The sequence below is a fragment of the Pseudonaja textilis genome, chromosome 2 (genome assembly GCF_049901715.1).
Source record: "Pseudonaja textilis isolate UNSWEBS1 chromosome 2, rPseTex1.2, whole genome shotgun sequence".
In the NCBI taxonomy this organism is placed as follows: Eukaryota; Metazoa; Chordata; class Lepidosauria; order Squamata; family Elapidae; genus Pseudonaja; species Pseudonaja textilis.
Window position 1 is genome coordinate 199,346,610 of NC_141991.1, and position 144,179 is coordinate 199,490,788.

General features: G+C 37.2%; 1 protein-coding gene across 3 annotated transcripts; it reads left to right on the plus strand.

Annotated features, from left to right (window-relative positions):
- The first annotated feature begins 20,644 nt into the window (after positions 1-20,644).
- On the plus strand, positions 20,645-115,198 carry LRRC2 (leucine rich repeat containing 2). 3 transcript variants are annotated; one of them, XM_087926841.1, is made up of 9 exons: positions 20,645-20,751; positions 31,715-31,859; positions 43,426-43,627; positions 45,205-45,361; positions 67,327-67,463; positions 100,898-101,043; positions 103,494-103,649; positions 105,708-105,841; positions 112,751-115,198. In XM_087926841.1, exons 2-9 carry the CDS (start codon positions 31,735-31,737, stop codon positions 112,798-112,800), a joined length of 1,107 nt encoding a protein of 368 aa, XP_087782967.1. In that variant the 5' UTR covers positions 20,645-20,751; positions 31,715-31,734; the 3' UTR covers positions 112,801-115,198. The 3 variants fall into 3 exon arrangements, with proteins under 3 accessions (XP_087782967.1, XP_087782968.1, XP_026559701.1); XM_026703916.2 differs by having other exon boundaries at positions 20,661-20,793; XM_087926842.1 differs by lacking the exon at positions 31,715-31,859 and having other exon boundaries at positions 20,654-20,751.
- The last annotated feature ends 28,981 nt before the right edge of the window (positions 115,199-144,179 follow it).

Below are 144,179 nucleotides of genomic sequence, written 5' to 3' on the forward strand. Positions count from 1 at the left end.
GATCCCGTTTATAAAATTCGTGTCTTCGAATAAGATTGGAAACAACAGGCGCATAATGGGCTCTCAACATCTGGTTCAGGTCCGACCATGCCATCTGTTTGACATCATGTGGTTTTGCGAATGCTTTGGCCATTTTAAAAATGGTAGGTCCGCAATGCGTCAGGAATACGGCTCTCTTCTTTCGGTCCGTGATTCCTTGTAGTTCGTTACTCTCTAGGAACATCAGGAACCTGTCAATATATGATTCCCAGTCCTCTTCGGCTGGGTTGAATGGTGCGGGTGGCGAATTATTTCTCACCATTTCTTTGGCTTCTTGGCTCTCTTCCTCACGTGCTTACAGTCTTTGTCCTCTCTATCCCACCTTCGTCGCCAGTGTTCTATTGACAGAACAAGATAGACTCGAGACCGGAGTTGAGTTCATCTCTTTATTTAACTGTCTGCAACTTCAACTAAACTCGAGCCCCGGCAGCCTCTTTTATAGCGGCTGTTCGCGGCTCGCAACCAATGGCATTATTTTAAACCTCTCGCTGTTTGGGCGGCCAATCATAAACTGTTGTTAACCACCAATTGCTAGGCGGTAGAGATTGTCCAATCGGAACGTAGTATTATGAGTATGCAAATGTCTGTATACAACATGTATATACTCAGAGACTTCTCTAAACTAGTAAAAAGACAATCTGTGTATTAATTTGTTATTGGTACTTCATCCACTTTTTAAAAAGTTCAACAGTGCCCTCCTCCATACACTACTGACTTAAATCAAACCTAATGAGGACTAAAATACACCTGTTGTCCACCATTGCCTCATCACATTTTCAAAATATAAGGCATAGTGTTAGACTACATGAGATATTGCCTTGCCAGAATTGAACTGCTTGCTTAGTGGAAAACTAAGCTTCTTAAGGAGTCCCTGCTCTCTGAAGTAAGGATAATAATGACAAGATAGCAGGTCTTCTTGGTGATACCACCCACATTTTGGATGTACGTACATGTTCATAAAGGTCTGTCACTGATAGCTTTGATAAGATATTTAAAAACAGCTTCATTTTATCAGACTTTCAACCTTAGCTAAGCTAAGCTATCTTCCAAGGAGAGATTATTTATTGTTGATTTACAATAGTTTTATAATGTGGATCTACTTTATTGTTGTATTACCATTTTGAGTTGTTGTAACTTATCCAGAGTCTTTTGAACTAGATCGATATAAAAATGTTTTTAAAAACCTAAATGAAAAGTGGGTGTAAATAAAATCTGTGGAGTTCATGGTAGTAGTATCTTGAGTCTTCATGTCTAGTGCTATAAGTAACTACATTGCAATCCTTAGGTACTCAACTTTCCTGAACCTGTGATGTTTGGAATCAACTTTATGTCAATAGTTTTCTGCCAAGGAAAAAGTGCTAGGCTGTAAGTTCAGCTTCCCACTTAATAATAGAACTGTTTCATGCAAGATCTCCTGCTGAGAAGATCCAGCCCTTGACAGATAATCAGTGGCTCCCAGAGGTAGGTCACATTATTTCACAGAAGCAGACAAGAGGCTTAAGGAGGCAACAGGAGAGTTTTAAGGATACAATTTCCAGTTCATATTTTTACAGGCCAATGCCTTTCATATGGATGGAAGATTGAAATGGCATTTGTGTCCACCCAGCAACCAATCTGAAGGATCCAATTCAATCATGAAGTGGTCTTCATGTGGTCTTTTTTTAAGCTTACTAGCTTATTTATTCACTTCCCACATTTCATTTCCCATAAATTTATAAGCATATGTTGCTTAATGTCAAAACAAGTACGAGCAAAATCCCCATAGAGGAACCATATTATATCTGATCTGGATTGATATAGATTTAACCCCCAGCTTTTAATGTATGCTGGGCTGAGAGACATCCTAGAGCAAGATCAAACAGAACTCCTCAGGTTAGGACCACCTGGCCAGCCAACATTCAAAGTTACAACAGCACTGAACACGTGGTACTTACAGTAGAAGTGCTCCTCAAAATTCTGGCCATTAAAGCACCCCATGGTCACATAATTGTGGTTTTGGTGCTTGGAAACTGGCTCGCACAATGGTTGTAGCATCTTGTGGTCACACAATTGCCATTTGTGACTTTCCCCGCTGGCTTTTCATAAGCAAAATCAATGGGGAAGCTGGCAGGGAAAGTCACAAGTTGCCTCCTTAAGTCATTTCCATCCATTATTCTTTTTTGGATTCCATTTCGGAGTCAGTCCATCTGTCCACACTCCCTAGAACCCTCCTATATCTGTTGCTGGCCTTTCTGCAGTCCCCAAAGATTCACTGATACTCCCTAGCACACATTTGTGGTACATCCTCACTTCCTTGTGATGTTCACACACCCTCTCACAATCCCACCTAGAACTCATTGTTGATTGTTAGTATCCTTATTACAGGGCAATTTAATTTTATTCATTTGGGGAAGAATGGGTGTATTGCGTGCCATTAGTAAGAAATAACATATCTACTAAGTGTTAATTATACTGTAGAATTCACTACCATCAGATGTAATTATCAATCTATATTCATAATTTTAAAAAGAAAGAACTGGACAACTTCATGACTGTAAATCTTGATGACCTTATATCAGAGGAACAACAGTAGAAGTTGTCTCTTCTCTTGCTTTGTGAGTTTTCTAGATTTATCAATTTGGCATTGAGATACAGAAATTCTGGATTACTTAGTGAGGTCTTTTGTCTAATCTAATAAGCATCTTCTTATTATCCTATGAAAGGAACTAGCAGATGTTTTGCTAAACAAGTTCAGTGTTTCTAGTAAAAATATTGCTAGGATTTCTTCTTTGGATATAGTGCTGCCTATTGCACACATTAGTTCAAATTCCAACAGAAACCTCTAAAGTGAATATTGCAGTTGTCTGAGCGAAAATAAACCTCAAACCATATCTTTGCTTTAACATTAACAAAGAATGAACTTGCCGTTTACAGAAAGGTAATTTTTTTTAATATATAGAAAATTTTCTTTAGGCAGGAAAATGCATTCTGGGATATCCCTTTGTGTTCTTATCTTGGTTTTGGAAAAGAGAGATGTGCAAAGTAACAAGCTTTCTTTCCTCCAAAATACATTGACAACAGGGTTTTTCCCCCTCAGAATTTTGTGTATAGCTATCTCTCATTTTTATGTTGAATAAGTCTAACCCCCATTCAGACTTTTTGAAATCCATGATTTTTAGAACTATGGGATGGTTTTGAAATTTATTTTAAATAGCGAAATGCAAAGGTAAGTAGCACTAGCAAGAGAAAAATGTGGATTAACTGTGGTTTTACAGTAAAGAAGAAAAACCTAGGTATATTATGGTGATTCTTAGAAGTATAGCAAGTGTGAAGTTACCAAAATAGAATGACTGAAGAAGTGGCAACATCCTTTATTCGTTTTTAGCCTTGTTAATCTTCTCAAGATCAGTAAGAGAGGGTAAATGTAGTTTGGGCCATTAACAAAGTATGAAGTTCAAAAAGATTCTGCATTTGAAAGAGCCACATCCATCCCTTTGACACCCCCATCCCCCACTTCCTCTAACATTATTGTATCTTCTTTCTTTTCTAGTTGCTTTCAGGTTCAAGCTATTCAGAATGTAATTGTTCTGCTCAAATCACGAAATGAGTTGCAGTGTGGATAAACCTCTGGATTTTTGTCAGAGGTCCATAACTTCATTGTACATCCCACCCTCCTCCCCAATTTCTAGGCAATTCTGTCTGTGAATATTTTTTCTGAGGCTGCATGAGATAGTGGACACCTGGGTTTCTGCAGGGCCACCTTCTCACATACTGTAATGCCTAACCAGTGTTATTTTCCATAACATTTATCAGATCTTATTTGGATTTATTATAAATATGGGCTTATTGGTCCTGTGAAAATGCATCTGTCTTTCAGAAAGTCAGTTTAAGAGATAACAGCTTTTGTCTTGGATGCATTCTGCAACAAGGGATCTTATGTGAATTTTTTTTATCATTTTTATTCTATTTATTACCCCAAGACCTGTGTAGAAGTGCTATATAGCTATTGTCCTAACTGGGCAATTGTCCTGCGACTGGTCTCTCCCACTGCAGTTTACATATCTGTTTCTGCAATGTTACCACTTTTACAAATCCCTCCCTGATGAGGGGAGAAGATACCCTTTTATCCATTCCCTTTCAGGATTGGCAGCACTAGGTTCCATGGAGATGATTATTAACTGCTATCTATGGACCAAGGCCAATTGTGAAAAATCCAGAAACCCATTGTAGTGTGTTCATTTTCTATGCAGTGGCTACCTCTAATTAGTAGGTTATGATCTGTACTTCTTGGTCTGTTGTGCCTGCACTGCCATTCCCTCATAACACCATTCAGGACAGAGCCCAGCTGTTGATTGCTGTCTTCTCTTTCACCCATTTCCCTTTCTTGTGCCTTTTACCCTGCCAGCTAGACTAATTTTGAACAGGAATTTAGCATCCTTCAGAAGAGGATGCACCCATGTTCATCATCAATTCCAGACAACTACAAGACTTTCTGGTATTTTTCTTCTTCTCAAACTAATCACTATTGTTTTACTTATTCACTCACACTCTGATTCAGTCTGCATTCATTGTTTGTGCAGTAAAAAACAACAACACCCCACATATTTCTTTCATGTTGCTCATTCACTTTTATATTCAGCCCATAGCCATTCATTCAACTCTCATTCAATCTTTATACCTTTTTGTTTACTACATTTCTTAAATACCTCATTCCTAGTGCATTTAATTGACTTTTATGTTTTTCTTGACATGTCCAATTTTCATATAATAGTGTATCAAGCCATGAACTTTACCTTCTGTTTTGCTACTTAGAACAACCATGTAGTTTTTCTCAAAACTTGTACTTGGTTCTTTGACTGTCACTATTCACTGGAAAGTAACAGCAATAGTTGTTATGACACAGTGGTTAGAATGCAGTATTGCAGGTGAAAGGCTAGTTGTCACCTGCTCAAAGTGATGACTCAGCTTTCCATCCTTCCGAGGTTGGTAAAATGAGGGCCCAGATTGTTGGGGGCAATATGCTGACTCTGTAAACTGCTTAGAGAGGGCTGTAAAACATTATGAAGCAGTATAATAGTCTAAGTGCTATTGCTATTGCTAATAGTCACTAACTTAAAGATTCCTACATTCCTATGAATGATCAACAATCTTTGCCAGGTTATTTTCCGATAGGATGGCAAAAAATGTCAAATGCATCATAGGACAAAATTGCAGGCAATTACCACAACATAGCAACCAGTTTCATGACTTCATTATTTTAATTAGATTTTATTCAATTTATACTTTAGAACCTTTTAGCCTTGAATCTCAGATGAACATGTAGCCCTTTCATGCTACGTCTTAATATTTTTTCCCAAATCTTTCTTACTCAAACTTACAGTTATTTTTCAATTATTGATTATTGATCACTTGAAGTGTAAACTTAAAAAAACCACTGTATATCTTAATGAGAAAGCATTAAGGACAAAACAGAATAGAAAATTTAAGAATTTGTACTGTATTTAAAATATGAATATTATATTTTTTGTATCAGCTAAATGTTTATCAGGTTTGTCCTTTTAGTTGTAAAACTAATGGCAGCAACTTTTTAGTTATTCTGAATGTCATTTGGAATATTTTTAAAATGAAGGTGAAGAATATATGCTCCAGATAAATGAGCCATCATTATCTTATTTCTATGGAATATAGGTCACAATATTGGAAAGGAGCTACATTTTACATTAAGCATTTATATTATTAGAATTTGTCATTCCTTTAAAAATGACAGTTTTATTTATTTTGCTTTATAGAATGTTGTTAAGCTTGCTGTCTTTAATAATTTATCAAATAAAGTATGTCTAGAATGTAATACATTCATATAGCTTATATAGGTACATATAAGACTCACCCTTTTCCCACCAAGCAAAAGCCTTATTTATTTTTTTTACAATTCATTATCTTACTGAATAAAACTTTATGTTGATTCATTTTTCTTTTGCATTTTTTCTTTAGTTTTTACAGTGCCCCAATTAAAATTGTATTAGTCTGAAATCAGGTAAAATTAAATTGATTTTTTTCCAATGAAATACATTTTTACATTAAACTTTCTTTTTCAATGGCATATAATGAACATTGAGAAAATGGATATATCGATCATTCTCTTTATCTGCAGTGAACAAATATTCCAGTTTACAGACTACAATATTTAATCTGAAAATAATTCTGTTTGAATGATTGTTGGCAAGTTTCTTCTTTGAACTGTCAGGCACTATTTTAGGAAATCATCAGTTTCGGTTTAAAATTAAAATGTTTAAGTATAGGTATAAGGTAAGATTGTCTTCTAATATCTCATTGTGGTTGTCACAAGAAATTGTTTTTAGAAGACAAATGGTAGTTAAACAAAACTGGTTAATAAGCCAAAGTATTTATTTATTTTTCTCTCAAGGAGAATTTATGTTAAAAACAAGAGAGGATTTAGAATTGGGAGGTAACATGCGTCATTTGTTTTCTTATGTTCAGTTAATGGAAAGATTTAAATTTGATAAGAAGTAAAATAGTAAGATTGATGTATTTGATATTTAATATGTGTGTGTATTAAGATATTTTCAAAGCCTTCATACCAGAGTTCCTTGTGTAGTTATATGACCATGGAGAGTTGCAATTCTTCTTCCTTTCATTTCAAGGGAAACATGCTTCATAGAATCATAAAACTGGAAGATATTATAGAGACATACACTATCCTGCTTCATGCAGAATCCACTAGACCAGCATTCCCTAAAGCTGGGTAATTCTGTGATATGTGGACCAGCTCCCAGAATTCATCAACCAATATGACCTTTGTTTAGGATTCTGGGAGCTGTACCCCATACATCTCAATGTTGCCCAGGTTGGGAAATGTTACTTTATAATATCTCTGGCAGGTGACCTAATGATCTGTTTGAAAACTTCTAGTAAAGGAGAATTCAGCATTTCCTGAGGAAATTCGTTCCACTGGCTGACAGCCTGTCATTTTTAAGATTTCCTGTATCTGACTTACCTTCCTGTATCTGACTTACCTGTATCTGACTTACCTTCTTCTGCAGTATGCCAAAATCCACTGTTCTGAAGTCCAGCATAAACTCTCTCAGTCCCTCCTTCCCCGGATAATATACATTCAAAAATAACAATTTTCCCAAAATGCCAGTCACTTCCTCAACCAACTTTTAGTGAGAATTAGATCCAGGATAACAACTCCCTTTGTTCTTTCTTTTGCCTTCTGACAAAAGAAATTATTAACAAGAGAGGACAAAGATTTGTTGAACCTCTGATTGTTGACAGAGATTCCCAGCTACTATAAGATAATTGAACCTCTCATTATCACAGTCATATGCCTCTTTGAAAGATTGGCTATCTGATGCAAAAATGCTTCATCTGTATCTTTGACTTGCCCAAGTCTCACATAGGACTCTCCCCTTTTATTCTTACACAAACCCGGAAAACGATATTGGTAATTCAGTCCCTTAATTTCTATGCAACTTTATTTTTTATTTATGTACAGTCCAACAGTCTTTTGTGTCTGCTCCTTTGGAATAAATTGTAGTCTTTGACCCTATGTAACAATCATGAGTGTCAGTACTCATGTACCGAAACATCAAATTTCAGGAATGCCTATCGCATATGATGAATTAGTATCACTAGCACTACCTGTTTATTGCCCATGCTCTGTGCATAGATGTATTAATATTAGTATTTGATATTTTGAATGGTACTCTGTTTTAGATTCTTTCAAAACTCTGAGTCCACAGCCTAGTCTCCTCCGTCTCCCTTTTTATTCTGCTTTCTTAGCCTCTTTGTTCTAGTTTAATTATCTTCGGATGAGCCTGGTGAATCAGCTATCAAATACTTCCTTCCTAGTCTTTGAAATATGTGGCTCATCCCTTCCCAGGATTTCTTTATAAAAGACGGAAGTTTTCCTTTCCTTGCATAGAATCACCTTTTTAAAAATAGGATGGTACAAATCTGAAGGCAGGAAATTTTTTTTCAGATTCAGGTTCCTACTTTTGCATTTCCATAGACTCCTTGGTTAGAGCTAAAACCAAATTAGAGAAAAATTTCAGGGTTTAACAGTGGTAAAATAAAAACAGTAAAATGCACATTAACATTTGAGATGATTTTTTTTTTAAAAAAATTGGAAATAGACCCTAGAATTGATCTTTCTCTTTTATACACATATGAATATCATTTTCTCTCAGCTTTCTACTTACAGTTCGATAGCCATTATATTACCAAAAGACTACAGATTACCAGTAGTTTTGTTTATAATTTCAGAAATATCTCATAATATTATTCGTTCATTTTTGGTTATTGCTGGGAATAAGGAAGTATCATTTACAGTTCTTGGTGATTAATGGAGAGTCTTAAGGAACAACTTGCTGCAACAAATCCAACATTTAGTGCCAGTCCAAGGGGATTTTTCCCCCTCTTATTACTTTTTCTCTTGTTAATTATTTTAAACTTATTGTTTTATTTTTGTGTAAATCATGTAGTGAAATCGGTAGTTCTTATGTAGAGACTTTCTTTATATTTTCATCCTCTGTGATGGATTCCATTGTTTCTGCTTGTAATTACTTTTGAAATTGCTTCTGTAGCTCTCACCCTTCTTTTTATTGCCAAAAACAATATATTTAATGGAAAGCACGTTTATAGAGCCTGTTATTGATATGACAAACACTTCAGCACTATCAGTGACATGCTGAGAAGCAGCCTTTCACTAAATCTACTCTCTTTCTTCTTTTCCTTGTTTGGAAGGCTGATTTGTATAGAAACACACATCACCAAATAGCTAATCAAACTGAATGTCTGAACTATTTTTGTTTGAAGATCCTCCTCTGAAGGTAATGCCATCATCCTGTTCCCTAATTGTGATACAAACACGCCCCGGCAGCTATTTTTGAATGCCTTAATCATGATGTTGCCATCACCTCATCCCCACAGTTGAAACATTTTAATGTTGTTTTGATTATTCCAGCTTCAAAGTTGGAACTGTTCCATTTCTCCTCCTGCCACAATTTTTGCTATTAATGTATACTAATACAGGTAGCCCTTGATTTACACCAGTGATCATTCAAAGTTATAACGGCACTGAAAAATGGGACTCATGTCCGTTTTTCAGAATTATGACCTTTGCCGCATCCCCATGATCATGTGATCAAACTTCAAATGATTGGCAACTGGTTCATATTTATAGCCTTTGCTGTGTCTCATGGTCATGTGATCACCTTTTGCAACCTTCCAACAAGCAAAGTCAATGGGGAAGCCAAATTCACCTAACAAACAGGCTACTAATTGATCAACTGCAGTGGGTTACTTAACAACTGTGGCAAGAAAAGTCATAAAATGGAGCAAAACTCACTTAACAACAGAAATTTTGGACTCAATTGTGGTCATAAGTTGAGGACTACCTGTAAAATGTTTTTTCACTTTGAAAATTTAAGACATAAGGACTTCAACTCCCAGAATTCCACAGCCAGCCCTGCTAGCTTTGGAATTCTAGGATTTGAGGGTCCACATATCTTAAAGTTGCCAAGGTTGCAACACATTGTTCTAATAGATTCTGGCAATAGGGTTTCTGATGCAATTGGGCTAGAGTCTGTCCAGTTCACCTTGGCCACTTTTGCTGCCATGGACATGTCCTATTTTGCCTCTTGGAGCTGCCCTTTGGGCTTAGTCTCCAGGAGAGACCAAACAGTTGAATTCTGAAAAGGCAACTGGCTAACAAATATTAAACCAATGCTTTCCAAAGTGCTTGTTAAGTCTTATGCTGACTTATTATAAATACAAGTTTAGTCTTCTTTGAAGCAGCCCTGCAGAGACAGTCAGAGCTTTTTACAAAAGTCAAAAGTTAAACTGAGAATGCCTGCTGTGTGTTGCTCATTCCATCATCATAAGATGTGTTACATATTTTTCTCTGCTTCTTTCAACAAAAGTTTTCAGGTGGCTATACTTCTCATTAAGCATAGGAGGAGGCAGAATCATTTTTCCCATATCATCCTGGCTCCATGATCAGAATGGAAGACAGGATTGAACAAGCTGTCCATTTCTGTCAATCCCTTCAAGCTTGTTAAGCTTCAAGCAAGTTTGCTCGTTATTTATTGCTACCTCTATTGCTATTCCACACTCTTTATGTGAAACCTGATGCTAGGTTTAGATCCAGGCTTAGCATTCTTTCAAAACAGTGTTAGACCTACATTCAGTAATAATCAAGCTGACAGGACACAGGTATGGGGTGCTCCACACCTATGATCTGTTAATCCAGCATTTAGCAAGAGGCACCCATCTATGCTTGCTCAACCTTATCCCACCACACATTAAGGACAGGGATTGGTTGCTCTTTTCCTGCCAGTAGATGAAGCTTGGTAGAGGGAAAATGAAGCTGAGTGGATTTGTCAGCCATCTTCTTAACTTGCCCTTCCAGTTAAAAGTAAGGATAGTATCCATCACTGCACTTGTTATTGTTACAAAATAGGCAATGGGGTAGCAATTTTCTCCCAGCTCAGGTGTTGGTGAAGAGCAGTTTTACACTGCTATTTGATATTTCCCATAATGAAATTATGAAAAAATGAGGGATTTTGTGAATTCAAGAATTCCATTAATATGCTCCTGAGTGCAAAATTTCTATCCAGTTGCAATGCATTGGAGTTTTCTAATGGACAGGTGGTAAATATATTACCTTTGACATGTGTCTGGGGGGTAGGATGACACTTCTAAGTAGTTGTATCCCTTCTTTTCAAGGTTTCAGCACAAGACAATATCTTACTACTGTATATCCAGTTGGTTAGAGTTTCTGAGTCCTCAACCTGTCTCTAGAAAAAAATTAGACAGAGGCTTTGATTTCCATGCCCTAGAGCCAGCTATTCAAAGAAATTGATGAACGATCTCCAAGGATAGCTTTGCAGTTGTTCAGATTTATGCGTTACAAACATTTAAAAAAGAAACCTACTTTAAAATAAGACTGTCCTATCTTCAGATATGAAAAGTTTATTTGAGGAGAAAGGAAAAAAACAAGAGGTTGTAATAAAGATAAAGAGATAATCCCAGATATAATCAATCTAAGTCAGTGGTGGGATTCAGCCAGTTCTCACCAGTTCAGGAGAACTGGTTGTTAAACTTCCTGAGCTGTTCGGTGAACTGGTTGTTGGAAGAAATCATGAAGGCAGAGAACTGGTTGTTAAATTATTTGAATCCCACCACTGATCTAAGCTCATTTGTTATATGTTTATTGAATGCAGTCTTGAATTTCAGAGTATATGCAGAATTTTGCATAAGAGAATGGTCCTCATATAATACATTAGAAACAACCAGAGAGCAACTTTGCATATTTATAAGAATAAGGTCAATGAAACCCAGGGTTTTACTGGAGGAATATTTACAATTTTCTATTCATTTGAATCATTTCTGGTTTTCATTGAAACATGTTAGCTTGCCAAATAAAATACTGTTTGAAGAAAAAGAAATCCCATAAAGCTTAAATGCATGTTTGGGAGCAAAAGATCTGGCCCTTCTGAATTTTCAACATAGTGTCATCTTAATAAGGACTCTCAGGCCCAGTGTTGTTCTGCTGTGTTTTAAAATAAAAGGGATTTGTTACAATTATACCTTCCATTCCTTCATGTTGTTAAAGTATCAGGCCTGATACCTTCCCTCCTGCCCATTTTATTTGATTTTAATGGGTTAGTATGGCAATTAGGTCAATAAGGCTGAATGGTGGTGATGGGCTCCAGATGAGCCCCTAAACTTCATAGTGGACTTTAAACCTGTATTTTCATATCTTTATTTGTTCTTCTAATCCAGGGGTCCTCAAACTTGGCAACTTAAAGTTGCCAAGTTTGGAGACCTCTGTTCTAATCACTGCACCGCACTGATCTTTCTGACTTGGGTGGTATTCATGTGCAGCTTTACTGTGGAATAAACCTTATTAAACTGAATGGGCCTTGTGAAAGTTCCAGCTCACATTCATTTATTTCTCAGCTGGTTTTCCTAGCTTTCTATTGAGGCAGCTTTTCTGGAAATTGTGCTTACTGTAGCAAGTTGCTCTGAAATGCAAAACTAGAAAAATCATACGATCCCCTGAATTAAGTTCTTAATCAGAAGGATTGAATTAAACATCTGTGTAAACTATAGTTAGAAAGTTTAGTCAATTTATACTAATGTGGGTCGGCCCCCATCCCGCTGATATGGAATCCTTTGTCACATGTGAATAATACAGGTAAAGATATTCTTCAGCCAGCAGATGGCACTGTTAACCTCACTGTTACTATCGTAACCATTTTGCAAAGTTATTTTCAAAAGAAAAATTCCAGGAGAGGGATATAATTCCAATGGTCTTATATTGGTATATACTTTGACAACAACTGTGAGGGAAAAGCTTTGTTCTGAATATTTATTGCATACATACCTCACTCATTCCTTGGTATCAATAGCTAGTAGTCTGACCATCTGCTTTATTCCACCATCTGAACTAGAGGAAAAGGGCAGAAAAGATCATACCTGAAAAGCAGTTTAAGAAGTTGATTTCTTGTTTCTAAAAGAGTTTAAAGGCAGTAATAATTAAATGCTGGATATATTACAGCAGCATGTAAGGAGGCAGTCAGTGTACTCTATACTAGAACAATACATTGGCAGTTCCTTCTAAATCCAAGATTAGATTTTGAAATACCTGGAATCATTAACTGGATACCTTTGGAGATTGCCAAAGTGAGGAAAACTGTGTCAGAGGACTAGCACACAGGAACAAATTTATGTTCATCGGTTTGGGGATGGAGGCTATCTTTGGGAAATGCTAATTTTCTTCTTAAAGATGCAGTGGAAAACCTGGGTGAATGTTTGGCAACTCTGCTATTTGTCATGCTTCCTCCTCTCTGATCCAATCTCTTAAACTCAATTTAGTGGCCAAAATGTTGGACTCAAGATCAATGGTTGAATCACTGACAGTAGTTAAAAGTAGTCTACAACTGGTATTATATCATATTTTATTTACAAATGTTGATATGATAAGGCAAAATTTGGGGGCAGAGGTTCAGGGCTCCTCTGAAAAGAATGAACAGGAAGACCACTGAAATATTAAGGAGTGGGCTTTTCACCTCTTTTAATTGGCAAGATGATGTGCATTTTCCAAAAGAGAGAAAGGGACACAGACTTCAAAGTTTAGCATTTCATATTGCTCAATTACACTACGGAGACATTGAAACCCTAGGAAAAGGTTAATAATAATTACTGCTGAGACACTGTGGAATTTTTTGCTATTGGAATGGAAATGAAAGCTTTTAGAGTATTACCATTAGTTGTCACCAGGGACAAGGCTCATTTTGAAAATGCAAAATATTCCCAGTGCAATATGAAAGATTTGTCTGGGATACGTATCAAGTAAGCTGAAAAACAACTAAAATGCATTGTGGTCAGAATCAGATGGAGTCAGAGTCTTCTGGGTAGTTAAGGAAGCTTCAATGTTCAGAATTAAAAAAAAAACCTTTATAAAGGAAGAAATAAACATGCTTGTGAAAACATGAAAATATATTTCTAAAATAATAACAGAACAAAAGCTCTTTTGCTTTTGGGTTTCAAGCATCCATGCCTATAAATCTCCCTTCAGGCATTTTAATAAAAAAACATGCCCTTTCCCTTGTGTTGACTTGTTCATTTTGATTCATCCGACTACTTACCAAAGCTGAGCTAACTAAAGCCAAGATTTTCTGGGAGCAGTTGCAGCTTTTTAATTGATTTAACTGAAAGATAGTGTTAGGAATATAAGTCACCTAACAGGTATTTGGGTTGACAATATATAAACCAGGATAAACATTTTAATACTGTCTCTTTAAGAAAATGCAAAAACTGTAGTTGGGTGTGGTTTCTCAAATGGCCATAAGAGCCAGAAACCTGGGTTGTTTAGTCTTAGTCTCAGAAGAGAGTGTGTCTCAGTGAGTCTGTTTTTCCTTCTTTGGAGAGTATTGTCGTTCTTGTATTGACTGGTATTCCTGGATTTGATGTAAATCTGTTACTGAACTGTTTTTGACACTGGATTTTGTTATTGGATTATCCCTGGACTAAAAACTGACTGATCTTACCTGTGAAGACTTTGGACTGCTTGTTTTTGAACTTTGCTTAAACCTTTCTGGAAGTAAAAACCTACATTTACTGAACAGTGTATCTGTGTGCTGTGTGTATATTATTCAAACACTACTCTCAATACATCTCCCTGTATATGCTCATTCTCCTAATGGGGAATTACCTCAACAGATAGCTTTCCTAAAACTTGTCTGTTCCAGATATACTGGGGTCGAACCTGTTGGTCTGCTAAATTCTGATACAACTTGGTGGACTTCAGTTGGGGATGGGTTGAGAAGTGATTTGTTAATGGTTTTCTTAGACATTTTGTGCCTTTGAATGTTAAGGGATTTCCAGTACTTTGCAGATGGAAAATAATTCTGATCTGAGGAAAGACAAGTCTATGGAAAGTCATTCTAGAGAGACCTCTATGTATGAAGGTGTTAGATATCTGAGTGTCCGTTCTTATCAGACAGCAGTAAATAGTTTGGTTGGATTGTTGTACATCTCAGAAAAGCTAAAGTGATTGAGAATTTTCAAAGAAGTTCAAATTTAACTGAAAGCAAATTGAAAAAGAATACTTATCATGGCTAGGAGAAAATCTGATATAAATAATTATCTCCATGCATAAGAGGATGTTGTCCATTGATTTGAGGAAAATATATGCTTTTGAAGTCATTTTTAAAAATAACACATAGCACTGGGAAATACTTCCCATGACAACTGAGTGTGCTGATTAGGTGGTAGGATAGGAAATGTGAAAATGAAAAATAGGGAGTATCTGACAGTATTATGGTGGAGTATATGGAAAAGAACTTTCCAACACAGCATTTGTTTATGGTCCTGCTTGTTTTCTCTATTCCTGATGTTCTGGCTTGAATACCTTCCTTGTGCATCCCAAGCACCAATATTCATTCAATAGGAATGTATTGGCAAGCTTGGAGAAGGATTCTAACATTCTCAAAAATATATTTAAAAAACTCTTTAAAGGAAGCAATTTATAAGGAGGGCAGAAAACTTCCAAAACTGCCCAGTTGATTGATTACTTAATAATGAAGTGTAGGGGTGGTGAGTTGTATAATGGAGAAGAGATTCAGTGCTTAGATGTCTTTTGGCTGCATCTTTGAATATCAAATTTCCCTAGAAGAATCTGGCTGCCAACGAAGTCGATTGTTTTAGGCTAATGGAGAAAGGCTTGCTTTTGCATTACTAGTTGAAATCATCTGTATGTGACTCTAACCAGTTATCCTCCTGAAAACATAATCAGTGCTATTACCTCTTCCCTCTCTCCCCCCCAATTTTTTATTTTTAACAACAAACAAAAACGAACACAAACATAAACACAAAAACATAAAACCATCTTTCCATTGTACAGTGTGTCAGTCGGCACATATCTTCTTGTGCACAATATTAACAGTCTTTCCTTCTAAATACATTATTAAAATTCATATTATATAAATATACATATTATATTAAACTCCTTATTAGACTTTAATTATAAATTGCATCATCCTTTTTTAGCAAATCTCAATTTTTACATATCTCAATTCAAAATACCATTCATTTCATTAAAATCAATTATAACATATTACATTGTCTTATCTTTACTGTATTATTATATTTATATTATATTTTATTTCCCTATTTTCTTATTTAACCATTGATAAAATAAATCCCAAATTTTTATACTACTCTTTGTCTTCTTGCTCTCTAATTGCTAATGACCATTTACTCATTTCTGCACATTCCATTATTTTCTTAATCACCTCCTCTTCTATCGGAATTTTTTCACTTTTCCAATTTTTGGCAAATATAATTCTAGCTGCATTTGCTGTCAAAACATTTATAATCAAATATGTCAATTCTTTACTGTATCCTTCAGGTAAGATACCCAATAAAAATATCTCTGGTTTCAAGTCTATATGCTATTTTGTCATTTTTTCCAAACTTGTATGAATTTTAGTCCAGTATCTAGTCACACATAGTCACACACATCCACGGCATGTGATAGTATGATCCAAGTATCTGATATACATTTCCAACATTTCTTCGATTTATTCTTAAACATTCCTTGCTATCCTTGCCAGGGGTAGATGCTACCTGTAAAACATCTTGTACAAGTTCTCTTTATATGCTGTTGACATTGTTATTTTATAATTTCAAGACCATAATTTCTGCCATCTTTCTAAGTCTATCCCATATCCAAAGTTTTTCCCCAGGCAATCATTGTATCTTTAACTTGTTCTTCTTCTAATTTTACTCCAAGTAAATATCTATATAATTTTTTAATCACCTTCTCATCAGTACCTGTCAAAATTCCATCTAATTCAGTTAATTCATTATAAAATCCTTCAATTCGCTATTACCTCTTTCCTCTTCTGTGTAGGCTTGAGAATAATTTTTAATTATTTGGAATATGGAGCCCTTATTTTACAGTGCTCCTAATAACAAAGTTATTCTTTTTCTTTTTTCTGTTTTCTTTTAATACTTTTTATTAAACATTTTCCAGAAATTTATAACATATCAACATTTTCAACAACATTACAGCATCATCAATAGTCATATTCATATGTTAGTTACTGTGTTACTTTTGTGTCTATTGTCTAACCAGCTGTATCAGGCATCCCAGACCAGATAATACTCTGTTCCACCTCTGTCTTTTAGCTCTAAGGTCAGCCTGTCCATCTCCATGCAGTCCAAGATCTTTCTTATCACTGTCCCCTCAGTTGGTATATTATCCTTTTCTTTTTATTATTTTATTATTTTTATTATCCGTTTCCTTTTCTTTTCAAAGTAAATATGCTAACATAAAATTTAGATCTGGAGACCAATAGCAATAATGATAGCACTTAGACATATACTGCTTCATAGTACTTTACAGCCCCCTCTAGGCAATTTACAGAGTCAGCATATTGCCCCTAAAATTTTGGGTCCTCATTTTACCAATCTTGGAAGGATGGAAGGCAGAGTCAACCTTGAGCCAATGAGTTTCAAATTGTCAAACTGCTGGCAGTCAGCAGTCAGCGGAATTAGCCTGCAATTCTAACCACTGCGCCACCACAGCTGACTCCTGCTGAATCATACCAAGGTTCTGGCTAGGCTAGCATATTGTTTCTGCAGGATAAGTTTCTGGGCATTGAAAAACAGCACATGTGGTCAATTCCCTTTTCTGGTACTCAGGTACATGCTGCTTTTGCTTTTGATGTTACATTCAGCCACCAAAAGGAGTTATTGTAGGATGAATATCACATTTCACTGTTGCTCAAGCTTCTAATTTTTCCAAATCTGTTGAGTTTTTTTTTCAGTTTCTCATTTTGATGAATCTACTAGTTGTTGGACTTGAGAATGTTTTCTTAAAATAAAGTTCTTACTAAAGTTTCAGTGCATGTTTCCCCAAATATCTCTTTCTGTTTTTTTGCCTATTTCAATCTTTTTTTTTTTTTGCAATTTTCCCCAAGATAATGCTACACATGTTGTACATTATTAGTTGTATATATTTCCAGGGTATTCCAATCATCTGACTGAAATACTCTCCAATTCTATAATTTGGCTTAAAACAAACACATAGTAGTGAAAAATAAAAACAAAAGACATATGAAATAGTTGTGCACTCAGGACGTCAAATATTCTAAAACACATTATTAAAATGGTTGCTCATCTGGATAAATAGTCCTAATAGCCCTTTTCCTGAGGCGTGGTGAAATAACGCATAAGTGCTGTTTTATATTAACTCTTCATTAATATATCAAAAAGAAGAGTACAGGTTTTACTCCCCCCCACCAAAGTTACATTTAAAATGGGAAAAATATCCTGGTTTCATTACACACAGTATAATTGAGGCAGACTTTTTGGAGAGTTGTCTAAACATTCTTTGGGAAGACTCATTTTATATTCTGAACTATCTTCTTTTCAAAGAAATATGTACTTTGATTAGCAAACTATATTGCAAAATTTGGAATAATGCCAATTTGAAATGATAACCAAACTTAGGGTTTGTTGCAAACTTGTTGGGTTTGGATTCAAATGTGAATTAAATGAATGTTCCTCTACTCCTAACAATAACACTCCTAAACATTTATTCTCAGTAGATGTGAATGGTTTTTAAAGACATATGAGGTAGTGTCTATCACTATATTTTGCAACCCAAACCCATAGTTTAAAATGTGCAAAAGAAAAAAGAAAAGAAAAGGAAACAATACCTCACATCCTTTATTCCTTATCAGTTAGCTTCCCTGGATGACCTCAGATTCTGCTATTATGAGAGGGAGAAAAACATCCCCCTACTCACTTTCACTCTATGTAATTTTATAAAATATAATTTCATCCTTTTCTGAAGCAGCCCAGCCTTTTGCAGGATTGCTTCTCAATTTCCCACCTATATGACAGTTAACACAAGAAAAGTTTTCTGATAATACAGTGTCAGAGGGGTGATATTCTGCCATGTTATATTTTTATACTGTGATCTGGATGCTGTGGTATCTGACATAATGAACCTTACCAATTTTTGTTTTGTTACATCTCCCAAAGGATAAGGAACGGTCAATTGAATTGACTTAAATTTGCCACTGAGACCAGCAATTTGTAGCAAGGTTTCGTAACCTTTATTTATGTTATTTAGGTGCAGCATGTCCATCTTACCCCGATTCCCCTTTTTCTGCAGATGACACGGCAGTGGTGGGGCTTATCCGGGATGACCATGAAGATTCTTACAGGGAGGAGGTGAAGGCTTTGGTAGACCAGTGCAATAAAAATAACTTGGTTTTGAATGTCAACAAAACAAAGGAGATCATTGTTGATTTTAGCTCCAGCAAAGTCATACTCCACTTTGTATCAAGGCTGCAGCTGTGGAGGTGATCAACAGTATTAAGTAGTATCTGGGGGTGCAGATCAGTGGTGGGATTCAATTTTTTTTTTACTACTGCTTCTGTGGGCATGGCTTGGTGGGCATAGCAGGGGAAGGATACTGTAAAATCTCCAGCCAGAGGTTGGATTTGCCGGTCCTCTGAACTCTCTGAACTACTCAACTACTCAAATTTTTTAAAGTGATTTCCTTTCTATTTTTTAAACCTGTAATTTAAATTGGTAAAGATTTCTATTGGCCTAGTGGAACTATTTCTCTGGTGCAGGAAAGGAGACATGGGGACCTAATTAGGATTACAATTGCAATTGCACTGAAAGGTACAACACTGAAAAAGTGACTTATGACCATTTTTCACAGTTATGACCGTTGACACGTTCCCATGCTCATGTGCTCAAAATTTGGACACTTGGCAATTGGCTCATATTTATGACAGTTGCCATATCCCAGGGTCATGTGATCACATTTTGCAATCTTCTCACAAGCAAAGTCAATGGGGAACCCAAATTCACTTAACAACTAATTTAACAACTGCAATGATTCAATTAACAACTGTGGCAAGAAAGGTTGTAAAATGGGGCAAACCTCATTAGACAACTATGTCACTTAGCCACATAATTTTTGGGCTCAGTTGTGGTTATAAATTGAGGACTATCTGTATGTTGAGGTGAGACACAATGACTGCTTCGACATCACCTACTGAGATTCCATAGCTGAAGTTGGACTTGAACCCAAGCCTCCCAGATTCAATTCAACACTGTAGCCATAGTGGTTCTGCGTAGTAAAAGCAAAAATGGTTTCTCTTTTTGTCTTTTGCAAATCACAGATCACTGATCTATAAACAAACCAAAGCCTTCTCCAATTGCCTTCTGTTTGCAGCCTTAGTAAATTGTTTACTTGAACAGACCTTTAACCACATGGATTCCTGGCACCTCTTCTCCACATAGATTGCAATGCAGCTACCTCAGAGATGAAGTTCTGCCAGGAAAGACTAGCTGGATCTGTTCCTTCAAAGTTCTTTGAGACTATATCAGGAAGGTCAGAAGATCAACCTTTCTCTTGAAACATGTGCCTGTCTAGCTGGAGTGTCTTGTAGATGGGGATTTGGGCTCTGCAATGTCCCTCCCATCAGTCAATATAAAAGTAAACAGCCTGGTTTCACTTTTCTGCCATACAGAGAATACTATATCTAGTGCTTCCAAATAATTTTATTTTATTTTATTTAAATTTTATTGGTTTTTAAAAACAAACATAAACAAACAAAACATAAAAACATCAAGCTATCTTCCATAGGTGTACATACAGTGTGCCAGTTGGTTTACAAATTGTTTTGTGCTTCCATTTCGTAGTCTTCAATTACAATTACATTACATATAATCTCATATTGTCAATCAAAAATTAAATACCTTAGTATCATTATTAATCAATCATTTGACTATACTTTTATTCATTCATGTTTTACAAGATAACCATAATTTACTTAATTTATTTTATAACAGTTCATAATTTTAAATTATGTTAGATAAGACTAATGTTATTTCTATCGCTCTAGTGGAAGTATCAGGCTTATCATATTCAAAGTACTATTCTGTTCTCCAAGTGAAGCTGAGGAGTGTTGATATTCTGTCATGCCATTCTATGTCCGTGGCTGCTTTCAAGCTACAGATCAAGTTAGCACATTACAAATATAGAACATTAGCAAATCTGGAAAGCAACATTAGCATCCTGGCAAGTTTAAACAAATAGAGATGTTGAACTGACCAACAGCTATGTTTCTGTAAACAAGCTCAGAGTTTTTCAATATACTTACTGCACAGGTACGTTGAAGAGCTACGCACAAAAGTGACCCTTAGGTGCAGGTAAGTGCATGTTGGGATAATGACTGAAAATAGGAAACGTGAAACCTGTGGGAATCATATATATGAAATGTCTTAATTGCTGCTAGATCTGGTTGGCTCCTGCCAAAATATAGATGTGTTTGGGTGCAAGGAAAAAAGAGAAGCAACATAAATACCCTAACATCACTCAGATTATTATGAATTTTGAAGCATGTAATGTTTCTGATGGGTAGCTTAAAAGGCTCACACTCCTCAACAGTTTCATCTGAGAGTAAATTGATATATAGTGTATTAAGTGTGGTTTTATCAAGTGTTGCTACTAATTCTGCAGTTTCCAGTCAAGTAACAAAGATGATACTGCTGTATCTCTTAGATACCTAAGTTGGAGCCACAAGATTTATTGTCAAAAATATACTTTGAAAGAAGAACTATTTATTTTTTTGTGTCAGAATGTTGAGGGATATTTAACAAGTTGTAGAGTATCTGCTTCTCAAGTCTATTTCAACCAAATATTTTTACATGAAAGAAAAAAAATAAAAACCTTTACAAAATATTGCATGAGATCATCAAATTATCAGCTAGTTCCTTTCACTTATAAATGTTAGTTGAAAACATGTACTAAACTTTCATGAAATAAATATTAAGAGTGGAAGGAGACATGGGGCTTAATGGCTATTATGATGAGCATATCTTGTGAATACCAGTTGCTGGAATATAACAATAGCGCTATTGACCTCAGTGTGTGTGTGTGTGTGTGTGTGTGTATTTATTTCATATTGACATCTTCTTGGTCTGAATAAGAAACAAGATAACAGATTAGCTGGATCTGTGATCTGATCCACCGTAACATGTTTGCAGTAGTTTATTTCTCCCTTTATACAAAATGGATATGAAAAAGAATGATTCTTGTGTTATACAATGATTTTCTTGTAAAGATATACTGCACGAGTCAAAAAGAGGGCTGTGAAAATATTTATAGACCCTGCACATCCTGGACATAAACTGTTTCAACTCCTTCTCTCAAAACGATGCTATAGAGCACTGCACACCAGAACAACTAGACACAAGAACAACTTTTCCCCCAAAAGCCATCGCACTGCTAAACAAATAATTTCCTCAACACTGTTCAACTATTTACAAAGTCTGCATTACTATTACTGCTAATCTCCTCATCACTCCCTTCCCACTTGTGACTGTATGACTGTAACTTTGTCGTTTGTATCCTTACGAGGTATATTAACTGTTTCCTAGTATGATTTGATTGCTTATTGTACCCTATGACTATCATTAAGTGTTGTACCTTATGATTCTTGACTCTTGACAAATGTATCTTTTCTTTTATGTATACTGAGAGCATTTGCACCAAGACAAATTCCTTTTATGGCCAATCACACTTGGCCAATAAAGAATTCTATCCTATTCTGTGCAGATCTTTCTACTGATTCAAAGTTTTGTTTGAAAAAAAAAAGAGATGGGAGAGATGGGAAGGATCATGCAGTCATATGCAAAATTAAAGCTGTGATATACACTTCAAAATTCATAAAAGGTATTTCCTCTCCCAACAAAATTGCATTTTCAGCACCTACAACGTGTTGTGCCAGCCTTGAACCTTTAACACATTTGGAAGGCCCTGTTAAACTGTCTGCAGCAGGGGTCTCCAACCTTGGCAACTTTAAAACTTGTGGACTTCAACTCCCAGAATTCCTCAGTGAGCAAAGCTGGCTGAGGAATTCTGGGAGTTGAAGTCTACAAGTCTTAAAGTTGCCAAAGTTGGATACCCCTGGTCTGCAGGCAGTGGTGGGATTCAACCGGTATAACAACTGGTTCACTGAGTATGTGCTTTGTGCATGCAGCATTTGAAAATCACCCATTTTCAGCTCTAAAACATATCTTCTACTGCAGCTCTGGTGAGTAAAACAGCGAGGCGTGGCAATCCACTGAGCCATGTGAATCAATTGGGCTGCAAAATATGGAAATATAGGACAGATTAAGTCAGGGGTGGGTGGGAGAGGCCAACTGATCACTGGAATCACTGGTTTTGCCTGAACCAGACTGAACCAGTAGCAGCCCACCCCTGTCTGCAGGACTATGAACTGCTGTGGTCTATGTACTCAGTTAGGATAAATGGCATCAGAGAAAATATTCAGAAACAAATACGATCATCTGGATTCAACACTGAACTTGAATGGAACAAGCTTAGCCCCAACCTATGACATTTGAAGCATATATCTTGGTCCAAGGGGATGACTGCTATTTGATTATAACTCTAGGAAGTAGAGTTTGCTTATTGTAATCAGTATCATTAAAAGGCTGATGCTGGCTGTCATGCAAGTTTTTATTTATTTATTTATTTGTCAAACAAGTATCAGATAACAGGTATAAGTATAAGCATGGTTATGAATACATGAAATGAGTGTGAATAAAAAAGAAACAATAGGACAGGGACGGTAGGTACGCTCGTGCACTTATGCATGCCCCCTACAGACCTTTTAGGAAAGGGGTGAGATCAATAGTAGACAGTCTAAGGTTAAAATTTTTAGGGTTTGGGGAAGAAACCAGAGTCAGGTAGAGTATTCCAAACATTGACCACTCTGTTGCTGAAGTCGTATTTCCTGCAATCAAGTTTGGTGTGGTTTACCTTGAATTTGTATCTATTGTGTGCTCTTGTATTGTTGTGGTTGAAGCTGTAGTTGCACTTGTCCATCATCAGTCTCTGTTACAAGACAAAGAACCACTCTGCCTTGAGAACCAGGAGTCAATGGTGGTCAAAGTTATGGGCTATGTGCTCTCACTTTCCTTATATCACAATCTTTTAAACTGAAGAATTTTCCCTCAGAATCAGCATCAGGAACTGAATCATGTACTTAATTTTTCAAATCTTAATAGATGTGCCAGGTTTTATTGTGTACTAGGTCCTTTTTGATATTCTCTGTTGTGAGGTTATGGGTTTCCTTCTCATTCCTAAAGCTGAACCCTAACCAGTGGTAGAGTGAAACATGTTTCATTCCTATGCTAATAGAAAAAAGTCTAGTGCAGGGGTGTGGAACTAGGGCAACTTTACGATCTGTGGACTTTCACCCAGAATTCCCCAGTCAGCCATGCTGGCTCAGGAATTCTGGGAGTTGAAGTCCACAGGTGATAAAGTTGCCATAGATCCCCTCCCTGATGTAGTGTAAAAGCAGAGAAAAAGCATCTTTTCAGAATCAGATACCCACAGTTGATCCCAGAGCAGAAACATGCAGCCTGTACATGGGTCCCAGCCTATTCTTAACCTTCAAGTCTATCTGCATCCATTCTTTTGCCATAGGAATAGGGAAATTCAGAATTAAATAGGTAAACATGCCAGCATGTCAAACAGGTACTGTATTCTTTATAGTTTCATAATATCTTACCAGAAATGAGATTGGCACTTGCTGTCTAACTTCTGCTCCAATGAAGCATAACCACTGTTGTTTGCCAGAGGATACTTGCTTGGCCAGTACTGTAGTTTTTAATCTGACACTTGTCACATGCTGCATCGTGATAATTTCAGAAGGGCCAACTGGCCTTTGGAAAACTTCAACTTCTGACCTGGCTGCTTGCTCTAATCAAGTGTTTACTTGAGTGTAGGCCAAGCTGCTCTCAGATTATACATATTGGTATTAAACTTTGGTCATCAAAGTTTTCGTCAATAACATTAAAACTCTTCAGTTATCTCACAGAAGGCAGAATCCTTTTCCAGAAGATGATTGCCAGTTCATGGAGAAGAAGAAGAGATGGGAATCTGTCATTTTAAAATCCCTCAGCCCAGTGGCAAAGATATTACAGTAATGCTGAAAGAGCAAGAGGGATACAAGAAAGCCACTCATATCAACCACTGTTTAATCCATAATTAGAGATATTAATTAGCACCTCTGTGAGGAGTTTAGACTTGACAGTACAAAGACTGCAGCTCTCAAGTGAACCTTAATGATGAGATAATTTTCTTTCATGAATCCTGAAATATCTCGCTGGAAATTCGGCATTAGTGGCACTGATACTTAGTACCTCACCAGGGACAGCAAGCTGTGGATAAAATTAGGAATTAACTCTGTATCTCCTCTTTGCCTTTCATTCTGCCTGCTCTTTGTCTTGAGATTTCTAATCTCAGGCTCTTTGTTACCAAGGTCTGCATGTGTCTGCTTATGCACACACACACTCATTCACAGTCTCTCTCACACACAGAGACACACAAACACATACACATATGTGTCTACAGAGCCCACAGATTTATTTCCTGATAGGATGTAGCTGGCTTTGCCTATCTTCACTATTTCTTTAAATAAATATTTTTTTATATTATCAATCTACTTCACTAAACCTTAGGCTACTTAGACTAGTCAAATTCATCACCATATTAATACCTCTGAATATTTATTTCCTTATATTTGGAGGTGCAATGCTATGATCTATCTACTGAGAAGACTTGGGTTTTACAGTATGGTAATCTAGAACAGCACTTTATTAGAGTTATAATTATGCTAAGTTAGACTTGGAAGATCAACTTTGAGAAAGTTAATTGTGCACAAGTTTCATTATTCAAAAAGAACACCAGCCTCTGCATCAAATGCTGAATTAACTAGGTAGGCTTCCTACTGTATTAATAAATTGAGGAAAATATGTGAACTGCAAAAAGCTTACAAAAAGAAAAAGGAATAATATCAAGAACAATCAGTATAATACACATTCTGTTTCTGAAGTCCTTAACAGCACATCATCCTGGGAATAGAAATATTTTTGATGTGACACCTGGTAGCTGTCTGTTGAATAAAACACCATTTTAAATTGAGCAATTATGAAAATGGTAGCAGCTCCTTTGAAAATGTGTATATTCTCTGGTTTTCATAAGCTTTAAAAAGCAGAAAAGGGTTTTGCAAAAGCAATGACTTTCACAGTTGATGCACTGACTCATTTCTTGCATAAATCTGTTGAAACTGTTAGAGGGAATAAATCTATCTCATTGTGTTAAACAGGAGAGCATTGATTGAGGCTTGGTAAATTTTTCATGTGTAAACAGCCTTTGCTAACACTAAAATTACCCCTTACTGTAAACTCCACATACACACCTTTGTCATTCATGGTGCCATTATAGGTTCTTCTTCTTTGTTTTTTATAGTCTTAGACTCTATCTTTTCAGTTTGGAAGCTTTGCTTTCTTTGTAGATACTGTGAATAGACCAAATTTCATAATCTCTCATGACAAATAAATTACAGAGACATACAATACTACAATCAGGCATTACCTAAGATAAATATGCCATGACCTAAACAGATGTCCTCTAAAAAAAGTGATATTTGCCAACAAGCTTTGCATGGCTATACTTTAAGCTACATAGAGACTATGGCTAATTGTTCTTCTATTCAAAATACAAGTGGTAGGAAAAAAAAACATCAAAAGGAAGAGGTAATACATTTCTGGCTTACTAACAATTTCTTCCACACCACCAAAAGCGAGACCCCCCCAAAATTCATCCAGATGTTCCTTGTACTGACAAGATCTTCCTTTGCTACAAGAGAGCTGGTTGATTATTTATGAGCACTAATGAAAATGATAAATTGTAAAACAGTCAGAGGGCAGTTGATAAAACAGGATTAAGGATTTCTAGCAGGAAGCGCCCCTGCCCATAACTTCATTTACACCAATAAGAATGTATAATGCTTAGGCACGCAGAAGAATTGCTCAGTGTTATGGGAAGGCCCTTCTATTTTTCCACATTGTGGTGTAATAATTTCTCTTTAGGAAGTGATATATGATGTATATTTCTTGAGGAAATCTCTGCTATACCTCTTTATATGCTATAGTCTCTGTTATATGGAAACCATTCTCACAAACCACAAAGTTGATAAAAAAAAATAACTCTAGCAAAAGCAAAGGAAGCAGTGAGAATGTCCTCTTAACGGAAGTATGACAGAATCCATGGGTTGAGTATATGTATTCAAAAAAGTCTACATTATCCCCAGCCAATGGCACTTCAGAAGAAGCACAATTCTATTTCAGAACAATTTTTTTAATTTTAAAAATATCCTCTATGTCTGTAACTATGATCATTCATCTATGGCCCTTCTCTAGCTATAATAACAATAAACCACAATAAGGAAATGATCAAACAAAAGGAACATTGTGATAAACAACGTCAACCATAGTCGGCTCTCTAGCATGCTTATAGTCAGCCTGGGTATTGGTTCCAGATCTTGATGTGCAGTGTCATTTTTTTCTTAATGCTTTATGAAAGTATCAGCTTTGTGTTGACTTTCCTATTATAAGGGAAATATATCTGAATCTGCAGTGCAACTTTAGAGAAGTCTCTGGTTGTCTGCTATTTTTGATACAATGACTTTTTTAGGTAGCCATTGTATTGAAAATCATATCCTTCTCCTTTGGGAAATAACACTGAAACAGTTAAACACAGAAGTCACAGGGTGCATACTTCAGGTCCTACCTACCAAAAATGCCACCCAACAGACTCAGGAAGCAGATCACAGCACCACCCCTCTGGAGCAGCATATTCCCAGACATCTGCATTGCTCCCATTCAGTCCATGCTTAAAAGGTCCCCATGGAACCTTGTTTTAAGCTGGCTGGTGAGCCTGTTATGTCTCTCTGTCTCTTTCCCCCTCCCTCTCTCCTTCTCCCTTTCCCTCCCTTCCTCTTCCCTGTGTGTGTGTGTGTGTGTGTGTGTGTGTGTGTGTGTGTGTGTGTAGAGATGTTACCTGGAATCTTTCTTCTTCAGAATAGACATCATTCTGTTCTTTGTTTTAGTGGTTCTTAAGTTTTTTTATGTTATTTGCTACCTAAAGACTTTATGGAGCTTTCTAAATTTAATGAATACCAGTTGGGGAAAAAAGGTTGCTCATTTTAGTGTCTTCTTAGGATACTTCAAAATATATTTCCCACTTATTTTTCTAGTTATATATTATACCACTGCATAATATTTTGCTTGGATGCATGTCTAGAATAATAAATTGCCAATTGTCTCTAGCTAGGAGTTGACATCTTTGTCAATAAACAATCTCTGCAAATATTAGGCTTAATGCTGTAATGTGTTTATCCCTTTATGATATTGTTATGAGCTCATAGATACTTTATACTATAACAAGCATAAAATAAACAATGAAAGCATAAGTGAATATTACTATTTCTGCAGCACATGCTATTACAGCAAATTTGAAGTAATTGATAGTACTAATTGATAGTATTGGTACTAATTGAGGGACCAAGAGAAGCTTCTTAGATGAGAAGTGAAATATCTTCAACCCCCGCCCACCCCCCCCCCCAAAAAAAAAAAAAAGCTCAGTAGCCCTTTGAAAAAGCACCTTTGGGATTTTTTATGGTAATTTAAGCCTATCTTTTGGAATATGGAAAAAAATCCCATTTATTTTTAATTATCTCTTTTATGGGCCCTATCATTAACCAGACTGAAGTAGTAGCTTCAATTAGCAGATGCTTGGAAGTGGAGACCAACTATAAAAACCTGTTGTGCTTTATGGCTGTGGTGCCCTATATCTCCTAAATTAGCTTTTTATCTTTGGGTGTAATGAAGGGTGCTGGTCTGCAAACAGTGTTGAAATATGTTCCGCTGTCAGCCCAGTTAGATTTAAATTGAGGGGAGGGAGACACCTTCATTTCAAGCAACAATATATCTTTAAGATATATCTTTAAAAAAAAAACAATATCCGAGACCATACAATTCTTAAAATGGCTAATAACTAAATATCAATTGAAACAATCATAATCAGGAAAACAAGACACCTTCTCAACATAGCAAAAGGAAAATAAACAAAAGGGGAGAGGTACCTGTTGAATATCCTAATGAGGAGTGAAGCCAAGGAATGAAGGTTTTACTCATGTCTGCTGTCTCCGTGAGAAATAATAGTTTAAAATCATTGGTCTGCCTTGCAGGTGGGAAGATTACTTAAATCCTATTGGTTGAGCTGTCCGACAGCTCCCTTTAAAAGAGCATTTAGTTGTACCCATCTATTCAATAAAGAGCTGTAGTCACTTCCCTTTGAGTCTTTCTTCTTCAATCGACCCCAATCTAACAGCACCCTTAAAATCAACAGCACAAATTTTACTATGGATGGGAGAGAATAGACTCAGATTACATCCTAGGAAGACAGAGCTACTGCTATATACTGAAGTTCTCTGTGTTGTCTCTGTATGAGGTTGTATTTCCTGTGAAGGAACCATTACAATCTGCTGGATCAGTAGGGAGACCTTGCTCAGGGGGACCTTTGTCGCACTAAGTTGGGGCATCAAACTGTGTGGAAAGATCTGACTATGGTGGTTGCTCTCTTCACTTGTTTCAATGCGCTCTATATGGAACATCTTTAGAAGACCATCCAGAAGTTTCAGTTGGTACAGAACATGTTGGTCCAGGTGTTTATTGATACTGGCTAGTAGGTTCATGACACACCTATTCTGTGGTCCCTGTACTGGCTTCCTGTTAGCTTGCAGGTGCTCAAGTCCTGGTTTTAACTTCTAAATTTCCTCTGGCTTGTCCCTGATCCCTTTTACTTGTAAGACCACATCTCTCAATTGGAGTTGGTCTGATCATTATGATCTTTCAGGAAAAGCAGCAAGCTGTTTCCCCATTTCTGGAAGGTAAAAAGCTTGAAGCCCAGAGATTACGCTTTCCTATTTCAAAGCTGTCTCTTTGGAATGGCCTCCCAGGGAGGTTCATTTGCTTCAATCTTTCAGAAATAGCTGAACACTGAACTTTTCAGACAGGGATTTGGATGCTGTTGCCATGATCTGTTGTGAAAGCTGTATATATTTTATTTTTAAGTTTTTATGATTATGTTATTGTTCTTCTTTGTGAGGCACTGAGAGTTTATTATGATTGTAGTGAGATATAAATCTGATATAAAGAAGTAACAAAATGTCTTGCAATGCAGAAAGCTTTTAACTGTGCTTGCAAAAAGGTTGGTCATAGATTAGAATTATTTAGAACAATAACAATGACTCAAAATCAGATGGGATAGAACTTGGAAAGATAATAAGATATGGAAAAGAAGTAAAACATTTCGTAGAAAAAATGAATGAAGAAGAGCAAGACGCTTTTTACTCCTTCATTCAAAAGAAGAATAACTTCAACAACTATTCATTCTGTGCTGTCCAACATACTGAACCAATATTCAGAAAATGAATGATGTCTTTAAAATTTGAATATAGTCAGAATGACTAAAATCCTTCATCGGTGAATATATCTAATCTTTAACAAAATGAAGGGGGAAAGGTTGATTTGTCTTTCATTGGATTGACAATTCCCAACTCTCTATTTAACTTTAATAAAGATAATATCTAATGAAATTTCAAGATATGCAAAAAAAAAAAATCTGGGTTGAAGCAATTATTCTTGAAAGGCTTCTTGACTTCTGTGTAACATCAGAATTCTTGCAAGCTGGAATGATTTTATGAATGAGAAGGCATATTAAAAGCTCCGTCCAGATATATTAGTTGTACTTCTTTATAGAAATCACACTGAAACAGTGACACCTTCAGCCATTGATTCTAAGCAAGGGAGAAGAATTCACTATTAGGCTTAGACCACTGTTAGTGACATCTCTGGCTTGTCACTTTTAATATTAATAGCGTTTCAGAGTTCTAATATGACACCCTACTGGAAGTCATGTCTTTGGACAAGATAGAAAGGCTGGATCAGTTGGTTGTAAAAGAGCTCACTGAGCCCTTTTCAGAAACAGATATGTTATTAACCCCCTAGCCAATTATAAGTGGAATTTTGCTGCTGGCTTTCTCAACAGATGAGCATCAGCCTCTGAATGCAATTAATTCACCCCAAATTTAAATCAGTAGTGACTAGAAAAATGTGTGCTGATCTGTAGATGTGTCTCTCCTGTGTAAATTAGAATGTGCATGCATTTTCTTCTCTAAGCAACCCCAAGTAGGATTTTAGCAGTCTGAATACCATGAAGCAGTTGAGTAACCCTGGAGAAAGATACAACTGCTTTAATAGTGTGAAACGAGTCACTCTTGCTACTTAGGGATGGATGTAACTGCATATCTTTTCAGTCATCAATCAAATAGGAATCAGTTTCCAATGCATTTCTTGCAGAGAGTGCTTATGTAGGAGAAAGTTACATACAATTCAAACATCTTGTGCCCCCAATGTATACACTGAAAGTAGAATGCACATATCACTTCTTCTCATGAATTGAAACATATAATAACTTTACTTTGTTGTCAATCATTCTGGAGTTTTTAATATAGGTAATCCCTACCGTCCCTGTCCTATTGTTTCTTTTATTTTTCTTATCTGTACCCATTTCATGTATTCATAACTATGTATATACTTATACCTATTATCTTGTAAGCGATTGACAAATCAAAATAAATAAATAAATAAAAAAACATGATAGCTAGAGATTATGTGGCTTGGACTCCAACACACGAATGCCAATGTATCAGATTCTGCCTTATACCAGTTACTATAATATTTACTATTAAGCCTGATTAACTCTAGTTAAAGTTTATGGTTCTCTAAGATCATCATATTGTTTTAGCATCTAAGCTACAAAACAAAAATCCCTGACAGGCAAGTCTCCCAAGTTGAAAAAACTGAATATATAAATTAAAATTATTACCAATTTCACACTCTTTTATGATGGCCAAATCAATTGCTTTATATGTCTGAATCTAAGTTACAGTTGGTTCATAAATTAAGCTGCCTTTCCTCATGCATAGGATGATAAATAACATTTAATGGATAAATCAATCCAGGCACTTGTAGGGTTGAAAAAAATATATAACTATGTATCTTAAAACAATGTACACTGTGTGACATGGTGTTTGCTGGTTTTTGTTTGTTATTTTACTTATTTAAATAAAATAGCTTTCTTAGTATTAAATAAGATATTCCTGTTCCTTATCATGACACTTTTCAAATAAAACTGTTTCCCCCTACCCAGATAATCTTAATGCCAGCATTATGGGACATCAGGTGATAATATTTGACTTTTCAGCCATAAGAGGTTTATGGGAGATTCGAGTGAAGAAGCACAAAGAAAAACAGAAACAGGAAAAAGAACGAATAGCTCACAGTGCGTTAGAGAAGTAAGGAAATATTTACTATATTGTTATTTCAATGTTATTATTACTGTTTCATTATAAATTAAGCCATTGCACATCACAGCCACCAATAGCTGGCATTTATTTATTTATATTTCTTATATGACTGTTCATCTCAGCATAGTGTTTCTGATAACTAATAGTCTGTATTTAATTGGAATTTTTATTTTGGGAGGATGGGATTCACATAATTGTATTGACCGTTGCTATTTTTGTCTGCTTACACTGTTCCCTGATCAAGCTGTTTCAGAGATGAGTCTAATTTATTCTCTCTGTATTATTAATGGTTTATAACTATTATTGGAATGCTTATAAACAAATGGGTACAATCATGCTGAAATAACGATTTATCATGAAAACATGATCCCAAGCAATAATTACATGAACTCAAAAAGAATGTTGATGGGCTAGAGTGAAGGTACATCTGCAGGATTGAATATGTCATGGCCTTAGACCATTTGAAAAGACCCTTTTGTTGGGCTTCTTGTGGAAGAATATTTAGATATTTATCATGTGTATTTAAATTGGGGAGAATTTCTCTGTCTTGATTTCATTTTGCAGAATGGATTACAACCAATTCACACACCACTCTAATACCAAATGTGGTCTTCAATCAAGAAAGGGTTGCACTCTCCTATCTTAATTCAGGAAAGCACTAAGGAAAACAGCATGATAAAAAAGGGTGAAAGAGTATTTTGTAAATTGAATAACATAATTCTCCATAATAAGGGTTTGGGCTTAAGTGCTCTGCATGGGATATGCATGTGAACTTAAAAAGTACTCATTCAAGTAGCTTTTAAAGAGCTTACAGATCCCGAAGGTATTGTTATAATGGGGCAGGAATTCACTATGTTGTAAAAAACAGTCTTGTTAATGAGGTCTGCAACTCTTAAGATAGTTGCAATGTGCTGAAGAAACCCATTATATTACATGTTTATGACAATTTACATTTAATTGTGTGAGAATTCTCTCTCCCACAAATAAAGTTGCTTTGGAGATAGCTTTAGGCAATGCATAATGCATATCTTATTGGCTGTACTGTGGGCCTGATTATGTTAGAATTGGATATTATGTACAGCAAATCAAGGGTCATCCATAGCATGCCTGAGAACCCAGTATTTTTCCACAGTGGTCCAGAGGGAACCATGAAAAGCAACACAATAAATTCATTTATGATTATGAAATGAAATTTAAAACTTCTTCTGTTAAGAGAATATGTAACTAGTAATTTGTTTGACTTGAAAATGATTCTACCCTAAGGAAATTGTAGTTGTATGTGACCATTGTCTGTTTACCTTAACACTTGTACAATACTTCTAAATTGTTTTCATTAAGAATAATTGAAATCCTTTCCCCCCCTCCTCATTTTTCTTCAGAGAAAATTAGTATTGATTTGTACATAGAACTAGTTCAACACAGAAATCTGTTTCACAACATGCTAAGACATATTATGGCATATTTGGCTATGGATAGTGAGTTATATGTATATAGCTTCCATACTTTGAAAACCTTAGCTTATAGCTTTTCATTGGGGGAAATCAACCAATTTTGATTCATTTAAAACAAACTACACTTTGTGTGAATCAGATCAGCTTGAGCCCAACTTCTAAAAATCTACCATTCAAAAATTTGATAGGGAAGTCCTCTTTTGTTGTTCCATTTCTGCATATGAAGTTCTAGCAGTTGGAGAGAAACCAACTAGGGACTTACTTTAGCTTAGATAGTTTGGAATAAACCAACAACATATTTTCAAAATGGATCATAACCGTCATGAATTATAGTGAAACGAACATCCTTTGCCTTCACTTAAGGATTCATACAGAATCAATAGCGTTTCCAAATACTCATATAAATGAACTGAAGGTTCAGTAATGAACAAAGATAGGGCCAGAATACCCTCTATGCTGATTTTCTACTACTTGGCTGGTACAATTTTTAGATTCTCCCCACTGGAATTATTGTTATCCACTATTATTTAACTTGGAGATATTCTTGCTTACAGAAATGACTTATGAAATGGCAAGCAGTGAATTGGACAGTATTTTTCTTGGCCAGAAGTCTGCATCAGTACTTTTGGTTTGGGATGATGACCTACTAGCCCAAATGGTAACAGTATGCGATCTTAAAATAGGCAGTAACTCAGAGACTTTTTAATGACCAATGGTTGAATAAGTTGATAGATACACAGATGATAGATAGATAAATAAGATAGGTAGTAACCCAGAGGCTTCTGTAGGATCAAAACTATTTTTTGTCTCAAAATAATGAAAGTGTTAATGTGTTGGCATGGTGCAAGCAAGCTTCATCCTTTCATATGTTTATGTTATATCACAATGCATATACTAATGGACTGGATCTCACAGAGTGATGCTGTTTTTGTCATTTGCTTCCTTGATGCCCTTTGAAGTGAAGTTGTCTAAAAGTGTTCTCTTTTTGTATGTGGCATCCAAACTTTTGATCACTTGGGCTGGGCTTGTAATATTTTGTATTTCCCTTGAAGAGTTTAGCAGTCTGTTTAATTTGCAAAGCATCACACTGAAAACAGTTTAAAGCTGGATCAATGTTCTATCCCAGATGGCACTGCAGCATTAACCTTGATTAATTTTTCCTGTTTTTGATTGTGGTCAAGCTGCTATGATAAAAAATGTCTAGAAATGTTACCAATACAGCCAATTTGTTGTTTCTCAATTTTTGCATGGAATTTTAAAAATATGCATAACTGTATTAGCAGTTAGCATGGTCCAAACAAGAGCAAATGAAAGGAAGCTGATTAAAGAAAGCAGTAGAAAATATAAAAATGTAAAATCAATTACACAATAGATGTGAAGCAGCATTTTAAATCATAATGTGATGTATTATTGTCCTGTTTATAGTTTATGTCTGTTTTGAGGCACAACCCTCAAAATTGTCTTACCTAATATGAAAATAATCACACACTAAAAAACAGAACGTTAAGATTTGTGGTTTTCTGTTTTAAGATAAAATTGAAGTGAAATTTGTCATTGCCACCCCTCCCCCCCAAAAGATCCTTGTTTTAAACATTGTTCATAACATATAATTTTGAATATTTATAAATGAATGCCAATTCAGAATTTCATATGTAACAATTATTGGCTCTGATTTTTTTATGTAAACGTATTTAGGGTTAGGGTTATTATTTTTTCCAAAGCAGAAAATGTATATTGTGATGAGACATCCTCCCCCAGTTCAAATTGCAATACAAATTCTTGTACTATGCTTCCATCATCCCATCCTTGGTCAAGGCTGAAGTTTTTCCAGCTGGCTTGCACTTGCCTCCTGGAGTTTAAGAAATTATTGATGTGCTTTGCAGATAAGGTAGGCAGGGCTTCCACCTGCAAAAAACATTTGTTATTATTTTTTAAAATTATGCAGCTAGCTATTTGTATAACAAATAAAATGTCATAAGGAGCTAAGAAAGAGAATGTCCCAAAGTCATCAATGAATCTCCATATCTGACCTGGATTTGGGTTTTCCTGCTCTTAGACTGACAACTTAACCATTACAACATATCGCATCACTTCTTTACAGAGAATATTAATGGTAGGTTTTACTTTAGCACCAAGAATAGATATCTCTTGTCATCTGCCCAGTAGTTACAACTTCCTTTGTTTTGTAATTGGAGATAGAACAGTATTTATTATTGTCTCTCCAGGCTCCATCATCAAGCCTATAACTGGTGATCCTAGAGAACTAGTAAGCATATTTGGGAAGAGAAATTAAAAGTGATATGATTGTCCCAAAGGTGTTTTTTTTTAAAGACACAACTCGACTTTTTGGTTTTTCTTTGAAGGCTCAGAAAGTCTAGTTGCCTCTTGAGAAAACAAAAAAGCACCTTTGGGACAACTACCATGACCTGGATGACTGAGAATCTCCATAGACATCAAGTGATATGACATTTGCCTGTAGCAGGCTCTTGGTTCCCTTCAAATGCATTGAATTACTTCTACAAACTCCAGGGAGTTTGGTGAGATATAGAGTTCTGGGAATTGCAGTCCCAAATTTTTGAAAGATGCTATATAACTTTAGCATCAGAACTGCACTAGAAACCAGCATTGTTTAAACTCTTAATTAAACGATGTGTGTGCTTTGAAGATTCTGAAGTAATCTATTGAAGATTATCAGCGTTCATACTTGATCTTCTTTAATATATTAGTTCAAGGTCTTCAAAGCACAGATGAAACAAGAACATACCTGAGCACCCAAAAACACCTTTAGTCAACAAGAATCACTGATAATGTGCTCTCTTTCTTTTTATATTTTTCTGAAAAGGAAACCTTACAATTTAGAAAACCAGGCCCATCATATAAAAACAGGCTGAAGTGATTCAGATACATTTGGCACATATACCTACACAAATTACTAATTTGATTTGACATATTTCACAATTTGCTCATAATGCTTAAAAAATCCCACTTGTGATTTGGTTGCAAAACAAGCTTTTACAGCATTGGTTTATTCCATTGTTTGCTCATTAAAAAAACCTTTAGAATTCTAATCAATTACATCTCGGGAAAGTATTGTTTGTTTTTACAAGATGTCAGTAGCAGCCAGATATTCTTACCTCTTTTCATTTTGCATTGTGTATTGTTCTCCATTGTGCCTCATACTATTTGCTTAATTGCAAAGGAGAGTGAAAAGCTTTCTCTCCCTGATAACATGCAACTTGGAATGCTAATAAGTACCATCAGAAAAAGAGACATAGAACCAGGTCTGGTGCTATGAATCTTCTTCAATCATCTAAGCAAGTCGAAATTATTGAGTGGTTAACAGCAAAGCAACTTGTAAGTAACTTAAGCAGATTAAGTGATTCTAATGTTTGGAATTTTGCTAATAGGTTTGAGACATTGCAGCAAAAATAATATGTAGGATAATCTGCATCCCCTTTTATCTTCTTTAAATCAGTATTTTTGGAATGTATCTATATGGGTATTGGATTCTCTAAAGAACATGCTGAAGAACTAGATAAAATACCAAATAAAAAAATGACAAAATTACCTTACAAGAACTCCATAAAAAGATTTTGTGGCTGAAGAATGCCTTTTAATTGCTGGAACTGTGACAGCTATGTTTGAGCAAATAGCCATAATCTGTACGAATTTAGATGAGTTGAAATACATATGTGAAGTTTTGGTAAGCCATATATGGAAGATCTGAACTAGCTCCTAAAGATAAACATTCTAATACCCTGATTATTAATAAAAGAGCACTGAATTCTTTGATTAAAATATAGCAGATCCCTGAAGTGAATGGCAGAAATTCCTACTTTTTATAACCAGATCAAATAGCATTAAGCATCTCTTTTATCAAGACAAAGGGAAATGGCCATTTAAGGGACTCATTATTTACTTTCTAAGCAACTTCTGAATCACAGAATATATTCAATTGATCTTAAACAATTAAACAAGTGGAGTGGTTGCCAAACTAGAAAAGAGTTTTGCTAATGTTTGTACATGGGCTACAACTCTACTGAAGATAGGATCGGCAATTTTTTATAGTTTTCCAAAGTATGTATTCAAAGAAAAGTGATTCTTCTAAGCAAAGGTAAACCATCATCTCTAATTATAAGCATTCAATACTTCTTGGAAAGTTAGGCATGAACAAGTATTCCCTACTATCTATGACTGTGTTGGAACATGATCTAGATGCCCCCAACTAGCAACCAAAGAGAATCATGCCTGGGCTTATTTGAACACAACTCCTTAAAACTGTTGTCTTGATCCCAAGGAAGGAACCAGTGGACAACCTAGAAAAGACTGATGAACTCAGACAAGGTATCTACATAATATGAAAGGCAATTGAACCCCGGCATAATTATTCACCACAGAAGAATAAAGGAAATATAACTGGTCACATAAAATAACAGTTAATTTCCAGTCAATTAAAACTTGCATTTCCCTCATTAACCAAGATCTTAAATAGAGCAGCAATGCAGATTACATTCAGCCTCAAAGCAAGGAGCAGCAAAAAGGGATTTTGACAGAAATAAAAGGTGATATAAAAAGAGAGGCTACAGAATGGATTAATAAAAGAGAAATGGAATCAAGAAGTTTTAAAGAGGATCTTACTGATTTTATTCTAGCTGCACATCAGAGGAAACATGCATGATGTCTCTGAAGATTATTTCGATGTCAAATTTTGTGGCAAGTACAATATGGAAGTCTCAGGAGGCTGAAGTAGGGATGGTAACACCAATCCCTAAGTATATAACCATTTATCCTGGACAGGGGAAGTCCCCTTACACCCAAGTCCCATCTGAGGATGACATAGCAGATTGTGGCTGATTTTTTGACAAACTGGAAGTCTTCTTTTGAAGTATCCTCTTCAACAAATTATCTGAGAGTGCCCATTAATTGATAATGAAAACATTTAGAGCAGGGGTCCCCAACTACCAGTCCCCGGACCGGTACCTGTCCATGGATCATTTTTTACTAGGCAGCAAAGCTTGGGCGCTGCCATCTTGTTTTGACAGCGCTTCCAGGTTTTCGGTTGCTTCCGGGTTTTTGTTGGAAAGTACTTCCGGTTTTTCAGTTGGAAAGTGGTGTTTGGGTGCTCGCGCCTTAGTTTCGTCGAAGTGGTGGGGTGGCTTCGAACGAAGAGCCATCCCAATGGCAGTGGAGTCTCACCTTACTCAGGTACCGACCCCTGGAAGAATAAATAATCGTGAAACTGGTCCCTGGTTCGAAAAAGGTTGGGGGCCACTGACTTAGAGGAACTAACCATAGTTAGTTCCTTGGTAAACAGAGCGTGGTAATTATACTGCATAATCTCTCAAAGCTACTGCATCTATAAAGAAGAAGAATACAAGTGGAGAATTATGTATTTGTCTCAAAATTAGATCATCAGCGACTGAATTGAAAATCCATATAGCTCATTTGCTATGGTTATAAATTTTCAATTTAGATTTTGCCATGTTATAGCTATATTTATTTTCCTCTTAAGCTCTTACAAAAACAAGTGAATGAAAAAGGCATGAATTAGAAATGTATATAGCAACTTTAATAAACAGCTGCCAAAGGGCCTGATGATACTAGCTTAGAATTTAATGCCAGGATTGGTACAAATGATTATGTACTTTATGAACAGTGTAACTCCAGAGAGAGATGTAAGCCCCCTCTCATATGTAATTGCAGAGACAGAGGAGTTGGCTTTGCAGAATAGTTCCTGACTCAATTGGTGAATATCTTAGATTTGTTAATCTTGAATGGTACCTGGGAGAATAATATATCTGGATATTATGCTTTCTGGGAGTGAGATTCCCATGAAATGATAAATATGATCTTTAATTTCAGAGTTGGTTTAGTGACCACTTGACTTTAAATTTACATTTGGTTTCAAATGGGCAAATTATATACACTTAAAAATCTTATTGCATTGAATAGTCCTCAAGTCCTGAAATACATTTGTGTAAAATGGACTGAGAAGATGGAAGGAACATGGAAATCTATATATATAAATCTGGCAAGGGAGAGTTTGTACAATTCTTTAATTAAAGTCCCCCAAAAGGATTCTTACCACAGTTTGTACTGTTATTACATTTACTGATTTGCAAATTTAAATGAGCTCTAGCAAAAGATTATTCAACTAAGGTTTGATGAGGAATGTGCAAAAGGAAATAACTCTTTAATTGAAAATTTGCAATTAATACTAGAATAATGACTGCCCATTACTCATGAACAAAACAAGAGAAAAGAATATAAAGCTTTGCTAAAAAAGAAAAAAAAGGATATGAAAGGTGTTGGATCAAAATCACAGCTCCCATCTCTATCTCCACATGGGAAATTGTAATCTAAAGAGGCACAGATGGACTTGTCAGACTGATCATCTGTTATCTAACTGGAGCTACTAAGCTAATATCACCACTGAAAAAGGGAAAACTTCAGGAAATAGCAGCATCCCATCTGAGTTGTGAAACTTAAATCTTCACTGGTTGACACCCATTTTGATGATTTTGGTCATGGTCATAACCTTCACACTGAAAAATCCCACCAGGTACAATAACTCTATTATTATTCCTATATTTAAAAAGGAGACAGGTCAAATCCTTCCAAATGTCTTCTGATTGGCTCTTAAGTATTGTATAAATAAGCTGCTACTTGTTTTGGAATCCAGTGGACTAGAAAGAAAAGCATAATTGCTGAGGAGCAGGCCAGGTATAGGATAGGACATCAACCAGGTTTTATGACATTGTACTGAAAAATACTGTATATATCATTCCCCAAAGAAGCCTATCTATGACATTCATTCACTTTGAAAGAGCTTTTGACTTCATTTATACATACATTTCTACTTTGTGCTTCTGTCACAGCCGCTACCCTCTGGAACAGCATCCCTTGGAAATATGTAAGCTTCCCATGCTTCAGATGTTCCAGATGTTTGTGGAGTTCCTGGCAATCCCCCCCCCCCCCAATGTTATTTACATGGTTTTGTCTGGGAAACCATGTCACTTTTTAAATTAGGCATTCTTTTAATTATTGTAAACTGCCTTTCTGATTTTTCTGGAGTTAGCAGCTTCAAAATCCATCAAGCAAACAAAACAATTCAGGAACACATTAGATATGTTACCTTTGATAGACAATTGCTAGCACTACTTAAAACATTGCATGAAAGTTCATTGACCATCACGTTTACCATCAAGATAATGTTGGCTCTAAGCAACCAGAGAGAATGACCTTCCCCAGAAGGATCAGTCTCTAGTTTGGGCCTTCATCAATTTTAATATGAATCTGTGCCCATAAACATTTATGGGCACAGATGCTTAGAAGTCTATCTATCATTTTGTACAGAGAAATAGAGAAAAAGAAACACAAACTAATTACTATGATATCACACTAAGCAGAATTTATGTTGACATGTTTACGACAGAAATGTTGGGAGAATGATGAAAGGCCTAGAACGATCCTGACTAATTGTTTAAAATAAAAGCAAGACAGGGTAATGATTCCAATTATTAAAGGAGAAAGATGAAATCTATAAAACTTCAATGGATATAAATGGTCAATTTTAAAATTTTTATTCAGAATTATATAGTGAACCAGAGAATGTATCAAATGAAGAGACATACGTTGTTGTTTTTAAAAAATCTACCATTTGAGATGAAACAACTTTTACTTGCTCCACTATCTTGAATAGAAATTAAACTAATTGGCTTTAGTATTGATAGTAATATTAATGTAAGTTTTCTAACTGCTTGTAATAGGGTTTTGATTTTATTATGTTATGTCCAGTAATTAGAAAAGCAAAATTAAAAATAAAATAATGCTTTGCTCATAATTGTCTTTTACTGACTGTGAGATAGGATATATATTAATAAGCTGCATACATATTTATATACACATTTGCCTACAGCTTATGATAAAAGTCAATTTGGGATGGTGGTTAAGGCATCAGGTCAGAAACCAAGAGACCATAAAGCCAAATAGGTTATCTTTGGCCCATATTCTTTCTTACCTCTATGAAAAAGGCGATGGCAAAACACTTCTGAAATCTTTTCAAGAATGCTGTAGGGACTCACTTGCTCAATAGTCGATACTGACTCAAAGGTATATGGACACTCTCATAGAATAAAAAAAAAGTGTGTTAAAATTCTTGGAAACCCTGATCAACACAAAAGCAGCTGTCAGGAATGTGAGACTGGTGTTTTCTAGTGACAGAACCTCAATTGTGAATGGTTTTCCATGGAGGTTACTTTAACCCCATGTTTTATTATAATCCACCTAAATTGCACTATGTTAAGGCTTTATTTTGGCAAACCACCGGGGATGGGTACTAATAATTTATTTATTTATTGTTTCTATTTATATGATCACCCTCTCTCCAAGGTGACGCTGGGTGGCAAACCTAGTTAAAACATTTATATAATAATAGAAGATAGAAATATGCATATTAACATAACACAAACAAAAAAGCATATAAAAATAACAACGGAGGACAAACTCATCTATAATAAATAATACTGCAGAGGCTCAACTAACTTCCCAGCCTCCATGACCGGGAGAACAGCCAGAGCTTTCCAAAAAGCCCATAGAGCCAGTTCATTTTGCGTGAAATTTCGGGCAAATCTGTAGTGTGCAACTACTTCAGAGCTTCTTGTGGCCACTTTCTTCCTTGTTTTGGTCCCGTCCTCTTTTCTAAGCTTTGCTGCATTTTGAATGGGGTTCCATTTTATTCTGCTCTAATGTGTATTGGCTTGTGAAAATTGTTAATGTTTTTTCCAAGAACCTCCCTCCCACCTATTCATTCCCTTTAGTAGTACTTTGATTTAAAAGTCTTTTCTTTACATCTTTATGGTTTGCTGGCAATTGTGGCTTATGAATAGCTTATGAAGAATGCTTGACTCTCCTGAGCCTATTTTTATTCAGTAATACTAGAAGGACATTTGTTCAGTTATCTTAGTAAAGCCTGCATGACCTCTTCACCATTGCCCTGCTTGAGGGAATTCCCTTTTGTACTCTGACCTTCATGCTACCAAGTCACTGTTCAGCAAGCAAAGGCGACCTTTGGCTCTTATTATTTAGAACTGTTACTACAACATCGTTTTGTTTTTGGGTACCAAAGTGCTTGGTAGAAATAGCAAAAGAAAATAGGCATGAGAATAGCAGCCGAGTCTTATCAGCTGCTTTAATTTGTGTGGCAGAAACAGCAATGCGCTACCACTACAAGGTCATCTTTCATGATGATGTGACTCCAGACTCATGTTCAAATGACTTTTAGGCCTCTAAGAATTGCTTAGAAAATGTACCAGCGTGCCTTTAGTGCTTTGGTCTAGTCCTTGGTACAGAAAGGCAATATATACATCTAATAAAGGAAGAAATAATCTTCATATGTTTACCCACAACTGACAGCTTTTTCATTCATGTTGCTCCTGCACATATCAGGATAAAATTGGTTTGGGAAGAAATAAAGATAAGGAGGGATAGCTTTGAAAACAGCTTTCTAATTCAATCCCAGAGATGGATGAAAAGCAAGAACCAATCACCCACTGACATCAGTATAATTCAACTTTCTCAACCTGGTGCCCTGCAGATGTGTGAGCTTTCCAAACTCCCCAATTCTCAAATCCTTTGATAAGAATCTAGGAGTTCAAGTTCATACGTCTGGTTGACACCAAGCTTGGAGAATACTAAAATAATGTATAGCTGTTATGGCAAAGTAGTTAAGGGTGTATAGGATGAAAACTTAGCTATCTCAAAAATGTCCCGGAACTTCTCAGGAACTGAAGATTGTACCTTCCTAATGCCAATTTATGTAAATGCCTCTGGCAGAAGTGATGATCTCTTGGATGGTTGTCTTTAGCCAATCAGTGTAACCATGATGATCATTTTTCTGGCTGTCTCTTAAGCACAGGAGATCTCCCTTCCCTGCCCTTAAACCGCCTTTTTAGCAGCAGAGGAAGGGATACAAATTCCTTTGAGTGCTTAATGAGCTTTTCTTGGTGAAATGGATGCAAGTGCAAATTTGGGAAAGGTGTGTGTCTGTGTGTGTGTGTGTGAACAGGAATAAAATGAAAATGCTTTCATTTGTACTTTTTCAGGATAAGGCAAGAATGGGATATTATGCTAGACTGCAGAAGAAAAGGCATTCCACAGACTGCATATTTGAATAATGGTTTCATAGATACTAACAGCATTTTAGATAAACTTGAAAAGAACTCACCACTGATTAAGAAGATTGCCTTGCTGAATGACAAAGAAAGGAGCAAATTTATTTTTCAACTTTCAGGCGAACACTGGATGGTAAGTATATTATCTGAATTACTCTTTGCTCATGACCATTGAAATGGACAGTTTTAAATTTGTCTGAACCTTGCTAGTCATTAATTTTGCCTCTGCTCCCTTTCTTTGTGTAAATGACATAGCATATATTTTATTTTAGTAGGTGCTCCAACTCCTTAATATTTTCTGTTTTATCTTTAGCAACCTAGCAGCCATTGCAATGTGATTTCTTCTCATTGATAATGATATTGACATTGACATTGATATCTTCTCATTGGTAGTGACACCACCAAGGAAAGACGGAGGTTGATTTTTTTGCACCAGATGAACTGGCATTCCTAGAAATTGAATTACACTGTATTGTATTTCTCACAATTGTTTGGTAACAGTAGAAGTGGCAGTGCAGCAATGGCTTTGCTAAAATAATGTGTAACATTTCACACATTTGACATGCCATCATGGTCCCAGCAGCTGATAATACCTTCTCTATCTCCTATATATTTTCTTTCTTGTTTTGGTCAAGCAATCTAAACAGAACCATCTCTTGGAGTGTTTAGAATATGCCATCCTTCGGGATGGGTGGGAGGCATTATAGGATATTAAACTTTATCCCAGATAACTTGTCTTTATTTGCTCTTCATTGGGCATCATGTTCCATGAAGTTTCGACATTGTAGAAATTTGTGAATAGTTCGCTCATTGACAGTGGAGAGCAATTGATTGGCTTCCCATAGGCATCTGCATACTGAAGATTATAGAAAAGTATGGGGGGACTAAAAAGCAGAGACAAAAGGATGTATGTTTGAATTCCCATCACAAATTAACCACAGATGAAGGTTTATATGCCAAGAGCTAAGATGGTTGTTTGTTTGTTTGATTGATATGTCTAAGCTCTGACAAATTATATTTATTTCTATGGTAGTAAGCAAGAATCTGGAAAGATATTTAAAATAATGTTTGCATAATCTTTCCCTTTTCCCTCTCTTTCTCTCCCCTTATTTATATTACAAATGTTAAAGGTTTGTTGCTCTGATTGGTTTTGTTTTAATACTCTGAAGAAATATTATCTCTATAAGCCATTTCAATTAATATTATCTAATTATCTGAAAAAAACATAGACATGCCCACCAACAAGGATTTAATTTCAGTTTTGGGGATGTATCACAAACTGATATTGTGAGAGGACACATGAGAATATCTTTTAGCTCTGCTTCCTTTATTTCTTTTTAAAGATTATTGTTAATTTTAATGTATATCAAGTTAAAGTGAAAATCTTAGCTGAATAGATGTGGATATAGTAATTTATGTTGAAATATTCCAACAGCAAAAGACAGGAGCATATGAGTTAGTTGCCAAGTGCTGAAAAGGTGTGAAAAATGGTCATAAGCCATTTTTTTCAGTGCCGTTGTAACTTTGAATGGTCACTAAATGAACTGTTACAAGTCAAGGAGGTTAAAGGAGAAAACAGTGCTTCATGTCCTAAAAAGTCATTCATAGCCAATGAGTGTGGCTTAATTCAAATGGCTTTGTGAAGGAGAGGAAGGTAGAAATGCTGCTGTTGCCAAAGATTCCTTACTGTCCCAAATCTTCTTTTTTTAGGAGTTACCCGATTGGCTGAAAGAGAAAACATACCTAAAAGAATGGCACATAAACAACACTAAGATCTCAAGCATTCCAAGTTACATTGCCTTGTTTCAGTCACTGAAAATTCTCGAATTATCCAGTAATCAGATTACAGACCTCCCCGTTGAAATTGGTAGGTGTCCCTTTTTTCTTATTAATATCTGTTCATTTTATAACAATAAGGATTTTTTTTAAAAAAGCAACCTGGATATACATATTATAAACACATATTTTCACATATGGTAATGTGAAACGAAAACCTTCACAATCCTGGCAACCTACACATGTGGAGGCTACAAGTCCTAGAATCCCCCCACCCAATTTTTCTATCTGGGGGAAAAAACTGAATGGGAGCATTGTAATTCACAAGAAGGGAACGAAGTTGATGTTTCTGCATTACAGCTATGTACTCTTTTATAATTGATCCATCAGGGCCACCTGCCAGATCCATTTACTGAAATGATAGATCCTTCAGGCTTCTTCTGAAACAGATATGGGACTCTTCTTTATGGTTAAATTAAAGTGCCAACTATCTGTGACTAAGCTGGCAGAAAACTATCCTGGTGTAACAATTGATGAGTTGACCCCTATCCTGCCCAGGCACGATGCTAGAAAATGCAGCTCTTATTTACGGTGGACAGGGCACATTAAGAAAAGTAATTGTTAGATTATCCCAGCTTTCTTTTCTTCCTTCCCACCAATTCTCACCTGCTGACAGGAAAATATCTACCAACAGAGAACCAGTGAGGTTGCTTTGAAGTCAATATTCAGAAACCATTATGAAACCAATCAAGAGAGAAGCATTCCTTAAGTCTTGGGAAAGAAGATAGCATTTATTTATTATCCCAACTTTTTAAATATTTAACTCAAGGTGGCAAACATTTGCATTACATCAACTCTGTGAGGTGGGTTGGGCTGAGAAAAAATAACTGTCCCAAAGTCACCCAGAAGACCTTCATGGATAAGGCAGACCTAGAACTCAGAGTGTCCTGGTTTCTAGGCCAGTGCCTTAGCCACTACACCAAATTGGTTTTTCTTAGTATGAAGATTCCTCTCCCTCCCTCTCTCCTTCTCTCCCTCACTCTCTCCCTCTCCCACCCTCTCTGTCTCTCCTTCCCCCCTCTCCCTCTCCTTCCTTCTCCCTCTCCTCCTCCCTCCCTTTCCTTCTCCCCCCCTCAAGCTTTAATCTATTAGAATTCTTAGTTTAAGAAGAGATTCAAGTTATCCCCTTCCAAACTCATTGGGGTATAAGGGAGAAGTGGAAAAGGATTTCATTTTGGGGAGTCTACCTTTTGGGACTCACCTTCCCCTTAAAGTATGCTGTACAGGTAGTCCTTGACTTACAACCATCTGTCTAATGACAGTTCAAAGTTACAATGGCCATTTCAGCATCCCCACAGTCACTTGATGAAACTTTGGGTGCTTGGCAGACAGCATGTGTTTGCAATGATTGCAGCATCCCAGAGTTCTGGGAATGTCATTTGAAACCTTCCTTAAGGTGTTCCTGACAAGCAAAGTCAATGGGGAAAGTCACCAACAACTGTAGTGATTTGCTTAACAACCATGGCTAAAAAGGTCATAAAATGAGGTGCAAGTCACTTAACAACTGCCTTGCTTAGCAACAAGGTTTTGGCCTCAATGGTGATCATATATTGAGGACCACCTGTAGTTGAGGGAGGAAGTGAATTTAATGAATCCCTGACCAACAGCTTGTAATGGTTTTTGGGAAGTGTACACCCCTTCTGGTCAGCTGCTGGTTGTGTTGATCTATATCTCTGAGCCAGGGATTGGTTTAGAGTCTGGCAATTATAAGGGAAGAATCCAGTTTGAAAGAACAAGATGTTCTTGCATTGTGAAGCAGAATGGCTCTTGAGGACAGTGTCATGAGCTGGGACAAGTTCATCTCTTGAGACTCACCTGATTCTGAAGCACATCATATACAGATTCAGTAGCCCTGCCATGGCATGTCACTTGCTTAAAAGGGAAACTCTATATTAGCATTGGAACAGATACAGTGTGGACAATGTAAAACCACCTCATAAGTGGGCTAGGGATGAGAGGAAGGCAACATCATGAGAACATGGCAGAAAAGTGAGGTTGCTGTGCATATTCTTCCTGTGATTTGTGCAAGTGGGCAAATACATAAAATTATACTAGTTAAAGTATGATATAGTTGAGAAGTCAGTGAGAGAAGCACTTCCCTCTGTAACAAACACTTTCAATAATTACTAATTCTTAAAGATATTTGCACCAGAAGAATATAGGAACAAAGGGCTCTTTCAATCAAGGACTTTAATCTAGAGCAAGTAGGAATCAGATGTCATCATGATTTAAAGACCTCAAATATAGGTTAGTAAAACATCTCTCTCTCTGAGTGCACGCACGCATGCATGCACACGCATGCACACGCATGCACACACACACACACACACACACAAACACATGTTATGTATAACTTGAATGCCTTTATAATGCCTTGATAAGGCCACACCTGGAATACTGCATCCAGTTTTGGTCACCACAATGTAAAAATAGTGTTGAGATTCTAGAAAGAGTGCAGAGAAGTGCAACAAAGGTAATTAGGGGACTGGAGACCAAAACATATAAAGAACGGTTGCTGGAATTGGGTATGTCTAGTTTAATGAAAAGAAGGACCAGGGGTGACATAATAGCAGTGTTCCAATATCTCAGGGGTTGCCCCAAAGAAGAGGGAGTCAAGCTATTCTCTAAAGCACCTGAGGGCAGAACAAGAAGCAATGGATGGAAACTAATTAAGGAGAGAAGCAATTTGGAACTAAGGAGAAATTTCCTGACAGAACAATGAATCAGTGAAACAATTTGACTCCAGAAGTTGTGAATACTCCAACACTGGAAGTTTTTAAGAAGAGATTGGACAACCATTTGTCTGAAATGGTATAGGGTTTCCTTCCTGAACAAGGGGTTGGACTAGAAGACCCCAAGGTCCCTTCCAACTCTGTTATTCTGTTATTCTGATTAACTTTTACTGCTAAAATCGAGGAAGTCATTTTTAGGGGTTGAAGGATTTTGGATTAAAGAAAAACTGTAAAATAAAAAGGAGCAAGTAGTTCTCCAATTTGCTGCACCAAAGCCTTCCAAACATTCCGCAACACTTTTTCATGAAATTATTTTGAAACAATTTGGGACATTTTATCTCTTTATTAAAAAAAATAGGTATAAGAATGACAAACTGCAATAAAACTCTACCCTTTTTTTGTACTTTGGAGGGACTTTTTGAATAATCTCTAGGATCTCTAAGGATCTTTTTTCTCAATTTCTGGTTTTTGGTTTTAAAATCTGCTGCTCAACTTTTAAAACAATAAACAATACTTTGTATATGTCCATTTTATTTTATAAAGATAACTGCCAACTAGCACCCATGCCTTATAAGTAAATTAGAAGCAAAACATTAGAATAACTTTAATGAGTAAAAATCATACATTTATAAGCATGAAGCAAAAATTGAGTTCTTCTCTTATTGGTATTCTTTAATCTTGGGGATGAAACAACACAGATTTAATTGATTTATGTGTTCCACAAGGTGGCAGTGGAGAATAAGATAAAAATGCAATCATTCACTAAATTAGATTCTATCTCAAGTGGTCCTCCTCCTTCTCTTTAAAAATCATACATACAAGATAGAGATCCACGTGGGTGATTTTCCATATAAAGATGGGTAGTTCTATAAAAACATTTTACTTGAAGAGTTTCTGAAAACAGTGGAGTTTATAAAAATTATTACAATGAACTACGTTATTTCCAAATCAAACTGGTGTATTTGCTAGAGAAGTCAAAAGACTTAAAGTTCTGCCAGTCTTTTCAAAATCCTCTTCCTTCACATTAAATGGAAATATTATATGTGATGTAAAGTCAATGCCCCAAGAGTGGGCAAGGTTCAAGTAATATAATTTATTTTAAATAGAAGGGGTGTATCAATCTGGAACAGCTGTTACATGTCATACATAAATGGCCTGTAAAGCCACTAAGCAACTGTGGAAGTTTAATTCTTGGAGGTTAAATAGTGTTTGTTCCAAAGGTCTAATCTGCACATCACATTAAGTCAAAACGAAAACTTATTATGGTTAGTGGCTTAATGGTTTGTAGTAATGTTATGACATAATGGATATGATCGTACATCCGACTAAATCCAAGACAAACCAGCCACATAATAGCTTAGTGCTCTGTGAAAATCAATAAAAAGGAAGAATAAAACAGATTTTCCGAGCTCCGGGGAAAAAATGGAACAAAGATACAGAAGAAGGAAAGTAGTTTCTCTCAGAATCATGAGGGAAACTTTTAAAAAGAGAACAATGAATCTTTTGGAAAATGCACAGTATGAGAGCAGCCCAGAAAAATCAACTTTCCATCTGTAATACTACTATACAGTATGCAATTGTTAAGATGACTAGACATTTAACTTTGAGATCCAGAGATAAGTTACCAGCAAAATTGACTAGTAGAAGGCCTGGTTTTTACATAGTCTTTTCCACAATTATCTTTCCTTTTGGTTTCTGGGATTCACTCTTCTTTCTACATTGTGTTCTATCTAGACCTTCATTAAATTTTCCTACTCAAGTTGAGTTGTTCTTTCTTCATGACTGAACCCCTTAAGATAGGGGTGTCAAACTGGCGGCCTGTGGGCCAGATGTGTCATATGCAGGTCACGCCCATTCCAGCTCCATGAATGGGAAAAACATCGTAAAACATCATGTGACTGCAATGTGACCTGGCAAGTTTGACATCTGTGCCTTAAGATAAAATGATTGGTAAAACCCATCATGACATCCTAATGTAACAGCTCAGAATATGACTGGGCAGAAATTGTCTTGAGTTATATTCAATTCTTAGTATCATGGCAAGAATCTTCCAATCTTTTAAAGAAGTTGTAAAAATGGATTTATGATTAGTTCTATTTATAATTCCTTGAACAGCTACTTAGGAACTCTTATGCAGCTTTCCTATTTCTTGAAGTTGTATTACTATAATGATAATAGCTATTGTCTATTAAAAATTAAAAGCTGTGGTTTAATTATAGGATTCACTATTTAAAAATTATTAAAAAGAAATGAGAATAAATCATGACCCTGGGATGACTGCACTACTAATTAAAATAAAATATTATTAGGTTGGAAATTACTACAGAAAATACATTTCATTATTATTTTTGACTATTTCTAATCTGATAGCTCATAACAATAACAACAAAACATTTTTATTGTTGTTTAATTCTTAATGGGTATATATTTTTTGTTGATAGCAACATTGTGTCATGAATTATTTAAATCAGAACCATGTTAAAAATCTTCAACTACAGGTGGTCCTCACTTATCAAAGGCAACTGGGACTGAAAACTCCATCATTAAGCAATGTACTCAGAAGGAGCAATGTCATGTGATTGCACTGACAAATGATGACAACTCTTTTGTTAGGCAACTCTTGCATGGACCCAACATCCTATCATCAAATGATCACCATTTGTAACTTCCTGTCAGCTTCCCCATTGACTTTGCTCATGTGACTCCAGTAGTGAAGGTTCCAACTGGTGATCATGTGACTATGGGATGCAGCAATGTTGTAACTGCAAAAAGTTATCAAGTACCCGAACTGCGATCATATGACTGTGGGGAAACTGCACCAGCTGCAACTATGAGGATCTGTCATAATTCCCCCTTTTCAGTGCCACTTTGTCTTCAGTCACTAAACAAGTAGATGTTAAGCAAGGATTGCCTATTAATGTACCGACCTCATTTTAATGAACACAATTCAAAAGTTGCTCCTTATAAATTTTGTTGTTTGACTGCCTTAAAAAAAGTTCCTCACAAAACCCATTTATATGGAATTGATCCTCACTTTGAATTCACAAGGTCATGTTTATAAGTACATATAAAAGTTCCTAACAGTTATAAATCTTTTTTCCCTTAATTTATAGACTAATGGAGTCTGTAAAGCCCCAGATTTGTCTTCTGTATGGTTTAGCATGCTGTGTCTTCAAATGGTGTCTTCTGTTCTGAAGTAATTCCTCAGTCTCCATTTTAGTTGCTTTTCAGTTTATGAAGCAAGAATTATTGTGAGAGGCTACCTTCTGGAACCCTTTCCACAATAAAGTTGATTTGGGCAATGACATCACCAATTTTCAGGAACAGATATAGGTTGATCCAGGACTCCCAGAGAAATATCCAGCCATTCTGACAAAATTGTTTGTTATTAACTCTAAAATTTGCTGCTAGATTACTGTATACTCTGTCTCTCTGTCTCTCTCTCTGTCTCTGTGTGGAAACAAAGTTTTACAAAACCCTACTTAGTAGGAGGATTAAAAACTATATCAAAATAACAACGTAAAACAACAAATGTCATAGCAGGGAGCTTGCCTGTTCACAATTCCCCATTCCAAGCTTTTTTGAATAGTTATGTCTTGACAGCTTTTCTGAGTATCGACAGAGAAAGATTTAGTTGATACTGATGCAAAGTAGGTCTGATTAAGAAGGGTAGTTCTCAGAATTCTTGCAGGTGAGCTTATGTTGAAGAAGATTTCCAGAAGCAAACCTATTCCTTGCAATCTTACTGTGCAGAAGAAATCAATGAGAGTAGGCAGTCCTAAAGATACCAGGTCTTAAGTCATATGGATAACAATCAGCATAATGGCCTACGTCATCAGGAAATTGTGTTGATGATCAGCTAGCCTGTGTTCAACACCCAAGTGCTGCTGTGTGGTGGGGTGAGCTCCCGTCATTCTCTCCAGTTCCTGCCCAGATAGCAGTTTTTAAAAAAATAAAAGTTTTATTGTTTTTTAAGACAAACATAGACAAACACAACATAAAAACATCAAGCCATCTTCCACATATATACATACAGTGTTTTGGTTGGTTTACAAATTGTTTTGTGCTTCCACTTCATAGTCTTCACTTACAATTACATTGTATATGTTCTTGTATTATCAATCAAATATTCCAAAATACATTAATATCATTGTTAATCAATCATTTGACTATACTATTATTCATTCATGTTTTACAAGGTAAACCATATTTTACTTAATTTGTTTTATAGCAGTTCATATTATCATCTCAAATCTATCCTATAATCATTTTGTAGATATAATAAAAATAATGCATCTTTATATATTCATTATATTCTAAAAATCTACATATTTCATTACCATGTTTTATTGTCTAACCATTGATAGAATAGATCCCAAATCTTATAAAATTGTTGCTTTTTAATATGTACTTCTTGTAGGCAGATTATATCAAATTTTAATTTCTCTAATTTATGAAAAGTTTTCCTTCTTTTAACAGCTGAGTTACGTCCATTTATGTTAATTGTAATCATTTTTTTTCTCTTCCATGGTTATACTTTATAGGTAGGTTTGGCAGCTCTCGTAGATCTTGGTTCGCGTTGTTCTTTAGCTTCCAGCTTTCCACCTACTACACCTTCTTCTTTTTCAGTCGCTATTAGGCAGTCCTCTTGAAATTCAATTAGTGACATTTCTTTTTCTTTCTCTTCCTTTTTCCCTCCAAAGTATTCTGTATAAAATAATTCAGCTTTCTCAATTGAATCAATTCTGTGTTTCTGTTCCTGCCATGTGAACATTAAACCTTCTGGAATCAACCATCTATAATTCACCTCCTTTTTAAGCAGAATTTTAGTCAGGAATCGGTATTCTCTTCTCATCTCTCTCACTCTTCTGGGTATTTGTTTCAGGACCACAATCTCCTTGTCTTTATATTTCAATGTTTTTTCTCTTGCTACCTGCAATATTTGTGTTTTAATGGCTTTCTTTGTAAATCTGATGTGAACTTCTCTTGGTAGACTGTTTCTCATTGCATATCTTGTGAAGACTCAAAAGACCTCATCTATTCCATCCATCATCTTCTCTTTGGTTATTTCCAGAGCTTCAGCCAGGATTTCTATCATTATCTCAGCTAAGTTTTGTCCTTTTTCTTCCTCTATGTTTTGGACTCTGAAGTAAAATTCTGATCTGTCCATCTCCCATCTCAGCATCCCACTTTTATCTTGTTCAACCACAGTTAATCTGCCATCAATATCTCCAATCTTCTTATCTCTTTGTTTATCTTCTTCTTCAATTTTTTGGACTCTCTCATCATATTTCATCATCATTTGTTGAATATTCTCCACCTTTTCATCAGTTTTTTCTATTCTCTTTTCAATATTCTCTGTTCTTGCTTGTATGTTTTGAATTCCATGCATTATCATCTGCAGTGTCACCTGAAGAAACTTTTTTTTAACCTTGCTTCTTTTCCCCCCACTATTTTTATTTGGAATTACAACTGGTTACTACATGAGTGGATTAAGGTCTAGAAGAACCTGAAGATTTTAATTTGTTTGAAATGATCAGGAAACTAACAGAGGCTGGTTCCTCAATTCCTACTTCTTCCTCTTCATTATCTGGAGGACAACGCTCAATACAGATGATGTTACAACAAGAAAAAGAACAAGAAAAGGTGACACTGCAGATGATAATGCAAGGAATTCAAAACATACAAGCAAGCTCAGATAGCAGTTTGAAAGCGTGTAATTGAAAGTTGATAAATAGGCACCATTTTGGTGGACACATGATAGGAGGCCCTAACCAGGTGTTCCTAGGGCAATGCTGATGTCACTGGCTAACCCTTTCAACTCTGAAGTGCCTTAAGTGAACGTAAAATGAATGCAAGTGAGCAGCTTGAACTTCACCTGGAAAAGATCTTCTGACCTTCCAAAAAGGAATTAAGAAGACTTGTACAGGGAGCCCAGGGGAGCACACAATTCTCCCTTTGCCTTTTAACTAATTTTAATCTCTTGCCTCCTCTTAAATTTAAAGTTTTTTTTAATTTTTTTTATATATACTGTTTTATAGTTTAATATTTTATTGTACACCAGTCACTATCCCCCTTTGAGGGAGATGGGCAGTACAGAAAGGTGAAAAATAAATACAAATAAAAATCATTGGTAGTCTGTCCAGGTTCTGAAGCTGAGATGTTAAGTGTGAATTCTTAGTGAATTCATCACAACTTAGGCTGTTAGATTCAGCACTAGTTCAAGCGTCTGAGTAGTTTTCAAGGGTAGTATATTGTATAGTCTAACCCAAAAGTGGCCAACACATGAGTAATTAAAAGCAGGGTCTCATGATTCTGATAAACAATAACTGACACCAGTAGTAACTCTGAGAAGATAATTTTATCTATAAATATTATCTGATTTTGAGCAGGAACTAGTAGTGCAGGTGAACCCAATGGAGTGCAAACCTTCCACAAACAAATATATAGCTCTGATATTAGCAAATTCCAGAGTCACAGTCACTTAATCCTGCTGAGATTAAGCTCAAGCTAGTTTTTAATGTTAGGCTGGAGAATTAGGTTGTTTGCAGTAGGAGAATGGGTTTGAATGTTAGTGTGATGACCCGGGGCATTGCACAAAGGCAATACAGTCAAATAATAAGTAGGAGTCCCTTTATTAGCTCCAACTGTGCCCCCAATGTCCTGGTTACCTTCTGATTTGGAGAAAATCTCTCCCAGGAACACCCTGTGGCTGCAGAGATTCAAGTCCAAAACATTGTCAACAAAAATTTTAACTATAAGTCCAGTCAAGGCAAGATGAGGTAATTAATCTGGCAGGGCAAGAGAAGGAATTCCAGATGTAAAGGAATGGCAGTAAATCAACCCAGTTGGGAGGATTCCAGAAATGCAGTAACCACACTCAACACAAAATAAACTCACGTTTGTTCCCAGAAGCAACCGCTCTCAGCTTGCATCTCTTTTAAACTCTTTTCCCACGTGTGTCTAATGAAGGGAATTAGCGCCCTTTCCTCCCCCATAAGACACGCAACTCACATTGCTCTCTTCTCCATTCCTCCCTACATGCCCTAGGATGAAGTGGGGGTGGGCCTGGGCCTTCCTTTGAACTCCCTCTCCCTTGTTCTACTCCTTTCCTGCTCTGCCCAGCTGGATTTTGCCCTTCCCTAGTTTCCTCCACAGCCAATGGAGCCACACTCCCACTCCCAGTCAGCTGATTGTCTTCCTCCTTGGATTCAGACTCTGACAGGGGCATGACAGTTAGCTAATGGTCTAGCTGTGATTGTGGTTGGAGAAGTGTGTATGAGCAGGAATGTTATTGGATTTGACCAACTGGAGTTCTAGCACATGGTCATTGCAAGTTGCAGTTTGTCAGTCTTAATTGGAAACCTGGACCTCAAATACCTGTCGAGGCTGGCCTGTGGCCTGTATAGTAACAGCAGCCAGTTCTGTTTGACTGCCAATTGAAGGTAAGAAATAGAGCACGTGTTGTTGTTGTTGCTGATTGAATGAGTTGACATTTGTGACTGGATTGGTGTCTGGAGCTGCTGACAGAATAATCACATGATATATTAACTGGGGTAAGAAATCAATGTATCTTGATTTGCCCATGTGACATCTTCTCTTTGTAAGCCACACTGGTCTTTGGTTGGCTTCTGGATGCAATACAAGGTGCTGATTGTAATCTATAAAGCCTTTCATGATTTGGGCCATGGTTATTTATGAGTCTGCCTGTCTCCAGTAGCTTCTGCACATCTATAGCTAGATAGGAAAATATTATTTTTCATGTTTATTGGACAGCTTAGAGGATGTTTAGAAACAGTTGGCTGTCAACTTATTGAAATGTAAAATGATACGAGTGAAAACTTACCTATTTGATATGCTAGCTGTACTGTGATCTCTGTATTTTAATATTTATAAGATTGCTAATACATTTAAGGGAAAAATAAAGTTTAAAGATGTGAATTTAATTTTGAAATATATCAAATTTTGGTACTATTAATGTATGAAGAGCCACTGGTCTGGGCATGATGGAAACACTATGTTATTTTGCTGTTACAGAGAGGCTACTATGTCTTCTCTTACTACTTTATTATTAGCTTTTTCTTCACAATGGAAACACAAATCAACAATATTCTTTTGGGACAGTTTTAATATCATATTTAAAAAATAAGCATGTCTGTCACAGGGAATGCCTCAGGTCCATGATCTGATGGGCACCGGGCAAGACATCTAGTTTCCAAATTTTATCTTTTATACACATTTTATTCAAGACAGAAATAAGCAGTTTAAATATAAGCCACACTTTATCTAAGTAGCCAAGTAGATTCACATTGTACACTTCAACATTGCTAATGGGTATCCATCCTTTCATGAGTGAAGTCTTCTCTAGGCAAGCAGCACCTATCTTAGCATTGTGGCGCTTCACATACTTTTTCTCCCCTCTAGATGTGTATCTGTTCTCAAAAGCATTCCAGGAAAGCAATTATGAACACAATATGTATAAGTAGTCTAAGGAAAATGCTGAACCTTGATCCACTCTCAATCCAAAGAGACAATAGGTGACCATCTGGTTATTTCTTTGGAAGGCAAATCTTTGAACACATCTCCTTCACCTTCAAGCTCACAGAATTGCAGGGATATCTAGTCACTAGTTCTAATATGGTGTTTCTCTTCAACCTTCTTTCTCCCTTGGACTGACATTGTTTAATCAAAGGAATCTGTAGTGTATCCAATTCTGGCCAGGCATACACTATGGAAAAGAAAAAATACATAAGAACAGTTGAGTCCAAAGTTTCCATTGCTAAGCATGACAGATGTTAGGTGAGATGTGCTGCATTTTACACCGTTTTTTTGCCACAATTGTTAAGTGGCTCACTGCAAGTTGTTCAGTGAATCATACAATTGTTAAGTGAATCTGGCTTTCCCCACTGACTGTGGTTATTGGAAACTAGTTGGGAAGGTTACAAATGGTAAATACATTATCCCCAGACACTGCAACTGTCATAATACATGCCAGTTGCTAAATGCCCAAGTTTTGATCACATGATCATGAGGATGTGTAACGGTCAAAGATGTGAAAACTGGTCAAAAATAACTTTTTGCAGTGCTGTTGTAATTTTGAACAGTTACTATATAAGTCAGGGACTATCTGTAGAGAAGCTCCTTATGAAACTAATAATGGTTAGTGAAAAGTCCAGTTAATGTTAAGTATTAAGATGATAGAGCTGCTATATGGTTACAGGTTCATGCTTTATAGCCAATAATGAAGAAGTAAAGATTTTGCCTTTGTTTTAAGAAGTTCTTTGGTTCAAGGATTGATGAAAGTGCTAAAGTGCTTGAGATATCAAGTAGGATCCTAGTAGGAAAGGCAATGTCAAATTTAGACAAGATACAATTCAAAAGGGGATTTTAGTGACAACAAAACATTACAATACTTAAAAGATGCCTTCCAGTGCTAACTTTCACTATGAAAACTGGCCATTGAGAAGCAAAGGAAGAAAGGGGTTATGCTATTTGAGTTGTGGATTGAGAGACAATTACTCAAGAGTCATGTGGCCTATAAAAAAACCCCTAAGTCATTGAAAAATACATAGAGTATAGCTCCAAAAAATTGTAATTAACATATATTGAAGGGATCATACGAATAACAATAGTTGAACACCTGGTTACTGACAAATAACAGTAGCCCTGATTTTATCACAGCAAAAAAGCAAGCAGAATCTAATAGAAGCTATAAGGAACTGACTGCATTGGTTAAGGGAGGCAGTAAGCATTCCCTTGTTCCTTAAAATGTATGTACATATGTGAATCAATTTCAATTGCCTTGATACTATAGGGCAGTGCATGTCAGAACAACTAGACACAAGGACAGATTTCCCCCCTCCCCCCCATGCCATCACTTTGCTAAACAACTAATTCCCACTGACACTGTCAAATTATCTAAAAAGGCAGTATTACGATGATTATTCTTATCTTCCCTATTATCTATCTCCTTATCTTCTTATGACTATAACTTTGTTGCTTGTATCTTACAATTTATATTGTTTACTTGGTATCCTAATATGATTTATGTTGATTGCTTATTTAGTATCCATGACTATCACTGTTATATCTAATGTTTTATAAAGAATATTGTTAGTGTTTGGGGACAAACCCCCAAAAACAGAATGTGCAGCAGCAGTCAAGCCAGGCAGCCAAATGAGAGAGGAAGGGCCCTAGGGTTTACACACACTGATGACAAACACTGTTTGTAGTTTAAATAGTTGTTTAATCCAATTCGAGTTAAAACATTGTCAATCAGTCCATATGTCATTCACAAATATATCCATTCAGTAACTTAGTCCATGTACTAGTCAGTTCTATATCCTTATCTGCTTGTAAAGATATCTTCTCCTTTGATACCTTTCCTTTTGAAGACAACGCTGAGTATTCACAGAATATCAGCACATCAATGAAGTAGTCCTTTCGTTCAGGTATTCAAACAGTTGTAGCAAATAGTAGCAAACAAACAGTAGCAAGCAGAAATCAAGCAGAGATCAAGCAGAGAGAGATTACGTTTCTCTTACTGCCTTTTATTGCCGTTTGTAACCGCACCCTTAATTAGTTAATTACAAGCAGTTTGGTGCTTAAAGCTACAAGTTACAAACACCCAAACCTTGGTTTATATATTTATTCACCCAAACTTAGTTGGTGTATCATTGTTATACCCAACATTCTCCCCTTTTGGGTGATATAAATATATAATACCCTTACAATCTAAAACCATACTTTACACAACTCTCTTGGTGCTTAATGGCACCTTGGGCTTTAGTAAAGTTATCAGCTATATTGTCCTCCGACATACAGTACTCCAGCTGTATCATATTACTTTTTACAGATTGTCTAACGTTTAAGTACCTTAAATCTGTATGCTTGCTCCTAGTTTTTACTGCAATATTTGTGGCCATTTGAATTGCTGCCTGATTATCTTCATGTACAATTATAGGATAATTTACAGTTAATCCCATGTCACTCATCATCTGCTTATACATGATTAATTCAGTACATAATAACGACAAACAGGAGAATTCTGCTTCCATAGTGGACAAACTTATATGCTGTTGTCTTATTGACTTCCAACCTATTAATGTCTTACCCAGCATTATGGCTGTTCCCGAAGTCGACTTTCTTGTGTCTCTTTCTGATGCAAAACTAGCATCTGCATAAGCACTTAGTATTAGATCACCTTTTGGTTCTAGATACAGTGCATGGTGTAATGTTCCTTTAAGATATCTCAACATTCTCTTTAATGCTTTCCAATGACATTGCAGTGGATCATTATTATGTCGTGCCAGTTGATTAACACCATAAGCTATATCTGGCCTTGACCAATTGCTAATGTATGATAAGCTACCAATCAAAGATTGATATATCACCTTATCAAACTTGGGACTTTGAGCATCCATTTTGCAAATATCCTGACTCATTGGAGTCTTTGCAGTCTTACAAAGTTCCATCTTATAATCTATTAGCAATTTAGATATCTTATCTTCCTGAGATATCTTAAAACCTTTCTGTGTTTTCAGTATATTCAAACCTAGATATTTCTTTATCTCCCCTAATTGCTTGATTTTTATTTTCTTAGCTAATGATGCTATTATTTTATTGGCTTCATCATTAGTTTCTGTAATCAAAGCAATATCATCTGTAAATAATAGTAATAATGATATTTTCCCATTTGTCTCCCTTTTAAATAGACATGGATCGGCTAAACCAGCTTTAAACCCTATATTGTTTAGTTCCTTTACAATATACTGGTTCCATTCATAGCCTGATTGTTTAAGACCATAGAGGCTCTTTTTTAACAACCAATAATCATTATTATTTTCACCTTTAAATCCAATAGGTTTTTTAATGTATACAGTATGTCTTAGTGGAGCGTGCAAGTAAGCAGTTTCTACATCTAGATGGTTGACTATATATTTCTTACTTGCTGCCCACACTAAAGCTGCCCTTAATGTTGCTGCTTTAAGGCTAGGTGCAAATACCTCGTCATAGTCATTGGCATTTTGTCTAAAGCCTTGGGCTACTAATCGTGCCTTATAGATTATATTACCATCTTTTTCAGTCTTTATCTTAAAAATCCATTTGCAGCCAATGGGTTTTATATCAACAGGTAATCTCGCATTTTCATATACTTTCATATCCTTTAAGGATTTCAATTCCCTATTCATTGCTGCATATCAACTTTCCCTATCTTTAGTAGGATACATTTTTATTTCATCTACAGTATATGGAACTTTATTAATCTGGCACACTGTGTTAGCCTGGTATCTATCAGGCGGTCTAGATATTCGTGTAGTTCTTCAGGGAATTACAGGGCTTGTATGAGGACTTTTTTGAATTACTACCTGTTCATGTTCCTCAGCTTGCTCAGCTATTGGTACTATTTCTTCCTTTATGGGCTCTATCTCTGCCTGTATTTCTCTCTTTACTTTATTCTTAAAGTTACAGGGATAATTAATGGGATTTCTATAGGATTCAATAATTACTTCTTTATTGTTATCCTGTTCTAACTTATCCCATCCTACGTGCTCTAGAAATTGGGCATTGGCACTGCATAACACCTTAGATGTGCCTTTCTCCCAAAATCTATATGCCCTATGGTTTGCTTGGTAACCAACGAAGAATAATTGTTTAGCTCTGTGTGCCCTTTATGCCTGAGTTGTGTAGGGATATGCACCCATGCTGGTGCACCAAATGTGTGCAGGTAACTCAGATCAGGCTTCCTGCCATGCCACATGGTGAATGGTATTTCACCAGTAGTTGTGTTAACAACATTGTTCAATATGTTATTAGCACATATTGTGGCCTCCCCCCACAAAGAATCAGGTAATCCAGAATCAGTTAACATTGTTCTAACCATTGCCTGTAGTGTTTGGCCTCTTCTCTCAATAAATGCGTTGTGTTGTGGTCTGTATGGTGCAGATTTCTTGTGCTCTATTCCAGCTACCTTTAATCTATTCTGGAATTTGCTGTTAACAAATTCCGTACCATTATCTGTCACTAGGGTTATCAATTGCCGTTTAGTCTTTCTTTCTGCAAATTTTAACCAGTCGAAGAAATGTTGATATGTTTCAGTTTTGCTTTTCATTAGGTAGCAAAACCCATATCTAGAATAATGGTCCATAATGCTCAGTATATATCGAGCACTCCCCATACTGGGTTTCTTTGGACCTATAATGTCTGCAAATACTACTTCTAAAGGTTCTTTAGTTTTGAAACCATTTAGCCTATTTGCAGGCAAAATTTTACTCTTATCTTCACAGCAGACATTACAACGCAAATATTTATCACACGGTTTTAACCTTATTCCATCAGATAACTCTACTGTACGTTTTAGCATTTTAAAATTTACATGCCCCAAACGCCTATGCAATAAATGGATACATTCATTATGAGGCTTGATATTGTTAAATACAGTCTGTGCCTCCCCTTTCTTACTATCATGTAATACATACAATGTTCCATTTAAAGCTGCAGTTACCTTATTGTTATCTTTTTCAATTATGCAATTATTATCCTTAAATGTAATTACATAACCTAGTTTGTCTAATACCCTTACAGAAAGCAAGTTCACCTTTAACTGTGGTACATACAACATTTTTATATCCTGGTTTAAGCATGGACAGTATGCAATACCTTCTCCCTTGGCCTTGAGGTTCCAGCCATTAGCAAGTGATATATGTTGAGAGCTTGTAGACATTTTTATAAATTTTGTCTTATCTCTCGTGATGCAGTGGGATGCACCACTGTCCACCACCCATAAATCATTCTTCACATCACAGTTGCTAAACATGGCTAGTTCAAAAAATTTCTTTGGCTTTTTTACATTCTGGCTTTTTTCTTTTCTGCAGAATCTTGCCAAATGTCTCTGCCTCCACAATTAAAACATTTTTAATTGTGTATGCCGTCAAGATAAATTCTCTTCTTCCGGTGCTTTAATTTACTTAGTTGGTTTCTTTCAAGCTTTGAAGATAATTTCTCTTCTTTATTAGGTTTATCTTCTCTCAGCTGGTCACGTTCACACCTTCTTCTGGCTTCTTCTAATAGCCTGCCGGTAATCTCAGTTAATGATAAACTATCTTTTGGCAATACTTCTAAAGCAGTCACATAATCATCATAACTTTGATCTAATGAAGACAGTATGATGTATACTTGTTGCAACTCATTAAATATAAGCCCTTTTTCTTGTAATTCCTGAAAAATGCTCTTCATACAATTTAAATGAGTTAACATGTCTCCATTCTTCTGAAGATGTGTTCGAAATAGTTTGCGTGTAAGATATATATGAGCTCCTACACTGTCCCGAACATATATCTTCCTGATGTTCTCCCAGCAGTTCGCAGCGTTTTCCTCTCCACGGATATGGATAAGTTGCTGGTCAGAGAGAGACAGTCCTATGATGCATAAAGCCTGCTCATTCTTTCGTTTATAGTCTTGTATCTTTTTGTCATCCTCCTCAACATTAGGATCTAAGTTAGTCACATCTGGTGGGTTTGTTATTATGTCCCACAAACCTTCTCTTCGTAGAAGTAAACTACATTTCATTGACCATGAAACATAGTTTGTTCCATCTAGTCTGGATATCATGGACAGATTTGGCAAATTTACTTGTGCCATTGCTCTTCAGGTAAACAACTATTTAAAAATCAATGAAAAACAGTTTGTTTTTACAGTAATGTGCAACTCACACCAACTCTCACTGCTATATCATGGTTAGTTAGACTGTGCTCACTGGGCCCATAACCAATGTTAGTGTTTGGGGACAAACCCCCAAAAACAGAATGTGCAGCAGCAGTCAAGCCAGGCAGCCAAATGAGAGAGGAAGGGCCCTAGGGTTTACACACACTGATGACAAACACTGTTTGTAGTTTAAATAGTTGTTTAATCCAATTCGAGTTAAAACATTGTCAATCAGTCCATATGTCATTCACAAATATATCCATTCAGTAACTTAGTCCATGTACTAGTCAGTTCTATATCCTTATCTGCTTGTAAAGATATCTTCTCCTTTGATACCTTTCCTTTTGAAGACAACGCTGAGTATTCACAGGATATCAGCACATCAATGAAGTAGTCCTTTCGTTCAGGTATTCAAACAGTTGTAGCAAATAGTAGCAAACAAACAGTAGCAAGCAGAAATCAAGCAGAGATCAAGCAGAGAGAGATTACGTTTCTCTTACTGCCTTTTATTGCCGTTTGTAACCGCACCCTTAATTAGTTAATTACAAGCAGTTTGGTGCTTAAAGCTACAAGTTACAAACACCCAAACCTTGGTTTATATATTTATTCACCCAAACTTAGTTGGTGTATCATTGTTATACCCAACAAATATATTTTACAAAGACTATGTTAATGATATCACTGTTGTTGTATGTACATTGAGAGGTTATGCATTAGAAACAAATTCCTTGTGTGTCTAATCACACTTGGCCAATAAAGAATTCTAAAGAAAAGAGGAGGTTTTGTGGAAAGTTATATATGTTTTCTGAGGTTTTTGCGGGTATTTGTATGTGGATCTTTGGTTATTCAGGTTTTCTCCCGCGTAAAATTGGAAGTATCTAGGCAACGTTTCGATGAAGTCTCACTCATCATCTTCAGGCTTGTGTCTTCGGCTTTGTGCTTCTTGGAGTAATGTGAGCTTGCAGCTGCTTCTTCCTTTTAACTGCTAGTGGGTGTGTGACTTGATTGGGTGGGGGCTTGGCTGTGTTCTGATTGGCTGGGGGTGTGTTCTGTTCAGGTGGAGGCTTGGTTGTGCTCAGGTTAGTCTTAGTTGCTGGGGGATTTGAACTGGTGAGCTGTGATCCTGCTGTTTGGCTTCGCATTCATGGTCATGCCGCATCTTCATGGTGGGCGTCAGTTCGCTTCATGTATGGGTCGGAGTGTTTTGAAGCGGTAGTGATGCAGCTGCGGTATGGCTTCTGGTCCGTGGTTGTGTCTCATCTTCTGTGTGGGTGTGAGTCTGCTTTCTACGTGGAAGTGTGATGGTAGCATCTTGTGTGTCCCTCGTGCATGTGGGTCTGGTGTCATTCTTCATGTTAGGTACTCGTTTGTTAATGAGGCTGGGTTTCCAAATGGCTGGTAGGCGGGAGATATCATCTTGTTTATTCATGCTGTGTGGGCGTTTTTCTATCTCTATGGCTTCTCTGATTATTCTGTTGTTGAAGTGCTCAGTTTTGGCGATAGTTGTGGTATTTTTAAAGTCAATCTCATGTCCTGTGGCTTTGAGGTGTTGGACCAGGGAAGAGGTCGGTTCTTCTTTTTTGATTGAGTTCTTGTGTTCTGCAATGCGTGCACTTATTCTTCTGTTAGTTTGTCCGATGTATGTGGTGGGACAGGCGGTGCAAGGGATTTCATATACTCCTTGGTTTTCTAACTCGATTTTGTCTTTAGGGTTTCTTAGGATGGTGGATATTTTTCTGTTTGTGCAGAATGCTGTTTTAATGTTGTGTTTTTGGAGGATCTTGCTGATTTTGTCTGTAGTGCCTTTTATATATGGGAGGAGGGCTTTGCCGTTCTCTTGTTCTCTGTCTTGGATTTTGGTTGGGGTTTCTTTTTGAATTAGGTGGGTAATCTTCTTTCTTTGGAATCCATTGGCTGTTAGTACATTAGTGAGAGCATGTAGTTCAGTTTTTAGGTGTTGTTTGTTGGCTAAGCATTTTGTTCTGGAGATGAGTGTCTCGGCTACGGAATTGATCTGTGCTGGGTGGTAGTGTGAGAGTGCGTGTAGTTAGCGGTTTGTATGTGTTTTCTTCTGATAGATGGTGTGTCCTAGGGAGCCATTGGATTTTTTGTATACTAAGACATCTAAGAAGGGAAGTTGATTGTTAGTGTCTGTTTCCATGGAAATATATATATATATATATATATATTTCCTAGAAGGCATTGACTGAATTATCTTAGTGTTTTTACCCAAGTCTTCCTCTGGAACTAAGTAGTGATATGATTTCAAATAAGAATTTCTACTGGGTATTTCTATTCCCTTCCTCCCTTCCCATTCCTTTTTTCTTGGACTGTGTATTATGTCTTTCAGATTGTAAGCCTCTGGGCAGGGACTGTCTCATTTTTGAAATTTGAAGGCTGCTGCAGAAAACTTGTCACAATTTGTGAACCAATAGAGACAAGAAAAGCCAAGAGTGAATTAACTTAGTCTGTTTTGCCAGCTTTTGAACCTCTTGTATAATTCCCCGATGATTCATAATCATTCAAATATTTATATTTAGAGCAAAGAATTTAAAATAAACTTTTAGGCCAAACACATCAAAGAGCTTTACAGTAGTCCACTTCCAAATTCCCCAGGAACACACTTGACTGTTTAAATTGGTAATATTATGATTCAACATATGATTTATATTTCAATTCTTTCTTACATGAATTTTAAAAGTAAGCCAACCTTAAACTAAAAAGCAAAGCCTGGCTTGCATCCATGCATTTTTTCTTAGCAGGTTTATAAAGGTATCTGACATAGTCTTTTTTTCTTTTTTCAGGAAAAGAGAAAAAAACATATACCCTTAATAGGCATTCCTAAATAACTAGCCAGCAATTTAACCATGATTTAAGAAATGTCAGATTAATACTTATAAAAAGTGGATCTGTGGAAAAAATAGATTGTACTATTTTGATGACCTGCTGTGACACTTTGCAACTATTTTCCTTAATTCTGCGGAGCACAAAGGAAGCTATTCTATCTGTTCTACAGGGAAGCATAATAATTGTATCCTTTTGAGGGACAGGCTTATTTAGACAATAAGAAATTGTCTAAAGTTAAGGTTCTATACACTGGCTGGGTGTGGCTTGTATGTAAATATTGTAAATATTTATGTAAATATTGATTTTTTTTAATAAAAGAGAGCAACTTTTACCCAAAATCATGCAAAGCAGACAGACAGATTGAGTTGCTTACAGAATCACAGATTCACTCAGAGATCTACCATTCTGCAATCTATTGCCTGAGTTTGCACTGAAAAATAGAAGCTTCAGTCCTAAGAAAGGTTCAGCTCTGCTTTTAGATAAGCTAGAAAGCAAGAAATCCAATGATTTCCTGCTTTCTAGCTAATATAAATCTCCCGGCACAGCAGAACAGCTGATGGTTGGGGGAAAAAAGAAAAAGAAAAATAGCAACTTACCAAAGGCAGGCAAGTTGGATGGCGCTTGCCAGGTAAGGAGTGAGTGGCTAGGGAGGGGTGGGGCCAGCCAGTGGAGTGATTTGCCGGTTCTCCGAACTGCACAGAATCATAACAATCAGTTCTATAGAACTGAACTGACCAGGTAGAATCCCATCCCTGTACTAAACCACAACATCCTTTGTGAATGACTGAATTTACTATAACTGCCAATAGGCAACTTCGTACTGCATAAGGTTCTCTAATGAGAACTTCTTCAGCAATCTGTCTTAGCAGAATTCTTAGATGAACGTGTACAATATTATGGCTCCGTACAATATCTAATGGATACTATCCTACAGACCACAGGACTGCATTCTCAAATGTGTTTAGGTAACAACCCTAGGTCAGCTTCAGAGACATTTAACTTACCCAAAGCTATCACAAACTCTTTTAAGACAAAACTTCGCACTTAGTTTTTAATAAAAAAATTTTATTGAGAAAGTAATCTTTGAGAGCAAATTTTAAATAGATTGAGTGGAATGGAATTTTGTATAGGTGAAGGACAACTGTGCTAATCTTTCTAACAAACATTGCAGTAGAATTTAGATTACAACTTATTCAACAACAATAACAAAAGAATTTTGAACTTATTGGATCCCTTGAATTCTCCATGCCTTATTTACTGCTGAAAGACTTGTTCTTCAATATTGGAAAGATAAATGTATGGCCCCAATTATTCAGTGAATTAAAGACTGATGTTTCTTGTAACTTATAATGAAATATGACCATCCTTTATTGACACATTATAGCAATAGCACTTAGACTTATATACCACTTTATAGTGCTTTACAACCCTCTCTAAACAGTTTACAGAGTCAGCATATTGACCTCAACAATTATGTCAAAGCTTATATAGACTAAGACATCCATATACATATGTAGTGTCTCATTCTCTGTATTTCTCTTTTTCCCCATTGTTTAATTAAATAAGGCTTTTTAAAAAAAGATAACAGTTCTAATTATTAAGTTATTATTAATTTTAATCATGGAATCCCATTAATATGACCATACCTATTCCTGTTGTTGCACTCAATTGAATTATTTCTCAGCTAATTTTAACTCACTTCTTTTTTAAACAGGTTGTTTAAAAAACCTAAAAGAGCTGAATGTAAGTTTTAACCATTTGAAGACTATCCCTCCAGAACTGGGAAACTGCGAGAATCTTGAAAAACTTGATTTGTCTGGAAATTTAGAACTAATGGACCTTCCATTTGAAGTAAGATTTTGAGCTCACTTTTGTTGTGTTGATCAATTGAAGAATGGAATGTTTAAAGATAATTTGATTCCCAATTAGCTAAAGCCATGTTAAGTATTACACCATGTATCCTATGGCTCAGTGGTGATTTAATTGCCTCATTTTTAGAAGTCATGTTAATAAAGAACCTCAGTGAATTAGATATGAATTTGTATACCTATGACAGATTCTGAATCTGTATGTGCTTGTGGACAGAAGACCAAATTATGCCAAAACATACTTTGTTTAAGGCTAATTGTGTGAATGGCTTTGTGCCATGAAAAACAAAATTATGCAGACAGCTGGAGCCATAGTATGCCATGAAGACTTGGCTGGTTAAAAGTATTTGGCTTGGTTCCAAGACTGCCATTTGCAGCAAAACATGGCTTGGCAAAAATTCAGGGCATTTCCAGACAACCAACATTCCTGTCATCTAAGACTCCTAACCTGACAAAGAAGAAGTTGGGATGGAGGAGATCAAATTATTTAGAGTTATTTATTTCATTTTAAGTCCAGAGTTCTTGCAGGGAGCTAGTGACCAACTTTTCACACTATAGAAGCACAGAAAGACTCAGCCAACTGTTGTCATCCCTTGGTCAGCAAATAGTATCTTAACCAGTCTGCTTGTGTTTGTGTGGGTGTTTTTTAAACATACTTTTCCTTACACTTTACAGAAAACAATAAAGAAGACAAGACTTTTAAATGCCTTTCACAATAGCAACCTAGCTAGTCTTCCCTCCTGCCCCATTACTTTTGTTGGTTATCTAGAATTGGGAACTGAATTACTCAGTCTGTTCATATGGATTCTCAAAGCAATCTGTTGTGCTTGCAGTGAGCGATGTGATTGTAGGGGAGATGCTTTCCTGGCTTCCAATGAAACTTCTCTATTGATACCTCCTTCTCTTGTTGCCTTGTCTGGAGGGTTGTTTTTCTGAGAGGGCTGCCACTTTTTAACAGGTTTTTTAATTGTTTCCCTGGGTCTTTGCTCTTTTTCTTCTTCCATATCCTGAGTATGGGACTTACCCAGGTCTGCTGTAAGCACGTTGGTGGTGGGATCTGTAGCCCGAGGTTGTGCTTGCATAAAGACAGTGATATCTTTTCTTAATGTCTCTACATCATGTTGAATGGTTATTAATTGTTCAAATATTGAGACAACCGTTTGTGCTGTGAGAAGGCATTGTTTTGCCATAAACTCTGTTGTATTCTCCCAGGGTAAGCTCTCATCACTTTGAGTTAGATTATTGTTAATCTTTTTAGTCTTTATCACAACCTCCATATCAACTGTAACTGGCTTAGTTATTTGTGAAGAAATCTGGCAGCCATTTTGCTCCTCCCCTACTAGATCGGGAAAGTCTAATATCTGCTGTTTTGTCAGGTCTCTTTACAGGTCCCATTCTAACTTCTCAAGATTGTTGGAAATGGAGGGGGGTTAGTTTTACTTACAGATCTCTTGCCAGCAAAGTGCTCCTCAATTCTTGGTTGTTTTGCAGTCTTCACTGGTGGAGAGATCCTGGGCTTGTGCCATCGTGCTTCTTTCTTTTCCCCATGCCTTGTTAGTCCTTGGAGCAAAACAAAAACTTTTGTCTGTGTTGTGGTCTATGCTGTTTTCTTCTCTGGAAAAAAATTATTTAAATAAAAAGGAACCAGTGGGAATACTAAAAATTGATAAAATAAAATAAAACCAAGAAGAGCTGCTGCAGCACACTCCGGCAGCTGGCTTCAAACTCCAGCCAAGGTCTGAATTACTCAGTCCTTTAAATATAAAGCTGCCAGTTCAAATATTGTGGATTTCATGAAATTCACAGAATATAGTCAAGGCCTGAAACCTGAGTTCACTGCATGTTGTGACTGTGTCATCAAGAAGCATTCGAACAGTGGACTTCTGGGTCGAGCCCTCCTTGATGACAGACCGTAGATCGCGACTGTCCGTGGCTATGGTCCATGCTCTTTCGTTGGAGAGCCCTGATCATTGCAATTGCGGCTGAAGCTGCGTTGGAGGGGCAGTGGACTAAGGGGAAGCTGCCAGCCAGGTTGAGGGGAGCCACATCTCCCCTACTGGGCTTGGTCTTTTCCCCCCCGAAGATGACTGAATGGTGGTCCAAAATGGCCACCCCAAAGAGGAGGATTCAGCTGGACTAAGATCTGTGCAGGAGTGAAGAAAAAGGTGGATAACATCTGAGCTGGGACAATTGGGCGAAACAAACAAACAAAAAGTACCCTGGATGAAAATACAAAGGGGCAGGAAAAAAACAAGAAAATAATTTTGACAGCTAAGCGGGGCTTTGAACTGGGAAAGGAAGAAGCCGGAATTAAAGACTTAATTAAATTGGATTAAAATATTTTGGCAATAAATAGGCATAAAATAAAGCTGGACTTAAGATGGTCAAATAATAATAATAAAATTTACAAATTGGAGACTGGATTGCTCTGGAATATTGAGGTTCAAAAAACCCTAAATAATAAAATAGGGGAAAAAGGTGAAGACTTTGTATAATGGAGAGTGCCATCTTCTGGATAAAAACTTAAACTCAGACAAACGAGAAATCATCCTGTTTCTCTATGAACTTGTGTCAATATAATGTTAAAGAAATATTGAAACAAAGTAAGAATCTTAGAAAGTGAAAGCTGAACCAGAACAAAGAAAGAAGCAAGGAAAGAGTGACTGCGGGATTGATTGATGTTTTTGGAATAGACCCTGGGTTGGAACAATTGAGAACTTTAGAAAACTTGAAGAAGAAAGAAGGAAAGTAGAAGTGTTTTTTGTGGACTTTAACGATTATAAAATATAAGCATGTGTAATGATGATATCTCTTTGGGGATTAAAAATGGAACTTAAAAATATGAGAGAATTACTATAGGAAGAGGCAAATCACTTTTAGAAGTGTTAGAAGAAATGGAAATGGCGATTGAAGAACAAAAAGAAAGAACTTCAGAGGAGGAGGAGGAGGAGGCTCAAGGAGAAGCCATCTTAAATAGACAATTAACACAAAGAACACTACAAAGATGAGCAGAAAGACGAGGAAGGCTAAAAAGTTGAGATTTAAGAATGTAATCAAAAAGGGGAATACCTGTGAAATCAGGAGAGGTAGAAAGATGCAGCAGAAAAGGGGAAAGGAAGATATCAAGAAAGAAAGGGATATAAACTGGAATGAGAAAAGATATGGGAAAAAGATGGGGAGGAGAGGCAGTAAGAAACAGGTGCAGGAAATAAAGAAACACAGAAATAGTAAAATGATGAAAAGAAATTGTTTTTTTCTTTTTAGAGATAATGGTTGATGAATTAAAAAGGGGACTCTGCAGGGTGACAAGGGATAACAAGAATATATTTGCAATTAAAAAATACTTAGAAAATAGGGTAATATAGATTATTAAAGGAGGGATAGATACTGATAACTTTTATTAGATGAATATACATTTTTATTTTTATCTTTAAAAGAAAAGTTAAGGTTTATTGAAGAAATTGTAATAATTGAAATGAATGTGAAGATGTTTAAAAATGAGGTCAATATCAGTAACCAGGAATTAAATAGTCAATTTTTCTCTTTTATCTTTTTGAAATTAGAAATAAAATTAAGGGGAAAAAATATATTCCGGAATCCAAATGAAAAGATGTAATGATTATTATTGTAACTACTTAGTAATAAAGGTTTATTGGGAATTAAGATGAGGGAATAAAGGTATATTTTAACCACTGAGGTGTCACACTCAAAACAGTAACAGGGGGTAACCTAAGTTTGTTTCCTTTTCTCTTGTGTTGAAACTTGTATTAATCTAGAATTTATAGAAAGAATGTATGATGAAAAGAAAATATGACAGATTAAAGAACTATTTAAATTAATAAACTAATACAGACTATTAAAAGGAAGGAGAGACATTGGTAACCTTTTTTTTATAAGGCAAACATATATTGTTATTTTTACTCTTAAAATAAAAATTAAAGGATTATATTTGAAATAATTGAAATGAAATGAAAGGATGTTTGGACTGAGATTAATGCAAGAGATTAGGATTAATTTGCTTGTTTCTCTCTTTTCTGAAAATTTGGAATGGAAAAGGTAATAATAGAATTAAATATGCATATATGAATGTATAATTATTATCATATTTGTATGTAAAAGTGATGATCTGAAAATATGTTGTTCACTAAAAAGAGTATTTTGTTTTTGTGTGAAAAATTGAATAAAAGAAGCATTCGAACAGCATAAATTCTGGGTGATTTCTGTTGGTTTAAATCTTAGTTTCTTGATGACACAGTCACAATATGCACTTCCAGATGGGGATGTATGTCCTTTCAGGACTGAGCTGATGACCACCATATATATCGTAGGGATCAACTCAGTCTTGAAAGGATATACATTCCGAGGGATGGGATTCAAATTTCTTAACAACTGGTTCTGTGGGTGTGACCTAATTTGTGGATGTGGCTTTGGTGGTCATGTGACTGGGCGGGCATGGCTTGCTGACTGGGCATGGCTTGGTGGTCATGTGACTGACTGGGCATGGCTTATATGTGAATATTATAAATATTTATGTAAATATTGAATTTTTTATTAAAAAAGAGCAACTTTTACCCAATATCAGGCAAAGCAGGCAGGCAGATTGAGTTGCTCACAGAATCACAGATTTACTTAGAGATCTATGATTCTGCAATCTGCTACCTTAGTCTGCACTGAAAAATAGAAGCTTCAGTCCTAAGGAAGGTTCAGCTCTGCTTTTACATTAGCTAGAAAGCAAGGAATCCAACAATTTCCTGCTTTCTAGGTAATCTAAATCTTCTGGCACAGCAGAACAGCTGATGGTTGGGGAAAAAAACGAAAAATAGGCAGGCAAGTTTGATGGCTTGCATGCCAGGTAAGGAGTGAGTGGGTGGGGTGGGGAGGGGAGGGCCAGCCAGTGGTGCGATTTGCCGGTTCTCCAAACTTGGCAGAATCATAACAACCGGTTCTATAGAACCGGACTGACCAGGTAGAATCCCACCCCTGTACATTCCCATCTGGAAGTGCCCACAGTTACACACACCCTTGTCACGCAGCTGAAATCTTTTACAAATTGCATAGATGCTTTAGGAAAAAAAAATACTTAATATTCTCTAAGAATATTAGGAATATGTATTCAATCCATCTGCATGTGGCCAAAAACTCATAGGACACATATGTCTTGTTATATACCTAATTGAGGGCAAAGTGAAATCATAATAATTGTAATAATACTTTCTATTGTTCCCCCGGCAAGATGAGTAGAGGCATGCTCACTGAGACCATTTCTATTGCATTAGATTACTTTTATTTCATTAATAGCTCCTAAGGCGTTAGAAGTCTATTAATTTTTGCTGGAGTTGTTAAGCACTAAACAGCATTACTGATTTAAATACGGCATAATTTACCTAATGTGTTATGATGTAATTGAATATTAGGCCCACGGCTGCATTTGAGTATTTAGTCTGATAAAATGTTATGAAAAACAAACAGTTTTAAAATATTTTTTTAAAAATGATACAATTTGGTTCAATTACCAAACATAGGATTGCAAATATGGGATGATTTTAAAGTATGTTTTGGCACTCTGAGGTTCTCATAGTAGAGATTGGTACTAAATTAGCATCATATCGTCTAACATGTGCACAACGTACATGCACCCCCAAAACCTTGCTGTTTTGTTTCCTATGTCCTCACGGAAGGAGGCACAAATATCATAACACTAAAATGCTGTGTGTGTGTGTGTGTGTGTGTGTGTGTGTGTGTGTGTAGGGTGCTGGATGTATGTGTATAAGCCTATAATCATTTTAGTCATTGTGTATCCACTGCAGGATGAAGGCCTCTTCCGCATATTTCCAACCTATACTGTCCTGAGTTTTCATAGATAGTCCATATAGGTTGGAAACACGTGGAAGAGTGGATAGAGAATGGTTAAAATGATGATAGGCTTATAAACATACATCCAATACCCTACACACACACACAGGCACACATCATTTTAGTGTGTGTGGTGTATAATATACACACACAAATACATGGAAATGGATATGTGTGTGTGTGTGTCTGTCTGTCTGTCTGTCTGTATGTATGTATGTTTATGCAGTGAGCAATATTAATATGTGAACCAAATATTTTAATCCTCAGGATAACAACAACTTTCACATAGAGATTGTTTAAAATTTTATACCAGCTTTAAGGTGTGTGTGTGTGTGTGTGTGTATGTACATATTTTGCTTCTTTGTTTAGTAATATCCTTTTCATAAAAAAGGACTGGCAATATGAAGTAAAATGAACTAAACTAAAGGAACTAAAAGCTTAGAACTTTTTAAATCACATTCTATAAAAATGCATCAAGCTTATGTCTGCTTTAAAGCAAATATATTTCTGTTATGATCAGCTTTCTGGCGTGGAATTTCTTAGTCAAGGAAGTGTCACCTCTGAATACTGTTTAAGAAACACAGAAACAATATAAGAGAACCACAGAGAATGTGCTTTCTGGTATAGATTCCCCATTTCTACAGAATCGGAACATTTTAATGTCACTTATGAAAATGCCCTTTGGGTTTCCTCAGATTATTTGGGGCATTCAAAGTTGTTAGGCAAGGCAGATTGCCAATTATATGGAAATTACATTCTTCAGCAAATTAATGCACAGTATTTCATCGCTGAAAAAAAAAGGCAATTTTTCATTTGGCAGAAACGTCTCCTACGGTAACTGATGACATTTGGACAATGTGTGTTGGCTTGTACAAATACCAAAGACACCTGTCAGCAAGTGTCTATGAAAGTTGAACCCTATGTATTAATAAATTGTGGCACACACAGAGAGATCAAACTGAATGCTACTTTTAAATATATGCTTTCCTATTATTAAAAATGAGATGGAAATGAAAATACTTCTTCTTAGATTAAATGCAGGCATGAGAACCCATTCTGAGAAAGAACTACATTGAGGATAAAGGTTTAAAGTCTTGCAGCTAAGAGCTCATTTCCTGTTAGATCTCTTGTAAGTTTTTTTTTAAAAGATTTACCAACATGCTTTTTAAAGATAATTGTCACTTTCTTTCCTAGTACAGATTTTAAAGGCATATATATAAAGAGTGCTATTTCATTATACTGTAGAGGTGCAACAATTCTCATAAAGGCTGATTCAATCTGTCATGTTCCCCAGATAAAATTCTACTGCCAAACCTAGAGGCCTTTAATTAGCAATATATAAAGCTGTTAAGATACAGCCAACTTCACCAGCATCTCATTCTCCTTTGTGAAGACAAGCTATACTTTTATTTTAAAACAAAATAAAAATCAGTGTTGACAAGATGGAGGTCAGAGCCCCCAGTGACACAAAGGGAGATGACAATACAATGCAACACCAGAAATAGACTTCCCAGAGAAGCCTTTTTTTTTTTTTTTTGTAGAAATGCTATGGCTGCCCATCTTTAGCTAGCTGAGTAATTTTCTGTTCATGTTCATCAGACCTGGTTGATTGTGGGTGGGTAATTTAACTAGAGAGTAGCCCCAAGGCTTGGGTTAGAAATTTAAAAACGTACTGAGTTTTTTCCTATCACATGGGTGTCAAACTCACATTGTCATGACTGTGTCACATGATGTATCAGGACTTTTTTCCCCTTCGCTAAACTGGGCATGGGTGTGACCAGTATGTGGTACATCCAGCCCATGGGCCAGGAGTTTGACAGCCCTGGCTTATCATATATTATCCTACGTTCAGGGGTGTCAAACTCATGTTGTCACAGTGGTGTCATATGACATATCACTACTTATTTCCCTTTGCTAAACCAGGTATGGGCGTGGCCATCATGTGGTGCATCCCGTCCCACATGCTGCAAGTTTGACAGCCCTGCCCTATTTGTTTCATCATCTTTGATTGCAATTATCTACACTTGTAATACTGATCAGTGACTGCAGTAAAAAACAACAACCCTGTGGAATGTGGATTCAGTTATGAATGGGGTCATAGAATTTATATAAATAAGAAAGGGTACAATCCAAGCAAGAATAAGCCATGCAATTTATATTATAATTTCCAGACCAATGGCTACTAACATCACCGAGCAAAAGACTTTTAGAAGCTTTCCTAGCTTTCTTTCCTTAATAGATTTTTTTGTCAAAGAGGGAACACAATCCAGAACTGTTGAGAAAATAGGGGGTTGGGCGGGATAAGTAAATATTAATTCAGTAAATTATATCACCTAAACTCACTTCCACTAATATTCCATGTTTAAGTAGATCAATTGTACAATTAAAAACCTTTAGAATCCCACCTTTTCAATGATATTTCTCTCCTGTCCTGTGAAGGGGAAATTTATTTATTTTATTTGGTTTGTCAATTTCTTACAAGATAATAGGTATAAGTAAAAACATAGTTATGAATACATGGATACATATAAAAAAATAAAAGAAACATAAAAAGAATAATAAAAAGAAAATAAAAGGACAGGGACAGTAGGCACGGTAGTGCACTTACAGACCTCTTAGGGAAGGGTTGAGGTCAATAGTAGACAGTCTAAGGTTAAAGTTTTGGGGGTTTGGGGAAGAAACCACAGAGTCAGGTAGAGTATTCCAGACATTGACCCCTCTGCTGCTGAAGTCGTGGTCATATAAAACCTGTGCCAAATATTTCACTCTTCCTCTTTACCAAATGTCTGACAGTTTATGAAAAGGAACAGCTGAGTTCTAGAGAAACTGGAGAGTTTAGGGTGTTGATATTGACATCACCTATATTTTCTTCTTCCAATATTAGTAGGAAAGTGTGAAAAGCAAAAGAGCAGGTGTGAGGGGTCAAATGTTAAGTGCACTTCCACAGAAGCATTAGCACCACATGGGGTCCTATAAATGTTTGGAGTGTTTAAAGAAGCATGTGCAAAGAACCCAGGGCAAGAACGTAAAGATAGTCTTCATTCAATGGTTTTAAATTGATTGTATATAATTCAAATAAGAACATTGTGAATATCACCATTTTTTTCCACAGGGAAAGGCAAGTTGGATATGTTAGGAGAGACAAAAAAATTGAGTTCCAGTGCGGTGCATCCAAAGGAGATTAATCAAAATGAGTCATCATTTCAAGCAGTATCTATTTTTAGCTTTGATCAACAGAAGCTTGTTTGGGGGAAACATCCTCTATGGTTCAACCAGGGCTAAAGGACAGATTTTCTATAAATTAAAAGAGATTCTGATTCAAGGCAGATGTGGTTCATTATATCTGCAGATGCTAAACTGTTATAAGAGAACAGTACAAACATTAACCTCATTTGCTGCTTCAAGCTTTAATGAGCATAACTGCATACTGTGATTGCTACAAAACATATAGGCAAACAAACAAACTTTCTGGAACAAATCTAGAAGAACTCCCTAACCCAAAATATTTTGTTCCAGTGATGGAAAACTAAATCCAATCTTAGAAAAGAATTCTATTCTTCACATATTCTGGGCTTTAAGTCAAAGCCAAGCAAATCTTATTTTAACTGACTCAGCAGGTGCTTTATTTTCTGCAGAAAGAGAGAGGAAGCAATTTCTCCCTGAGTTTGCTCTTTTAAGCAGAAAGGCTTCAGATCCAGAAGTAGAATAGAATAGAATAGCAGAGTTGGAAGGGATCTTGGAGGTTTTCTAGTCCACCCCCCTGCACAGGCAGGAAACCCTATACTATTTCAGACAAAGGGTTGTCCAATCTCTTCTTAAAAACTTCCAGTGTTGGAGAATTCACAACTTTTGGAGGCAACTTGTTCCACTGGATAAGTATTCTGTCACAAAATTTCTTAGTTCTAGATTGTTTCTTTCCTTGATTAGTTTCCATCCATTGCTTCTTGTCCTGCCCTCAGATGCTTTGGAGAATAGGTTGACGCCCTCTTTTCAATGGCAGCCTGAGATATTGGAACACGGCTATCATGTCACCCCTAGTTCTTCTTTTCATGAAACTAGATATACCCAATTCCAGCAACTGTTCTTTATGTGTTTCAGCCTCAGTCCAGCCCCCCTAAAGTCATCTTTGTTGGTGTTCTCTGACTCTTTCTAGAATCTCAACATTTTTTTAACATTGTGGGGACCAAAAGTGGATGCAGTATTCCAAGTGTGACCTTACCAAGGCATTATAAATTGATATTAACATTTCATATGATCTTGATTCTATCCTTCTATTAATGCAGTTTAGAACTGTGTTGGCTTTTTTTGGCAGCTGTAGAACATTGCTGGCTCATATTTAAGTGATTGTTCACTAGGATTTCAAGATCACAGTTACTACTACTGAGCAAGGTACCACCTATACTGTACGTGTGCATTTGTTTTTTCTTGCCTAAATGTAGAACCTTACTTTTTTACCACTGAATTTCATTTTGTTAGAAAGCCCCTAATATTCAAGTCTGTCGAGATCCTTCTGAATCTTAAGCCTATCTTCTGGAATGTTGGCTATTCACTCACAATTATATATGATTTTCCTGATTAGTCTTCCTTCCTGGTATATCTATTGCAGATAGATCCAAAAAGAAAGGTAGGATCTGGAAGTTTTATAAATACGCAGGGTGGAAGTTCTCAAGCAGTTCTTCTAATGCCTTGGTTGTAGCTCCTAAAGATTCCTCACATTTGTTTACAAATTGCAATATTGTTTAATATGACAACATAAGAAAAAGATTAAAGATGCAATTGGAAAGTAATTGTATGAACTTATTTAATATTACTTTTACATCCAAATAAAATAGAATGTAGATTGATTTTAGTTTTATCTAAGTCACACCAACAATATTCAGAAGGGAATTCATGGTATCTCCCTCAAAGGATATGCACAGCTCTTAGTTTAGAAAAAGCACTGAAGCACTTTGAGTGTGCTTCACATTGGGATGCTGTCTTATCATTAACTCAGCTCTTTGACTGGTTAAGTTTGAAATTGAATAATTGTTCTGACTGGGATTTTTTGCTTTTTTTAGCTATGTTTTGTTGTGTTAGTCAAGTGTTGCCCTATAGACCCTGAAGCTCAGAAAACCAATTGAAGTCTTTTGCTTTATCCAAGACTTGATCAAATCTCAAGTAACAGTTGGAAACATTCAGTTTTCAAGAATGATAAAGTGAAATTGAAACAGAAAAGATTAATTTGACTTACTTTGGTGCAAATCAGGGGTGGTATTCAGAAGGCTCTGGCCAGTTCTGGAGAGTAGTTCGGAAAACTAGCAAATACCACCTCTGACTGGAGATTTTACAGAATTCTTCCCCTGCCACACCCACCAAGCTATGCCTACCAAGCCACACCACACCCACCAAGCCATGCCCACAGAACTGTAGTAAAGATTTTTAAATCCCACCACTGGTCCAAATCAATCAAACTGATGATCTTCCCAATTTTATTCTTGATTTCCTAGTAGCAACAATAGAAAATAGAGACATTGGCACACTAAATGACAATTAATTCACCTAGACATAAAAACAGATCTGAGCTGTTATATATCCCAAATCAGTTCACTTAAGAAGAAATAATATGTTCCAATCTTTTCTACAGTTAACTAGTTTTAATGGGCATCTTAATGTGTTTGGTTCAGCTTCCATACAGATATTAAAATGTTCATCATTATTATCATATATGATTTTCCAAAGTGTAATGCTGTTTTGATGAAGCATAAAAATATAGCTTCTCCAGTTACTGTGGAAATATGACTCAATAATTCTACTTGTAAGCAATTGCCATTTTGCAACACCATCATCCATCAGCCCAGCTGATAGCATCTTCAAAGTATCACTGACTGAAATGTTGCTGCTATAATAGCACATTGCTAAAGATCAGGGGATTTTTTTAGCTGTGCTTTAACATTTACCTCCCATCTTTCCCCTGACATTTATTTCACATCTGACATTCCTATCCTCTTCCAGAGGTCTATGCTACTGATATTATCTTTTAAAGCATTCTCAATATTTTCAACCCTGAAATGAACAGTCATTCCCCCCACCCCCCCAATAAAATAAAAGGATCTTGCCAAGGAGAATTTTAACATGCCCTTTGCAGTGAATGGGTTGTTGGTAGATTGCATTAATTCAAATGTTTGCAAATAAAATTACTTCAGTAAGAACATTCTGCTTGTCCTCTAGGAAGCAACGATTGATTTACCTTATGTTTAAAAAAAGATTTATTATTTGTTTTATGAAAAATAAAATAACAGCTTCAATCGCTGGGGTTTCTGGTTACTTTGAATTATTGTTGGTTAGTAATTTCAGAGTCTTTTCCTTTGGGCAACATTTCCATATTAGTTGATTCTGAAAGCCACAAATGGGTATTTGTTTTTTAAAATAGCAATTAAAAGGAAACATAATTTAAAATAATTCAGGACAAGGCGGGGATGGGCTGAATTTAGTCTTATTTGCATAGTTTGCCCTTCTTTTTTTTTAAAAAAACTAGATTCTTCATGATCCTCTCATGTGGTTTAAATTACAAAGGAAAAAATGGATGCACAGCAAAATATAAGTAATTTGGAGTCAAATAATTCTGAACATGCACTCTTGTTTTGCATCCTCAGGTGTACCTTTCTGGGTGGTACCCAATACCATCCAATACCAGCTAGTGACATTTGCTATCTGATACCCTGCAGCTTACCTCTTTCTCATATTTGATTTAAAATTATTGATGTGAATTTATTTTGGGGTTTTATCATGGCTATGCATGATATTCTGGATAGGAAGATAATTCAGATCTATGAAAATCTATCTAATACTTGAGGCCAGTTCAAAATATGAAGCAATCGGAGACAATGGTTTTCAAAAGTTTCTATGAAGGGGCAAACTTCAAAGCCAACTTTACAACTTGTGTAGCTTGATGGCATAGATTTATCCCATGCCAACACTGCATAATCTTGAAAGCAGGTCCTGGTATGGAGCATGCCCATGATGTTAGGTCATACCAAAGTTATGGAGAATAGCAAGGGGTAACTCTGCTATTGGCTTGGTTTTCCATCTCCTTGAACAGTTTTTGAGGCTGAGATTTCTTGCATGTAATCTCTTTATCCTGGAGAACATATTTAGTTCCCCTTGCATTATTTCAACCTTTCTTTAAAATCTTCACTCTTTCAATCTTCCTTCCATTGTGTTCTAGTATTTTCTGTCTTGTAGAATTGCAAATGCAGCTGCCACAAGAGTAAGAGCAACAAGAACTATTTTAAAAAGTGTTTTTAGGGACACTGAGCTATTTATACCAAGCATTCCTTTTGTTCTTTCTGTTTTGTATGGCATGATGCTATTAGTGATTGTTTCTTAAGTAGTCATTTCCTATTTCACACATCCAGGACTTCAATTATTGGTTTTATACCAGGCACAAGACATTTAAAATAATACTGTTTCTGTTATATATTTGCATACTTACCTATGATGGGTTGGTCCATGGCGGTGGGAGATTTGAAGAGCCGTCATTGGCCATGAGCCGTGAGCAGCCTGCTATAAAAAGGGTGCCGTGGTTTCTCCATGTTCAGATCCTAGAAGAAAATAAAAAGAGAAAAAAAGTCTCAAGTCTCTTTTCCCACAATGCAACACTGGTGATGAAGGTGGGATTCTGAGACAAAGGAGCCCAGTTGAGCATGTGGCAACGAGGACTGAGAGAGATGAAATGGCTGGGAACAATTCGCCACCCACACCATTCAACCCCAAAACTGAGGACTGGGAATCCTACATCAACCGATTCCTCATGTTCCTAGAAGGAAGCGACCTCCAAGGAATATCTGATAATAGAAGGAGAGGTTTTTTCCTCACCCATTGCGGTCCCACAGTATTCAAAATGGCAAAGGCATTAGCGGCACCCATCGATGTAAAGACGATGGCGTGGACGGACCTAGAGAAATTACTGCGAGCCCACTATGCACCAACTGTTTCATGCCTCATCAAAAGACATGAATTTTATCAGCATAATCAAACAGAAGATGAGAGCATCAGAGATTTTGTTGCAGCACTAAGAGACATTGGTGGAGCATGCAAATTTCTAAACATGGATGAACCCATGAGGAACCACGTGGTCGTCAGATTAAAGGACCGTACACTACAGGGTCGACTACTAACAAGACCTAAGATAACACTGAAGGAAGCAATAGAAGAAGCCACCGCAGCAGAAGTCTCACAGAAATCAACAGCCACCATGCAACAAATGAATAAATTACCAAAGGAAACCCAAAAAGACACTAGCCAAACACACAATAAGACACCAGAAGAAACAAAAAAACTCACCACCACAACACACCACGAGGACATTGAATCCCTATCAGAAGATGAAGAGGAAGAAGAAGAGGTAAATCAACTCCAGTCAGAAAAAGGTAGATGGAAGCAAAATGAAAGAAGGTCAGAATTCCATTGTGCTGGGTATGGAGGAAACCATCCATGTTCCAAATGCCGTTTCTTTGATGCTATTTGCAGATATTGTGAACAGTGGGGACACATAGCTAGGGCATTCTGAACAGGAAATAACAATGGCCCCAGACAAAGATGGAACACCACCCCCCAGGGGGAGAGAAAAGCAAATAGGGAGCCATTGGAATCAAGAGAACAGAAACAAGCGATGGAAAGAAGCAAACAGAAAAGAGGAAACACATCAAACAATACCATTGGACACTAAGACTCAACTAATGAAAAAAAGGTACATGTACAAGTCACCATAGAAGGCCAGCCATGCAAGATGGAGATGGACTCAGGCTTGTATTTATCAATGGTATCGTGGAATACCCTAAAATGACTAATACCTGATATAAACAAGGGAGAGCTCGAAATACAAAAGCTCACACTAAAGGACTACCAGGGAAACAGAATTCTTGTAGTGGGTACCGGACACTTCAAAGTTAAATTCAAAAAACACACTAAAGTCCTCCCATTAACAATTATCAACCGGGATCGACCCAGCCTATTGGGACTCGAATGGTTTGCACCATTAGGAATCAAAGTAACCAGAATAAACAACATTACCGAGACAGACTGGGAAGAGGACCTGATGAAAGAATTCCAGGATGTCTTCAACAGAGAACTGGGCAAGTACTGGGGGTCCCCTATCTCATTTAATTTAAATCCAAATATAGTCCCCATAAGACTAAAGGCGAGGAGAGTCCCTTTCGCGTTTAAAATCAAAAATTAATGAACAATTAGATAAACTTATCGCACAGGGGTATTAGAATCAATAGACCACGCAAGGTGGGAAACCCCAATTGTTACCCCTATTAAACCAGATGGGTCAGTATGTATCTGTGGGGACTACAAAGCAACTCTTAATCACATGCTACAGCAAAGCGCATACCCAGTTCCAGTGGTACAGCACCTATTACATTCTATAGGGGGAGGTAAAATCTTTGTGCAATTGGACCTTGCGCATGCCAACCAACAATTACCAGTTAACCCAGAAACAGCGGAAGCACAAACAATTGTGACACACAGGGGGGCATTCAAATGCAATTTGGAGTTAGTGTGGCCCCAGGGGTATTCCAGAGTTTAATGGAACACCTATTGCAAGGAATAAAGGGGATGGTACCATACTTTGACGATGTATTAGTATCAGCCAAGGACAAAGAACAACTGAAGGACCATCTAAGGGAGGTTTAAAGAGGCGGGACTTAAAGTAAAAAAAGAGAAGTGCCAATTAGCCACCGACAAAGTCGAATTCCTGGGATACCTTATAGACAAAGAAGGGATCCACCCCACTAAAAACAAAATCAGAGCAATAAAGGAAGCTCCCAGACCCAAAAATAAAACAGACTTGCAAGCCTTCTTGGGACTTATTAATTTTTACAATGTATTCTTGCCACAGAAAGCAACGATAGTGGAACCACTGCACAGGTTGCTTGATAAGAAAGCTACCTGGACTTGGGGGCAACAAGAAGAAACAGCATTCCAGGAAATAAAAAAATTACTTACATCAGACTGTGTGCTAATGCAATACAGTGAGACCCTTCCAATAACACTAACATGCGATGCATCATCATTCGGCATTGGTGCCATACTCAGCCATGTATTACCCGATGGAAGAGAAGCACCTATCACATTCTATTCAAAAACTCTATCTAAACCAGAGTGGAATTACAGCCAATTAGACAGAGATGCATTGGCCACAATAACAGGAATAAAATGTTTCCATGAGTATATCTATGGCAGAAAGGAAACAAAGCTACACCTAATATACTGTCACCACGGATGATGAGGTGGTTCGAATTCCTAGCTGCCTATAACTACAACTTGATCTCCCGACCAGGAAAGAACACAAGACACGCTGACGCCTGAGCCGTTTCCCCCTACCCGACTTAGATGATGATCCTGCACCAACCACATCAACCCTTCAAATCAAGACATTGACAAATCTACCCATAACAGCGACAGACAGTGCTATGGAAACCACGAGGGGCAAAAACCTGGCACAGATTTTAAATTGGGTAGGTAAAGGGTGGCCAGAGACTGCAAGCGATGATACTGTTAAACTGTTTCAGAATAGACAAATGGAACTATCAATCTTAAAGGGATGTATACTATGGGGGGATAGGGTGGTCATACTGAACATATTAAGGAAATGAATACTCGAATTATTGCATGAGGGTCACCCCGGTATTGTCAGAATGAAGTCCCTGGCTAGGAGTTATGTGTGGTGGCCAGGGATGGATAAAGACATAGGAAAATGGGTAGCATCGTGCAAATGATGCCAGGAATCTAGACCTACACCCCCTTCTGCACCTATACATGAATGGGAAACACCTAGGGGACCATGGTCTAGAATACACATTGATTTTGCAGGACCAACTAAAGGATACACATTCTTAATAGTCGTAGATGCTTCCTCAAATTGGCTGGAGGTAAGCATCATGCACTCAACCACAACAGAAGCTGTTATTAGACAACTAGGCAAACTTTTTATGACACATGGATTGCCGGATTTAGTTGTATCTGACAACGGACCACAATTCACGGCAATAACATTCAAGGGGTTCCTGGCAGAACAAGGGACAAGGCATGCACTAACAACACTGGGACATCCGGCTATGAACGGACGGGTGGAATGCAGGATCCGTTACACAAAGGAAACACTACACAAATTGGGACCTGGAGATATACAAGAAAAAATAGACAAACTACTAAGTATACAACACATTACACCCAACACCACAACAAATAAAAGCCCAGCAGAATTATTAAGGGGAAGGAAACTAAGATCAAACCTAGACAGACTACACACCACATATAGCCCAGAAAAGCCAGCAGACTCCTCCAGTAAGTGCCGCACATTCAAAACGGGACCTAGTATATGCAAAGAACCTCACGGGGGAACCATTGTGGATACTGGCAAAAATAACACAAATAACAGGGCCCCGGTCATACAGGGTAGGCACAGAGGATGGGAGGAGCTGGAGGAGACACATAGACCAAATCAGATCAAGGACCACACTGAGAAACACAAACAATCAGGAAGAAGAAGGGGGAGACCCTCCGCCAACTTCTAACAAAAACAACCCAACCAGAGAGGGGGGAGAACCTCCGCAAATAAAAGAATTGCTGCAAACATTAAGCAAAAATAATCAAACCAGAGAGGGGGAGACCCCTCAAACACAAACAAAAGGGGAGGGGGAGACCCTCCACAAGCAAAAAAATTGACAAAACAAACACTAACAACGATACAACAACCAATACTAACATTAGCCCCGATCGGAAATTGCAAACACGTACCTGAAACCATAGAAGAAGAAAACAACTTGGGGACACTGGAGCAGGCTTTGAAGAACCATCAGGAAGCCACTCCTGGCGAGAGCGGCCGAGCCAACTCAACCAGCCAGGAAAGGCCTGGCGGGAACGACATGGCTGACTCTACCTTCCAGGAGGCCCCATGGAAAAGGACAGGAGAAACGGCAACCTCGTCCAAACAGGTCAGAGGTGAACTCATGACTGAGTTGCACAGATCCAGTCAGAACCATAAGAGCCCCGCCTACCTATGTAACTATGTAATATAGGCGGGGCCTGGATTGGTTAGACTGGGCCACATGGGGAGGGGTGTTATATATTTACATACTTACCTATGATGGGTTGGTCTGTAGCGGTGGGAGATTTGAAGAGCTGTCATTGGCCATGAGCCGCGAGCAGCTGGCTATAAAAAAGGCTGCTGCAGTTTCTCTGTGTTCAGATCCTAGAAGAAAATAAAAAGAGAAAAAAAGTCAACTGGGTCTCCAGTCTCTTTTCCCACAACGCAACAGTTTCACTATATGAAAGTAAGAGGAAATTAATACTTAACCCAATCATTATAGTCAGGGCAGTGTTGTTGAACTGAAAGGAAGCAGACACTACAAGGGGAAATTCATGAGAGACTTTAGTATACCCACATTAATCTGCTAGAGGAAAACACTTCAACAGACCAGCACTTCTCAGAATGCCAAAGGAGTCTTATCCCAATTGCCATTTTTATTTCCTTCACATCTTTTTTTCCCAAATGAGAAAAACAAATATTATCCTATCTCAACTGAGAAGGATCAGGTTTCTTTGACTCCTTCTTTGATTGTACAATCCATGGAGCTGATCTATTTCCTATTGGAGGGAAATCTTGCTTCCTGGGTCTTTAGCTCAGTCAACTATTATGGTAGAATTTTGTCTTTGTGCTAGAAATATACCTACTTCCTCATTGAGCTTCCAGTGTTCTCTTGTTTATTATTGTTATTGTCAAACTTTCAGGGCCAGGGTGGTTAAAACTGATCATCTTTCATTTCGTCCTTGGCAATTCCACAGCAATATATTCCCATGGACATATTTGGAAAAGCATCCAAATGAATAAAACAAAAAAACCAACCAGCTTGCCACAATCACATACATGTCATTCCACAATAATGTCTGGAATGTAATGACAGTATGGCACTATGACAACTGAAGAACTTTTCAATGCATTCATTTTCATATTGATTTTTCTTTGCTGCTGATCATCACACACCTGTTTGAGAAAGAAAGGACTGTAAAAAGAGCAACAACCATGTGCATATGTGAAAATGCTATTGATTTGTTAAATGTTATTTTTGTGAAGGTGAGGACTAAGAAAGCTTCATTAGCGCACAGTTGATGGAAGCTAAAAGACGAGACATAGCAATTTGAGGCAGAAAGGAAGAATAAAAGAGCAGTGTTTGGTGCTGCAAATTCTGAACGTGTTAAAGGATGGCTGGTTAAAATAATGTACAGCTCCTTTGATTTGCATATTTTTTGTAAAACTGGTGTACAGTGGAATCTGTGGAAGTAGGCAGTATGTAAGATTTTGTGATGAATGGATAAAATTTATTTATCCGTAAAGATGAAGATGAAATGAAAATAAAGTACATTTCAGTGTAAGCTGCATTTTAAAGTATTGAGAAATGGAAAGATTGTGGGATTGAAATGCCCATCATTAAATTGCCTTTTGCTAAACAGTAATAACCTGTGAACTGCAATATAAAACAATTTTGTGTATAAGAACTGGCATTTCTAGACAATAAATAGCATTCTACATTACTTTGCAGAGCCTTTGTTTTACTTCTGCATCCTGCGGTTTGCAGAAAAGTAATGCCTTCCAGAAAAGTTGTGCATTCCAGCAGAGAGACAAGAAATACACAACTTAAAGAATTAAAGAGAGTATAAATAGAGAGGGAAGGCAAATGATACTGAGGACAACAACCAGTTTTTTCTTCATTCATTTGTGTCTCCTTTAGGATTTAGCTCATCAGATGTTGACTAAATGAATGGTTTGAATTCAGACACTGTCACGCTTAAAATTCTGACCCATTGAAGTCAGTGCCTCATTCAGTTTTGTAGGTTTACACTATTATTCAAACCAATGTATTTAATTGATGGTAATGTTTTAGAAAACTGAAGTGAATCAGCAATTGAAATTATCATGGACCTTTTTATTTCTGATATGGGAAGTTCCTGCTGAAACCACAATCAAGCAACCTTATCAGCAAATCCTTTTCAATGACACAAATAAATAAAGAACTGAAAACACATCCATTAATCACACAACTCATGCCACTTAGGAAAGGGAGCCAGAAAGCAGTGGGATCTTTGAAATGTGCACTGGCAGCATTTTAAAATTAAATGATGAAGATCAACAGAAATATTGGTTGTTTATCAAACAAAGATGACAATTGTTAATGAAAATCAGGGCAGAAGCAAGGGTGGCTGGGAAGTTTAACTGGCACAGAGTCTGCATTAGGGCTGATTTAGAGTTAGAAGGGAAAGTACTTGAAAGAAAGGGAGGTAAATATTGCTAACAATGAAATGATGTAGTTTTTTAAAAAAATAAATCACTACAAGAGTTGCAGAAATCCACTTACCTTCTAAAAAGAATAAAATATATGGGACTTCCTTTATTAAAAGCATTATATAACTACCATAATTTCCTGAGTCCATGAGCAAAAGGATTAACTAATAAATCCATCTAGTTTCAGTATAGAATAGAAAAGAGCTGCAATTTCTTAAGTACATATTTTTGCCTTCAACTCCAGGAAACTGACTTTTTTTTTGGCAAGGTATTTTGGAAGTGGTTTGCCATTGTCTCTTTCTTGGGGCTGAGAGAAGAGTGACTGACTCAAAATCACCCAGCTGAGCTAATGGTTTCCCAGTTTCTAGCTCGTTGCCTTAATTACTACACCAAACTGGCTCTCATTTCTTAAATACAGCCTCAAACAAAATACCCAGAGGATCTTTATTATCTCCTGTTAGTCCATCCATTCATATTTCTCAATCAGATCCTACTTCCAAAAGGGACTGGAAATTTTAATGAGGACACTTTTTTGGCATGGCATTATCAACATTGGAAGAAAGTAATGATCCTCTAAAAATATAGCAGATTTTAATTATCCAGGGCACACAACCTCATATCAGCCATATTATATGATCAGCTGGACATATTCAAGCATTGAAAACATGGGAGGCTTATCAAGATGAATTCACGGAAAAAGCAAGTAATGTTTTACTCATTAATTCAAATCATAGAATCATGGATGGAATCATGGAACCATAGACAAAAGTACAGAATCATAGGTAGAATACCAGAAACATGGTTCTGGTATTTATGACTAGGAATGCTCAGAATGTGATATAATGATAGGGTCTTCCACTCTGATGTTTTAAAGGTTGGAATTACTGCATTATTTTGTATATTGCTGCAGCAAGAAAGTCTTGGGTGCATGTGGATGAATGTGCACATGAGCCAGCACTCTGCATTAGCAGTCTCCTCCCTTACATGTAAATCCCACAACCACCATCAACATCATTTCAGTAACTGTGGCTGGTAAGTTATCTGGAGATCTTGTGTGTTAAGAGCTCTGGACAATGGATTCTTTATCAAAGAGTCTATTAATCTGGATGTTTCATCTAAAGCATGATGATAGAAAGGATGAAAGCATCAAAGCTACTAGGGTTTAACTTATGCCTAAACAGTAATTCTCTATTTCATTCAAGGTTTTGTATCTGAAATGGGTTATTTTGTTCCCTAATGCCTTAACTTATTTAATTTAATTAACTTATTTATATCCTGATTTTATTATTTTTTTACAAATAACACAATACAACAAACTTATCCAACACAACTTTCTCCTCCTATTTTCCCCACAACCATAACCCTGTGAAGTGAGTTGAGTGACTGGTCCAGGATCACCCAGCTGGCTTTCATGGCTAAGGTGGGACATGAACTCATGTCTCTTGCTTCATAGCCTGGTCTCTTATCTTAAACACTTTACCAAACTGTCTCATTATGTAACTATGTACATATGTAATATCCCAGAATGAATGGGATGTTGTAACCAGAACTGTGCCCATCTATGAACTCTTGAGGTATATATGTAAAATGTACTTCATTTTAAAAGTTTAAAAATAAAGCAAGATTTTTTTAAAAAACCTGACAAACACTGATTTAGCTGTCTTTTAATAAAATTTGAACAAAATGTGTGACTAGCACCTTTCCAAAGTAACTCATCTCTTCATCCAAATCCTTATTCACTTCTGAATAAGTCAGGAACATTCTTGTTAACTTTATGGCACTTGTAGCTGTTTGTGCAAGTGGCATAAATTACCTAATAGGAGAACTGCACTGCAAATTTTGTTATTTGAAGACTTAGGCCATTTCCTTCAGAATATCATAATATAACCCAATGCAAATGATATCATTTGCAGATCAAGAGATATGTGAGAGTAACAGATACCTGCTTCCCCAAACTGGTTCATTATTTTGAAGTTTCACTGTACATAAATTCACCAATCTCCTCTCATTATTATTTGGTTTAATTCCCTAATAAGAACCAGTTGCAATCCCTTTCAAGTTATAAATTTGTCATCAACACCCAAAAGAACAGTTTTTCATGACAGAAGATAAAAGGACAAACATCAAAATCAGATATGAATCAGGAAGTAAAAGAACAGTTGTTTGCAAACAGCTCAGAAAGAAGTAAAGAAGAAAAGCAACTATATTTACCAAGCCCCTTGGCAAATAGAAATTTTGCCCTAGGCAGAAACAGAGGCACACAAGGGACTTCAGAGCTCCTGCTTGGATAGATATTTGACTTACCACAGATCTGCTCAGCCCATTGCCAAGATGGGACACTCATCGCTTCCTAAATGTGGGGATCCACAAATGCTGTCTTCCTCCTCTTGGTCCATTGCAAAGACTTGCTGCATTCATGTTTTCCACCTTTGGTTCCAAACTGTAATTGTCTGCTACAAGCCATTTTATGCCCTTCAGAGCAGAGGATCTCCAGCATTTTATTCCATTCTAATAGCAACCCCAAAATTGAATTGGCTGAAGTACCTGACATGTCCCCTTCCATCCCATGGTTAGTTGTTGCTCTGGGTGATAATTTTGTTCTGCACTGCTAGGAGGCTCAGTTCTCTACCATTTGGCAGTTCTATTTTTTTTCCAAAATTAATTTTGCAATTGATCCCATGATAGCTCACTAAGTTAACAAACTGTCCTCAATCCTAGAAACTCATGCCTTACATCTCCCAGCAGGTTAGTCTTTTTGTTTTTGTCTAGAATAAGTGAAGCATGCTTTCCCAATCTTTATCCACACTGTGGCAAATCTTCTCTTCTAAGTCTTCAAATTGCAAAGTACAAATAAATACTTGTTACTCTGTTCATAATGAAACTGAAATATCTGCTCTGTCTTACTGCAAAGTTTCCATGGATCTACAAGGAATCTTGAAACAAAAGATCTGTTGATTCCCCGTTGCTTTGATTATTATAGCAAACTGGAACTATAAAGGAGAGAGGGAATGAAAGGTCCTGTGCTAATGTTCAAGAGATAGTGTGGGAAGAGGGGGTGGTGGCATCCATATTTTTATTTATTTATTTGTATTGAGTGGCAAGGTGGCCTATGGAGCTCTTGCTCCAGAATCTGGAGGCTCTGAGTTTGATCCTAGGTAGCAGCAGATATTTCTCTCTCTGGGCTCAAAGAGAAAATACTTGCTGTGAATCCTCATAGGTGTCAGGAAGGGCATCCGGCCAGTAAACACTTAGCTCCATTCAGTCATCCCAATTCCACCCTGATGCAAGGGATTAAACGGTTGTTAAAGGAAAGAACAAATCCCTATAATAAAAAAAGCAGGCATTGATTGATCGGAGCCAACCAATGACACTCACCTCTGCATGGATGAGAAGAGCAAAAAGCAGGGGAATAACTAATCACATCTTATGGTGATTTTAGTTGGGACTGAACACCACTGCAGCCTTGTTGCCAACCTGCTGGAATGTCAGGAGGCTGGAATGTCAGGAGTTGGATTAAAAAAACAGCTGGGAACAGCATGGGAGAGAAGCAGCTTCATCTGCAGTTTGGAATTTTCCTCAGTGACGGAAATGCTAGAATACACTGGCTGTACTAATCCATTAAGATAATATTTAATTAAGGCTCTCTACAATAAAATACTGGTCTGGTTATCAACCATGGAAGTATCAATATACCCCAATGTGCTGGATTTAGACAAAAGAGCGAGATACCAGGATATACTAAACAATCAAGGAAAATTAAAAATGAAACAAGAGTTTAAAAAAATCAGGGAATCGATGTAAATCGGTGACTGTATATGCAAAGCCAGACAAGATACAAGAAAGATTCAGAAATTTATGGGTTCTATAAGTAGCCATTGGAATTGGATAAGATATTACAATGTCCAGAAGAAAAATTGATTAAAAAAATATACAGCTACCTATTGGAATGCAAAATGGAAGAAGAGACAGTAAAGGAAACGAAGATAATTTGGGCACAAAACTTTGGCTATATGAATTAGAAAAATGGGCAAAATTGTGGGGAAAAAATTATAACTTGACAATGTCAGTAGCATAAGAAAACCTATATAAAATGTTCTACAGATGGCACTTACCCCCAGCTAGATTAGCAAAAATGTTTCCAAATAGAACATTTGGAATGTTGGAAATGTAAACAAAAGCAAGGAACATATTATCATATGTGGTGGATATACTCAGTAACCAAAAAAATATTGGATAAGGATAAAAAAAAGGATAGAGGAAATAACTAAGCAACAAATAGAGTTAAAACTGGAGATATTCTGACTAGGTATAATAACAGGAAAATATGACAAAAAATACATTATCTAATGCTACATTTAATAACAGTGGCTAGCATCGTTTATGCGCAAAACTGGGAAAACGATATTATGCCTTTGGAAGAAAGTGTGATAAAGAAAGTATTAGAGTGTGCCGAGATGGACAGGCTGACAATGGAAATAAAAGACAGAGAAGAAACCAAATATTATTTGATTTGGAATGCATGGTATAATTGACTAAATAGCAGATATAAAGATAAGAATATGAAATATTATAGTATGATGATAAGAACTATATATATAGTAGATATTGTAGTGGAACAAAATATTTAAAGAAATATATATAAGAAAACAAATATATATAAATGTACATAAAGTTAAAATCTATGTAAAAAGTATTGTATATATACTGATACCGAAGCATTGCAATGAATGGAAACTGTTATTGTAAAATAAGGAAAACTGTTTAATAAAAATATATTTTTTAAAAATAGAAGGCTCTCTATATCACTGATACTTTGTGGGCTCTCTCGTGTGTCTGGCACACAGAAGAAGCCTGTAAGTATAGGCATAAAATGAAATGGGAATGCTATAACCATTGCCTAAGTTTCTTCAAAGGAACAAATTTAAAATGTAACAAGTAAATAAATTGCTCATCTACTATATTTCCATTTGCTTTTTAGCATTTTGTGAGTCCTTCGTTAGTTGTGAAATATTATTAAGATTAATTTTATACATTTTGTTGTCTAGCAGTTGGCTTAGCAAAACAAAAACAAAGGAAAGCTTTTAAACTGTGTTATTTTTGAACAGGCCTTTCTGGAAATAGGTATACAGATATTTTCTTAAGGAGAAAATGGACAACCAATTCACTGTAATCTTTTCACTGGAATGATTATTTGTGTATATTTCTTTTTGGTCAAATGCTTTGACAAGCAACTTTTGGAAGGGTCAACTCACTCCATTAAGTGCCACATCCTGTTCAGTATAGAAATCTAAATCAAAGTATCCCTCATCAATCTAGACTTTGTTGAATATATGTTGAAAAAGGGAGCTACTCACTTAGGAACCTGGTTCAATTGTTGAATTGCTCTAACAGCTACAGAGCCAGAATCTACTTTTTTATAATTTACTCTGAATGTGGTATTCTGAGTTGGCCTTTTTTTGTGGGATATCCCTTCTGAAATTTGTAGGCTGCTATCATACTCCTGCCAATGAAAGTATGTAAGTAGAAGCCACAGCTTGTCAGAGGTAACATATGGCTGACTATCAGAAAGCTGGAAAAAAATAAAATCAATGCATTTGGACTGCAAATTGTTGAGAATTAGATAGTTTGGAGAACAAATCAGTCAGTACCTGTGCAGCTAGACAACTTTATAAAAGCAGTAACGAGGAAGCTAAAATTTTGGACATGTAACATTGAAAGAAGAGTTTTTCAAGTAGACTGACGGAAAAGCTGACAGTCACAAAAAAGACATCAGCAAAGGGCAATGTGGATGAATGCTATCATTAGCATCACAACATGAATTTATAAGAAATCAAAACTGTTACTGACAGATACTCCTGGTGAAGTGTTGTCCATTGGAGTAGAAAAAGTCAGAATTGTCTGGACAACAAAACGTCAAAAATATTTCTCCCTTCAGTCATCTTTTCTAAAAGCCCAGCCTTCTCTTCTTAATTTCAGTCTCCTCCTTTGCTTAGCTTCAAAGTATCTAGTATTCAAGATGAAGTTTGATCAATGAAGAAGACTGTGAACAGAAGCTGTTATTTTCTTGTCGTTTGGAACACTATCCCCACTCCTTTATCTGGATATTTAATTACATTTTTCTAAATGACAAGATATCTTTTTCACCCTCTTCTTTTACTGTATTATAAACATTCTGAATATTGTTTCTGCGTTTTTGAATATTGTACAACCCACCTAATTTTTATCTTGTGCAAATTTGATAAGAATGCTCTCTCTTGCCATCATTTTCTATAATAGTTTAAAACAAATCTTGAAAAGTCCTATCCAGAGAACCAAACTTTATTACTAAGTACTTCATTCCAGTTTACTTGAAATCATATAATGAGCACTTTTGGAGTGGGTTTTTTTGCCAGTACAGTTCCATATAATTGCCATGCCATTCAGCATATTACTTTGCTAGCTTGTTAATCAGAATGTCAGGGGAATATCATTCAACATCAACTTATATGTTAGAGAACTTTTTCTTGCAGTAAGAATAATTGGCAGTGGAACCAATTAGTTAGAGAAATAATGGTGCTTCATCAATGATTGTCCAGAAAGTTTATGACCTAGAATATTTGAAGTAATTCAGCTTTCTACAACTTAGCAGCCACTAGATATGGTAGGAGGGGGGAGTTGTAACTCCAAGGATTTTGAAATTTCTGAACAAACAAAAATACCAAAAAGTATCTATAAATATGGCAATATCTGAATATTTTGTTCAGTATATGAACAATTCTCAGAAATTTAATTGCTTGAAAAGGATGTTATGTAACTTACAGGGATACAGGTACACTTCAAAATTGTGTAATAGCAACAAAAGTATTTGTGATGGTCCTTAAACTGTTGTACATGATACTTGAGTAGCATTGGTGCACATAGTATATTATCTAGACCCCTAGAAAGAGTGCTGAGAAGAGCAACAAAGGTGATTAGGGGACTGAATGCTATTGAACAGTTGCAGGAATTGGGTATATCTAATTTCATGAAAAGAACGACTAGGGGTGACATGATAGCAGTGTTCCAGGTGCCACAACCTATTCTCCAAAGCATCTGAAGGCAGGACAAGAAGCAATGGATGGAAACCAATTAAGGAGAAAAGCAACTTAGAACTAAGCAGAAATTTTCTGACAGAACAATTAATTGTGGAATGACTTGCCTCCAGAACTGGGGGATTTACAAAGAGATTGGATGGCCATTTGTCTGAAATGATATAGGGTTTTCTGCTTGAACAGGGGGTTGGACTAGAAGACCTCCAAGGTCCCTTCCAATTCTGTTATTCTGTAACAGATGACTTATCTATGGATTCAGTATATACTGATCTTTGCAGAAAGGAATGAATAATACCAGATAACTCCAGGCTATGCTGAAATAAGGAAATAGCATGTCTTGAAACAAACAGTTCAGAGAAGTCTGGAAACCTTTAAACACCTCGTTAAATGTTCATACCTAGTTCTGTTATTCTTGATTGAAGAAAGAAAAGGCTACCCACTTTTACAAAGCTTCCTTCAATTTATTCCCATAATAGCAACACGCTGAGGTAATCTGGGCAGAGAGACATTGAGTAGTCCAAAGTCAGTGATTTCCTTTGGCAGAGGGTGAAACTGAATCTGAATTATTTTAGGTTCTAATCCAGTATCTTCACATTATACCAGACTAGCTCTATTATTACTGATGCAATTCATGCATAATAGATTGGAAGTAAGCCCTTGCACAGTCCTGATGGAACAGACTCAAAGGGCAGAGAAAACATCTTGAGAATTTTCCTGTTAAGAAGACTGAAATTGAAAGAAAAGGATGTGAAGTTAATTCTGAATTTGGGTGTAACCTGAGATATGCCCACTTTGACAAGGTGTTCAAATGATTTTTAGTGTAACTTGATTCAGTACAAGTGGTCTTGTGTTATCCCAATGAAGCTTGGAATGAAGTGTACTTCATCTTATGATCTAATGCAAGGCACTGTGATATGTGTATTTATGGAAGGTCATTTGATGACTATTTGAAGTTATGACAGCCTTGGAAACATCCTGTAAAGCACTCTCGGCCATTGTAAAATGTCACGCTTTCTCCCTCACCACGATTCAATGATCTATTTTGGGACCTTGGCAACAAGGTCAGATTTATGACTGGTTGCCTACATCTAGTGGTTACAGGTCACCAAGTTGCAAAAATATTTGGTGATTTCCAGCAAAAAATGCCCATTTGGGAGAAGAGATCCAGACCTAAAACTGTGAGGTTTGCTTAACAACCTTTGTGAAAATGGTTGTAAAATTGAGTCCAGGTTCATGGTTGTCTTGACTTATGACTGAAATTCAGGGCTCAATTGCAATTGTAAGTCAAGGATTACGAGAGAGAGAGAGAGAGAGAGAGAGAGAGAGAGAGAGAGAGAGAGAGAGAGAGACTTTCTAATGTGTGAAAATTAAACTAGGAAAATGGACAGAAACATGATAGTATGTAAATAGAGTTCTGAATTTGGAATGTCATATGCTTTGAAAGAGACTAAAATGTAGTATTACTACTGACAACTTCTGTTTGTCTAGTAAAAAAAACTCATAGCAATTAGAAGGTTGGTTGGACAGAATAAGGCAACAAGCATAAGGTGCATTGGTTTTTTCAAATATAATTCTAATAAATGTGATGTATCGTTGTTAATGAATTCTGTAAACAAAGTAATTTTCTACTTTTGTCATATCCATAGCAGCAACTAATTGACATTGGCTCTCAGAAAAGCCAAGGCTCAGATATGGTTAACATTGGGATGAGAGCTCACCAGTAAATCTCGCAGCTAAAGACTAAAATAAGAGCTTAAAAGCACATCTCCCCCCAAAAACCCAAATTACTGATGCAGTATTGTCAACTTTGTCAACTTTAAAGATGTGTGGACTTCAACTCCCAGAATACCCCAGCTAGCATAATGGTTGGAGAATTCTGGGAGTTGAAGTCCATACATCTTAAAATAGCTAAGAATGAGAAACTTAGCAGTTCTAAATTGCTCCTCCAAAATCTATATGGAAAATTCCATGCAGGAGACATGCTCAGTTTAATTTGTTTTGTTAAGCCTGGTTTAGAAAAAGATTATTTGATATCTTGGCTTTAAGGTGTTGTTTTCTCACAAGAAAAATAATTACCTTAAAAGCAAAACATTATTTTATGCCAGTTAACAAAGAGCTGGAGATATTAACATTCTGATCCTTAATCTGTTTTCTGAGAGTAAACTCAATTGATTTTAATATAATAAATGTTATCCAGGATAAAAGAATCTACTTAGTGACTTTTATGTCCCATTTATTTCCATGGGGGAGAATTCAACATTTAATTAATGTATGTAAGTGAGCAATGATAACTTTTTTATGTCTTAGTGATATGAAATATTAATGTATTAACCTATAACGGGACCATCTATTTCAGTATTTTGATATACATTTAATAGAAGCCAACATATGTTTACTTCAGAACAAAAACCATAGACTGCAACTTTAGAGTAAAAATCTAGGCATGTTATTTAATAGATTGGAATTAAATTTAATCTTAATGTCATTGATTTCAGTCAGATTATTTGACTAAAGAAGACTTCTGGGGGAGATATGCAGGGGTGGGATCTGACCAGTGTAACTATCGGTTTGGTGATTTATGTTTTGCTGTGCGCGCATGTGGAACGTCATCAGCTTGCTGCCTGAATGGCTGAGTAGCACTGCACACAGGTGCGCAGCATTTGAAAAAGCACTATTTTCCTGCTTTTTAAACCACAGCTGTGCTGCGCAAAGCAGCTGTGGTTGAAAAAGCAGGAAATAAAGGTCAGGTGGGTGGGTGGGCCAAAACAGCAGCAGACATAGAACCGGTTCTATGTCTGCTGCTCTTCAGAACTATCGGTTCTATTATTTTTTCTTTCTCTTTTTCTTTAAGTTTTTAAATGTTTTTATTATTATAATCAACATTTTAAAATAAAAATTATATATTAAAAAGTGTATTTTGACTAAACATGGGACTAACTCTACATGTTCTTTGAGGGTTACTTTCAATTAATTGGGGGTAAAAATGGACCTGAATTCAATGGAGTACATTCCAAGTAAATGATTATAGAATTGCATTACTTGGAATGTACTGCATTGAATTCAAATGGCTTTTACGCGATTGATATGTCACTGTTGCAGTATTATGGAGCAATCCTGATTCCAACGTGCTAAGAAAATTGATCTAGCACAACTGAGTGGATTGGATTAGAAAAAAATCATTCTTGTTGGTAGTAATTGCTCTCCACCATCAAATTTTTACTTCTGCCTGGAGAAAGTTAGCTGTTGGGGTTTTGTGACTGAGGTTCTCTCTCTTCAAAATGATTGTAGTGTCAGCATTCCAAGTAACAACCTCCAAAACAGACAACTCTGAGACAATCATCTTCTCAAAGTTCCACTTTATTAGAAATATCATATTGGCACATCTGGGAAAACTTGAATCTGAGAGTTCCGGGTTTTCCCTTCCCCAAAAGAAATTCAAAGATCCATCCCCTGCCTTCATCAGTCCATCATATGGCACAATCATGTCTTCACCCCATCCAGAGACTATCACCAGTCACTCCCCTCCACGTGCAGGGTGAAACGTCCTTGATTCTCCCAGAAATAATGTTATGGCTAATTATCCACTGTTCCTTAACACCCCCCCCCCAAATTCTCAGGCGCTAAATGTGGCAGCCTAGAAACTCCAAAAGGAAAATGGCTTCCCAGGCTGACAGGTGGCCAAAATATACCTGAAGAGAAACTGTCAAAGTGGCATAGAAGGTAGAGGAGAGAAGAGGACATCGCAGACAAAAATGATCCTTGCTAAAGTCATAAATCTATCAGATCTCCACTCCTCAATTCCCTTCTTTGAGCCAGAGGCTGAATGGCTATTGTCAAATCATCCAACTAGTTGGAGTTAGTTCAGCTAATCCTCAGCCACAGCTATGCTGCCTTTAAAGCTTGAAAAGAACAGTTTAGATTCCACATGCCACTAATAAATCAACCAGAATTCCCTGTTAGGTTAGTATTTTACCCTTCTTCTAACGACCATATATTACATAGTTTCATACATTTTTGACAATGGAGATTATTTTGTTTGAGTAAGAATAAAAACACTATTTCCTTTAATATCTGTTTTGGATTGGATAATTAATTTTGAATCCAACAATATAGTTCTTTAAAAAGACATGCTTTGGAAAAGTTGTTCAGGCAAAAGAATTGAGTGTACTGCCATAAATCATTTTTATAGTAATAATAAAATGGTGCTACTGCTGTGAGACTTTTGCTTCAAATATTTTTATTTCTAAAGTCAGTTAGGAGTTTCTTAGTCATATAACATTTCTGTCTGTCATCTTTTAAAGGATTATTGAAATGTATAATTTGGAGAGTCTCAATGTTTATGAAGGTTTATGAAGGTATGCATGGTTTCTCATTTAGAATTGTCAACTGTTACCATCATAACTTTTCAGCTAGTTGATTAAAAATAATGATTATGAATCCCCAGTAGGAAATCACCTAGTCCATGAGAAGAGGTACAATTTTGGGTTTTTACTACAGGAATATATTATTAAATAGCAATAGCACTTAGACTTATATACCACTTCAGCGCCTCTCTAAGTGGTTTACAGAGTCAGCATATTGCTCCCAACAATCTGGATCCTCATTTTACCGACCTCAGAAGGATGGATGGCTGAGTCAACCTTGAGCCAGTCAGGATCGAACTCTTGGCAGTGGACAAGAGTTAGTCTGCAATACTTCATTATAACCACCGTGCCACCACAATTACTCAACCAGTCTGTCCAGTTTTACTATGTCAATATCATAGTAAATATTCCAGTAAAAATATCTTTATGATGTTCCCTACAGGAGAATTACCTTATATGGATTGTAAGAATTGTAAGAAGAAAAGATTGAGTTTTCTGTATCACTTCGTTTTCATCTTGAACTCATATAGAAACTGTAATAGTAGCAGTATTTGAATATTAGACTATCTTTCCTGAATTTCATCTTACTGGATTTGGAGAAATTGCAAATGAAATATTTATTTGTGTGTCATATCAACTACATTTATTAGATTTTTACACTTATTACCTAAACTTTTCTTCATCTTTCTGCTCAGTATGTGAAAGTAGAGGTGACATGATCTGATTTGTTATTAAGCAACGAGATGAATATATTATATATGTGTAAATGTGAGAAAGAAATCTCATTCCACTCTACTCTTCTTAAGGCCCTCAGAGGTTCCCTGATTTTGGAGGACAAAAATCTCTGAGATATTCAGCTTGCCTGCTATCTCCAATGTGTCAAAAATATCTGCAAGAGTCAAAATTGCCAAGGTTGCAATTAAAGCATCCAAGTCTTGCCCTTTTTATATGTTCATCAAAGTTACACCAAGTTACAAAGAGTCAAGCCTTTAATCACAATACCATATTTACCATTTTGTCTGTCTTGAGACCTACCTAGCAATGCTGTTGCTTTCTGTCTTTAAATGATCTGTAGAAGATTCAGCTGTCAGGTCTCATCCATTTCTAAATATAGGATGATATTGCCACCTTGTCTTTTCTTTAGGTAGTACACACTATGAGGAAGAAGCAAGGATATTTACAATGTATGTGTAACGAAGTCAAGTTGGCTGCCATGATGGTGAAATTGAAGCTCTCTCTGTGCTTTATGTTGCAGACATAAAAAGAGATGATGCTTCAGTGACACTACCATGATCAACATCTCAACATTTTTGGTCATAGCCAGCATGCTCCTGGAAAGAAAGCAACTTATTTTTTATTTTTTTTAAAAAAAAATTAAAGTAATTGAACATTTGACAATTACTGAGAGGTAAAGTCATACTCATTTAGGAGACATAAATCTATTTTAAAATTTAGACATGTCATTGGCATAATCATAAAATCATGCCATTCAAAATCCTATTCAATAAGAACTACTGTGAATACCAACATGTAAAATATTGTTGTTTCAGTCAGATAAAATATAATAGTCTATTAGACATAGAACTTCCTTGAGGGAAGATGAACATTGCATGTAACAAATAAGAAATACTGAAAATGTTTAATTCTGAACATGGCCTCATTTTTAAAATAATGGAGTGTGTAGCCTTATGGCAAATATGCAACATAACACAATTGACCTCATTCAGCCAGCAAAATATCAACTATAATTGTCATCTATTTCCTCATTCAAGACTTTATTAAATAACATTCTGCTTCTTTACAGCTAAGCAATTTGAAACAAGTGAGCTTTGTAGATGTATCAACAAACAAATTCTTTTCAATCCCAATATGTGTACTCCGGATGTCAAATCTCCAGTGGCTTGATATAAGTAATAACAGTCTGAGAGATCTCCCACAAGACATAGACAGGTAGATTTTTATATGGTTTTTGCAGTGACAGTTGGGTTTAGCAAATAAAGCATTGCCTGGCTATTTTGTCAACATTTGTAAGTGATTGGAAAACTGTCAAGCTCATTTATGCTAGAGTCACAAAGCCCCAGGTTTACAACACTGTGGAAGACAGGGCTTCCTTGTCTCCCCTTACAAAGCAATCTGAAACTGATCCACAATAATCTTCACTTCTCCCATCCTCCATTGCGAAGAATATACCCAGATAATATCACAAACCAATCAGTGTTGTTTCTCAATATCCCTGTGAGATTCTGCACTGAAATCCTTGCAATTTTTCAATCAGTTGTGTTTCCCAATACAGGTGACCCGGGTTGCACATTGCTATGATAGTTTGATGGGGAAGAGCAAAGATAATTATCAGCCAATGCATAGAGATGTTCAAAGAACAGGATGGTGTTCCTCTAATAGTGTGGAGAGGAAATCTAGCTTTGGAGTCCAGGACAATGGTTTTGTCTGCTGTTGCACTTGCCCTCTGGAATATCGTGTCCTCCCCCCATGTAAGGTCATCCTCCAACCCTCTGACTTTTTGTAAGAGTCTAAAGACTTGGCTCTGCCAGTTAGTTTGGGGCCCCAGTGGGAGAGCATCACAGTGGAGGTGGCTGATCAAGTAACAACAGATTCCTTCTCACCCATATCCTGCCCCCACCTTCCCCATCTATAATTGGATCATGGTATTTACTCATATTAATTTAATTATGTTTTATATGTGTATATTTTGTAAGCTGCTCAGAGTTACCTTGTGGCAAGATGAGTGGTCAATCCATTTTATAAATAACCAATAAAGGAGAATATTTGTATATCAGGGTTGAAATTAGGGATTACTGGTGTCATTCACACCTGCCCGCCAGCAATTAGCCACTTAGATGGGTGTAGAATAACTCCAAGATTAATATCAGACCAACAATCAAGAAGTAAACAATACCCCAATCAAGGTACTGCCAACAAGCCAAGAATAAACAGCCCAACCAAAGAACTTCCAAGATCACCCCTATCAACACTGACAGGGCAAGCCACTAGAATATAACCCACATCCCACATCCTTACTATCACTGATGATGTTACCTAATTTGGGTAATGAAATGTTTGCAAAAAAACCATCAAGCACAGAGAGTACCAATGACCCTTCATAAACAAACAAACAAACAAAGTGTAGGCTGCAGAAATCCATCTGATTGGTAGATGGTGGCAGGTAGATTCAGAAAACCCTAATTTATCTTGTGGTCATTTGGAGTTTTGAAGCCCAGATGTTAGGCTTACTTTCCATTGTCTTAGAGGTTCACCTAGAAGGTCAGGGGCCTAGAGAGAGAGAATAACATTGTCTTGAGGTTTGGGACAAGATGAGTCCCTGGAAAATAGAGTACACAAAATTGGTAGATCTATATTTATCAAAGGAAAATAGCAACTTTACAGCAGTTTCCAATAAACTAAGGCAAGCTCAGAAGTAAATTGTCTGAACTTCTAAAAACAGACACTGCAAGATCAATCACGTCTGGAACTGGTCCTGAAGGAAAATGAGGTGGAAGTGTCCTTAACTCAGATACAGTAGAATTCTGCAATTTACTCACAACTCAAGTTATGTTTTTGATAGATTAAGGTATAGAAATCAACCAGAGGAGTCTGTTGATAACATTATATGCCCATAGGATTCAGAAATCAGCTCTCTCCAACTAATATTTTCAGATTTAAAGCAACAATACTGGGTTTCCATGTACAGACACTTTCCCATCTCACCTAGCAGCATTGAAGCACACTTTTAAACTTGAAAATTTGGCAATTTCCTTTGATAAGTGTAAGAAAACAGTATGAATTTGTCTTGTTTTTCACAATACCACCTTTGCAACTCAGAAAGAAACAAGTAGTTAAGCTGATATTAATACATTTTTAATTAACTGCTTCATTCACTCCATTTTAATTTCATATTCATTACAGAAGTCCAAAACAAAAGGCAGTGGAACTATAAAAACAGGTTTTTGTGTGATTTATTGTTTGTACATGCTTGGTTTCATCTAGCATATTCTCCTATGTGCCGTATAAATAGGTATGTATAAGTTATGCATACATTGGAAACTCTGCAGAGATAATGGATTGAGAGGCCACAAAATGGTGTTTATTGTCTCTGCCTTTCAAAAAATTACATGCCAACAATCTTTCTGCTGCCACCAATGTGAAATCAAACAGCCATTCTGCCTTTTAACCTGGGATAGAAGAGAATATCAAGCAAATGATACTTTTGACACCCAGCAATTATTTTGTTGGTTTTGTATATTCCTCTTACTTTATGAGCTTGATTAAAAATATATCAGTTATTAATATATGTTATATTACAGGTATTAAACAATATATGTATATGTATAAGTTTGCAAATCTATAACGCACATTTAATTTTGCCATTTTGTTACTTTTCTAAGGCTAGAGAAGTTACAAACTCTTCTTCTGCAGAAGAATAAGCTGACCTACCTTCCACAAGCCTTGGTCAATTTGCCAAAACTCAGTTTATTGGTTGTGAGTAGTGAAAATTTGGTTCAGATGCCCACAGCCATCTGTAACTCTTCCACTGGCTTAAAGTAAGTCAATTACATTCAGACACATTTTCTTCCTTTGTATTTTGTCTTGTTATTTGTTTGGATTAAGTAAAAGACATCATGTAACATGATTCCCCAAAGTTGTGATGCATCTACCCATGCATTAATATGAGTGAATACTGTGGTATTCACAGAACTGACGGCAGTCCCCACTCAGGTCCGCAGTTCTGGCGGAAGCGCCGATCGCTCCCATTGGCTGATGCCGTTTGACAGCTGGCTATAAAAGGAGCTGTCAAACGGCATTAGCTGTTGCCGCCAGCTGATCTGCCTTGTTAGCCTCGGGAGCCGCGGCAACCCTTTATTCATTGAATAAAGCTTTTAACTGTCTGCTCTGAGTCTGCCTCATATCTCCGCCGCTCTACAACAAATACAGTAGTTTAATTAATTAATGCTGTGCATCTTAAACATAGTAGAATAAATACACAGCCTGTGGTTACTTGTGGATCACTCCAGTTATTGTCTTGGTTTTTAATTCCAGAATAGGCAGCACAATATCAAATGTAGTAGCTATGTCATAATCAGGAAGGAGGTAGGCTAAGATAAACATTTAACATGTAAGAACAATTATTTGCATTTATGGTTTAGCAGCAAAGAATTGAGGCCTTTGAACTATGGTTCTGGAGAAGACTCCTGCGAGTCCCTTGGACTGCAAGGTGATTAAACCCGTCAGTCCAAGAGGAGATCAACCCTGACTGCTTTTTAGAAGGCCAGATCCTGAAGATGAAACTCAAATACTTTGGCCACCTAATGAGAAGGAAAGACTCACTGGAGAAGAGCCTAATGCTGGAAAAGATTGAGGGCAATAGAAGGGGATCACAGAGAATGAGGTGGCTGGATGAAGTCACTGAAGCAATCGGCATGAGCTTAAATGGACTCCAGAGGACGGTAGAGAACAGGAAAGCCTGGAGGAATGTTGTCCATGGGCTCGCAATGGGTCGGACACAACTTTGAACTAACTAACAACAACAAAATGGTTTAGAGTGCAATTATGCATCATTGATGCATAAAGTAAAATCTGTGTGAGGCTGATGAATTGCATAATATTTTTTTCCCAAATAAAAGACCACTTGGTCCATACTAGCATAAGGTCCATGGCCTCTGCCTCTGAAAACAGTCCTGTTCTCAGAGGCTAGTCAAAAATCATTAGGAATAAATAGTTCACAAAACTGGATAAGGAGGATCAGAGTTTATTGATAACAATACACAAATGAAGTTCTGGGTATTACATTGCTCTTAATCTCCTGCTATAAGTTGCCAATAGTTTTTGTATGTGTGTCAGTAGTAGTATTCAATTTTTTTTTACTACCAGTTCTGTGGGCATGGCTTGATGGGTGTGGTATGGCTTGGTGGGTGTGGCAGAAGGATACTGTAAAATAACATCCCCATTTCCACCCCACTCCAGGGGAAGGTTACTGTAAAATCCCCATTCCCTTCCCCACCCCACTAACCTGCTTGCCATCTCCATTCTCCTGTGCTGGACAACAAAAGAAGACCCAACCAATCAGCTGGGCCTCTAACTCAGGAGGCAGCAAATAGATGGGGGGCCAACCAGAGGTGGTATTTACCAGTTCTCTGTACTATTCAAAATTTTTGTTACCAGTTCTCCAGAATCTGTCAGAACTGGCTGAATACCACCTCTGATGCGTGTGTTTGTTTGTTTTTTAAAAATACCATATATATTAATATATATATATATTAATATATATTCAATGACTCTGATGTGTCATAAGCAGTTTCAGTGGATCAAGACGCATGGGGATTCTTTTTGATTGAATAATTGAGCTTACACTTTTAGTGTTTCCTATGCTTGCTTCTAGAAAAGACACTTCTTAATTAAATTTGTAATAGATAATGAGTGTTACGAACAGTGAACATTGTAGCAAAGTTTTGTTCATGGACAAAATTGGCTTTGCTTTGTAACAAAGTAGGAAGAAGAGAAAATTTACAGGGCTACAAATCATGTGGCTATAGCAAGTAACAATCTGCTCAGGATCAGAAACATTATATAACTTTTCGTGGTAATATGTCATCACCTTGCAGATTTATAAGCCTCAAGGATAACCCTCTTGAAACAACATTTCAGGAGATTCAAGAAATAACAGAAAGTGACCGCGATCGTGAACTCTTTGAAAAAGAATTTATGAGAGCCTACATTATGGATATACAAGAGAGAGGTATGGGTGCATCTAAATGAAACTCCAAGCTATTTTTTTTTACATTCTAGCTGATTTTCTGGACACATTTTAGAAAATATTGAATTGCATATGCCTGTTTGTTCCATGTAAAGCATTTCACCTGGAATTTGGTAGAGACAACTAAGCATTATGGGCAGGGAGAGTACATACCCTCAATCCAGCTGTCTGCTAAATTGACATATCTGTCAACTATAGCACTAGAGACATTTCAGCCTCTGCTAAAAGTGAAGAAATAAAATAATTGTATTGGAAGTAGCAATGTCAGTGTTTCTATTTTTAAAAGGAGAGCTAGTTTCTAACTGTTATGATAGAAAAGTGCACATGGCATCTCAGAAAGAAAGGCGAGGGCAATTTTAGAAGTTTTCCCATTTTTCTCTAGCATCTAGCATGCTCCTTTATAGTAAAGCAAATGTTATCCTCTTGCTTAATTCCTAACAGACCATTTTATTTCCATATCTTCCAACAATTACAGAATGAATATGAAAGCAACTTCACAGAAGTGATGGTTTACAAATTTTGCCCTTCTCTCTGCCCATTCTCTTCTTTTAAACCATGTAATCAAAAACAAAAAAGTTGCTCCTTTCTTTTCCTTTATGCTTTTAACAGCAGAACGACACACAGAAAGTTAAAGAGGTGAAGATTGTTCATGCATGGAAGTATGTCTAGAAAGCTCTCCACACATGCCAGGTTTCTTTTGAAGTCAGAAGTGCAGATCCAACAAAACTAAAATATGCCATAGATAGGATGTACTATTGATGCATGATGTGATGATAGATGGAAAACTAATATGATAATATCTCAACTCCTGACATTTTTGTTTGTTGTTGCTATTTATTATAGAAAATTGTAGCAATCAATATTCACAATTATACTTAAGCACAGGGAATAAGCTTCAACATCTGGTTTATCTTCATTGATTGCCGAAAATTTTAGTAAACTGCATGGGAAAATTTCATTAACTGCATTAATTTCCACTACCAATGGAAATTAAACTAAGGCGAGGGTTAGGTCTCCATGGGGTCAGGGCAGAACAATAAATTGTTAGTCTTTCTCTAAGAAATGCACAGTGATAGCTTACAGCAGGGGTGTCAAACTCGATTTCATTGAGGTTGGGTTTAACCTTGATGGGCCAGGATGGGCATGGCCAGGGTGGGCATGGTCATCTCAACGTTATTCATGTTGGGGGCACCTATGATGGTCTGAGTGCTCTGCCAGCAAAAATGGGCTCCCAAACTCTGTTTCATCTGCAACAGTGTCTTGCAACCCTCTGTCAGTGAAAATTGAGTTTTGGAATGCTGCCCGGGGGCCTTGCAAGCTCCGTTTTCAGATGCAATGGCCTCCTGCAACCATCTGCCAGAGAAAATGGAGCTCAGGAGGGCCGCATGCAACTCTCTCAAGCTCTGTTTTCGCTGGTAGTGTCACTGCAATCTGGCCCTTCACTGTTTCCAGGGCAGCCCCATGGGCCAGATCTGGCCCCTGGGCCTTGAGTTTAACATCCCTGGCTTACAGTTTGGACTTGTCTGTGGACCACATTAAAGTACATGGGAAAATTGCTTTGCAAATGAAATGAAGTGAAATCACGGCTCAGGTTAGAATTAGGGTTAGAGTTAAGATTAGGATCAGGGTTTGGTCTCCATGGAGTCAAAACTGAAAACAAATATTTTCAGTGATAGATTCTTAGAAGTTCTCTAAGGAAAGTGATGGTTTTTGTTTGGAGTTGTTTATGGACTACAGTAAAATGGGAAAATCCCAATGCCAATAAAAATGAAATTAGGCTTGGGTAAGGAATATTGCCATTGTCAATTAGGTTAGGGATAGGATTAGGTTTAGGATTAGGTCTCCTTGGACAGGGACAGAAACTGATGTCAGGGATAGATTCTTAGAGATTCTTCAAGGAAGCTGCTAATTAGAGGTGTCAAACTGGCAGCCCATGGACCGGATACATCATGCACAGGCCACACCCACCCCAGCTCTGTGAAAGAAAACAAATCGCAATACATCACATGACAGCAACATGACACCATGAGTTGGACTAGTGATGGATTTCAGAGATCAGTCATTGTGCAGGCTGCTAAGATGTCTGACTGCCTGGGCAGTGTTTATTACATTTATAGGGTTTTTACAAGAAGACAAAGGCAACATAGATATAGCATCTGGATTGGAGAATAGATCCTACATGGGTGAAACCTTTCAACCACATTGGTACAACCTCCCAACCAATCCTTAAGACTAGTAGTGATGTTAGTAAAATGAGGTCACCTATAAGTCTGGAAAGTCTGGGACTTTCCATCTTCACCAAGATATAGGGAATGAGATCATGCAAATAGCCAAGAGGCCCCATATAGGTTTTCTAGACAGCTGCAGTTTGCTGCTAGCATCTAGCGCCATCCATAGGATCTCAGTAGCTACTACAGACTAGTTTATGGACCACAGTAAAATTCATGAGAAATCCCATTGGTGAACAAAATCAAACTAGTTAGGGTTAGGGATAGTGTGAGGGTTAGGCTTAGGTCTCCTTGGAGTCAGGGCCAAAAACTAAGGTCAGGGATAGATTTATAATGGCTTGGCAACAATAGCATCAGTTAAAGCTTTTTGTTCAGACTTTTTAATGGAAAATACATCAGAAAATTCCATTGCTAATGATAATGAAACTATGGTTGATTTTGGCTTTGGATTAGGGATAAGGTTAGGTCCCCTTAGAGTCAGGGCCAAAAATTAACATCCAAAATATATTTTTTAAAGTTCTCTAAGGGAAGAGGAGGTAAAAGCTTTTTGTTTGGATTGTATACTACTTTATAATACATGGGGAAATCCCATTGCCAATGAAAATTAAACTAGATTGGATTATGTATAGGGGTAGAGTTAGGGTAAAGTCTTTTTGGAGTCTAGGCCAAAAATTAATATCAGGGAAAGATTTTTATTGGTTCTCTTAGGAAAGTGAAAGTTAAAGCTTTTCATTCAGACTTGTATATTGCAATCAAACCAGGGGTGGGATTCTACCAGTTCTCACCTATTCGCTAGAACCGATTGTTAACATTCTAAGCAGTTTGAAGAACTGGTTGTTAGAAGAAATTACTGGCCTAATCCTGTAAGGAAGGCAGGAAGGAAACATTCTGGTGTTGCTTACAGAAACTGCCTCTCTATTAACCCTTATTACATTCTAGGACTAGACTTCCTGTCTCAGGAACGTCTCTGGAGTTTTTTCCCCTCCTTTGCTGGTACTTTGCTTGTGTGGAGTGACCATTTAAAGTTACAATGGCACTGAAAAAAGTGACTTATGACCATTTTTCACACTTACGACTGTTGCAGCATCCCCACAGTCATGAGAGGCCAGGCGAGGAGATGCGTGCCTCGATATGAGTGATATTGAGTTGGCCATATCCAGCCAATAACATGACCACCAAGCCATGTCCACCCAGTCACATGACCATCAAGCCACACCCCCACCTAAGCCATGCCCACAGAACTGGTTGTTAAAAAATTTGAACCCCACCCCTGAATCAAACACATGGAAAATCCCATTGCCAATGAAAACTAAATTAGGATTAGGTTAGGGATAGAGTTAGGTTTAAGATTAGGTCTCCTTGGAGTCAGGGATGAAAACTAATGTCACAGATAGATTCATAGGGGTTCTTCAAGGAAAGCATCAGTTAAATCTTTTCTTGTGGACTTGTTTAAGGAAAATACATGGGAAAATTCCATTGCCAATGAAAATGAAACTATGGTTGGGTTGCAAGTAATACTTTCTTAAATGTTCTCTAAGGAAACAAATGGTTACAGCCTTTTGTTCAGACTAGCTTATGGACCATCTCAGTCTTGTGTTCATCCAGAAGAAGCAAGTTTCTTCTAGTAGCACAAGAGATTTTTTTCCCATTTACTATAGTTAATTTTGTATCATCCTAACTTTCTTAATCTATTAATTTTTGAATCAGGATGTTTATTTGATGTAGTCATAAATCTACATTTGTTTTATTTTGTCAGAAGTTGCCTAGATCACAAATGTTAAGTTATTTGTTTTTATTCCCATTTAGTCAAACTGTGCCATAAGTGCTTACCAATCATTGTCATTTTTAGAGAAAGTAGATTATTTACACAACATGAAACTAAATATTTACTCCATCTGGGAGCTATTGAGGGAAGGAGATGACAAATGGATTACAAAGTGATGTTATAAGGCAAAACCTTTTTGGATAATGATCAGAAAGGTTATGTGTATAGTTGTGAGTGTCAGGCCACAAGCTATCAGGTATAACCATCATGTTATAGACTTTATTGTTGTTGTTCAAAGAAACTAATCTAAGTCCAGAAACCTAAAAAGGACATAAACAGAAATGGGGTATGTTCCTTCAAACTATTAACAAGATACAACATGCTGTCATAAAATAAAGAATGAGTCTAACTAAGGTCTTAAATTGCCTTAGTGACTGACAGTAGCCTGTTTCAGTTTGCTTTATGCTGTAATAAAGTTGGCTTGATTTTAGCAAACCTTGTTAAGTGATCAGAGATACTATGGCCAGTAATTTGTAGTTCAGTGTGTTATAAATATTCATCTTACCACAGTTAATTCATTAACCAGGGATTTCTATGCTATATAAACCCACCTAATAAAAAGACACCGAATGCCTGTACCATTGGCACCAGTTTCTTAACTTGGATAGGGGAGGAACATTCATGTCATGTGGCCTCTGGGTTGATTTCAGTAAGATGAAACAGAAATGAGATGGGGAGGAAGGTATGGTCTGTAATAAAACAGAGAGAAGAAAAGAATGGAGAATAGGAATGGGACAAAAGAGAGAAGGGAATCGAATGGAGTGGCTCAGAGATAAGTGGGTATTATACAGTGGTCTTGATTGGGGTTTGTTGAATATGCTTAATTTCCTGTGTTAAGCACTGAGATAGGCAAAAGTCAAGCCCAAAAATGCTAGAGCAGGGTTTTCAAGCTCGGGGCCCATGGGGTGGATGTGTCATGCACTGGCCACACCCATGCCCAGTTTAGTGAAGGGGAAAAAAGTTGCAATGCATCATGTGACAACCTCATGATGATGCGAGTTTGATATCCCTGTGTTAGAGAATTCCTAGAAGTCTGGCACTCAGACAAATCTACCACCAACTGGCACATATGAATAAACAACATCTACATTCCATTCAAAATAGATAATCAAAAAGCTAAAAAAATAAGACCAAAACATCTGCTTGCCAGCAACCAATATTCAGATTGAGATAAGCCGAGATAAACACCAATATTAATTCTAGACCAACAACCAAGAAGTAAACAATACCTCAATCAAGGAACTACCAACTCAGACAAACAGCAAGCAACAGCCTAATGAAGGAACTACCAAGAATACTCCCACCAACACTGACAGGGCAAGAAAACTCCACTCTCTTCTAACACTGATGATGTTACCTAGTTGGGTAATGAAATGTCTGCACAAAAACACCCAAGCTCAGAGAGCATATAGGATCCCATAGACTAAACAGCCTATCAGGAGCAATCCAGAGCCATTCCAAACATTTTTCTTTCTTTCTCATGTACCAATAATTGGTTCATATGATATCATAAATTTTAATCTTGAATTCAACAGCTAAAGGAAACAGAATGGAAATTGTTAGTTATTGGGGACAAACCCCCAAAAAACAGAATGTGCAGCAGCAGTCAAGCCAGGCAGCCAAATGAGAGAGGAAGGGCCCTAGAGTTTACACACACTGATGACAAACACTGTTTTGTAGTTTAAATAGTTGTTTAATCCTATTAGAGTTTAAACATTGTCAATCAGTCCATATGTCATACACAAATATATCCATTCAGTAACTTAGTCCATTTACTAGTCAGTTCTATATCCTTATCTGCTTGTAAAGATATCTTCTCCTTTGATACCTTTCCTTTTGAAGACAACGCTGAGTATTCACAGGATATCAGCACATCAATGAAATAGTCCTTTCGTTCAGGTATTCAAACAGTTGTAGCAAACAGTAGCAAAACAAACAGTAGCAAGCAGAAAAACAAGCAGAGAGAGAGTTACGTTTCTCTTACTGCCTTTTATTGCCATTTGTAACCGCACCCTTAATTAGTTAATTACAAGCAGTTTGGTGCTTAAAGCTACAAGTTACAAACACCCAAACCTTGGTTTATATATTTATTCACCCAAACTTAGTTGGTGTATCAATGTTATACCCAACAGAAATCAAAAAGAAAACTACAATATAGCAGAGACAGAGCCCTGTTTCGTTCTTTGGCAGCAAAGCCTCGTTACCAGAAGTCAATACTTGTGAATAAAATAATTTTATTAGTTTCTTGATCTTCAGGATTGGCCAATAGAACATGAGTAGCAGAGAGGTTTATTTGAAGGCAGTGAGGAACTTACCTGGTATGTGAGAAAGAGCAGAAGATGGCTTGGGCCTTACCAGGCTGAATCATATATAGAGCCTATTTTAATGCATTCTCATACTTTATCCCAAACCAGGATCTGGAAATCATTTCACATTTCATTTCAGCAAAAATCCTGAAATTTCAAAAGATTTGACGATCTCACAAGATTGGGATGTTTATTAATTTGTTAAAAACATTTGGGGGTTCTGGGAATTATTTGGATATTTTTAATAGATGGAGTGTTATTTTTCACCCCTGGAGCATTTTTGAACATTTTCTTGCATGGTCCCTTGTTGCATGTATTTCTGGTCTATCTTATACTAGATTACACTGAATCCCATGCATCCATTAGAGACTCAGAAGCATCTCTGTTGTGTTCAACACATTATTCCCTAAGAACATCAGTTGTATTTCAAGCAAGAATAGTATTAAAAATAATGGGATTTTTCTATTTAAAATGGTACATGCATTTCAGTGAAACGATTCATAATATGAAAATTTATGCTTTGTCTTTACAGAGATTGTTCCTTGCTATACCACAAAAGTATCGCTTAGCATCCAAATATGAACAGTGGAATTTCTATAAACAGGAACTCTATAAAGACTCACTTCTGCCAGATGAATTAGAAACCATCCTCAGCATACAATAACAACAAAAGCTCTTTTTAAGAAGAAAAGAATAAGCTATCAATAATAACATTGATGCATAATGGAAGATTTAAATGATTGGGTGAGCATATGATAGTTGCAATCATATGTAACCATGACTGCATTCACTTTGCAAAATGTTTCTGTTATGAAAAAAAGGATGTGATTATACTTATATACTTATATGAAAAAAGTAGAAAGATTTAGGTTATAAGGCTTGTGTTGTAATGTTTTTTTTTTCAGATGAAACAATAAACATTTTGATTTTTTCTTATCCCATCATCAGGGATAGTCATTTGAGCCCTGTGATCCACTGGAGAATGATCAGAATCAAGGTGCAATTAACTGTGCTACTCTATGCATGTTTACTCAGTTTCTACTCCGCACAGCTCACTGCCAGGGAAGTAAACCTATTTTCTGAATTCATTACATTTACTGTAGATTCGATCTTTCACCTTGGAGTTAAAAATGGTTGCAGGGATGGGTAATTGGATCTATACCACCTTGTGAGACAGATCCATCTGACACATAGAGATTAGTCTAAAGTTACCCACTGATCTTCATGGAATGTAGATCTCAATCTCACCCTATTTGCGTTTCAACAACTTAATTACATTTTTAGATGGGATGAAAGATTTACAAATAAACATATTTTACAAACTTTATTTGCAGAGGGTTTTTTTTTTTACATATTTTACAGTGGTTGCCCAGGGATTGTTTAGGTAGCCTGACAGGATGATGATCAACTTGATACACTGCAGTTATATTTCTGAAACCACTTCCTAAAATACATTTCCCTCTGACTTCCTTTTGAATGGGAGTCTCAGACAAAGCTATTGCTTATTTTCTGAGTTGTGTAATGGCACATAAGAAAAAAAAATGAAATGATTGCTCATAGTTAACTTGTTTACTTTATTTTTTCGAAGCTTTTTTTTCCATTGTGACCTTAGACTTGAAATAATTGCTAGTAATAAATTGCCATACCGAATCAATTATGGTGGCTCTATTTTTTTCTTTTTTCAACAGTTTGCACTTTCATTAGAGGCCACCAGAACTTTAATTCAGAGCTGGAGGGCTACAAAATGATAGTCATAGCAAAGACAGAGGAAACTTCTTCGCTGCCACCCAGTGTCTGCCTGGATTTTTGCAGTGCTGATGTGATAGCTCTATTCATTATCATCCCTTCCATATGTAATAATATTTTAAACTCAAGTGATTTTAAGAGCACCCCTTAATGATAGGCATGGAGGCATGGTTAAAGATGATGAGCTTGTTAGCTGGAAGGCTAGCAGCCTGGGTTCGAGATCCAAGCGCTGCGCAATGGGATGAGCTCCCGTTACTTGCCCCAGCTCCTGCTCACCCAGGAGTTTTGAGATATGCAAATGTGAGTAGATAAATAGGTATCACTTCAATGGCAAGGTTAACAGCATTCTATGTACTTTGGCATATAGTCATGCTGGTCACATGACCATGGAAATTGTCTTTGGACAACACTGGCTCCTTTAGCTAAGAAATGAGATGAACACCGTCCCTTGGAGTCAGAAATGACTGGCTAGGGGAAACTTTTAAATTTACCTTTACAGTAGTCATTGATCTGATATCTGTAAATTAAAATAAAGCCTTCATACAAAGCAACAGTGAGATGGATTTGCAAAGAATGTATGATTTTCTGCTTTAATTTCTTACAGGAAAACATCTTTTAAACTGTTGAAACCTGTTGAAACTATTTTTTAAATTCCCAGTTTGCTTAGGAAATTTCAGCCAGTCAAAATCTGTTATTTGGAGGTGGGTTTTAAAAAAAACATTTATAAGAAGTTACATAAAAACAAAGAACTTAAATTTTCTAGTAATCAGTAAAAGACCTTATGTGTTTTATCTTACATAGTAAATTTTTCTATTTGTCATTGTTAATAAAGTTTGCTTACAAAGATATTCATAGATACATAGCTGATTTACATAAAATGAAAACATCGGCAATCTTTAGGATGATAAGAATTTATCTTGACAGACACTCATTTGGAAAGATACCATAAAACTTTAGATGCATAAAAAGAGCTAGACATGTTTCAGCGGCTCAAAGTTAGAAGAATATTTAAGAACTAAGCACTTTCATTAATATTTGTAACATTATTATTTGTTGGTTATTAACAGTTTTGATCTTGTGCATAAGACATAATTGTGTTTATTTTTATTTGAAAAAATTACTTGTTTTGTAGTATGTCATTTTTGTTGGTTTAGTGCACATTAAACTTGTAAAATAATTTTGTTTTGCATAATCCCTTTTTCCATTCAATAAATACTCTATATTGATAATCCAATTAATCTGTACTGTACTTTCATTTGTGTACCGGGTGTTGGCCAATTTTCATCTAGTCTCCTATCTTCCCCTTTTGGGGAATTGGTTGAAAGGGTGGTTGTAGCATCAAATGGCCCTGGGAGAAGCAGATTATCCCCTTCAATCAGATTTCAGAATAGGATACCTTACTGAAATAGTATTGATCATGGTTGTTCATTATCTCTGATAGAACTTGATTTGGGATGGTGCACCCATTCTAAATCTCCTTGATCTCTCAGTGGCCTTGATGCTATTGATATAATATTCTGGGCAGAGTTCAAGGGTGGAATGGGTGTGTGTGAAGTGTTTTCCTCATTCCCTCAGGATTGATTGTAGTAGCTGTTGGTAAGAAAGGAGCTATACCTGTGGGATCCCTCACCCTCAGGTCTCCTGCTCCTATGCAACATCCACACAGAGTTCCTGAGTAAAATCATCCATTGCCAAATGATTAAGTATCATCAGTATCACCTTGTTGTCCTCTAGTGCAGAGGCCCCCAACCTTTTGGACACCAGGGTCCAGTTCATTGGAGAAAGGTTTTTCTGTGAACTGGAGAGGGGATGGTTTTGTATGTTGCCTGCATCCCATGGATGGGGCTTTGCTTGTTTGCATGCCCCAGATGCTGACATGCTGAGGACCAGTGTTGGTCCATGGACTGAGAGTTGGGGACCTCTGATCTATGGTCATTATGACTTTTTTCCTGCCATCATCTGGTAGTCCTAAACAAGTTACTGAATGAGTAACCTGTATGCCAGATAATTTGCTCTGTGCTCCTTAAGATGCTACATTTAGAAATGATGGAGGGATCTCTTGTTCCATGAAATCTTGAAGGTAGATTCTATGCTAAACCAATCATGTCTTGAACATGGAATGAAAGATCAACATCCTGATCATCTCTGGAACAAAATGACTTGGACTTAGAGATCCTGGTTCAGTCTTCACACACTGCCTAAGTCCCTCTACCCAACATAATGAGCCGTGGTGGTGCAGTGGTTAGAGTGCAGTACTGCAGGCTACTTCTGCTGCCTGCCGGCTGCCTGCAATTTGGCAGTTCAAATCTCACCAGGCTCAAGGTTGATTCAGCCTTCCATTCTTCCGAAGTGGGTAAAATGATTGTTAGGGACAATATGCTGATCTGTAAACCACTTAGAGAGGACTGTAAAGCACTGTAAAGTGGTATATAAGTCTAAGTGCTATTCCTATCATAAAAGTATGGAATCATAGAATTTAGAAGGGGCCATTTAGATAATCGAGTTCAACTATCCATTCCCTGTAGAAATCCAAATGGCTTTTCTCCTCTCCAGCTGACTGCATCCAACGAAGGGTTCCCTCTCAATATAATGTTTCCGATTGTCAAATACAGTGTTACTCTCAAGGCCTTCAACCAAAGAAGGGTTATTCCTCCCAGTCCAGTCACCGATTTTTTAAAAGGCCAGTTTTTTAACTTTAATGACTGAAGAAAACAAAAATACTTTAAAATGTATAAAAATACATTGAAATTATCATGCTACTTAGATGATCCAATATGGATCTACTTCTAGTTCTTGCTTGTAGCAAAGAAGCTTTCACTTATAAATAAACTCAAATTTTAAAAGATAACTAAAAAAGTTAGTAGATCTTATTTGGCTCTAAATCAATAAAGTTAAAGAGAAAATACAATTATCTTTTCTTTCCTCTTGACCAGTGACATTTAAATGCCACCTAGAAGTGGATTTTTCACTGTTGCAGGGGGTTGGGGAAGGAGAGTATCAATTTATCATAAGATCTGACAGCTTTTCATATAATGCAATTTGTTACAAATGGACTTCTGGTACAAGATGCCAAGAGGGCAGAAAAATATAAGTTTGCTTTGCTTCAACTGAACAGTTAACACAAGGTTCAGAAGCAGAAGACACAAAGGAATACTTTTTATTGTTTAATTGCATTACCTTGCCTTTGTTTGACAACTGTTCCACAAATTCCACCTGTTTTCTTCCCCTTCATTAATCCTTACTTATCTTTCTTCTTTCAACTTGTGAATCTCCAGAAGACTGTTTACAAAACTAATTTGCTACTAATTACAACATAGGTTTTCTTTCCTGTTTTTATTAGACGAAGCTAAGGGAAAATCAGCACTGAAAGAGCAAAACCGTCAACAATATTAATACAAGTCAATGGGATTTTTACACAGATCCATTGAGTTAGGTCAGAATTAGCTAAAAAACCAATACTGTATTCCCATAATGACATCAAACAGTTTATTTGAAACCAAGAGAAGATATTTTCTTTCGTATTGAGACAGCAATATTGATAGGTGACTTATCTTGTCACTGGTAAAAACTTGGCTTTACTCCCTCTCTCAACCTAGAAATTTAGCACTCTGGTCGTGTTGACAAGGGAATCTGCTGCTAATTTCAGAGATGAAAAATGATGGAATGCTTATTATAAAATTAGAGTGTTAAGTCTGACCTTTCACAGTAACAACTTGACACTGGATGCTTGCATATAAACCACAGGACTTTGGTTGTGACTTTGAGATATAAATTTAATCCTTTCTCTCCAATACCTATGCTGGTGACTAGTTGTAAACAATACTTTTCCATTTACTCCATTCATACTATGCTAGGAGTTTTGACTATGCTAGAAATTTCAGGAAAATACATAGTGTCATTTCATCATCATAACCTACAAGCGGTTTTTCAGCTAGAAATACAGGTAGTTGTTGACTTACAACAGTTCATTTAATGACTGTACAAAGTTACAATGGTATTGAAAAAAGTGACTTATGACCGTTTTTCACAGTTACGACTGTTGTAGCATCTCCATAATCATGTGATCAAAATTCAGAAGCTTGGCAATTGGTTCCTACTTAAGACCATTGCTGTGTTCCAAGGTCATGTGACCAATTTTTGCAACCTTCTGACAAGCAGATAACAATGTATGGTTTGATAGCTTATCAGAAGGGGAGCATTAATTTCATCATGGTGATTTCTGCAAGTTCTCAGACTTTTAAGGTTGGGAGATGCAAAAATGCAGATCAGTTTCAATGTGAAGCATTGGAAAGTGCAATTGATCTGTTTAGGAAATGCCCTGAATCTCTAAGATGCAGTTTCACAATGCAATTCTATATTTTTCTTCATGGAAATAAATGTGTGCATATTCCTTAATCTGTATCATTTCCTCTTGACTTGTGGTATATGCCAATACATTAAAAAAAAATGACTGAGCAGAACTAATACATAAATACCAACACTTTAAATTTCATATTAATGCATATTATGCATCTGAAACATTATTTGAACATCCTTCATTGAGGCAGGGTGTTACATCTCTGGAAATTTATCAAGATTTTTTTATAAAAAAACATACCAAAGTCAAATTAGGAGGAATTTGATTATAACTCCATAGGCATTCAAACTAAATTTGGAGTTTACTTTGTAACCCTTAGGGAAAAAAAGAAGGGACCCACTTTTTTTGCTCTGTTATCTGTCTGAAATTCTATAAAAATCTTTATATAAGCCTTCTATTTTACTTATATAAGCCCTCCAGAGTCATCGTGAATTGGAAGAGCATATAAATATTCTTAATAAATTATAAATAAGATTCTTTTATTTGATTTTCATTCAAAGACAGAAATATGATTCAAAATGCATATAACTTCATCAGAAATGCTTTAAACCAGCTGGGTTCTTTCTTGATCTCACAGGCCTATGGTTCACAGCTGTAGTAAGATCGTAGAGAGGAACCCATTTAGTAGGCAGAAAGCAGTTATGGTTCAGGAGAGCTCAAATAGTTTTTATTTACCTTATAACTTTAGCAGTTCACAAGCTTCAAGTATGAGGAATTCAGAAGCAAAGATATGAAAGCAGTCTGGAGTAGTCTAAAGGACTCAGGCCAAAAAGAGTTGCATAGATTTGTTCATGAATCAGTCAGAAGATCCACACACAGGACAAGATGCTAGAAAAAGTAGAACACCATAGAAACATAGGTGTGGAGCAGGAGAATCCTTTTGGTCAAGAGGAGATGGTATGAAAATTGGTCTTATATAGGCATGACTTAATTAAAGGAATTGCTGCCTTCCTTGAGGAGTCATGATTACCACTTCTGGTCTTCTTAACTCTTAGCTACTCTTGAGTTGGACATCCTATTGGAATCTTCTTCCTCATTATCTGACTCATCTTATGGTTCATTATATCTGCGATGTCCTTCATCACCTTTTGACTTTCCAGGTTAACAATCCATGAAATCTGCTTCTTCATCACCTGAATTAGAGTTAGAAGATGCCATAATATCCATGTACCCTCTGAAACACCTTTGAAGCTACAGGGCTTATTCTGTGCTTTTCACCTATATTTCAGAGAACTGAGATTGTGAGGCAAGTGCAAATGATATGTAAGCAAGAGTTTGAAGCAGTATTAATATTTTTGTCTGTGGAAGATTGTTTTTCTTCTAAATTTTTATCCTGATAGGTATATTCTGTTGAAAAGTGATCCTACTCCCATAGTTTTGCAATGAAGAAATATCAGGAGCAAAAACAAAAATCAGTAAACATCCAGAGATCAAAAGCCAGGAAGGGACCAACGCAAACAGAAGCCAGATGAAAATCAGGATAATAAATGAAGAAAAGAACTTGAGATTCTCAGTGCAGAGATAGCTGGAATGTCAAAAGCAAGAATATTGACTCCCTGAAATACAACTCTGTCTTTGAGAACTATGTGCACTGATTTGTTAAAAATCCTTCAAATTCCACACCCAATTTACATTTGATTTTGAGTAAATATCATATTTCAGGGTGTAGATTTTTGAGATGCTGGTGACTAATTTTGGAAAAGAAGGAAAGAAGCTTCAAATGCCATTTGCATATAGAAATCATCACTCATTAAAAAAAAATAACAACAAAGCATGTACTGGTCAAGCATGTACTTCCCCCTTTTCACATTTAGCCATCAGTTATTGTTTTGGTAACTTTTGCATTTGCATTGTTTTTTTTTCACTGGACACCCTTCCCTTTGATATTGGAAGGAAACCAGCACTGCTGGAAACTCTACGGCTGACCTGTCACTAGAGTTGTCATTACAGCTAGATGGTGTGGCCTGAATGTTTAATGCCTTATTATTCTATTTCATGTTGCTTATGAATCATTCTAAAACATTTTGAAAAACAAAAAAGAGCATGCATGGGTCAGACAGATCATTTTTAATTTAATTGCTCTTGTTATAGCTGACTAGTCTTGGAGAAAGGAATGTTCATTCTACTGTTGAGAAAGAAAATGTGTATAATTGAGTTCTGCCACTATCCTGTTTGGGGAGGCTCTAGTAATTAATTTGTATTTGGAAGCATTAATTGCCTTAAGGCAATAGTCATCCATTTAGATTCTTTACAATCCTTGGCATCCTGTTCATGCCACATAACATTAATATATTTCTACTCCTTCTGTGTCAAGATATTGTTGGGATGAGTTATGGCTGATGAGAATCCATCATTCTACCTTTTAACTGTAGGAGAAGGGGGAAAAAAATAGAAAAAGCATCAGTGGCAGCTACAAGGTCTTCCCAAAATATAAATAAAATTACATTCTTATATGAACTTAGAAGCATTATTTCAATGTATAATACCTACCTTACTCTTTCAGTTTATACACCTAGGGATCAGTTGATATTATGCATGGAAATGCAACTATTGTTTTGAGTCTCCAAATGAAGATTGGAGACAGCTAATTTTAATTAGGTGAATATTGATTTTCATACAGTATTTGGCTGGCATGCTGCCATCATGTGGGCATTTTCCAAAATACAAGCCCCATACTTAGTATGATACTTAGTTTTGGCACCACGGTAATATTTTTGAGCCCCCCCTTTTGGATTCCCCTGGTCTCTTCCCTTTTCATTCTTGCCCAAATAATATCTAAGGAGGGGTTTAGTTCCCTCCCTCTTTTATCTAGTATGGAAGAGACCACCTCTGCTGGTTTTGAAGCTCATCCAAGAACATGTCCTTCTCTTCTCCTGCTCTTCATCTTATTCAGAACCTTCTGTCAGAATTCTTCTTCACTGTTGCTTTAATTTGTTCTTTTGGGGCTCTTTTGAATGTCACATCCTCTTTCTCAGTCACAGCCCCCATTCCTTCCCTCACCTACCATCTTTCCTCTAGTTTCTTCAGTGCTTTGGAAGGCCTGGCAAAGAGATTGAAAAGTTCGAGGAAGGAATGTGAGCTGTGACTGAGAAAGAGGGTGTAATATTCAAAAGAATCCCGAAAAAACACATTGAAGCAACAGTGAAGAAGAATTCTGTCAGAAGGTTCTGAATATTTTCAGTCTCTTTTTTGGAAGGAAAAGTTTCAACTTCCTCCCATGTCACCTTTGACTATATTCTCCACTGAGCAACAACAGGACAGTAGTTAATGGTAGCAAATAATCATGGAAGCAAAATGTTAGTAATGACTACCACCCTGAAATAGAATTATTATTATTTTCTTCTGTTCATTTATGTCCTATTCTAGGAGACTGCCAGGATAAGTCCCTCTGGTTTTCTTGGCAAGGTTTACCTTAAAAAGCTAATCAGCCCCATCTTTCATCCTAGTGATAATTAGGTACATGCACAACTACACATCTGTCTATGCAAGAAGGCCACAGATCTGGTTATAGATATTTCAAAGTAGCTGATATTTCTCTTCTAGATTACTTTCAGCTTTTGCATTAACTTGCACTGACTTTCTAAGATAAAATATGTTAGAAGAGGGGAAAAATAGATGTTTTTGTAATTATCCATTCATGATTTTGGTGAAGATAAGAAAGCATCTTGGGATGGGTAGGTAAACTTTCAGGCAAATGAATTATTGAGTTTAACCCTGATTTATTTAAACATTTGTGTTAACTAACATAAAAGGATATATGAGACAGAGAAACAACACATAGGTTTGAGTGATATGAATTACTGTATATCACTTTGGCTTCTAATGCTTTGCTTAGCTGCAATCTTGGCAGCATCTTAAATTTTAATTTTTTTTAGTCAGGGATAAGTGCAGTGACTGGTTTCTGTTTTGTTTTAAACCATGGTTTAGTTATGCATTACAAGTATTTCTATATTGCTTATCATAATGAAGCAATTTATAAACTTTAAATATAAAGAAGGTAGAAAATCAAGTTCAACTGCAAATAAAAACTAAAATAGCCAAAATCTTAATGGTTGTGGAAATGCACATGGGCATCCATGAAGGATATGTAAAAGAGGCAAATGACCAATTTGCTTCATGACATCATTGTGAAAATGATGTAAATGTATATAATCTGTAATTTAAATGGCAATGCAATGATAGATTCAATCAGTTTTATGAAATTGTGCCTTCTACTGAATATGCATGACAGGGCAACATAAGCAGAAATTTTTAAAGATACTCTAAAACTCATCAGCCCTTGATATAGTAGACAGTGAAGTTCATTTCACAGGACAGTTATCTCCATGAAGAAGACTTGACTCCCTGTGGTGGGATTCAAATTTTTTTACCACTGGCTCTGTGGGCATGGCTTGGTGGGTGTGGCAGGGGAAGAATACTGTAAAATACTGTCCAATCAGAGGTGGTATTTGATGGTTCTCTGAACCATTCAAAATTTCTGCTACTGGTTCTCCAGAACTGGTCAGAACCTGCTTAATACCACCTCTGTTGCCTCCATATATCACCTTCAAGCCACCTAGTAGCTGTGTTACAGACAACAAGGCTACTGAAAATAATGTGTGTTTTAGGTTACTGAAACCCTAATTTTAGATAGCTTGATCTTGAACTATCTGAAACTTTGAGTAGGACACCAACATTCTGAAGGTGGTTCCATAATGACTTTTGAACTACACATTTCCATTGCATCCGAAACAAAACTGAGGTAGAGGAAGTATTGGCTTAGGGAAAATTCCAGTTGAGATGGTAGCATCTTTAGGAAAAAAACCTCATTGCCTGAAACCTCATTGCAATCATTGTGGGAAATGTTGAACTAAATGAAATAATGATCCAGTTCAACAGAAGATTGTTTGTTAGACTGTTTATTCTCCTTAAACTTTATTTGCTTCTTCATTATATCTCTAGAACATGCAACAACCACAATTCCCTGGGTTGTACAAATCCATTCAAATATGTCACAAAACAGGAGCTTACCCATTGCATAGCATTCACATCTCAAACCTTTAACCACTGAGTCATCATGCTCCCTGATTATAACAATTCTAACAGCAACTAACTAGCAGAAAAACCATAAAAATTTACTCTACCTTGGAAAGGAAATAAATAACAGTTTTCAGTTGGTGCCAGAAATACCCAAATGTGTGTGATAGACAAACTCCTCTGGGGAACCTATTCTTGATAAAAAATACTTCGTTTTCTGACTGCTCATCTGGTCTCATTTGGTGGAGGTATCTGAAGAAGATGCTCTGATGCAGGTAATAGAATCCAGGTAAATGAAAATTGGAGGATATCCTACCCTCATATGGATAATCTAGTTCAAAACTAAGTTTTAAAGTTAAAATCACCAAGCTGACTCTGCCAGTGTAGACTGGAAAACACTGGCATAATTTAACTGAGTGTATCTGGAAATCCAAGTTATGTAGGAACTCAGAATTAGCAGGGATTAATGAAGCCATCCTAGAGTGCATTTAGAAGAGGCTAGAAGCTATTAGAGGCTTTCGGGAGAACTTGCTAAATATTGTGAAAGCAGATAAAGTGAACTAACAAAAAGCTGAAAGAATGGGGAATAACCAATAAGATTCTTAAACTATACAGGAATAGCTGTTTTTATGTGAGCCCTAAGAAAGACAACAGTTTATGATAGCCATGCCAGATTGAGGATGTTCCTTCTCCAAAATAAAAATTACTATTCAATTATTACAGTTTGCAACAGAATATAGGATACAAGAAGATACACATTTGATGGGTGGAGCCACTTTGATAATAATGCTTGTTTGCAAGTTTTGTCTTCGGTTCACTAAATACACCCTGTGACCACAGTATTCCATAAGAAACTGTAGCTTTCCTCTGATGATGTGTCCTTATTTTAGAATTAGCAAAAACTTTCAGAATAGTCAGCAATCTTACTTTCCAATTTGAATACATTTTTCTGAATTGTTATGCAAACTACAAGGAGGAAGAGAGCAAGTCATTCCTTCATGATTTAAAAAGGACTGTGCCTATCTGTCTTATCCTATATTTTCTGTAAGTGATCCTTTCAAGTACATATAAGAACAATATTAAATAGAGTAACCTCTCTTGAAAAGACCCAAGCAAAATCGATATGTCAGTAGCATGAGAGTTTGCTATGATGTAAACTTGGTTTAATATTATAAGCAACAGATCTCTCCAAAATCTTCAGTGTACTCACACCTGTTAATCAATGCTAACTTTTTTTTTGGCTGCAGAGTTGTTCTGTCTCCCAGAAATTGCTATACAGTTTCTGTTACTGGAAAATGATGGCACGGTTCTTCAAAAGATTCAGCTGGCAACATTTGCATTTAATCATTGTCATCATGGCTACTAAAAGTTAGCAAGAGTTTGCAGTCAAATTTTATTTGTGTTTCCACAAGCTGCTGCATCTGCTGTTCTTATTTTCATTTGAAGAAAAGGAAGAAAGACAACACTGAACTTGTTAATATGATGAAAACATAGCAATGATGATATATCTTGATAATATGGTAGTGTGCTGGCAAGTAGACGAAGTAGTGTTCCTTTTTTTCCTTCCTAGTAGAAACTCTTCCTTGAGATCAAGCTATGGCTTCCTTTTCCTTTTGTTTGTAGAAATAGAGAAAAAGAACACAAGAAAAATGATGTCTTGGCACTGTTCATTTTAATAAACAGACCCTGTATTATTGACCTAATAAAATCTTCTTTTGAAAAAACTTGTGTATGCTTTTCAGAATACTTAAAATTTAAGTTTTCATTATATCAGCAAAATTATCCCTTGCTATGTTTTTGAAAAGCAAATTGCACACAGCAGACTAGGTAAAGAACTAGAATATCTTAAATCTTCAAAGGAAAAAGAACAATAGTTTTATTAACTGTGATTACTCCAAATGTAGTTCACTGGATTATTTTCTATATTGTGCTTAAGACTGCATGCTTAACAAAAGAAGAAAAATAGCTGAGTTTAGAAACAATTTAAAATGAAATATGACATGAATATGAATTCCAGTTTGTAAATTTAGCTTTGTAGCTGAAATGCTTTGGTTCTCCTGTGAAATTAGTTTTTTAGCTATAAATATTTTTACCTTCCCTAGTATAAGATACTTGTAATCTATGGCTTAGAAAGCACTGATGGAATGTCAATTTTAAGACAAAAAATGGGGTAAGGGAAAAGTGAGGGAGAATGCAGGAGATAAAATTTTTGAAGCCAACCTGGGATAAGAATTGAATTTTCCAAAATCACTTAGAGAATAGAAAGTTCTAAATACCTTGAAGTTATAAAACCAAAAGAAAGCCTTATAACCTCAATTGCTGTTTGTAAAGCAAATCAAGGTGTTTACCATAACTAAAATCAATTTATTGCCTTTTGGATTCTTTAAATGTAGTTGAAGAGCTTATTGAAGGAAAAGTTGAACAGATTAAAAAAAAGGAAGTTTTGCAGAGATGAATTTTTAACCCAGAAAATAAGAGGTACATCTATTTATACAAAAGCTCATTTATCATGCTCTGGCTTTGATGGAGAAAAACTAAATCCAATACATGATGGTTATTTCTAGCTGCAGTTGCCATTGACTTTGTTAATTCTGTTTATTTTTTCCTTCTTCTACTATAAATGAGAGGTGAGAAAATTATTTCCCACCATTCTTATGGTAGCCCTTACAGAAAGGAAGAAACTCACATGTCAGAAACTGAGGCATAAGGGATATTTTTGGCATAATTTTCCTGACATTATTCAATCTTTTGACTTGAGAATCAGAGGATTACAAGGACCAGGACTAGTTTTCCAAATGTTTGAAGAGTTTGGTACCTAATTTAGGTAATTCTGCACATTTGGTTCAGAGATCCTGTAACAACCCTAATTCAATACATCTCAAAAGCCCCTGACTGGGAAAGTTGCTTTATATGAAAGGCCCAGGAAGTGTCATTTGTTCACTCATGGCAGTTTTCCTTTCTCATAATCAAAATTAAGTGAGACCTGAAGAAGTTTCCATATGTTCTGAGATTATGAAGGAGCTTAACGAGAACAAATAAACTGGTGCTGAAACTTGGCAAGATAGAGATACTGTTGATCGGAGAATCTATATCCCTACTTCAGTCATCACTTCCAGATTCTCTTTGAGTAGAGTAGGGTAGGATTTTACGGAAAAATCATGTTTTTGAGTTCGCTAAGAATTTCTTCAGCTATGCTTTAAATTTCCTGGTGATAACTAGTTCATAACATGCCTTCCACCATCTGCATATGTATAGGCAGGCTACAGAGACAGAACTTAGCTTTTAAAACATATCTTTATAGTAGCCATATGCAGTTATTTGGACCTGGGGTTGTGCTCAGAAGATAATTCATGTTTATTTCAAAAATACGTTTAGCTTATTTTGTGGAACAAGCTGAATGGAACATATGGACTGATTTCATTGTATTTATAAGTACAATTTCTTGAGAGCTTCAGGGTTCCTTTAAGGAATTATCTACTACTTGATCAGCTGGCTTTAACACTTAAATCATTTTAAATGACACTGAAACTGCCATAATTGCTAAATCTGCAAATGTATAATAATGTATCTTAGATATGCAAGTCCTCATTTAACAAACACTTACTGACCATTCAAACTTCTGATGGTGTTGAATTAGTACTATTAATGATTGGTCCTCATAGTTATGGGCATCGCAGCACTTTGCAGTCATGTGATTACAATTTAGGCACTTGGCATGTTGCAGTGTACCCATAGACCTACAGTATAGTTGCCATTTGTGACCTTCAGTGTTGGCTTTTGACATGCAAAGTCAATAGGGAAGCCAGCAGGAAGTCGCAAATGGTGACCATGTGGTGTCACACTTAAAAATGGTGCAGGATTTCGTTAATGACGGCAATCAGAAGGGCCAGAACAGTAACATGAACATTGTGTTATATGACCACATCACTTAGCAATGGAGATTCCAGTATGAATTACTATCATTAAGCACAGATTACCTGTATCAGAGTCAATATGACTAGCAGGAGGAAGAGATGAACACCTTTGGACAAAAAGTGGGTGGAACCTGCTTGTTAGGATCTGTCAAATGAATATATGAAAATAGTACTGAAATTCAAACATGGGATCTTTGTGCTGATTGCAAAGCAGCAGTGTATCTATGTAATCTGTGCTTCTCTCTTCATAATCTTTATTTTCACTCCAGTTTTTAGGGGGTGTTGCAGAGACCCTTGTAAACAAAGAGATGGGGACCTGAATAGTGAGTAACAGAAAGTAAATGCCGCACTTTCTCCTCATGTAGAAAGTCTGCTGAAGTTATTTCCCCCACCTAGACTCATGAACACTTAGGGATGGGATGATCCATAAAAACAGGCTTACTGAAATTGCAGTGGCCCAAACCAAAAATTCAGAGTGACACTCAAGATAAAATATCAAACTAAGAAAGTCAATGAGTTTGGCAGTAGAAGTTTGAAACTGGTTCTTCTTGCACCAATGGTATCAATAAGCCTCCTAGCCTTGGCTATGACCTTGTAAGCAAAAACTGACTCCTTCCTTCCTTTTGAGTAAGGTTTTCTGACATGAAGAACTAGATCTCATCTAGGGCAGTGAGCTAAATTCCAGCCAGGCAGATGAGAGAGATGGGGAAATCTATTCAAACAGGTCTGATAAGGATAATTCTAGCAGGCATCTCCTCTACAGCTTCTTTTTGTCATCTTCTGTCTATACCTCAAACTTCTTCTCCACCGCCTCCACTCCAACCTGCCATTTATTCAGAGTAGCATTTATGTTTAGCAAGCACTAAGTCTGCAGACATTTATAACAGGAGCCCCCAAACTTGGCAACTTTAAGACTTGTGGAGTTCAACTCCCAGAATTCTCCATCTGGCTGGAGAATTCTGGGAGCTGAAGTTCACAAGTCTTAAAGCTTCCAAGTTTGGGGACCTCTGATTTAGGTTAATCACAAGGAGACTGGTGATGTTCGTTCACTGCAAGGTGAAACCACAGAATTTCCAGCTTTTCTATTGTTTTTCCAATTAGCCAACTGGAGGGAATGTTGATTAGTTTTGAATATTCTCAGCATTTTGAAGATTGATAGCAGAACTCATGGTCAGCTTCAGATGATCTTTGAGGAACTGGAGACTAGAAACAATAGTGATTGTGTGGAAGCAGCTCCTTTCTTCATGATGAGGTCTTTGAATGTTCCTCCTTTCTTGTATGCAAGAGGAAACAGTACAATTGAACATCTGATATTATCTAAAAATTGGAACAAAGGATATGAGGGTTCCATGCAGAGGTGGTATTCAGCAGGTTCTGACCAGTTCTGGAGAACCGGTAGCGGAAATTTTGAGTAGTTCGGAGAACCAGTAGGGGAAATACCACCTCTGACTGGCACTGCCACCTCTGACTGGCACTGCCCCCATCTATTCTCTGCCTCCTGATTCTCAGCTGATTGGCTGGGTCTTCTTTTGTTGCCCTGTACAGGAGAACAGAGCTGGAAAGTGGGTTAGTGGAGTGGAGAGGGAATGGGATTTTGCAGTAACCTTATCCCAGGAGTGGGGTGGGAATGGAGATTTTTCAGTATCCTTCCCCTGCCATGCCCACCAAGCCACACCCACCAAGCAACATCATGCCCCACCACTGGTTCCATGATGTCATTTTAAATGGTTATGTCATAGTGACTTAAGACAAGCTGAGGATTTTATGGATTTTTGACTCAGAATAGGGTTCTCTAATCCCATAAGAGTGCTGCTATCAGTGACTTTGAGTAGATATGAATCAATTTCATGATTCTTCAACAGATACAGCTAAAATAGATTTCCTGGGGAAATAAAAGTTTCCAAGCAATGTTAAGTTTTAACAGGACATAGGAAGTGAAACCATTCACAGAGCTAGTCAAAACTGTGCAATTCCATTGGAGGAAAGAAATAATAAAAGCATACCATTAATTTATAGTAGCTTTGTAAGAAAAAAATAAAATAAAAGTGGTAATAGGAAAGATAAGAACATGGGGAAGAGACTAGGATCTCTCCTTCCTCTGACAAAATGATATACTTTTACCACTTTATGCTAATCGATTCAATGTTTCATCTCTTGTCTAAAATACTATTAACGACAGCCAGGCCTCTCTTACAGTGTTCTGCAGTATGACCCACACCATAATTAGAAAAAAAAAATCATATGCAGATATTCCAATTTATTTAAAATTTAATTGACCTAAGAGAGAGTCCCTTTTTGCAATTAGTAAGATTTTTTTTTGTCATGGTTTCCTGAGTTCTTTCTTCTTCCATGAAGCAGCTCGCCCAAAAGCACATGACAAGAAAAAATAATGACTATAGAAACCAACTCTATATCATTTTTCTTCTTTTTGCTCTTCTTCATGCTTGTGTAGCAGAATGTATACTGAAATGAACTCATTAACTCCATAGGTGGCCCGTTTTTTTAAAAAAAAAAGAAAGGAGGAGAAAAAAAACCCTGTAGTTTTTAACATTTGCAAAGAAAAGAAGAATTGCAGACTTACTGTGTTAGATAGCATACATCATCCTTGGTGCATTTTGCTGTGTTGGTTTCCCCCTACTGCTTTAGAAACTGCTGTGTGTAATTCTCTCCAACCTCCACCTGCTCTTAGGGTCTCCATTAGCACAGCAGCAATAGTGGCACTTTGCCAAGATTCTGGTTTGTCCCTCCATGTCACCTTTCTCTGACAACACACACAGTAGGCATGATTACTTCCACAGCAAGTCCGATTGGCTTCAAAATTGCTACTTTGCTTCTTCCCTTCTATACTAAATAGAGAGGCCGCAATGAATTGTCCTCGACTGAAATGTGATGGCCTGTTTTCTGATGGATTTGTTGGCTCTCCAGCAGTAATTGAGCTTTCGGTTTAATGAGATGAGAGAGTGAAGAAAAATTATCCTTGGGGGTGCAGCTCTTTAAGGCATTGTGACTTATTTTGGTATCTTATGATAGCATCTGGGCACAGTAAATCAGGATAGAGAGAAGTGATACTCAAGGATTAGCTTTTGTTGCTTTCTAGTCTTTCTGGATTCTTACAGTGTCGTCCCCACCGCTCCCACTGTGGTATTTGTTAAAAAAAACTCTTTGATATAAATCTGTGTTTCGCAACTTTAAGACGTGTGGTCTTCAGATGTGTGGATTTCAGTTCCCAGATAACTCTTGTATGGAATAATTCAACTTTCAGATATAAAGCAGTGTAAAATGTAATGAGCAATATAGCATTTTGCTCCTCCTCCTTTCAATGCATACTTACTGTATTTTCTTTACAAATGGGTATTTATGTGGATCCATACTGTGCCTCATCCTATAACTCTGTAGGGTTAAGAAATGCAAAAATAAGCCTTCTTAAAATCTAAGTATCTGCCAATGAATTTATTCTTAGGTGAAATAACTAACTAGTTAATGTATCAGACAACTTAAGTACCGGTAGCATATATATTATTTCTAAATGCATGCTACACTTTTATTTCCCCCTAATTATTATTTAAAATATTTGCATATAACTTTCCATTTAAGAAAAAGTATAAACAAAGCAGTATCTTAAAACTACTGATTAAACCATATTTAAAACACTGTTATATATGGAGAGAAAAAAGAGAGTATACTATAAATTAATTAATGAAATATGAAGAGATAAACAGTTTAAAACATCAGAGCAGCATTGACAAACTTTGGGATTAAACTGTCTTTTCTTGGACTCCAAAGACAAAACAAGTGGCAGGAAGTCTACATCTGGAGGGCATTTCAGAATTAAGGAACATCCACTGAAAAGATCTTCCCCCACTAAATAGCATAGGACAGCAGAACTGCCAAAGATGTCCTTAGGATGTGAGATGGAAGAGGCTTTCTTCTATGGTAGTATCCTGGAAAAATAAATAACCAAGGACGATTGGTTCTTTGAAAGACACAGCAATCTAGATCAGTGGTTCTTAACCCGGGCGATATTGCCCCCCCAGGGGTTGATCTTGTTTTTCAGAGGAGCGATGGTACAAAAAGGGGCGATGTGGGGGCGAAGGAATGGAAGGGGGCGATATGGGGGCAATGGAGCGAGAAGTTTTGGGGACACTTTTGAGACTTTTTTCATACAGTGAACCACTGTATATCTGTCATACAAAAACATCAGATTGCTCGCTATTAGTGGATTGAACTGTGTTTTAAAATGTCCCTCCAGCTAGCTTCAGTACAGAATGCCATACATACGTGAATATGCATCGTTCATCTTCATGCGCATCACTCTACCCATTACATTTGTTGCTCTGATTTTTGTTGCTTTCCTTCTGTAAAAAATTTCTTTGTGTCTTTTTAACCCTTTTTACAGTGTGCATGAATATATATTTTCCTTGAATCTTAATTCAGTTTCAGAGTTTTCGTCCTGAAATTCTTAGTTCCTGCATTGCGGTTTGTTCTTCTACCCTTTTTATATTTCTTTTTGTGTCTTAAAATTCACTTGTAATTAAATCATTAAATGTTACTGTTTTGGGGGGGGGGCATTTCATTTTCTTGCAATTGAATTTTGTTTTCAGTGGTCATTGCATTTAAGTGTCTTGAATAAATAAGATAATAGTGAAATACATGTATCACAAAGTTTGGGCGTAAAGTGATGGGTGGCATCATAATTTTTCACACAGTTGAGATATGGGGAAAAGACTGGAAATAAATTATTTGCATCAATATGTGCTGACAACAATTTTAAAGAAAACAAAAAATGTGTTTGCATAAATTGAAGAATTATTTCCCTGTGTTGTGATTGAGAGTTTATGTTGGGGAGGGGGGTGATGATAACTTCCTCAATGACTCAAGGGGGTGATTCTTTCAAAAAGGTTAAGAACCACTGATCTAGTTCACAGGGAGAATGGACCCCAAAAGAGGAGACATATTATTTCTGGATGGTGGAAAGCCTTCAGAAATGGTGTTTTTCCACATATAGGAGAACATACAAGCCACCACGGTTCAGAGCAGCCATGTTGTTTTTAAAATTCACATTACTTCTTTGGTACTGGCACTGTTCCTGACTGTTTCACCAGGTTTATTGCCATGTAGCGTAAGGGCAGAATAGTTATTTCCACTTATATCTATACCATATTGGTTCTTTAGCAGGAAGACACAGTCAGGGATGGGTGGGGAAGTTCCAGTGATCTGGTGGGTGACTGTTCAAAAGAGCCCTTGATATTTCTTAGACACTAGTTATATAATTTGTTGATTGAGAAAGGGTGTGTTAGCTTGAAATAGGACCATATTTAAAACAAAAATCCAAAGAGGCAGAAACATAATCAAATTTATCATACTGCCTTTTTAATTCCACCCAAAATGCTGCATCAACTTCAACTGGACACAGTAGAACTGTACTTTATTTAGTTATTTTGGGTGGAATTAAAAAGGCAGTATGATAAATTTGATAAGCTACTTGAAGTTTACTCCACTTACTGTATTACTTCATTTCTAAACAAAGAAAAACTTGTTCCTATGTTTCGGATTGTGTATGTTACTGAATTCAGAAAGCACAGCTTGGGGCTCTAGCGGAAACAGAAACGACATTGAGGCCATTTGCAGCCCACATAGAAGCAGAAAAATATTTTTTACCTCAAATTTAAATCATTTTTCTTCTTGTTCAGGAGTCGCTGAAATGCAACCACATTAATTCTTATGATATAAATAATGATCAGCTACCTGTCATCTCTTTTCCCATGATTGTTTGGGATCATTGCTAAATTGCTATTAAAAAGATAGATGATGTTGTAAGATGACATTTTGCCCCAGATGGATGCCAAATATGGGCACCTAGAAAAGTGAGACATCCATTTAATTACAGTCCCTTCTTGTTTTATTGGGTTAGCATTACAAGACAGCAGGAAACGAAATGTTAACTTTCTCCTGTTGGTCCTGTCTTTATAAAGAAAACAGGAATGGATTAAGACATGTAAGTAAAACAGTGGAGGAAACCTTTTAATGAGCTTTCTGATTGTATAGCCCTTTTCAAGTTATACATACACAGTAGGCAACTTTTATCTTGCTAAATTATCTTGCAACAGATAACAAAGCTGTTGTTTGGGATTCCTGAGGTGTATATAACAGATGGCACTAAAGTGGAACTGTGGGTAATAGTCAAAGCAAGGAGGAGAAAATTTTTTGAAGTTGTTATATATAGATGGCCCAGAGGTGAAAATGTTTCTTTCTGGCTCGGGGAAAAAAATAAATACTAGTATCAAAATAGACAGCTGAAAAATAGAAAAAGAGGCCAAAAGGACATGCTTAAAAGGAGCTATAACTAGCTTCTGAAGTGTTTCTTCTACATAATACAAAAAAGGACTAATCAGTATGGTTGTTATTGCTGGGATATGACTAATTTATCTCTTTTCTCTTGTGAAACTATTAGTAACAGTGTATTTCTTGAAATTTTAGAGGTAATGTGATTTTGATTTAGAACTAAATCTTACATTCAACTCTGAGTTGACTTCAGTAAACTTAAGAGTTAGATCTTAAGCAAAATATAAATCATATATATGTGTGTGTGTGTGTGTGTGTGTGTGTGTGTGTGTATATATATGTTTTCTGAGGTTCTCGCGGGTATTTGTATGTGGATCTTTGGTTGTTCGGGTTTTCTCCCGCGTAAGATTCAAAGTATCTAGGCAACGTTTCGATGAAGTCTCATTCATCATCTTCAGGCTTCTGTCTCCGGCTCTGTGCTTCTCAGAGTAATGGAGATTGCAGCTGCTTCCTCCTTTTAACTGCCAGTGGGGTGGGACTTGATTGGGTGGGGGCTTGGCTGTGTTCTGATTGGGTGGGGTGTGTTCTCATTGGTAGGGGTTTGGCTGTGTTCTGATTGGTTGGGGGTTAGCCGTGTTCTGATTGGTTGGAGGCGTGTTCTGTTCAGGTGGGGGCTTGGTTGTGCTCAGGTTAGTCTTAGTTGCTGGGGATTTGAGCTGGAGAGTTGTGATCTTGCTGTTTGGCTTCTAGTTCGTGGTCCTGCTGCATCTTCATAGTGGGTGTCGGTTTGCTTCATGTATGGCTCAGAGGGTTTGAAGTGGGTAGTGATGCAGCTGCAGTGCAGCTTCTGGTCCATGGTCGTTTCTCATTTTCTGAATGGGTGGGAGTCTGTTTTCTACATGGAAGTGTGGTGGTGGCATCTTGTGTGGCTCTCATGGGTGTGGGTCCGGTGTCCTTCTTCATGTTAGGTACTCGTCTGTTCATGAGGGCGGGTTTCCAAATGGCTGGAAGGCGGGAGGTGTCATCTCGTTTGTTCATGCTGTGTGGGCGTTTTTCTATCTCTATGGCTTCTCTGATTATTCTGCTGTTGAAGTGTTCGGTTTTGGCGATAGTTCTGGTATTTTTAAAATCAATTTCATGTCCTGTGGCTTTGAGGTGTTGGACCAGGGAAGAGGTCGTTTCTTCTTTTTGATTGAGTTCTTATGTTCTTCAATGCGTGCACTTATTCTTCTGTTAGTTTGTCCAATGTATGTGGTAGGGCAGGCAGTGCAGGGGATTTCGTATACTCCTTGGTTTTCTAATTCAATTTTGTCTTTGGGGTTTCTTAGGATGGTGGATATTTTTCTGTTTGTGCAGAATGCTGTTTTGATGTTGTGTTTTTGGAGGATCTTGCTAATTTTGTCTGTAGTGCCTTTTATATATGGGAGGAGGGCTTTGCCGTTTTCTTGTTCTCTGTCTTGGATTTTGGTTGGGGTTTCTTTTTGGATTAGGTGGGTAATCTTCTTTCTTTGGAATCCATTGGCTGTAAGTACGTTGGTGAGAGTGTGTAGTTCGGTTTTTGGTGTTGTTCATCGGCTAAGCATTTTGTTCTGGAGATGAGTGTCTTGGCTACGGAATTGATCTGTGCTGGGTGGTGGTGTGAGAGTGCATGTAGATAGCGGTTAGTATGTGTTTTCTTCTGGTAGATGGTGTGTCCTAGGGAGCCATTGGATCTTTTGTATACCAAGACATCTAGGAAGGGAAGTTGATTGTTGGCTTCTGTTTCCATGGTGAATTGTATTTTGGGGTGTAGGCTGTTGAGGTATGTGAGGAAGTTGTTCAGTTTTTCTTTCCGTGTGGCCAGATTATGAAGGTGTCATCTACGTATCTGAGCCAGAGTTTGGGTTTGTGGTCGTATTTTTCTAGAGCTTGTGTTTCAAAGTGTTCCATGTAGAGGTTTGCGATGACAGGTGAGAGGGTGATCCCATGGGTGCTCCTTCTATTTGTTTGTATTTTTGTCCATTGTAGGTGAAGTAAGTATTGGATAGGCAGTGGTTGGTTAGATCTAGGATGTGCTTGGGGGTTGTATTTGTTTTGGATGGCTGTCAAGGCTTCTTTTATTGGCACTTGGGTGAAGAGGGATATGACATCGAAGCTTACTAGTAGGTCGCTAGGTTGTAAGTTTTGTTTCTTTATGATCTCGATGAACTGGAATGAGTTTCTTACGTGTGAGTTGATGGATTCTGCATAGGGTTGTAGTTGTTTGGCAAGAAATTTGGCCAGGTTTTGTAGAGGTGAGCCTATGGAGCTGACTATTGGTCTGAGTGGGGTTCCTTCTTTGTGTATTTTGGGGAGACCATAAAGCTTGGGGCATCTGGATGATTTTTCTCTGGGTATGATTCCTTGCTGGATTTCTTCACTGATGGGGGAGGCTTTTATTTTGGATTTGGTAGTTTTTTCTAGGTAGGTGGTGGGGTCTGTCTTTAGGGGTTTGTATGTGGGGTCTTGGAGTAGGTTGGTTAACTTGGTTTGGTAGTCAGATGTGTTCATTACCACTGTCGCGTTGCCCTTGTCTGCTGGTAGGATTATTATGCTGGTGTCTTCTTTCAGGTTAAGTAGTGCAGTTTGTTCTTCTTTGGATAAGTTGCTTTTGGGTGGTTTGCTAGTGCAGAGGATGTTGGTGATTTCGAGTCTGATTTTGTTAGCATCATCAGGGTTGGTTTTGGTCAGGCTGGTTTCAACTCCGCATATGATGGTTTCTGTGGGGATGTGTTTGGGAGCGACAGCAAAGTTGAATCCTTTTGAAAGGATCTTGGTTTCAGCTTCAGTGAGGATCTTGTCTGAGATGTTGTGCACTGTTTGTTTCATGTGTGGCTGTGGGGGGGGAGGAGTTGGTTTCTGGCGTTGTAGTTTCCTGAGTTTGTTGGTATACACAAAGAAAATACACAAAGAAGGAACCCCACTCAGACCAATAGTCAGCTCCATAGGCTCACCTCTACAAAACCTGGCCAAATTTCTTGCCAAACAACTACAACCCTATGCAGAATCCATCAACTCACACGTAAGAAACTCATTCCAGTTCATCGAGATCATAAAGAAACAAAACTTACAACCTAGCGACCTACTAGTAAGCTTCGATGTCATATCCCTCTTCACCCAAGTGCCAATAAAAGAAGCCTTGACAGCCATCCAAAACAAATACAACCCCCCCAAGCACATCCTAGATCTAACCAACCACTGCCTATCCAATACTTACTTCACCTACAATGGACAAAAATACAAACAAATAGAAGGAGCACCCATGGGATCACCCCTCTCACCTGTCATCGCAAACCTCTACATGGAACACTTTGAAACACAAGCTCTAGAAAAATACGACCACAAACCCAAACTCTGGCTCAGATACGTAGATGACACCTTCATAATCTGGCCACACGGGAAAGAAAAACTGAACAACTTCCTCACATACCTCAACAGCCTACACCCCAAAATACAATTCACCATGGAAACAGAAGCCAACAATCAACTTCCCTTCCTAGATGTCTTGGTATACAAAAGATCCAATGGCTCCCTAGGACACACCATCTACCAGAAGAAAACACATACTAACCGCTATCTACATGCACTCTCACACCACCACCCAGCACAGATCAATTCCGTAGCCAAGACACTCATCTCCAGAACAAAATGCTTAGCCGATGAACAACACCAAAAACCGAACTACACACTCTCACCAACGTACTTACAGCCAATGGATTCCAAAGAAAGAAGATTACCCACCTAATCCAAAAAGAAACCCCAACCAAAATCCAAGACAGAGAACAAGAAAACGGCAAAGCCCTCCTCCCATATATAAAAGGCACTACAGACAAAATTAGCAAGATCCTCCAAAAACACAACATCAAAACAGCATTCTGCACAAACAGAAAAATATCCACCATCCTAAGAAACCCCAAAGACAAAATTGAATTAGAAAACCAAGGAGTATACGAAATCCCCTGCACTGCCTGCCCTACCACATACATTGGACAAACTAACAGAAGAATAAGTGCACGCATTGAAGAACATAAGAACTCAATCAAAAAGAAGAAACGACCTCTTCCCTGGTCCAACACCTCAAAGCCACAGGACATGAAATTGATTTAAAAATACCAGAACTATCGCCAAAACCGAACACTTCAACAGCAGAATAATCAGAGAAGCCATAGAGATAGAAAAACGCCCACACAGCATGAACAAACGAGATGACACCTCCCGCCTTCCAGCCATTTGGAAACCCGCCCTCATGAACAGACGAGTACCTAACATGAAGAAGGACACCGGACCCACACCCATGAGAGCCACACAAGATGCCACCACCACACTTCCATGTAGAAAACAGACTCCCACCCATTCAGAAAATGAGAAACGACCATGGACCAGAAGCTGCACTGCAGCTGCATCACTACCCACTTCAAACCCCTCTGAGCCATACATGAAGCAAACCGACACCCACTATGAAGATGCAGCAGGACCACGAACTAGAAGCCAAACAGCAAGATCACAACTCTCCAGCTCAAATCCCCAGCAACTAAGACTAACCTGAGCACAACCAAGCCCCCACCTGAACAGAACACGCTCCAACCAATCAGAACACGGCTAACCCCCCAACCAATCAGAACACAGCCAAACCCCCTACCAATGAGAACACACCCCCACCCAATCAGAACACAGCCAAGCCCCCACCCAATCAAGTCCCACCCCCACTGGCAGTTAAAAGGAGGAAGCAGCTGCAATCTCCATTACTCTGAGAAGCACAGAGCCGGAGACAGAAGCCTGAAGATGATGAATGAGACTTCATCGAAACGTTGCCTAGATACTTTGAATCTTACGCGGGAGAAAACCCGAACAACCAAAGATCCATATATATATATATATATATATATATATATACACACATATACATATATACATATATACATATATACATATATATTCTTAAGTTTTCGCGGGTACTTACATGTATGGTATTCAGCTTTGTTCGGGTATTTTCCCACGTCATTATAGTTGTGCTTTTAAAGTTGTAGCAACGTTTCGGCAGAATCTCATCTGCCATCATCAGGCTTTTGTATTTTATATATATATATATAATCTCTATCTCTATCTATCTTATTTCTTTCTATCTATCTGTTAGCCCTTCAGATACAGAGGAAGCATTAGGAATCTAGCTTGACTTCATTTCCCCTGGAAATGGGAGCTAGGTTTAAGTTAATTGGCTTAGCTTCTCTAGACCTGCACAACCCTTTATAATCTTGGGTTAGGGTTAGGGTTAGGGTAGGATACAACTTAGTATAACATATAGAGATTTTTTTAAAAATTAATTGAAAATTGTACTAATAATAGTAAAAGATGAGGCAAATTAAACTGAGAAAGAAAAAGACTAATGAAAGAGAAAAGAACGTGCAAAAATAAAAGATAAAGAAAAAATATTTTAAAAAAAGACTCAATCTTCCTCACAATTAGAAACTCAGTAATCGCCTAACCTTATATGTAAGGTTATGTAGAAATATCTCTTCTTTCTATAACTCATCCAATATTTAACACAAAACCATCAATTATTAACATTTGTGCCCTAGTAGTATTAGCAAAAAAAAAGCCCATAAAGGACTTTCCAGAACTTTATAGAAATATATCCTGTTTTAATCTTGGTCAAACAAACCAAGTTTGACCTTCTTCCTGTTGCTTTTAACAATCTTGGTCTTTAATTAATCCAGAGGTTGTTGTAGGATTTGATTTCTCCTCAAATGTTCTTTTTTCCATCTCAAATGTTTCTTTGAGTCTTTAGCAAACCTCTTTTTGTGAATCCAGTAAGGAGTTATTATCCAGGTCATTCTTTTGGCTTATCATTTGTATTTCATCTTCAGTTGTCATCTCTGTTTCATTATTACCATTTAAAAATATTTTATAGTATTTCAATTACTTTATGTTCCGGACTAGCAGGCTCGAAGCCTGCAAACCTGATTGGCCCACTGATAGCCGATCGTGATTGGTCGCCATAGACTGATGCGATTGGCCAGTAAACGGGTTGCCGCGATTGGCCCTGCCAAGAGCGGCAAACTCAAATCGCCTTCATTGGCTGCCTAGCCGCAGCCAGCCCTATATAAGGGGCTGTTGCGGCTGGGATTAGTTGCTTAGATCTGAAGTCACAAATAAAGAGCTGTTGTTGCTATCTGAGTTTTGCCTCTGTTCTTGAACCATCCTCCCAGATCTAACACTGGGGAAGAGGATGGGATGCGGAGGCAACGAAGTCTATTGATTTGAGCTAGCTGAAGGAGCACGTGGCTGACAGAGCGCAACGACAGCGACATGGCCAGCAGCGCTATACCACCCGCACCATTCGATCCAGCTAGCGAAGACTGGGACTCATATATGGACAGATTTCAAATGTTCCTGGAGTCCAACAACCTCAAAGATGCCACGCCTAGCAAGAAACGAGCCGTTTTTCTAACCCATTGTGGGCCAGCCGTTTTTAAGATAGCTAAAACCTTAGCGAAGCCAGCTGAGGTTAAAACCATGGATTGGGACACCCTTGCTCCCATCCTGCGCAACCATTATGCCCCAGCTGTGCCAACTCTCATTCGCAGACATGAGTTCTACCAGAGGGACCAGCGTGAAGGTGAGAGCGTTGGGGATTTTGTGGCAGACCTGAGGAACCTGGGTGGTTTATGTGGCTTTGCCAACCTCGAAGAAGCCATGAGAGACCGCATCGTCCTTGGCCTCAGAGACCCAACCGTCCAGAGCAAGATCATGGCCAAGGGAGACATCTTGCTTGCAGATGCCATAGCAGATGCCACCGCAGCTGAAGCCACTCGTAAATCAGCAGCACGAATGCGTGGAACCAGCGGAACCAACCGCCAACCCACCAACGATGCTGGGAAATCTTCAGACAAGTACACATCGACCACCCATCATGAAGATGTCGAGCCATCCTCAGACAGCAAGGAAGAAGTCCACAGGCTCCAGTCGGAACATGAGCAACGGGACCAGCGGGGTCGTAAACCCAACTACCAATGCGCCGGATGCGGGGAAAACCATCCCCGATCCGAATGCAGATTCTTAGACGCCATGTGTCGTTTTTGCAAGAAACAAGGGCGCATCGCAAAGGTATGCAGAAACAAGAGAAATTCCAGCCCCAGACGGAGAGGGAGCAGCCCAAAGAGGTATGATGGCAACTCCACCACACAGAGGGACCACCCTAGCAACCAGTGGAACCAGTACAGCAGATCCCAAAGGTGTAACGGCACCCCCAGATGAGAGGAGGCTCATCAAACCATCACCATCGGCCATGCTTCATCACTTGACGCTAAAAAAATCCGAGTAAAGGTCACCATTGAAAACAAACCGTGCATCATGGAAGTCGACTCTGGGTCATCACTATCCATGGTATCCTGGAGAACACTCAAGCAGCTAATTCCCAACATCCAACGCCAAGACCTCAGCAGTCAGAGACTCATACTGAAAGACTATCACGGCAACTGGATTCCAGTCGCAGGTACCCGCCATGTGCAGGTCTCGTTCAAGGGGCATGATGAAATTCTACCACTCACCATCGTAGACAGAGACCGGCCAAGTCTATTGGGCCTTCAGTGGTTCGCGCCATTAGGAATCGGAATGGCTGGCATCCATCATACTGAAGACAATGACTGGGAGGCAGTTCTCGTCCACGACTTCCGAGAAGTGTTCAACGAAAGCCTAGGCAAGTACAAGGGGTCCCCTATTTCATTTAATCTTCGCCCCAACATTGCACCCATTCACCTAAAGCCACGCTGAGTTCCCTTTGCTCTCAAATCCAAAATTGACGAGCAACTGGACAAATTAATTGCACAAGGCGTGTTAGAACCTATTGACCATGCCCGATGGGAGACACCAATTGTCACCCCCATAAAGCCTGACGGGTCCATAAGAATCTGCGGTGACTACAAGGCCACCCTCAATCACACACTACAGCAGAGCGCCTACCCAGTACCAGTTGTTCAACATCTCCTGCATTCACTTGGGGGTGGCAAAATATTCGCAAAATTAGATCTGGCCCAAGCGTATCAACAGCTGCCAGTTGATCCCGAGACTGCAGAAGCCCAAACTATAGTCACACATCATGGTGCATTCAAATGCAACAGGCTCCAGTTTGGTGTAAGAGTAGCCCCAGGCATCTTTCAAAGCCTGATGGAGAGACTATTACAAGGGATAAAAGGGGTCGTGCCCTATTTTGATGACGTATTAATAGCAGCACCCACAAAAAACCAATTAGAGAAATGCCTCAGAACAGTCCTACAGAGGTTCAAAGATGCTGGCCTCAAGGTTAAGAAGGAAAAGTGCCAGCTTTGCACAGAAAGGGTGGAGTTTCTTGGCTACCTCCTTGACAAGCAAGGAATCCACCCCACAGAAAAGAAATTGGCAGCTATCAAAAATGCCCCAAGACCCAAAAACAAAACTGACCTCCAAGCCTTCCTGGGACTTATTAACTTTTATAACATCTTCCTACCCCAGAAGGCGACTGTTGCTGAGCCCCTTCATAGACTACCCGATAAAAGGGCATCCTGGAATTGGGGACGTTGGGAGGAACACGCCTTCCAGCAAGTAAAAGACCTCCTTACCTCTAATGCAGTACTAATTCAGTATAACGAGACACTACCTTTGACTGTCACTTGTGATGCCTCACCATTTCGGGTGGGGGCCATCCTGAGCCACGTCCTACCAAACGGCTCAGAGGCACCAATTGCATTTTTTTCAAGAACTCTATCAAAAACAGAAAGAAACTATAGCCATTTAGATAAGGAAGCCCTTGCTATTGTCTCTGCAATTAAAAGATTTCATGAATATATTTATGGGAGACCATTTTCTATTATAACGGATCATAAGCCATTACTTGGGATTCTGGCGGGCGACAAACCTACTCCACACATTCTCTCCCCCAGAATGACGCGATGGTCGGAATTTCTCGCTGCCTACAACTATCAATTAAAGTATCGCCCGGGGAAATCTATTCCTCACGCAGATGCCTTGAGCCACTCGCCACTACCCGAGCCACAGGAAGACCCAGCTCCCACACTCCCGGTACTGCAAATAGAGACAATGCCCTCACCTCCACTAACGGCCCAGGACATCACCTTTGAAACCAAAAGAGACTCTTGTTTGGCACGAGTTCTTGGCTGGATGGAGAGGGGATGGCCAGATTACGACCCTAAGGAAATATTTAAGCCATTTAAAAACAGACAAACAGAACTTTTTTCACAAAGAGGGTGCATCTTGTGGGGAGACCGAGTTGTTGTACCAACTAAATTACAAAAAAGGGTCTTGCAAATGCTACACGATGGACACCCGGGCATCGTGCGTATGAAAGCGCTGGCAAGAAGTTACGCCTGGTGGCCAGGTATGGACAAACAAATCGAAACCTGGGTCGCCTCTTGTAACAGATGCCAGGAAAACCACTCAGCCCCACCAAAAGCTCCACCAGCAGAATGGGAAACACCCAGGGGTCCCTGGTCATGCATTCATATTGACTTTGCAGGACCTACAAGAGGCCACACTTTCTTAATAACTGTAGATGCGTATTCTAACTGGCTTGAGGTCAATAAAATAAAAGCAACCACTACTGAGGCAGTCATCAAAAAACTGAACAGACTCTTTGCCACACACGGGTTACCAGATGTCCTGGTCTCTGACAATGGTCCCCAATTTACTGCCTTAGCCTTTGAACAGTATTTAGCGGAACGGGGCATCCGACACGCACTCACATCGCTGGCTCATCCTGCGGCGAATGGTAGGGCTGAACGAATGGTTCAGTTTACAAAGAAAACCCTGCAGAAAATGGAACAAGGCAACATCCACGACAAAGTAACTAAAATGCTGCTCCTGCAACACATCACACCAAACAGCACAACCAACAAGAGCCCAGCTGAACTCCTGATGGCCAGGAAACTCAGATCGCCTCTAGACCGTTTGCACCCTGCCTACACCCTGGAAAAGCCCCTGGGTTCCAGCAGCAAGCACCGTGCCTTCAAGGTAGGAGACCTTGTATTCGCAATTTTTTTTTCTGGGGATCCCCTCTGGATTCCTGCCCAAGTAACTCAAGTTATGGGTCCCCGCTCCTACCGTCTACTCACCACTGATGGCAGAGCATGGAAACGCCATATTGACCAGCTGCGCTCCAGACTAACCATATCTTCCAACCCTAATCCTAACTTTGACACCAGGGGGGCGAGGGGAAGCCGTGAACTTAGAATTAGAACCAACACCTGTTTATTCTGAACTAACACCGAGATCACCGCACCATAGTTTGCAACACTCACCAGCTGCAGCTGAGCCTGGACAGACGAATGTTTTGCCAAGAAACAGCAGCCAGGCAGGTTCAGCGAGCCCGGGGAGCCATGGCAGTAGCAACGAAGCTGAGGACTCTATCACCCCGGGGGCACCAGAGGAGAGCCCTGACCATGGCACCGGTTCACCGTTCCTGTTTGATCCAGCAAGCAGTCCATCTGAACCTGGATTTGAACAGGGACAATTGGAATTGTGTAAGTCAGGTAGACAGGTGCGAAGACCTGCCTACCTGTGAGACTATATTACTCCACCCCTTAAACGGAACCGAGAGGGAAGGGGTGTTCCAGACTAGCAGGCTCGAAGCCTGCAAA

Excerpts from the sequence above, each read along its gene's own strand:
- LRRC2 (XM_087926841.1), top strand. The coding sequence starts at position 31,735 with ATGGGACATCAGGTGATAATATTTGACTTTTCAGCCATAAGAGGTTTA. Across the intron at positions 101,044-103,493 it reads CTCCCACAAGACATAGACAG|GCTAGAGAAGTTACAAACTC; the intron begins GTAGATTTTTAT and ends TACTTTTCTAAG. Across the intron at positions 105,842-112,750 it reads TATGGATATACAAGAGAGAG|AGATTGTTCCTTGCTATACC; the intron begins GTATGGGTGCAT and ends TTGTCTTTACAG.